The sequence below is a fragment of the Astatotilapia calliptera genome, chromosome 7 (genome assembly GCF_900246225.1).
Source record: "Astatotilapia calliptera chromosome 7, fAstCal1.2, whole genome shotgun sequence".
Lineage (NCBI taxonomy): Eukaryota > Metazoa > Chordata > Actinopteri > Cichliformes > Cichlidae > Astatotilapia > Astatotilapia calliptera.
Window position 1 is genome coordinate 30,063,870 of NC_039308.1, and position 144,179 is coordinate 30,208,048.

Below are 144,179 nucleotides of genomic sequence, written 5' to 3' on the forward strand. Positions count from 1 at the left end.
TTTACAAGCTATCTTTTTTTAAATGGCAATTTTGTTATTGGATAACAATTTAAAGGGAAATACTATAAACTATGTGGATACAAAAGAAAAAGGTTTTCTAGTTAGAAAATAGTGGTGTAGTAGTAAAATTCTGTGTTTTGTATTATTTCATGCTAATTTACAAATCAACTCAATAGTGAGATGATTTATATTGCTCTATTTCAGCGTGATTATAGTATACAACTGTGACTACCCACTTTTTAACATTTCAGTAAGTAGCATTCGGCTAGTTTGTTTGCATTTTATTGCATTTGCCTTTATATTTAGCTGCTATGCTCTATCTGTGACAGCAGGCTATCTCACTTAAAACCTGAGGACATAATTTCTTTATTTAACCTTGAGTAGATATTCCAGTTTTGTGCCTGTGAAACACAGTAAATACAAAAAACCCCCAATATTTAATGCTTAATACATTGATGGTTTAGTTGTAGATCTTACATTTCAGCATGTTTCTGTTTAGCATTATTTTCTGTGTTTTCAGTGCACCAGTACATTTAAAAAGAAAATCAACTAGTCAAGGAATTTTGAATGATCAATTTCAGCTTTTTCCTTATTATTTTTTCCTTGTGTAGCCAGGTTTCTGTACAGTTGCTGTTTGACTGAAAGGTCAAAGCTTCCCAAACAATGTTGAGTCTAAAACAGCTTTGAAACTGGAACACATAAAGTACCTTTGCTTACAAGGTTAGATGTGTCTGCTGAAAAACAATGATGGAGATTATGTTGCTGATTACATGTGAGAGATTTTGTTTATGTAGGTCCACCTTTTATTGTATATGGTATACCGCGGCTTGTGCCTGTCAGAAGGTATTAGCATAAAGAAAAATGGATCTTCCCCACCATTACCTGCATGTGTTTCATCTGACAATGACTGGCATCCTGCCTCTTAGTGGATCTTTATCTCCATATGCTGGAACAAAGCATAGAGTGACCTTAGATGGAAAAGCTTCCTCACAGAGATTAAGCCATACAGTCCAGTGTCATCTTTGAAAATCTTTTCTTTAATTGTGTGGATGCTTTAAGCATCCACACTATTGAGTTCCTGTTTCTCTTTATTCTTTATTATTATTGTGTGGATGCCTTAATAGGCATCCACACTATTGAGTTCCTGTTTCTCTTTATTCTTTATTATTCCGGGTGTTTCCGTACACTTTTTGCCGTGGATCTACTTCCACAATTTTTGTGCTATTTTCACCGTTCAAACTCTAAACTGTTCTGCTCTTTCTGCTAATGCCGGCTATGACTTTTGGTGTTTATTACTATTATACTTTTTAAAATATTACACTTTTTTCCTTTAATTTGTCCCATTGAAATGAATGGGAAACTTCCACAATTCTGCTAAAACTTTCTTGTCTTTGAAACTTAACTACTGCCTCATACTTTCACCTAGAAACTTCATTCAAACTTTAAAATGTTCTCAAATGATTTGGCTATTCCTGTATGATTCAGCTTTTTCAGATCTTCTACCGTTTTAATCTTATCCCTCTTTGAGTTTTCAGTTGCAAAATTGTGATTTTTCAGAAAATACATGCGTTGCTATGGTTGCTATGCAATTAACTCAGAGGGGACAGTGAAACTGTTTGAATTTTCTCTTCATGTCCAAACAACTTCTTGCTACTCGCTCAATTTCCACTCAAGCCCCACACATTATACATCAAAACGTAGGTATTTTTGCTGGCTTTCAGAAAATGTCACTATCATTGTTGTGGGACTTAGAGATTTTTTGCAAATCTCCTCAGAGTAACACAAAGTCAGAAAACTCTCCATATAAACTCAATGGAGAGTTTGTTCAAAATCACCGCTGGATTTCTCTAATGAGAGGCATTTTCAAATTGTCATATCTCCTTAACGAAGCGAAGTTAAGACATGAGGCTTGTCCCCGTATATGTTCAGACACTCCTGACGCTCACAATTCAAGAATTTCTTTCTCACCTATTACCGTTCTGAAATGAGTTGGACTTGTTTGAGGGTAGGAAATTTGTCCCTCGCTCAGATTTCATCAGATTTCAATCTCTGGAAATGAACCACTTTTTTCTCTCGTCATATCTTTTTGATGGATTTCCACAGAGCCCTGAAAATTTCCATGACTGTTCACCAAAGCCTGCTGTTTCTTACGGTGAAAGAATGATTTTGATGCTCCATATAGATTTTGAGTTACCAAAGGTTGTTTGAGCGCAAGTCAAGGCAGTTTTTGCTTCGCCTCTACTCAGTTACAGTGTATTACAAGTCATATATCTTTAAGAATTTATGTTTTATCTCTGAATTATGAAGACCTGAAGATTCCCCCATCTCTTCTGAATAAAACGATGCCTGAATGACCGTTCTAGCCTCTACGGTTAGGAAATTATGGCCATTTGTTCTAGGGGAATCCTGAATGTCAGAAATACACTGAAGAAAACTCACACCTCTCTCTGTGTCTGTGTGTGTAAGGGCTGACTACAGCAGGTGCAGCTAATTTAACTGACCTTCATATACCAAGCCCAGACTCTCCACAGCTCCTGTTCCCTTTACTCTCTGTGTATGTGTGTCTGTGTATCAATATTTCTCCTATGTTTAGGTATTACTCCTCAATCATAGTATTTCTGCTAAAGCAAAGTACTTCTACTACATCTTAGTACTTCTGCTAAATCATAGTATTTCTGCTAATTCATAGTATTTTTGCAAAATCATGGTATTTGTGCAAAATCATGGTTTTGGGGCCAAATATTTCTGTTATTTTATAATATATGTGCTGAATATATTATATGTGCCAAATCATAGTATTTATCCCAAATTATAGTATTTATGCCAAATTACAGTATTTCTGCTAAAACGCAGAAATAGTACCTTTTAGCAGGAATTTCTACCAAAAGATAGTACTTCTGCTAAATCACAGTATTTCTGCTAAACCAGAGTATTCCTGCCAAATCATAGTATTTGTACTGAAACATGGTACTTCTGCCCAATCATAGTATTTGTACTAAATCATAGTACTTGTGCCAAATCATAGTATTTATACCCAATCATAGTATTTCTGCTAAATCATAGCATTTGTGCCAAATCATGGTATTTGTGCAAAAACATAGTATGTCTGCAAAACCATAGTATATCTCTTGTGTTATAGTATTACTACTAAGGCATAGTATTTCTGCCAAATCATAGTATGTGTGCCAAATCGCAGTATTTATACCAAATCACAGTATTTGTGGTAAAACATAGTATTTCTGCCATATTGTGGTATTTGTGCAAGAACATTGAACTGTTATGTTATAGTATTACTACTAAGTCATAGTATTTCTCCATTGTTTATAGTATTTGTACTAAAACGTAGTATCTCTGCCAAGTCATAGAATTACTGCAATTTCATAGTTTTTTTTAGGAAATCTGTTATGTTATAGTATTACTACTAAGTCATAGTATTTCTGCCAAATCATAGTATTTGTGCCAAAGCATCGTATTTGTATGGAGTCATAGTATTTCTTCTAAGTCATAGTATTTCAATCAAATCTCAGTAGTTGTTGTTAAAACGCAGTATTATTGCCAAATCATAGTATTTGTACCCAATCTTAGTATTTCTGCTAAATCATAGCATTTGTTCCAAATCATGGTATTTGTGAAAAAACATAGTATGTCTGCAAAACCATAGTATATCTCTTATGTTATAGAATTACTACTAAGGCATAGTATTTCTGCCAAATCATAGTATTTGTACTAAATCATAGTACATGTGCCAAATCATAGTATTTGTTGCACATCATAGTATTGGAACCAAAACATAGTATTTGTCCCAAAGCATCGTATTTGTATGGAGTAATAGTATTTCTTCAAAATCATAGTATTTCAATCAAATCTCAGTAGTTGTGTTAAAATGCAGTATTATTGCCAAATCATAGTATTTGTACCCAATCATAGTATTTTTGCCAAATTGTGGTATTTGTGCCCAATTAATAATTCTGTTATGTTATAGTATTACTACTAAGTCGTAGAATATCTGTTATGTTATAGTGTATCTGCGGAATATAGTATGTGTGCCAAATCGTAGTATTTATACCAAATTACAGTATTTATGCTAAAACATAGTATTTCTGCCATATTGTGGTATTTGTGCAAGAACATTGAACTGTTATGTTATAGTATTACTACTAAGTCATAGTATTTCTGCCAAATCATAGTATTTGTGTGAATTTGTATACTGTAATATCACTGTAGTATGTAGTGGCTAAGTAGGGGGTGTTTACAGTGTAAATAGGTCATCTCTTGTGTTGGAGTGCCCTCTTGTGGCGCCTTTTGGGTAGTGCCTTAGTAAACGTGAACCCTGTAAGAAGTGGTATCAGACTGATTTGTAGTGGAGGAATTTGTTGCCAGTTTTCTTAATCATAGAAACCACACCATATCACCTCTCCACATCCTCCTACTGTATGCCATGCCTCCCTGTACCATCCATCTGACCGCCAATAAACTCCACCTGTGGTAATCTAATCCCTGGATGTCAGCCTCTCCTTCTGACCGAGGATAGTTACTATTGCAGCACCACCCAGCATTAAACTGACGTACACCATTCTGTACAATAGTATTTGTGCTAAAAAGTAGTATTTCTGCCAAATCATAGTATTACTGCTATTTCATACTATTTAAGCGAAATTACAGTGTTTCTGCAAAAACATGTTTGAGGGGTGGAAATCTGTCCTCCTCTCATTTTTCAAACTCCGAAAATTAAGCCATTTCTTCTCTCGTCATATCTCCGCGACAGAGATACAAAGAGCTATGTAAATCGCAGTCAAAGTACACCAAAGTCCGCTGATTCACCCAGTGCAAGAATTATGCTTCTATCCCACCTAGTTTTTGAGTACAAATTTATACACTATCACAGACCGGTAATTCATATTGATAATTTATTACAATTCTGCAAAGTTTTATGATTTTAGCAGCTTTTCTAATATGGACCTCAGATTCTTGTTAACAGTCTATGGCAGAAATACATACAAGTACACAGCCTGATGAAGCAGACAGAAGCAGTACCTCTGATTGGTTCAGCATTTTCACCTCTTATCAGCACAAATCTCAGCCTCTTCTGCTGTTTTCATTAGAATTGTAAGCTTTTCCACCTTTTTTCAGTTACGTGAGAACCAGTTTGGCTCAATGAGTAGCTGAAAAATATCAGCCTCTTCTGCTGTTTTAGCAGGATTTCAGAGTTCAGCTTTGTCACTTGTTTTAAGCAAAAATTTCAGTTTCTTTACCTCATTTCACAACAAAGTTCTTCCTCCTCACCTCTTTTCTGCTAATTTGAGCTTCTGCTCCACAGTGCACATTGTCCCTCTCATCATATCTTTGCTTGTGACCAGAACTCATTTGGCTCAGAGGGTAGGGCATCTGCCGTGAGACCCGGTGGCAGAGGTTTGAATCCTACCTGTGACAGTTGCTACACATGTTCCCTGCTTGCATGCGCTCTGCTTTCTTGTGTGTCACTGCTCTCCAGTGTGTCATTACACATACAGCCATCTTCAGCAAGCACTTCTGCTTCTACACCTCTTTTCAGCTCATCTTTTTGCTTCTTTGCCTCTTTTCAGCAGAAATTCTTCTGATTCACCTCTTTTCTGCCAAATGTTTAGCTTTTTCACCTCTTATCAGCACAATTCTAAGCAGCTTCTGCTAATTTCACCACAATTGTCACTCTCTCCACCTCTTCTTTGTGTGAATGAGTTTGGTGCAGTGAGGTGAATCGCCGCCTTTAGACCAGAAGGGCCAGGTTCAAATCCTGCTCAGGGCAATGATTTTTGTTTTGTTTTTTCAACTTTTTCAGCTTTTTTCAGCAGACATCTTCAGCGTTAAGGCATCCACACTGCATTTTCGCAAGAAATGCAAATTGTGTGGATGCCTTAATAGGCATCCACACTATTGAGTTCCTGTTTCTCTTTATTCTTTATCCTTTATTATTCTAGTTGCTCCGTTCTTTGCCGCTTAACTACTCCCTCAGTTTTCAGCCGATTTTTACCATTCAAACTCTAAACTGTTCTGCTATTTCTGCTTTCGACTGCTATATCTTTTGGTACTTATTACTATTATACTTTTTAAAATATTACACTTTTTTCCTTTAATTTGTCCCATTGAAATGAATGGGAAACTTCTACAATTCTGCTAAAACTTGCATGTCTTTGAAACTTAACTACTTCCTCATACTTTCACCTAGAAACTCCATTCAAACTTTAAAACGTTCTCAGATGATTGGGCTATTCCTGTGTGATTCAGCTTTTTCATATCTGTTACCGTTTTCATGTAATGACTCTTTAAGTTTTCAGTTACAACTTTGTGATTTTTTCAGAAAATACATGTGTTGCTATGGTTGCTATGCAATTAACTCCCACTGCACACTCGTCCGTTCTGAATTTTCTCTTCATGTCTGAACGTTCATTTCTGAAGCATGTAATTTGTTACACTACATTTCATTGTGCCTTGTGTGACTCAAAGCCTATAACTCAGTTAATTTGAAAGCTCACTGCTACCTCTTTGTAATCATTCTCACATGGTGACCACCTGAGCCTGCAACTTGCCCAAAACCTACTGGCTCACAAGAACTCTTTGAAACGTGTTCTACAACAACTGATGTTTATAGATGTAAGAAGCATCTTAAGCTAAATCATAGTACGTTCCAAACCCGCAAGTTGTATGAATTGCTTATTGACTGTCCACAAGATAAGAAGCTCTGGATTTGTAGTGATAGATACATATATATAGACAAAAAGCTGGGTGGTTTTTGCTCAGCCTTTGGGAAAATATAGCTGGAGAACATAGGGTCTGTGATCTCTCTAGTGCCATGTCAATTGTGTCAGGCCAGAAGCACTCATCACATTTGGCCATGTGTCTGGTCTTGTGTTCCCCCACAAACCTTAACATAGTGCCAGACAAACAGATGAGACTCTTGCAACACTGTCTCCCTAACTTTAGCTCACACACTTATTCACCAATTAAGAGTTTTCTAACAAGCCATGAAACAGCAGCTTAGGATGGCAGCTGACCTGGATTAAACACCCCAGCCTGACAGAGCGAAAGATCATCAGATCTGTACACAGAGGCAATAAGAAACACACAACTTCAGCTACATGATACCTCAACAACACGGAAGACATGAATAATACAACCCCTCTCTCTGAGGTGCTGGAAGCAGAGCAAGTGTCACAACTGTACTTTCATTCAGATTCTTGATGTTTTATTTTTAACTTGTTCCAGTGATGGGAACCAGATCTTAAGAACATGATATAAACCTGTGCTTGACAAAAATGTCATTTACAGGAGGGAGACACTTCTTAAAAAATTTATCTTGGCACCGTCACTTTAGAGTAAAAATACTACGAAAAATCTCCTTGCGACTAAGAAAAAAATGCGGTTGCCTGGGGATTGCTATTACTTTTTTTTGATGTTGGCAAGTACAACTAGCGACAATTAACAGATCCCCTGGTGGGATGTAACCTGTCTCCAAACAATTTTGATCCAGCTCAGTGTGACTGCGATCACTCTTAGACAAATTGGCAAAGATTTGTAAATAATACTACTTGACAGTTGTGCCCTCGACTCGACTCAACTGGTTGTCATCAGACTGTATTCTAGGTTTTATTTTTGTACGCAAGTTACCAAGTACCTGTGTCATTTCACAGCTAAATTGAAATCTGCAAAAAATAACATCACTACTTCTCAATTTTTCTTTCAGATCTATGTGATTCTAACTGAACTCTCAATGTCAGTAGTTAATACAATTTTCTATTCAATGTGAATTTCTGTGTATGCAAATGGCAACAGATTTGCAATTTTTGACAACTTAGCACAGTTAATTATCACATTATAACAAACATGCGCATGTGATTTCCAAATTGACCCCCATTCAAGTGTAAACTGCTAGCAGACAGGAGCAGGCAGAGTCTGTCATGTTGCTGTTCTACCACTGTTTTGATACTCTACAGTCACTCAACTGTTTGCAAGTGGTCAAAGACCAGGTCCCCATCTTTGAAGCAACTGAAATAAAAACATTGCACACACTCACAGAAAAATTGGTTATTCCACAGTATGCAACTACTGTTTTGTAGGACTGTAATACAGTAGAAGTCATACGGGCAGGATAGATATTACAATTCAGGCAGACCAACCTGGTTTTTAATAATAAGTAATTATAATAATAAATGATATTATTATTATTTATTATTATTATTATTATTATTATTATTTTATTATTATTATTATTATTATAATAATAATAAGCAAAGAAAAAGAGAAGAAGAAGAAAAGTCCTAAAAATGACTGACTGTGAAAAAACTAATGGTATGACACCTCAAATCATATGCATTATGTAAACTGTATTGCTACCAATGCAGATTAAAATTATAATAATAATATAAAAAAGACGGTTTTGAATGACCAGGTAATAACTTTGTCTCCAATATGCATGTAAAAAATATTCATCATTCGTGATGTAATGTCAGAGAAGAATTTGTTTCAGAAATGCAGATAAGTGCAGGCTGAGAAGAAAAAAAAAAGAAAAACAGCGTGTTTGAGCGTGGTGTGTGTGTGTGTGTGTGTGTGTGTGGGTGGGTGGGTGTGTGTTGTATGTGAGCAAAGGATTAGAGCATTCTGAGCCCCTCTGAAAACATTTACACCAGCTTTGTTTCAGATAAATAAATAAATACATACATACCTGAATCATACATATTTGGGCTTTACTATAATGCATTTGATGCAGTGGATCATTACAGTTAGCAACTGCAGAAGTTGTAGTCACATTGAAATGTGAGTCCTTGTTTATTGGTCTGGTAATTCTGTAGTTACCAATGTTTGTACATTCACAAAGTTTCATTTCCATAACACACTTTCCTTCCAATATGCCAGTAGACCAGCAGAACCACCTCCCCACTTACTTTCTATAGAGCGTTCCTCCTCATGGACTTCACTAAGTGGGGCTGATTCATTACATTACAGGCACTCAGTGGATTACTAGCCAAAAAGGCTAAAATGACCAAAAGAAAAAGTGGAAAACAGTAAACATGAGAGGTTTTTGGACAAAGTGTGTGTTCTCCATTCTTTAAGCACCGGTTCGAGCACAGTTTAAACCCGGCACCGTTTCAAAAGTACCGGTTTGGTATGGTATCGGATAAAACCTAAACGATACCCATCCCTATAGCCATAATAATGCTTCTTGGTCAATTATCCATACTCTTTTGATTCTGTGAAAATGAGGCACTACATATAAAACTTGTAATTTCTATAATTCCTAAACATTTCATGTAATACTTTTGTTAAGCCTCTTGAATTAAAACTGAAAGTCTAATCTTTAATCCATCTTGATTGTTTGACTTGAAATTCACCATGCTGGTGTCCAAAATCAAAATGTGTCATTATCAATGTCTATGGAACATCCTTCCAAGTTATTACTTGCGGCACATGTAACACATGTAGCAAATTGGCCAAAAGTGCTCCCTGTTTCAGTTTTGTTGATAAAAAGAGCTATTTTATTCATAGAATAATTCACTTATAAGAAAGGTATAGCTTACACAATAGAAATATTATCTTTTTTCTTTGTGCCTCCAAAATCAGTAATTCCTTAGACTCAATAGTCTGTTGACGAAAAAAAATCATCAGTGTGTTAAACCTGACTTGTTTTACAAGCTATCTTTTTTTAAATGGCAATTTTGTTATTGGATAACAATTTAAAGGGAAATACTATAAACTATGTGGATACAAAAGAAAAAGGTTTTCTAGTTAGAAAATAGTGGTGTAGTAGTAAAATTCTGTGTTTTGTATTATTTCATGCTAATTTACAAATCAACTCAATAGTGAGATGATTTATATTGCTCTATTTCAGCGTGATTATAGTATACAACTGTGACTACCCACTTTTTAACATTTCAGTAAGTAGCATTCGGCTAGTTTGTTTGCATTTTATTGCATTTGCCTTTATATTTAGCTGCTATGCTCTATCTGTGACAGCAGGCTATCTCACTTAAAACCTGAGGACATAATTTCTTTATTTAACCTTGAGTAGATATTCCAGTTTTGTGCCTGTGAAACACAGTAAATACAAAAAAACCCCAATATTTAATGCTTAATACATTGATGGTTTAGTTGTAGATCTTACATTTCAGCATGTTTCTGTTTAGCATTATTTTCTGTGTTTTCAGTGCACCAGTACATTTAAAAAGAAAATCAATAGTCAAGGAATTTTGAATGATCAATTTCAGCTTTTTCCTTATTATTTTTTCCTTGTGTAGCCAGGTTTCTGTACAGTTGCTGTTTGACTGAAAGGTCAAAGCTTCCCAAACAATGTTGAGTCTAAAACAGCTTTGAAACTGGAACACATAAAGTACCTTTGCTTACAAGGTTAGATGTGTCTGCTGAAAAACAATGATGGAGATTATGTTGCTGATTACATGTGAGAGATTTTGTTTATGTAGGTCCACCTTTTATTGTATATGGTATACCGCGGCTTGTGCCTGTCAGAAGGTATTAGCATAAAGAAAAATGGATCTTCCCCACCATTACCTGCATGTGTTTCATCTGACAATGACTGGCATCCTGCCTCTTAGTGGATCTTTATCTCCATATGCTGGAACAAAGCATAGAGTGACCTTAGATGGAAAAGCTTCCTCACAGAGATTAAGCCATACAGTCCAGTGTCATCTTTGAAAATCTTTTCTTTAATTGTGTGGATGCTTTAAGCATCCACACTATTGAGTTCCTGTTTCTCTTTATTCTTTTTATTATTGTGTGGATGCCTTAATAGGCATCCACACTATTGAGTTCCTGTTTCTCTTATTCTTTATTATTCCGGGTGTTTCCGTACACTTTTTGCCGTGGATCTACTCCACAATTTTTGTGCTATTTTCACCGTTCAAACTCTAAACTGTTCTGCTCTTTCTGCTAATGCCGGCTATGACTTTTGGTGTTTATTACTATTATACTTTTTAAAATATTACACTTTTTTCCTTTAATTTGTCCCATTGAAATGAATGGGAAACTTCCACAATTCTGCTAAAACTTTCTTGTCTTTGAAACTTAACTACTGCCTCATACTTTCACCTAGAAACTTCATTCAAACTTTAAAATGTTCTCAATGATTTGGCTATTCCTGTATGATTCAGCTTTTTCAGATTTTCTACCGTTTTAATCTTATCCCTCTTTGAGTTTTCAGTTGCAAAATTGTGATTTTTCAGAAAATACATGCGTTGCTATGGTTGCTATGCAATTAACTCAGAGGGGACAGTGAAACTGTTTGAATTTTCTCTTCATGTCCAAACAACTTCTTGCTACTCGCTCAATTTCCACTCAAGCCCACACATTATACATCAAAACGTAGGTATTTTTGCTGGCTTTCAGAAAATGTCACTATCATTGTTGTGGGACTTAGAGATTTTTTTGCAAATCTCCTCAGAGTAACACAAAGTCAAGAAACTCTCCATATAAACTCAATGGAGAGTTTGTTCAAAATCACGCTGGATTTCTCTAATGAGAGGCATTTTCAAATTGTCATATCTCCTTAACGAAGCGAAGTTAAGACATGAGGCTTGTCCCCGTATATGTTCAGACACTCCTGACGCTCACAATTCAAGAATTTCTTTCTCACCTATTACCGTTCTGAAATGAGTTGGACTTGTTTGAGGGTAGGAAATTTGTCCCTCGCTCAGATTTCATCAATTTCAATCTCTGGAAATGAACCACTTTTTTCTCTCGTCATATCTTTTTTGATGGATTTCCACAGAGCCCTGAAAATTTCCATGACTGTTCACCAAAGCCTGCTGTTTCTTACGGTGAAAGAATGATTTTGATGCTCCATATAGATTTTGAGTTACCAAAGGTTGTTTGAGCGCAAGTCAAGGCAGTTTTGCTTCGCCTCTACTCAGTTACAGTGTATTACAAGTCATATATCTTTAAGAATTTATGTTTATCTCTGAATTATGAAGACCTGAAGATTCCCCCATCTCTTCTGAATAAAACGATGCCTGAATGACCGTTCTAGCCTCTCCGGTTAGGAAATTATGGCCATTTGTTCTAGGGGAATCCTGAATGTCAGAAATACACTGAAGAAAACCACCACCTCTCTCTGTGTCTGTGTGTGTAAGGGCTGACTACAGCAGGTGCAGCTAATTTAACTGACCTTCATATACCAAGCCCAGACTCTCCACAGCTCCTGTTCCCTTTACTCTCTGTGTATGTGTGTCTGTGTATCAATATTTCTCCTATGTTTAGGTATTACTCCTCAATCATAGTATTTCTGCTAAAGCAAAGTACTTCTACTACATCTTTAGTACTTCTGCTAAATCATAGTATTTCTGCTAATTCATAGTATTTTTGCAAAATCATGGTATTTGTGCAAATCATGGTTTTGGGGCCAATATTTCTGTTATTTTATATATATGTGCTGAATATATTATATGTGCCAAATCATAGTATTTATCCCAAATTATAGTATTTATGCCAAATTACAGTATTTCTGCTAAAACGCAGAATAAGTACCTTTTAGCAGGATTTCTACCAAAGTAGTACTTCTGCTAAATCACAGTATTTCTGCTAAACAGAGTATTCCTGCCAAATCATAGTATTTGTACTGAAACATGGTACTTCTGCCCAATCATAGTATTGTACTAAATCATAGTACTTGTGCCAAATCATAGTATTTATACCCAATCATAGTATTTCTGCTAAATCATAGCATTGGTGCCAAATCATGGTATTTGTGCAAAACATAGTATGTCTGCAAAACCATAGTATATCTCTTGTGTTATAGTATTACTACTAAGGCATAGTATTTCTGCCAAATCATAGTATGTGTGCCAAATCGCAGTATTTATACCAAATCACAGTATTTGTGGTAAAACATAGTATTTCTGCCATATTGTGGTATTTTGTGCAAGAACATTGAACTGTTGTTATAGTATTACTACTAAGTCATAGTATTTCTCCATTGTTTATAGTATTTGTACTAAAACGTAGTATCTCTGCCAAGTCATAGAATTACTGCAATTTCATAGTTTTTTTTAGGAAATCTGTTATGTTATAGTATTACTACTAAGTCATAGTATTTCTGCCAAATCATAGTATTTGTGCCAAAGCATCGTATTTGTATGGAGTCATAGTTATTCTTCTAAGTCATAGTATTTCAATCAAATCTCAGTAGTTGTTGTTAAAACGCAGTATTATTGCCAAATCATAGTATTTGTACCCAATCTTAGTATTTCTGCTAAATCATAGCATTTGTTCCAAATCATGGTATTTGTGAAAAAACATAGTATGTCTGCAAAACCATAGTATATCTCTTATGTTATAGAATTACTACTAGGCATAGTATTTCTGCCAAATCATAGTATTTGTACTAAATCATAGTACATGTGCCAAAATCATAGTATTTGTTGCACATCATAGTATTGGAACCAAAACATAGTATTTGTCCCAAAGCATCGTATTTGTATGGAGTAATAGTATTTCTTCAAAATCATAGTATTTCAATCAAATCTCAGTAGTTTGTTAAAATGCAGTATTATGCCAAATCATAGTATTTGTACGCCCATCAATCATCTTTGAACACCTCAAAAATTTTCAAGCAAAAAAATATAATACCAAAACGAAATAAAACAAAAACAATGCATATTTGTTTGAATATGCATCATCTTTCTTGGGAAATGTTGGCCCCTTGCAGTTTCATGTGTGGATCAATCAGTCTCTCTGTAGGAAGAGCAAGCGTAAGTTCCACAGCTCCCTAGAGTATGACCACTGACATGTAGGAAACTGGTGCACTGCTTGAGTTAAACTGAGGACATTGTTTGACAGGCCATGCAAGCCGTATCCGAAATCCTCAACAGCTCCATAAGTCAACGAGCAGCAGTGCTCAACATGGTGGCCAACGGTTTACTGATTAGGAAAAAGAAAAAACAAAGAAAAAAAGAGAAAACATTCCTTAATTTCGGCTCACTTTCTGGAAAAAATTGAGATGTCAGGCAAAACCTCCTGTATAGTCTGTGGGATCATATGCAGGTCAAAGAGAAGTCAACGTGCTGGTTCAGCATGCCACCACTAGGCACCATTATTCTCTGTGGTGGAAGAGCACATGGCCTAAGCCTGGCCAACCCAGCAAGATGGTGCTCTTCAAGTAGTCCAGTTAATGAAAGTCAAACATTGACTCAACAATGTTTCAAATGACTGTTTGGGGCAGTGAGAGTGGTTTGACCTTCAGTGAAGTAGACCTTTTCAATAATATGTACAATACATTTCATTCAAATGTTCTTATTTTAGTTTTTCCATGATTGCCTTTTTTTTTTAAAGCATAGTGGGTTATTCAGCTGGGATATAGTCATATACGGTACAATGACTTGTTGTTCATCTGTGTAAAGGGTCTTTATATATTTAATACATTTATGGAACATACAGTTTATGCTGCTTTGAATTATGTTTTTCATAGTAACACTAAGATCACAAGAACTGACTTGAGCTTACGTTGGGAGTGCCAGGTGTGATACCTCATTATGATAAATACGTTCATAACCTTTCAACATGATGACCCCGTTGATTATTCTATTTCTTTAAGACAATTCTAGTCCATTCGAAATCATCAGGGGATCTAGTGGTAATTATAAATGTGAACTGGCAGAGGCTAGTTCAGTGGAACATCTGACATTTAAAAAGCTCCTTAGTTAAAGTACCTTATGTGCAAAAGAAAGAAAAAATATTAGTAAACTCTTTGGTTTAACATGCACATTAATGTAATTCAGTACAAAATATGACACTCAAAGAAACAAAATATTTATGTAATTAATGAAATTATATATGTTAACTTTTTTAATAGCTAGTGAGTAGAAATTGTAATGTTAATCACAGTAAGAAGCCTTCTGCTCTTCATATGCTCTATCTCTTCGATCTTTGATGTTACTGCCCTCACTTGTCGTGAATGAAAACTTGTGTTTATTGCACTTTCCCTTTCACTCCTGACTCAGAGTAAGCTGGCTGCTGCTGCTGTGAACAGATGCCCCATGATGCTGATATGGGATATGACAAAGATCAGATTTGGAAATAAGGTAATTCTTTGTGGCATATGCTGAATTAACCTCCCTTGAGTCAGGGACCCTTTTTTTTCTATGAGTTGTTTTGGAAAAGAAAAACAAAATGATCAGCAAGAATGTCTCACCCAACTGTATATGGTTGAGACTGTGTGTTTCAGATGATAAATGCCTCCAGGCATAATTTGAAAATTTTGTCCTCTAGTTCACATACCGATGTTCTAAGAACAAGGCCCCACTGAATAACCAGCTCGCCTGCCCCTTCATTTCAAAGTCATGGTGAATGAGAGGCCCTTGCCCCACTTCTAACCATGCTCACTAGCGTCCAAATTTGAGTGTGCCAGTGCGCTCAGAAGTAGGAAAAGGACTGCTGCCGGGACCCTCAGTTGGTGGTCTGAGGGTCGATGGAGGAGAGCGAGGTCCTGGAACAGGGGCACCCATGCTGGCAGCAGAGGGCACTGCTGGCAGTGCCACTGTCTGTATAGTGCCTCTATCACATGGCCCAAGGTCCTCCAGGCCCTCCAGGCCCTGTGGGGGTCCCTCATAACCCATGTTTAGCCGCAAGGGTTGATGGGCCTGGCAGTAGTCTACAATAGGCTGTTCATAACGGTAGAAGGTCAGTGCACCCATTTGATGAGGGACCTGTTTGGTAAGAACAGAAGGGGTGATGGAGGTAGAAGACATATGGAATGATTACAGGAGAGAGGAAGAAACAAAGGAAAGAGAATGGAAAACAGAGAAAAAAGAGAGAAAAATAATTAGCCATATAGCTTCAAAACAAATTCTTATTTATCTGTATCACAAAACAGAAAATGAAATTATATCTGTCAACTGAAATTTTTCTCCTTTTATTAATCCTGGATATGACCTGCTTATGTTATTGGACCTTCAGCCAATGTAAGAATAAATCTTTTCTGGCACTTCAAACATTTAAAACAGGGTAGCTTTTATGAACACAAGTCACAACAGCCACAGCTGTTTAATTTTTGAGTTAATATTACATACTTTTAAATGTTAAATTTTCTGAAGCATGTAATTTGTTACACTACATTTCATTGTGCCTGTGTGACTCAAAGCCTATAACTCAGTTAATTTGAAAGCTCACTGCTACCTCTTTGTAATCATTCTCACATGGTGACCACCTGAGCCTGCACTTGACCAAAACCTACTGGCTACAAAGACTCTTTGAAATGTGTTCTACAACAACTGATGTTTATAGATGTAAGAAGCATCTTAAGCTAAATCATAGTACGTTCCAAACCCGCAAGTTGTAATGAATTGCTTATTGACTGTCACAAGAATAAGAAGCTCTGGATTTGTAGTGATAGATACATATCTATATAAGACAAAAAGCTGGGTGGTTTTGTGCTCAGCCTTTGGGAAAACATAGCTGGAGAACATAGGGTCTGTGATCTCTCTAGTGCCATGTCAATTGTGTCAGAGCCAGAAGCACTCATCACATTTGGCCATGTGTCTGGTCTTGTGTTCCCCCCACAAACCTTAACATAGTGCCAGACAAACAGATGAGACTCTTGCAACACTGTCTCCCTAACTTTAGCTCACACACTTATTCACCAATTAAGAGTTTTCTAACAAGCCATGAAAACAGCAGCTTAGGATGGCAGCTGACCTGGATTAAACACCCCAGCCTGACAGAGCGAAAGATCATCAGATCTGTACACAGAGGCAATAAGAAACACACAAGTTCAGCTACATGATACCTCAACAACACGGAAGACATGAATAATACAACCCCTCTCTCTGAGGTGCTGGAAGCAGAGCAAGTGTCACAACTGTACTTTCATTCAGATTCTTGATGTTTTATTTTTAACTTGTTCCAGTGATGGGAACCAGATCTTAAGAACATGATATAAACCTGTGCTTGACAAAAATGTCATTTACAGGAGGGAGACACTTCTTAAAAAATTTATCTTGGCACCGTCACTTTAGAGTAAAAATACTACGAAAAATCTCCTTGCGACTAAGAAAAAAATGCGGTTGCCTGGGGATTGCTATTACTTTTTTTTGATGTTGGCAAGTACAACTAGCGACAATTAACAGATCCCCTGGTGGGATGTAACCTGTCTCCAAACAATTTTGATCCAGCTCAGTGTGACTGCGATCACTCTTAGACAAATTGGCAAAGATTTGTAAATAATACTACTTGACAGTTGTGCCCTCGACTCGACTCAACTGGTTGTCATCAGACTGTATTCTAGGTTTTATTTTTGTAAACGCAAAGTTTCTTTTTTTAAATGGCAATTTTGTTATTGGATAACAATTTAAAGGGAAATACTATAAACTATGTGGATACAAAAGAAAAAGGTTTTCTAGTTAGAAAATAGTGGTGTAGTAGTAAAATTCTGTGTTTTGTATTATTTCATGCTAATTTACAAATCAACTCAATAGTGAGATGATTTATATTGCTCTATTTCAGCGTGATTATAGTATACAACTGTGACTACCCACTTTTTAACATTTCAGTAAGTAGCATTCGGCTAGTTTGTTTGCATTTTATTGCATTTGCCTTTATATTTAGCTGCTATGCTCTATCTGTGACAGCAGGCTATCTCACTTAAAACCTGAGGACACAATTTCTTTATTTAACCTTGAGTAGATATTCCAGTTTTGTGCCTGTGAAACACAGTAAATACAAAAAAACCCCAATATTTAATGCTTAATACATTGATGGTTTAGTTGTAGATCTTACATTTCAGCATGTTTCTGTTTAGCATTATTTTCTGTGTTTTCAGTGCACCAGTACATTTAAAAAGAAAATCAACTAGTCAAGGAATTTTGAATGATCAATTTCAGCTTTTTCCTTATTATTTTTTCCTTGTGTAGCCAGGTTTCTGTACAGTTGCTGTTTGACTGAAAGGTCAAAGCTTCCCAAACAATGTTGAGTCTAAAACAGCTTTGAAACTGGAACACATAAAGTACCTTTGCTTACAAGGTTAGATGTGTCTGCTGAAAAACAATGATGGAGATTATGTTGCTGATTACATGTGAGAGATTTTGTTTATGTAGGTCCACCTTTTATTGTATATGGTATACCGCGGCTTGTGCCTGTCAGAAGGTATTAGCATAAAGAAAAATGGATCTTCCCCACCATTACCTGCATGTGTTTCATCTGACAATGACTGGCATCCTGCCTCTTAGTGGATCTTTATCTCCATATGCTGGAACAAAGCATAGAGTGACCTTAGATGGAAAAGCTTCCTCACAGAGATTAAGCCATACAGTCCAGTGTCATCTTTGAAAATCTTTTCTTTAATTGCCTTTGTGTTTGTGTTACATTTTTTTTGCCAGTTTTAGCAACTGTGTGATATTCTAATTTTCAAAGCTGTCCTTCAAATGAAGCTATTGTTATACTTTGTTGGGACATTTGTCAGATTAGCAATGCATCTCATGCCATAGCCACAGAATGTACAAACATGACTGTAAAACAGTAAAAACTTTCCTTCTGTAAACAATTAAATCTTATGTTAAATTATCACAACAGGTTTAATTTGAAACAAAACCCATAAATTTATTTTTCCAACATTTCAGTGCCTCTTAGAAGTTTTGTTTCTTTTTGCATTCATGCTTTTATGAGCAGCTAAGGAGGCAGTAACAGTGCCACAGGCAGTCAATGTTAATGGCTCTGTGGGCTTAAGAAGCATTATGGTTCAAAAGTCTATCTCCTCCATACTCTTTGATCTTCTCAAGTCACTATATTGTGGCACATGGAAGCACAACAAAGTGAAGAGGAGGTGCTAAAGGCTCACAGTAAAATTTATATATACCTTTATATACAAAAAAAAAAAAAAAAAAAAATATATATATATATATATATATATATATATATATATATATATATAATTTTGTATTATATATATATATATACAGAAAATTATATATATAATTGATAAATAATTTTGACTGTAAAACATGATTTAACAGGTAGTCTTTATGCTGAAGAATGATCAATAAAACAAATCAAACAATGATTGTTTATTTCTTAAAAATAACTACAAATTTATTATCATCCCATATGGAAAAGTAATAGTAAGAACTTAAAAAAAAAAAAAACTTGCATAAGATGTGGCCTACTTCATATAGTGAATCATATAAGGCTTATATGATTTACTCGTGAAAGTGGCCACTTTCTCATTACTTTCATATATTGTTTTAGTAAGTATCCAAAACATACAAGTTTCATTTATATAATTTTTCAAGGGATCTTATATCTGTTTTCACTCTTGCTTTTCATACAAGTTTCACACACGACAGATACAAACTTTATAAGATTTATATATATCTTTTCCATATGGGATATTAGAGAAATGCTGCAGGTTACTTAAGACTGTATGTATGAAGACCAGAATGTGGGTTACCCTGTTTAACTGGTTTTTTTTATCACATACCAGGTCTAATCTAATTTACCCTGCACTTACTTTTGCAGGTATAATAAAGGTCACAGTAGAAGAAGTAATATTTGTGGCGGTAACTGTAGTGGTAAAATGAAGAAAAAAAAATAGTGAGATAAAACATTGTTTAATAGTGGTAAGCACACATTAACCAGTGAATATATGATGAATGCAAAGTGTGTAAATAAGTGTATAAAAATAATGCACATTAAGATGTATGTTTTTCATGTTTTGAAGAATGTGATTGCCTGAAATGAAAAAGAGGCAAACTCTAAAAACAGTTAAAATTTCAAAACAAATAATCAACAGAATCTTCAAATTATGCTTTGTGAGTGAACACAACAAAATAGTTGCACACATGTTCTTTTGCATGTATGTCACAGGACATCAGCATGTGGGTAAATACTGTCTTTCAAATGTAGCTGCTCTGGTAAGTGTTGAAAGTCAGCACAGATGTTGCTAGGCGGGCATCAATGACGCAGAGCCCACCAGTCAGGTTTCAGCAGAGCGGTGTGCATGGACGTGTCTGAAGAGGTGTGAAGCTAAACACCATCAGTTTGTTTTCAGACAGCATATCCCGAGAGGAAGACTTCCCAGTTGCTTGTCTCTTTATGTGTAGTAGTGTAGATCAGTAATGTTAACATTCATGGTAATTCATGTAATTGTCATGTGTTGTGGTTCTTGGTCTGCAATATTCATACTGCATGTTGTCTCCCATACAAGTCAACATAAGTGCTGACCCTTAAGGATGCAAAGTTTTATAGTGGACCGCTGCATTGTAACAAAATTATATCTTTATCAGTTCACCTGTCAGTTAATGCTGTAACTTATCAGAGTATATATGTGTGAAAGAATTTCCCAAATCTGAGATATATAGACCATCTTATTGCATATTTAAGTGGAAGTGAAGATAATGTATTTTAAATATCAGCATGCAAAAGAAACTGTCTGTATGTGTTAGCTAATAAATGCCAACATCAAACTAAAATCTGTGAGCAGTTTAATCAAATGTTTACTGCAATTTAATATTGCCTTCGTAGTCAAAATGTGTACCTCATAGAAGGTAAATGCTCCCATTGTCATTTTACTAACTATAAGATCATCCACATCTTGGGATTCACAAAGTCTCACAGGACCACTGTAGTTTTAGAGGTATAAGGGGTCAGTTAACTTTAGAGGCAGAATGTATAACCTTGACTTTCCCTCATAGAGCTGTGTGAGAAAATGAGCCCACATGTCCACATTTTAAGCTAATTGATTCTCTAAACAAGCCGTTAGCCTCCCACTAATTCCTTAATGACTGGAGGTCCCTTTATGTGCAGTGACTCTTGATTACAGGTCTCTGACACCACACACACACACACACACACACACACACACACACACACACACACACACACACACACACTTACTTACAAATACATGCACAACTCTGCTCAGAAAACAGGAAGAAGAGTACGGGAGAAATCTAGCGATAGACAGAGAAGGAGAGCGGGATGGAGGGCCCCTTCACGCACCAGTGAGTGCCCACTGTGGGCTCATCACAACATCCTCCCATTCTATGGTACATGCAGTAAAGGAGCTTCTGCAGACCACAGCAAATGGGCCATGAAATGTTACTCAATGCTCAACACGTTCCTCTGTCTGGTTTGTTTTCACACAAACATTTAGCACAATACACAATTACAACAACTAATTGAGTGTGTGTGTGTGTCTGTGTGTGTGTGTGTGTGTGTGTGGGGGGGGGGGGGGGGCTGAGTATCTCTCAAACAATGAAAATTACAGAGCTTACATTGTCAGTTTTATATGCTAACTGTTAATTTTGGACTCTTGGGTTGCTTTATTTTTGTTGTTACAGATCAGGAATGCAGCGAATGATTATTGATTACTTTATGAGTAATTACTTTATGAGTATCATTATTATTACTCTATCAAATGGTAAAACTTGTTAATGACAAGGTTAAGTTCAGAATTCAAGAGCTGTCACCAACAATTTTTAACTGTCATAGCATAGATGGGCATTATAATTAGCAGACATTAAAAACTGCAGTGGATCATGATTATCATTTTTTTATTTATTTGTTGTTAGCACCAAAGAAAGTCACCTAACATACAGCTCACTGGTAAAAAGTAAATATGTGAACCATGATATAACACAAGACCAACAGCAGAAACCTTGTCAAGCTAGAGCCACATAGATCATTTTATTTTATGTCATCTATATACATGCAAATGCTCAAAGCTGTGACATGCTGATGCTATTTCATGGCCTAAGAAACAACCCTCAACTGCCTCCAGCACCATGTATACAGTAAATCTTCTGCACCCATTGAAGAGTGCCCGAACGCATATTAACAAGGCAGAATGACAGGTTGTGTCAAAGGGGAACAATTTGTAGTTCCATTTCCACTGTCCCATAATGAATTCAAAGTTCCCAAATCTCTTGGCTGGTGATGTCTTGCATTATGTGCTGCTTCCAGTCATGGTGGCACTGGCAGTGTATCTGAGTAATGAGCATGACCCAACATAAATGCTGTGTGGCCAACTTGGCTCTTCACTGGGAGCGTCAGTCGCACTTTAATCAGTGATATTGGGGAGGAGTGTGCCTGGGAAGGTAGGCTGAAGCTTTTAAAGACCTGACTAATAAGACATGTCAAAGCAAGCTGGCCACCAGCCAGAACTGATATGCAGACCTTCCCTAACTGCTCCCGATCCTGCCTCGCCGCAAACAGCCTCAACTGCACTCAGACACAGATGGCCTTTTAACAAAGCTGGATACTCACTGATGCAAGCAAACAATGCAGTGCATCTCAAAGCAGCATGTGGCACCAGGATTAATCATTTTCTCTCTTTGTCTCTTAGGTTTGTGCAGAATTTTTATAGTTGTCTCGTTATTAAGTTTAAAATCTTGTCAAAATCTTAAGCCGTTTCTCTTGTATTAGAGTTGTGGGTAGCAGTTAAATTTTTTTTTAAATAAGCTACAACCTGATGTTGTTTACAGTGATAGAAATATTTGCTCAGCAATAAGAAAATAATGACCTTCCATGGCCTGCTTACACCTTGAGGACATTTTTTTCCTTCTAATCCCTGTAATGTGTTCATGTTTTGATGGAAAGTTGTGGTCATGGTTCTTAAGCATTTAGCTAGTTACTGAAGAGGAACGACCATAAATGGAAAAACATTATTTAAATGGTAGGTTCAACTGCAGCTCTTTAAGGAGCTCAACACATATATAAACACAATAACTTATTCTATGTAGTTTGTCCCAAAATATGAGGGAAAATGAGAAATTATCTTCAAAGATAAGGAAAGCTCATTTCACGACACTACAGTGGTGGGTCTTATCACCAACGGTGATGAGACGGCTTACAGGGAGGAGGTCAGCGCCCTGACCCACTGGTGTCAAGACAACCATCTCACCCTCAACGTCGCAAAGACAAAGGAGTTGATAGTGGACTTCCGGAGGTGCAGAGAAGTACACACCCCCATCACCATCAACGGCGCTGCTGTGGAGAGAGTGAGCAGCTTCCGGTTCCTTGGTGTACATCTGGCTGAGGATCTTACGTGGTCAGTACACACAAACAAAACAGTGAAGAAGGCGCAGCAGCGCCTCTTCTTTCTCAGGAGACTGAAAAGATTCGGCATGAGCCCCCGCATCCTCAGGACCTTCTATCACTGTGCCACTGAGAGCATCCTCACTGGATGCATCACCACCTGGTATGGCAACAGCACCGCCTACAACTGCAAAGCTCTCCAGCGAGTAGTGCGGTGCTCTGAACGGATAATTGGAGGTGAGCTTCCCTCCCTCCAAGACATCTACAGGAAGCGGTGCCTGAGGAAAGCGGGGAGGATCATCAAGGACTCCAGTCACCCCAGCCATAAACTGTTCAGACTACTTCCATCAGGAAGGAGGTTCTGCAGCATCCGGTCCCGTACCAGCAGACTGAGAGACAGCTTCTTCCACCAGGCCATCAGACTGCTGAACACTTCATAGACACCTCAGCTTCACTACTGGAGCTTTAACATTATGCACTCCATACTGTACAGTAATGCCACTGTTTTGCACATGTCTCAACTCTGTATATTTTTATATATTCTATTTATTGTTTACTCTATTTAATTTGTAAAATATGTGTATACACACACACACACACACACGTAGAAAAATATTTAGTATACACATCTAGAAATGCATATACTATTATATATTGTACATATATTTATTAGTTTCAGATGTAGCCATTCTTGTATTTTGCTTGTTTACATTATTGTATTTTGCACAACTCTGTTGCTTGTGAAGCTCGCACACAAGAATTTCACTCACATGTGCTGTACCAATGTACCTGCACATGTGATGTGACAATAAAAGTGACTTGATTTGATTTGATTTGAAAGCTCATTAAGTGAGGTTTAATACTGGGATTTTAAATCTTATATATGGAAATGTCGGGCAGGTTAGTGCAGGCTAAACTGGTTAATGATAAAGTGTAGAGTCATGAACTACGTTTGCTAGGTTACATTTGGGGTAATTATGATAGGCTCATGAAATGTACCTATCATGATAGGCTCATGAAATGTACCTATCATGATAGGCTCATGAAATGTACCTATCATGATAGGCTCATGTAATGTACCTATCATGATAGGCTCATGAAATGTACCTATCATGATAGGCTCATGAAATGTACCTATCATGATAGGCTCATGAAATGTACCTATCATGATAGGCTCATGAAATGTACCTATCATGATAGGCTCATGAAATGTACCTATCATAAGTACATTTCATAAAAAAAAGCCAACAAAAAAATATGTGTGTTATTTCTAAGTAATTATTTTACCCATCTTGGACTGCTAAATCTGATATTAAGGTTCCCTAATGTATGCAACTCCATACAGGGCCAACACAATGCAATTACATGTCACAGCAAGTAACTTAAATCAGAGCAAAAACAATAACTTCTTTGCCAGTAATCATGATAGATATGGAAATGCTGAATTAGTGAAGAGGCGTATGTTTTCAATTGAATAGGTAATTAGCAGTAGGGCTTAAGTCATAGCAAGTCATTACAGGAAGTCCCCGAGGGACAGTTTTGCATGCACTCGCAGCAGAGCAAATCCCTCAAGAGAAAGAGAACATTTCTACTGAGAAACTCTGACCTGACAGTTCCTTTGAGAATACAAACTCTCCAGTCTCACATTTAATAAGAAACAGCACAAATGAAACTGAAACGTCATCTGGAATTGAAAGAATTTGTCACAAATAACCTCTTTGATCACATCACCATTGTTTAACAGAAAAAACAGTTTGGTGCTTGTTTCATCCCGCTCCATTTAATTAGACACACAAGAAAAATGGATCTGTATCTAACTATGTTTGTGTCTATATGCTTTAACATTATTAGAATAAATGGCAAGACTTTAATTGAGTTCCATAAATCACTCGTCCACATTCCTTACATCTTCACGTCCCACTTCATTCAGATTCTCCTTGAACCTTTCAAGCAGCAGCCAGGCTCACATGGTGTTATGTCAACACTATAGTTTTCTGTAGTGTATTACTACTTCCCTCAAATTTATTGGTTCTATATTGTAATTCTTTTGTATTTTTGCCCATATATGAGGCTCAACATATTTGTCCTTTATGTGGAAAATGTGTTTTTCCTTTTGTCTGTTTTTTCCTTTTGAATCAATCTGAATCAAACATCAAATTATAACTGTTGTGAGTTGAGACTGTAAATGATTTGAAAACAAACAAACAAACAAACAAACAAACAAACAAACAAACCCTACTTTACATGATTTAGACATGCTCTACCATGAAGCATCATAGGCAACTAAGAAGAGTTTTAGTTAATGATAGACTTCAACTTACATACATTATTTATATTTCAGCAGGTGGGCTCTGGCTGGTTGCTATTGCAATGTAACGTAATGTGTGTGCGTGAAAACAAGGCATTATGTGAAGCCCACATCAAAAAAAAGTATTACAGTTATATTCTCACTTTCAAACCATAAAATGACTGTTGTACCACCTGAGGAATTTTTATGCAGGGCTGCTGCAGGATTTAATAGCACCACTGTTAACAGATGAGATGTTACACAACCAGAATAGGCTGGTCTAGGGGGAATCCAAACCTGACAGATTTTTTTTAACAACAAAATATCCCTGTCTGGTATACTTTGACCAGCTATCTGTCCAAGCCTAAAGCAATATGTTTCCATGCACTGTCAGGTTAAATGATACTGTATCTTGCTACAACCCTATGTCTCTGTGTTGTCATCATTTTATTTATTTATTTATTTATTTATTTATTTTTCCTCTCATTTGTAAATTTCCTTTTTACTGTGCTGTTTTCTTGGTCTGTTCAAGTACATGATGCACACTGAAATCAATTTAACAATTCTTTTGCTTATCTTTTTATTCAAACGGAGACACATTTAAAATGGTCCAAATTACTAAGTATTAAATTTCAAGTGTGCCTAAGTGTGACTAATTCGGTTATAGGAATCAAATTGTTCCATATCTAATTTCCATGTGACAAAGATACATGTATCCAACTATCTATTATTTTCCCTGCCTAATATTTATTGGATTGCTAAAAAATAAATAAATAAATAAATAAAATAAAATAAAACAAAAGCACTGCTTTATGGACTATTTCAAGTTTTAATATTCTCAATCCAAAAATAGACTCATTCAAGTTGTTTTACAGGGCAAACATCAAAGAATGAAAACTTAGGACAAACACCTGCAAGAAGTGATGAGGTATATCCACATTACAACTACCTTGGCTTAACCTCTTATAAGATATTGATCTTGGTTTTGTGTTTTGTATGAATTCTTTATGACTATACTATACATAGTACATAGTTTCATGCTTCTGAGTGCACCAAAGGTCCAAGATGAGACTATTGCAGATATTTAACTAGGAGATAAGTAGTTCTCATGATTTAGTTTTCTGAACGCAAAGAAATTTAGGACAGATTGCAGACATAACAATAGCTCTGGTAAGCAGCATAAATATCAGTAGATGTAGTTGTAACACTTGGAAGCAATAAATAGTTTGGATGCAGTGTCTAGATGGTTTTTGGTGGTACTGTGAACACAGTTTTCCCAGCCAGGTGTCAGTCCAAACTAGATTGTCTGTAAGTCATGTTTTGTGGAAAGAGCTTTATAAATAAATATTGCTTGCTTGTGAGCTTGCCATTTGTTTTTAGTTCATTTTGCTGATAGTAGCAGCAACTCTGCCAATGCACAAACAATCAGACAATAATTCATCCAAATTGAACATTCTCAAAATATTGTAGATTAATATACTATATAGGCATATATTGTAATGTGTCTGTTATAGAGGATTTCAGACTTACATTTTCTCTTCTAAACAACAAAATTTGGTTCTGCTGACATTTAAAAGATTGGCAGATTGCCCAAGACGAACACAAAACTAGACTAAGCAGGCAGGTTTAATTTGTATCCTGGCATGTACCTCAACAGATTTTAAAACTAGCAGATGTAAAATAACTGTCCAGCTCTGCCCTGACAACCGAATCAAACATGATCCACATCAGTTTTACTGTGCAAATCTGCATGAACAGAACTCATAAATAAACAGAGAGAGAAAGAGAGAGAGAGCTATGTGCTATACACCTTATGCACTGATTCTGTCCTTTGTATAATCAGTTATCTGCCCACAGTTATATTCCAGACAAATGCGTTGGCTTGTATTGTTTACACATATCAGGGGAAAGTAAAGAAATTAACCGTTTTGGTTTAAAACAGATGCATATTTATTATAGAGCTCAAGTTTCAGTTTAAGGAAGTACTGATAATTATTATCTTATATCTTTTCCCTAATATCACAACCAATTTGCATGCTGACTTATAAACCGGTATCAATAAAATACATATTTAGTTGAAAGAAATACAGTCAGAAGTTATGAAGGTCCGTTCTGGAATTTGAAAGCTCCAAAGTCTAATCTGCTACAAAAAATATACATAATGGACTGGACAGAATGTGTCAGATTCATGTCAGCTAGACATATCACTTTGTTTGAATCAGCCCCTTATCGAATGCCAGATACTGGCTCTATTTGATGTGCAGCCTGCTGGTGTACATGACATGCCGTCTACTGATGATGTTAAAAGAGTCTTATCACATCTAAAACCTCCACAATGCAGCACATTGTGATATATGGATAAACAAAAGACTGGGGACACTTCTTCCAGCCTCACTAATGCATGTCAGTGTAGACATGAAAGCAGCCTGCTAGCTTTTGCCTTTTTACTGCGTCTTTCTCAGGGTAATTGCAGTTTCATCTTTACTTTTAAAGCCCTGCCAGTCTGCCTGAACTAAATGACAGGCTAGTCTTAACTGAATTACAGAGAAGGGAGCCAAGAATCACCTTCCACTAACTTGCTTGCTAAGTGGTCTGATTGCATGGTCAAGTCCTGGGCATTAAACTGACTGTTTCCATGGCAATTCCTCCAGACACACGTTGATGTAAAATCAACTCTATTAATGCAATTTTTTTTTCAATGGAGCACAGTATTTATATGCATTCAAATCACCAAAGTGTTACACACATTGTGGAATCTGGATGATTAACCCTATTTTAAAATCACCAAAATGGGACTGAAAATGGAGAACACATTCTTGAAAAATAAATGTTAAAACAGTAGTGTTCATTTTGAATGCCTGGAAAGAAAATATGCAAAATTGTTAGGGATGTTTGTTATTGCCTTTTTTTTTTATTGCAGTGTCATTTGTAGAATGGTGTTTGAAGTACAAAAATTTGCCATCCTGGATTAGCTGTCATTATTGCACTGTTTATGCATCGTAGGTCGGTTTAAATGTTGAAATATCACTTCGGTATGCTTTAACAGCAAGAGACTTCTGAAATGACTATAAGATATCAGGTCTTCATATTAAAAGAATCACTGTGTTAGGGGGTTTACGTTGAAAGTTTAATGAGCCCATTTTTCCTTAGAGATTGACAATGGAATAAAATATTTCTTGCATTATTCTTTTTCACATGATCAGCTGTTTAGTAAATACAGTTAGTTTAGGACTGTGGATTTAAAGTCACACTCATATGACTGACATGCAGACTCTGAGCTTTAATCATGGGGTTTAAGTGGAGTCTTCTACTATCTGTTCAAGAATTACTGCCACTTTATACATATTAACTCATTTTCACCAGCTTGGAAGTAACTGGGCAATTGACTGACAACCAGTCCCATGGCCAGGTGAGGTCTTTCTCCTCATTATTCCATGCCAAATTAGCCAGATAAAGTATCTTGACTTGACTCTAAGTATTGAACTTCCATTCAATAGCTTTTCACTGGAACTCTTAGTATGATAACCAAAGTGAATTCCTTAGACTTCATGGCTTGATTTGTGCCCTGACATGCACTGTCAACTATAGGACAGTATATAGACAGGTGTGTACTTTTCAAAATAACGTCAAATAAGCTGTATTTACCACAGGTGGAAAGTTCTGACAGATGATGTATATGTATATACATATATGCAGTACATCAAAAACGAAAGAAAACCATTAATTAATCAACATTACCTCTGACGTTACAGCGGTTTTATTAGAGACATGGCTAAGCATTTTGCATTTTGAATAATTTTAAAAAGTTTCAATTTGTTCAGTATTGAACAGCAGAAATGAGGTTTTCTTTTCGGAAGAATGTAAAAGGGGAAAAAACAGCGGCCGACAGCGCTGTAAGCAACAGTAGACTTGTGTAACAAGCAAGCGAATAATGAAGAAAGCGAAACTGTTCAAGAGAGAGGGGGGGGGGGGGAGAGAGAGAGGGGGAGGGAGAGAGGGAGAGAGAGAGAGCTGCGCATCGCAATGGAAGCAAAACAGTAAAAGAGTGAATTCATGACGATGTTTATGTGAAGCGTTTGGATCTTTTGCTGCTGATTCGGTCAATATTGTTTGGAGAGAGATCAAACTAACAGCTTTAGAATCAGCGCATAAAGGGCGTGAACACAAAGCGCGGACCCGGATCAGCGAGCTGTTACGTATTCACAGCCATATATATGTTGCTGTTTTTTGCTTGTTTGTTTGTTTTTTAAGCTGAAGAATGACTTTACTTTTTGTTTTACTTTTTAATTGAACTTTGAAATAAGGCTGCAACATGAGAACATGTGGAACAAGTGAAGTGATATGAATGCTTTCTGGATACACTGTACAACAAGTTGTAAATCAGTGGTTACACTGAACAGGAAGCCCAGACAATCTGAAAAAAAGAAAATCAATCTTTTGACAGATGAAACTAAGAGCAGACTGATGGGAAGACAAAAAATATGGAGAAGGGCAGGAACAGCTCAAGATCTGAAGCATACATATCATCTGTCAAACATGGTGGAAGCAATATTGAGGGATAGGTATGGATGACTGCCAGTGGAACTGGGTCACTAGTGTTTACTGATGATCTTTCAGCTGCTAGAAGTAGCAGGATGAAATGTGAAGTGTACATGGCTATAGTCTCTGCTGAGATTCAGCCTAGATTTAGCAAATACTGAAGAGAAGACCAGATTGGCCTTTACAGTGAAAGTGGATATAGGACCTAAAGCACAGTACAAAAGCAACCCGAATGTCTGGAAATTGGATATTCTCCAGTGGCCAAGTCAGTCACCTGATCTCAACCTAGTAGAGCAAACTATTTATTTACTGAAGGCAAAAATGAAGGCAGCAATTCTTAAATTTAAAATTATGTGAGTTTATCCAATTTATTTTGAGTAATAGGGGACTATGTATAAAATGGCGGTGGTTTCTAAACCAGTTATGACTAAACTCCTGCGTCTAAGGAGCTCAGAAAGAAAAAAGCATCTGGACTTCTTAACGCCCACTCACATCCTGGGCCTTCTGACCTCAAGAAATCACATGACAGGGTGGGGCTAGGTTTCACAATGAGTTCACCCGAAACCTTGGCTCATTGTGACCTACATCCGTTTTCACACCTTGGCTCGTGTGATTAGGTAGAGGATTATTGGAGGGTCCATTGCCCCTGTTTAGGGGACACTCCCATAGGGCTTAAATCTGGGACTCTCCACCATTTGACCTTAGAACTAAAGAAGATTCTCAGATGAGAGGTGAAACATCTTCAAGCAACTTAAAGAAGTCCAGACGCTTTTTTCTTTCCAAGCTCCTTAGACTACAATGACCTGGATGACTGAGAACCTTCACAGACTTAAACTCCTGGATTTACAACTAAATGTCTGCAGGTCACATCTGAAGTGTTTTATTTAAAATCCAGTCAGTGTAACTACCTCCAAGCAATTGACAAGTAAGTACTGTAAGACATCATGGAGATCTGGTATGTCACACTGATTTGTCACCTATTTGTGTATATACTATAATATGTTGCTGCCCTGTCATTAAAGTGCATTTATACATAAGAAAGACTTTGAGTTGATATTTTTGGTTTCTTGCCATGAAGCAGTGTTTTTTTTTTTTTTTGGGGGGGGGGGGTTGTTTTGTTTTTTGTTTGTTTTTATTATATCTGCATTTTATTATGCAGCACATAATTCACAAGGCTAGAGAAAATGAAGCTAAATTAGATCAGGAAACCAAGAAAACTGCAGATTAGACAAGCATGCCAAAGGCAGCACAATTTAAATTTAAAATGGATTATTGTTGTAAAGGCCTTTGGGTATTCTTAGTAATTTTCTCATTTTTAGTTGTGTTTTTTTAGTCAGATGATAGCTAAAGAACCTCATAGCAGCATTTAACCATAGGTCACATCGTGTGGTCATTGGGTGCATCATTCCAAGTCCAAAAACTGTTTTGAAATACAGTAAACCACACGTGTTTTTATGCTTCATTCAGCACATAAAGGCAATTGGAAATATATAAATAACCACAAACAAAATTTGAGTTGGAAGATGAGATTGTTATGCAGAGTAACACAAATGACGATAGAACAAAAACACAAGGTAAGATAACAGAATAAGTACAAATTGGGAATGCTATAAAGAACAAGAGAAATGCAGGGAGAAGGAGAAGGGAGGGAGAACAAGAGGACACATGAGAATACAGTCGTGTGGCTACTGAGCCGCACCGCTCATGGCTGGGCTGTGGAACTCATTATTGATGTAGTAGAAAATTTGCGCTGACAGGAAACGAAGCTGCCAGCTGTCTCACCCCCACCACGCACACCCGTACACCCCTATTATGACATTATCTCAGAAGGATGGCCAACAGTGGCATTGTATCCTATCACCCGAGTTGCCCCCTGGCATGTCAAGAGGAGATCTGGTCCCACTGTGGACATGGACATGTACACATGTATACATAAACAGAAGCTGTGACATGGAAAGTAATTTGAACCTCATTTTGCAGAGAGATATGTAGAGTCCAGGATCGCTCTCTCTCTCACACACAGAGAGATACAGTGGGGCAAAAAAGTATTTAGTCAGCCACCGATTGTGCAAGTTCCCCCACCTAAAATGATGACAGAGGTCAGTAATTTGCACCAGAGGTACACTGCAACTGTGAGAGACAGAATGTGAAAAAAAAAATCCATGAATCCACATGGTAGGATTTGTAAAGAATTTATTCATAAATCAGGGTGGAAAATAAGTATTTGGTCAATTACAAAAATACAACTCAATACTTTGTAACATAACCTTTGTTGGCAATAACAGAGGTCAAACGTTTACTATAGGTCTTTACCAGGTTTGCACACACAGTAGCTGGTATTTTGGCCCATTCCTCCATGCAGATCTTCTCGAGAGCAGTGATGTTTTGGGGCTGTCGCCGAGCAACACGGACTTTCAACTCCCGCCACAGATTTTCTATGGGGTTGAGGTCTGGAGACTGGCTAGGCCACTCCAGGACTTTCAAATGCTTCTTACGGAGCCACTCCTTTGTTGCCCGGGCGGTGTGTTTTGGATCATTGTCATGTTGGAAGACCCAGCCTCGTTTCATCTTCAAAGTTCTCACTGATGGAAGGAGGTTTTGGCTCAAAATCTCACGATACATGGCCCCATTCATTCTGTCCTTAACACGGATCAGTCGTCCTGTCCCCTTGGCAGAAAAACAGCCCCATAGCATGATGTTTCCACCCCCATGCTTCACAGTAGGTATGGTGTTCTTGGGATGCAACTCAGTATTCTTCTTCCTCCAAACACGACGAGTTGAGTTTATACCAAAAAGTTCTACTTTGGTTTCATCTGACCACATGACATTCTCCCAATCCTCTGCTGTATCATCCATGTGCTCTCTGGCAAACTTCAGATGGGCCTGGACATGCACTGGCTTCAGCAGCGGAACACGTCTGGCACTGCGGGATTTGATTCCCTGCCGTTGTAGTGTGTTACTGATGGTGACCTTTGTTACTTTGGTCCCAGCTCTCTGCAGGTCATTCACCAGGTCCCCCGGTGTGGTTCTGGGATCTTTGCTCACCGTTCTCATGATCATTTTGACCCCACGGGATGAGATCTTGCGTGGAGCCCCAGATCGAGGGAGATTATCAGTGGTCTTGTATGTCTTCCATTTTCTGATGATTGCTCCCACAGTTGATTTTTTCACACCAAGCTGCTTGCCTATTGTAGATTCACTCTTCCCAGTCTGGTGCAGGTCTACAATACTTTTCCTGGTGTCCTTCGAAAGCTCTTTGGTCTTGGCCATGGCGGAGTTTGGAGTCTGACTGTTTGAGGCTGTGGACAGGTGTCTTTTATACAGATGATGAGTTCAAACAGGTGCCATTCATACAGGTAACGAGTGGGGGACAGAAAAGCTTCTTACAGAAGACGTTACAGGTCTGTGAGAGCCAGAGATTTTCCTTGTTTGAGGTGACCAAATACTTATTTTCCACCCTGATTTACGAATAAATTCTTTACAAATCCTACCATGTGAATTCATGGATTTTTTTTTCACATTCTGTCTCTCACAGTTGAAGTGTACCTCTGGTGCAAATTACTGACCTCTGTCATCATTTTAGGTGGGGGAACTTGCACAATCGGTGGCTGACTAAATACTTTTTTGCCCCACTGTATATGTGCACACACAAAAATACTTGATAAATCTGAATTAGAACTTGCTCTGAAATGCAGGATGTGACGTGAAGCTATAACTCTAATGCTATTATTAATGTAGTGAGCTGAAGGAAGCAGAACTGGACATGAGGCATATAGAGAATTTGCTGTGTCTAATATGCTTAGTCCATAATGTTCCTCCGGTGCTCAATAAATATTGACTGTGGTTCCATTCCATGGTTGAAAAATTTTGCACACATAGAAAAAAAAGGCAAGGTGTAAGAAAATAGTAAGCGACATGCGTTTGGTTTAAGGCTGTTAAGCTAAGCAGAAGTTATTTGGAGAGTGACTGCCGTTGGTTGAAAAGAGAGTTAAAAAAAAAAAAACTTCAGTGGTGTTGCACACCATTTTATATTATTTTTTTAAAGTTATTGTTAACCCTTTAAAGCCGGTCAGAGCAGCACGCTCCGTTTTGCGTAACTATTTTTAAATCCCTGTAGAATCTGAACCGTGTAAGCTAGCGCAATAATTTGTTTTGCATATGAAACCGGAGGAGTTGTACTTACATCTGATGCCATCAGCTTGTCCTCGGTCACGGTTTCGTTCCACATATAGCTTTGCAAAAATTGCATAAAAAGCGCTTGCAGGAACAAAAACATAATATTCCAGAAACACGCTTTGCCGTTCCTATCAGCTGTTCGTAACACTTCCCACAGTGAAATGATGCACATGCTGTTTTCTTTGCAAATTTGCATCATAGGATTGTTTTTTGTTTTTCCTGCAGTATATAAAAATTGCTGTATCTCCAAAATAAAACTATGAAGACACTCAAAATAAATTTCCTGTGGTGGGAAACTATTTTTTTGCAACTTTATTGTATTTAAAGTTTTGAAGGATAAACCTCTTAATTTTCTCCAAGTAGAAATATATGTAAACAAAACAAAAGCGATTTTCAATTTTTTTTGTAGTTTATTGCACTTTTTTGCAATTTATGTAATTACTATGGACTTAATGCATACATATTATAAAAATATGGGCTATAACAGTTGTATTGATGTATAGCAACTTGAAATGCTCCCACAAATGGCACTACAACATGTAAAAAAAAAATATATATAAGCTCTGGTGGACTTGGTTCTATGGTAGGTCTTAAAGGGTTAAATAAATATCGTCAAATAATCGTGATCTCAATTTCAGTGAAAATAATCGTGATTATCATTTTTGCCATAATCGAGCAGCCCTATATATATATATATATATATATAAAAGAGTATGCTTGAGAAACCATTTTTGAGAAGGCTCTTATCTGTCTCAGAGTAGGAACATCCTGTTACACAAATTGAGTGTGGAAAAGCTTGAAGGTATATTGTGTAGCAACAGATTACTTAAATCACGCTGTTGTTATTGTGTATATGCTGCTGTTATTGTGTATATATTTATTTATATTTCTTCATACATTCTTATATAGTTCTATATTGTGTATTTTGTTGTACAGTTATTTTATTTTCAACTTTGATTTATATATTTTATCTTATTCTCCCAGTTAAATTTACCCTTCATTCTAATTTGTGTTGTACAGTTATTTCATTTTTAACCTTAATTTATATTTTATTCCTTCCTAGTTAAATTTACCCTTTTTAATTTTTCATATTTATTTCCTATCTTATTCATAGCCTTTTCCTTTTTTGTTTTCTTTAGGTCACGAGCAGTTGTCCAAGCATTTCACTACATATCGTACTGTGTATGACTGTGTACGTGACAAATAAAATTTGAATTTGAATTTGATGGGCACTGTTATAAACTCAACTTTCCCAGACTTTGTCCCTCTTCCGCAAGAAACAGTGAGAGATAGAGAAAGCAGAGGTGGGTGAGAAAGCAAGAGAATTAGGCTACGTCCACACGTACCCTGGTATTTTTGAAAATGGAGATTTTTCTATGCGTTTGCACCTTTCGTCCACATGTAAATGGCGTTTTCGGTCACTGAAAACTGAGATTTCTAAAAACGCCTGCCAGCGTGGATATTTTCGAAAACTCAGTTTTTGCATTTACGTGTGGATGAGGAAAACGGAGAAAACGCAGCGTCAAAGGTGTGCGCCTTTTTTGACGTCACACTGTGCGCCACATTATTGTTTTGGTGAAATCAATTTCTACAATACTGTTACTGTTAATTGTACTCTCTGCAGTGTTTAAATGCTTACATATACACACACAGTTACTGTCCCTCCACACATAGGACTCGGTTCTGCTTCTATGCCCCAGCTTTGTTTACTATTTCCCACCGAGGCTTCTAGACTTCTGATTGGCCAACATTTCTACACGGTTAGGAATATATCGCCACCTGCTGCTTTGGCATGTTCCTAGCAGCGTTTTCCTTCATTTCTGCCTTTACATGTGGACGGGATTATTTTTGAAAACGGAAAATCTCAGTTTTCAAAAATACCCGTGTACGTGTGGACATAGCCTTAATGCTGAGGAAGCTGCACTGGTGAGAATAAATCACTGACTCAAAGACATACATTATATCTCTGAATGTTAAGACCAGTCACATTCTAAAGCACAAATAAATATGCCCATACCTCTGCACAAGCCATGAGGAAAGGTGCTAGATTACCATATTCTGTGTGAATTCAGGTGAAGTGCACACTTCACCCTGTTCATTTTGGGCTCTGTGTGCACTCTTGATATAGATAGCAGAGGAGGGAAAGACAGCGATCCAGACTGGTTTGCGGGTATCTGGAGTCCCATCCAAATACCCCGCACACTGTTATTGTTTACAGCTTAATGATCAGAACATAGCAAATAAATATGTGATTTTGCTGAAAAATCAACACCACTCACTTCTACTGTGTCATATATACTTATGTAAAGCAAAGAGTTCCAGTAAAGTCAAAAGAGAACATAATCCAGAACTACAGAACGAACTGAAAAAATGCGTGACACATGTAATACTACTGAGAATTCAACAGGAGGATCTAACAAAGGACAAAGCAAGAGGCAGTTCTATATATAAGCAAGGGACTGATGATACAGACAGACACAGCTGGGAAGGGGGCGAAGGAGAGACAATAAACAGGTGAAAACAATGTGGGTAGGTCAAAAAATTATAAAGCTGGGAAAATAAAAGAAAGCATAACTTCAGCTAGACACAAGAGAAAACTAACTTTCAAAGTAAGTCGGATATTAACCAAAAGACAAATGCCACTGAGACATGAAGACAGAAAGATGACAGACACAGGGGAACATGAGAAAATGAAGAACACTGGAGATACTGGAGTAACATTTAATTAAAAACAGGATCCACAATGCATCTAACAAAAACAACAAAAAAAGCAAGAGACAAATTGCAATGTTTTTGATGCTCAAAAACATCACGATAACCTGGGACCATAACATGTTCAGTCAGAAAACAAAAAAAAAAATACACAGTGGACTAAAAAAATAACCCCAATGAATGTGTATATGACTCAATGTCATACTGGGTTTTACAGTTTTCATTAAACATTTCCAGGTGGATTTATATAGCGGTTTTGTCCAGTCTAGTTTCTCATGAAAATGAATAAAGCGGGTCAGCCTCATGTAATTACTATAATAAACTATACTCAAAAGCACTGGTTGTCTACTTTAAGGAGCAGTAGGAAGCCTGAAAGTACCAATATAGATCATACAGGTCACATTGATAAACGCCAAGACACAACCAAACTTGACATTTAAGTACATAAAGACGGAAAAAATGCCTTGACATGCAGTAGGCAGCAGATTTGCTAAATCTAATGTTCTTAGTCAATAATGTTCCTTTAGAGCATTCTCAAACTGTGGTACGCATACCACTGGTGGTACGTGGGCTCCCTCTGGTGGTATGCGGGAAGTCTCCAAAAAAAAAATGTTTAAGATTAAATAATATACCATGTTCTGACTGAGGGATTTCTGAAAAATTTGAAAGTACAGCTCTGCTATCACTTCCGATATAAATGAAGACAGAAAACTAAATAGCAGTGACATTTTCAGGGTTACTGACGTTGGGCTAGCTGGTATAAAATGATATGCTATGTGGTAGCTAGCGACACATCTATGGTTAGCATAATATAAACACATTGAAGCTGGAGGCTGAATGCTAACTTATTTACTTTCGATAAAAGTTAACCAAGGGTTCCTGATGGTTAGGGACAAATGCAATCGCATGGCAGGATGCTGTAAACGGACCAAACTTCAGTCAGGAGAACAACTGAGATAATCCATCCACAATATGAGGTTAGTCATTAATATACTGCTGCATGGGCTGAGCTGTAAAACGTGAGCGAGACCGACAGTGATCACTGACTTTTACAATACAAACACAACAACCTTAATAAAAGCAGAGTAGTTTGGACTTGGAAGCAGGGTACATACGTCATCACTTAAAGATTAGATATACCACTTGCTGTGAATGTTTTAATGCAGTACAGTTGTTATTATTATCACTTGTCACATTCTGTTTATAACAGTTAAAAGAAATAAAACTCATATAAGAAATAAAATTGTCTCGTGTAAACTGTATATGGTGTTAAATAGGCCTATACTACTGTACTTTAATGTGGTCATAAGGGTGGTACTTCAAGAGCCATATATTTTATGAGGTGGTACTCAATGTGAAAAGTTTGAGAACCACTGCTTTAGAGTTTAATAGATAATGTCATTCTGTGGTAGAAGTACTGAGACAATATGAATTTGAAAAGATCAAAGCGATTGGATATGTGTGCCATGCCGACTCAAAGTACAAGCAATGTTAAGATCTTGCAACAAATTGTGGCTCACTCTGTCATGATGTTCAACAGATAAAGCAAAAATCTACAACCATTTCTACATCAATACAAGGTGAAATGAAGTGACAAAAAATAGGTTTATAAATTTTAATAATATATAAGGAATATATTGGCCGAGTAACGAATTATATGCACATAATAACACCACCTTGGATGGAGGGACAGCACACCATTTGTACATCTCCCTCCACCTTATGTTTTATGCACATACTAATGAGCTTCCTCATGCCGAGATTGTGAAGGTGATGTGTCTGTTTGTGGGCTGGCCTCATTAAAACAGAAAGAGAATGGACTTCTCTGGTAGTGCCTTGGCAGCTTCTGTTACATTCCTGCAAACACTTGCAGGTATAGTTGACATCTTGTAGAGCTGGAGCTACCACAGAATGTGCAACATCTTGATTTCAGCTCTGCCCAGAACCAACATGCACTGCGGATTCAGTGGGCAAATTCGCTTCTGGGCCAGGAGACTTCACCCTACAGCTGAAGTTTGCATAGCCACATTTTTTTTCTTAAAAAGTATACGTTATTAAGACCCAGCATGTGAAAAATTACACGTTAATTTAGTACTGTTCCTTGTAAAGAAATTGCTAATAAAACCTTTTTTCTCCAAGTTTTTTTGTCGCTTTGACTACCACTGAGTCATCAACCAAAGAGACGAGGAAGCGTTTTCTCATTAAAATTTCTCACTACATCTACAATGTCATGTAGTGACTTTTCAAAATATCTTCACTGCACTGCCCAGTGAGACCTGAGAGTTATGCTCTTAAGTGCAAAATCTCGTCATCACTGAAAGTAGTTGCTGACCTCTGTAGTGTGAATCCCTCTGGTACAATACAAGGCTGTCAGCCTGGCTTACACCAAAGGAAACACGGAGGGACACCATGAAACTCCACCATGTAAACGCAGACGCAAGCACACACACACACACACACACACACACACACACACACACACACACACACACACACACACACACACACACACACAGGTCCAGCTCATAACCTCAAGTTTTATATTTTATTGATGGGACTTGCAGTATATTGGCTGATGGGCATTTTTTTCGCCCCCTTTTCAGATAGAAGCTATTTAAATGTGCTGAAAAGGTCTTAGCATAGTAATAAGTTCATTCAGATCTAAAGAAATAATTAAATGTATTTCTATATTTATTTTCTAATTGAAGTCTATTATGTGGTAGACTATAATCAAGTTCCTTTGTTGGCACTGATACTGTAGATGTTTTTTTCTGTGTATTACATTGTGCAGTTTAAAATGTAATCACTTTTATTATATCTGAATTATCCTTTTCAGAGGTGAATGTTGCATCAAATTTTATCACTAAATTAATGTTTGAAACTTTAATTAATTAGATGGTAAGACAGTTCTATGGTCTGGGCTAAAATATTTGAAGATGTATGAACTGCCACAGAATGTTGCACTTTCATTGTCCACAAAGAATGAAACAAAGGATGAAAGTAAAGTTTTGCCCCCATCTTTTTCTTTAGCAACATCAAGAAATAAACATTTTATGTGATTACAATCTTGTTAGTTGAACATGTTCGTCTAATTGAAACCAAAATTAAGATTTTAGTGCCACTGTTGACATTCAATATGATTAGAATTAGTATGACTGAAAGAAATAGATTTATACTCTAATGCCGTAAAATAACATGTGTGAGCCTCTTAATTGTTTTCAATTTTACAAAAGAATTATTAGAATACCCTTACTAGCATGTTTGTATTATGTAAAACATTTTCTTATGCCCTGTATCCTGTGTTTACTACATTAAAAAACCAGCCTCTTAAACAAAGGATAAAAAAACTAAAAGTTCTGCCTTCAAGTTCCACTAGCTATCCAAGGTCAGTAGGACTTTTTATTCACCTTGACAGGTCCCTTAACCACTTGATTTAGGGTCACCAACTACCTTACAGCCACCTCAACAATGGAATTACAGAACATGATCCAGTCGTGCTCATTATCCCCAGCTTACTCGTCTGCCAGACACCCCGGTCCTCATACACATTCGGGCACTCTAGGATCCTCCCCTAATGACTGATCTAACTCGCCATCATGTTGTGATGGGTTGACAGCACAGCTCCTCCAAGACATATGGTTGCAGATCTGATCAATGATCAGCCTATGTCCGAGTGGGTTGTGGTGCCAACTGCAATCGTTATCCTTGAACATAGTTTGCTATGGACAAAGTCCCCAGATGGAGCATCTTTTTGCACACCACCCAGAAACGCCAAGAAGGCCAGGTTTCCTGATCTGTCATTAGGGAAATGCAACATTCTTAGTAATGACAACTATCCCCAAAGCACTGCCACATCATCAAAAGCATACCTAGAAAAAAAACACAGTAAAACAGTATTAGTCATTGTCTGGCCACCCCAGAGCCCTGACCTCATCATTCTTAAAGTATTGTGTGATCATCTTGAGAAAAAAAAATTAAACAAAAGGACCAACATCGAAAGAAGCGCTTTGGAAGGTCGTCCAAGAAGCCTGGAGAACTATTGATGAAAACTACTTGAAGAAATTACAAAAAAAAGCTTCAGAGTTGCCTTAAATTATCTAATAGTTTAAACTTGTTTGTGCTTTTGTTTTTAATCACTAGCTTTATTAAATTGCTGTGCATTTTCCTAGCAAGGCATAAATAAATAAAGGCTTGATCGACACCTTGTAATGGGAAGGTTGCTGGTTCGAGCCCCGGCTCAGACAGTCTCGGTCGTTGTGTCCTTGGGCAAGACACTTCACCCATTGCCTACTGGTGGTGGTCAGAGGGCCCGGTGGTGCCAGTGTCCGGCAGCCTCGCCTCTGTCAGTGCGCCCCAGGGTGGCTGTGGCTACAATGTAGCTTGCCATAACCAGTGTGTGAATGGGTGGATGACTGGATATGTAAAGCGCTTTGGGGTCCTTAGGGACTAGTAAAGTGCTATATAAATACAGGCCATTTACCATTTTACCTTTGCATAGCACTATAAATAAACAATCTTTCTAAATAGAATTACATTGGATGTTAATCATTCTGTTAGTCGTCCCTATAGTTACAACGAACAGTAACTGCTCAGATGTCACATTCCACACCAAAGTTAGACTGTGGAGTATGAGTTCATAGTAATAATTCAAGTGCAATAATTGTTACAACAAAGGAAAACCAGCACAAATCTACTTTTCAATATTGGCCAGAGGGTCAATTAGAGTGTCACACTAAGAAAAAAACTTATAATGCCAATATATACTTTTCAGTCACACTGTTTCTCTTTTGTACATACCAAAAACTGGCTAAGAGCATTGTTAAATCTGTCCCTTATCCTATATGTGTGTGTGTGTGTGTGTGTGTGTGTGTGTGTGTGTGTGTGTGTGTGTGTGTGTGTGTGTGCATGTGTGTGTATGTTTTATGTTCCCGTTTACCTGAAAACATCAATAATTGCTTCAAATACTTTGAAAAACAGAGAAACAAAAATAGAAAGAGTGAGCGGGAACTGTCTGGTTTCAGTTCTCTTATATAAAGAAATCCTTCTCACTTTTTACCCCCCTGCTATTGGGCAAGATTCACATGGACCGTTTTTGACTCTCTTTCAGTCCCACGATGCACAAGAGTGCATTCTGGAGGTCCAATGAATAAAAATGCCATGTCAACTAGGAAAGAAGAAAGAAAATCTCCACCCAGAGCTGTCAGTGATTTTCTCTTCTTGCCTTTACTATGGAAAGCTAGTAAAAAGTTCACCTTCCTCCCATAAATTGGCTGGGAGATTTATTTCTTCCCTGACATTCTCTCTGGAGATGCCACCAGGAACCTGGGCATCTGCTCTTTGGAGAGAGATGACAAGGCTATTGTTAGGTGTAGTCGAAAGCTATTCTCTTGTCTCATCCCCTCTGCCCCTTCTCCATTTCTTTTCCTTCTCATCCTCCTTTCTTATAAAACCTGTCAAAAAGCAACAGCAGCCACTTACAAGGTAAAGGCCAACGCTCCCATCTGTCTCTTTCACCTTATTAATTTCAATATCATTCTGCTTTATCAAATTCAAAAACCTTTTAGACAATCCAGTCAAGTCACTGGTGTCCATTATGACAGATGGCAAATGTGACACTCCCTGAGGTTCAAACTGCTCTGAAGAGCGATTATCTCGCTCTACCTACCACCAGCCTTCTACTTTCTCATCCTTAATAAAAACTACATTTAGATCATATATAAGAGGTAAAATCAAGAATATGCAATAATCCCTTTATTTTGAAGGAATGCAGAAGCATAAGAGCCAGGCATTCACAGACTGAGCCACTATTGTATTCAGGAATCTGGCTAACCAGGTCAAACTGAGATTGTTACTCCTCCAGGGCAGCTGAAACCTCTGGGAAGATGGTGTGGGTGTCGAGGCAACTGGGAGACACATACGCATGTTGGCATGGCCAGATTAGGAGAGTATGACAGGGCAGACCCCTAATCCATCATCTGGGAGATTACAGTAACATGACACAGTGCACCACCAAATCCCTTTAATCATCCAAATGTTCCATTCTCAGCCAATGGCAGTATTGGAAGAACAATAAGGGCTCAGGGGAGAGAAGCTGTCACAGAATATTTTCTCCGGGGCCTTGCTGGCTTGCCTTATGACACTCACAAGCAGCTTAGTTTTCAGTAATATGAAAGAGCTTCTCTGGATGGGCCAAGTCAATTAAGACGACCAGTGTTTTTATAAGTAGGAATGTTAAACAGACAGTGGATGTAAGGTTGAGCAGACGATGCTTGTCTTTGATGTCCCGTGGGCACTTGCAAATCCCTCTGTTGTAGGAAAGGGCAATTAGTCTGATGAAGTGGATGTGTCATCTGAGCCAATCTTATTACACCCTAAGAAAACAGACTGTCTCAATCATTTTTCTTCAAGAAAAGATATGGTTTGTGTGTTACTTCAAAGCAAGGGATTGTGTTTACTTTGTGTAAAAGGAAACAAGAACAACAGAAAGAAAAGGAAAAAAAAGATTTAGGACAAGTTTCAAACATGGTTGAGGAAATGTTGTAGGTGGTTTTAGTAAACAAATACTAAGTTAACGTTTTGATACCTGAAAAATATGCCAGTGGTGTACTATGGTTTCCTAATACATATATAGTTTCAAACATAGGTGGTGACAGGTTGTGGGCATTTTAGTAATTAAATGTTCATACTAATAAATACTAAGATAAAGTTTTGAAAATATGTGTTCATGAGATTTTCAGATCACTGCATTCTTTTTTTTTTTCTTTTTTCTTCAAATTGGGGTTATTTATTCAAACTAAATCTCTTCTGACCTTCACCACTAGGACTGCTCTGACTGTGGGATCTTACTTTGAAAAATATGCAAAACGTACATTATCATGGACTCTTTACTCTTATTCTTTCTCTAATATACAGTGTATATTCCTATAGATGACTTCTGAATCGAAGGTAACAAATACTCAGAAAATATATGTTTTCTCCTCCCAGTTTTAGTGCTATTTCTGCATCTGTATAAAAATTAGGAATGAACTCTAGCCTCAATTGTTCATAAGTTGAAGGTTTTCTCTAATTTAACACCCACAATCCACTCAGCTCTGTTACAAATCATATGAATCATCCTTTTTTAAAGCTGTAATGTACTGAACATGTCATAAGGTTAGCCAAATTAATGGCAAATGTTTGAATATTATTACTTGTACAAGTGATATATTTTTCACATACTCTGCCTTTGTTTGCAAGTTAATTAAAGCTTTATTTTTATCAAATAAATGCATTTGAAGATATTTTATGCCATGACAATGATCATCTGTTGTAAAATTTAACAAAAAGATTGTATTCTGTGTATTTATTCTGCATCCTTATGATTGCACATTATTTTTGTATCCATCCAACTCGTATCAATTTACATATTCAGTTGTGTTAAAATAAAACTTTTATACTGTGTATGAATAGGTAATACAATTTTATTCAGTTGCTTGTCAGTTTCACACATGCACAGACGCATGGTTCAGGCAAGTTTGATCAGACTCAAAGAGGAGCCCTATTAATGAATCACCCAGCACTTTGAAGCTATGTTGCAGAAAAATAGCAGACAGACTTGTTTCTCAAAATTTTGGTGTACCCTGGCGGCATTAATTTGAAATGAGCATATACTATTTTTCAGAATGAAAGAACATTTCTCAAGTTCAACATTTGTTATGGTTTCCTACTGTTTTTAGAAAGTAAATAGTTTTAACTGACTTGAAAATCAGTGGATTCCATTTTAATCGGCAGTTTTCACAGTACCCCTACTTTTTCGGGTGGAAAATAAAAGCAGGAAACTCTAAATAGTGCATGGTGAGTGTGACTGTTTAGATCAAATCTGATTCTTTTATTATTTCAAACCCATGTGCTTTTGTCTGACACAATATGTTTTGGTCATATTTAAAAGTTCATTGGCCTAATAGGACATGTGTGGCACCATTGTAAATGTAAGCTGTCAGAAGTCTGTACTGGAGAGAAATGCATTCTCTCACTCTGGTTTTTGCAGCTATGTACCGTATTAGAGCTGGGCGATATATCGAGTTTTTAAAAAATATCGATATATTTTTATACGAGATATAAGATGTGACAATATCCTTTATATCGATATAGTCTATGTTACGTTATAATTATACTTGTGGAGCCGCAGGTTTGCCTCTCTTTCGTCCACTTTCGTCTTTACGCAATGTTACTCGGCCTCGCCTCTCCTTCACTGAACACAACTCCTCCTCCCCCATCGCTTCACCTGCAGGAAGCGACAAGATGGACACGGCAAATCTCCGTTAACGAGTTACTGCGCATCGCCCCGTGCGTGGGGCTGGACGGCGTCAACGTGTTAGCTAGCTAACCACGCTAACGAGCTAACCACGCTAACGCCATGCAGCCCAGAGGGGCTGCACGGACTAAAATCCTTTCATTTTCTCAAAAGTTGACAGCGCGCCTTATGTATGAATTCTGGTTGTGCTTGATGGCCGCGAACCGATTTTATGTGGAACACGGCGCTCAGCAATCTGTCAAAAAATGTTTTAGTACGACTTTAGTAAGCTACGGAGCTGCACCGCTTGATGGATTGTCGGAGCATTACGGCTGAGCCTCGCGGAGTGATACGTACTGTGCTTCAACGTAATATTACCCTACTGTGTATAAGGACTATAAATGGCACCTGTTAAGAGACGTGGTTGCGAAGCGGATTTCAAACTCCAGACTGTCAGTCACGCAGTACAAGTTGGGAACAGAGCAGCTGTGAAATCTGTCTTTGTTATTGTGCTCAGCGTCTTTTAGTTTACATTTTGACTGCACAATTGTGAGCTTTTTGTTATGCACAAAAACAACATTGTTTTCTTTTATTTATGGAGCATTATTATTTAATAAATGCTCATAATTTATTTTTGAGTAAATTTTATGTACATCTGCTCTATGTTAATAAAAGTGCCTGTGTGACATCTGGGACACAGCTTTGACTAAGAACTCTCTTTTTGTTCTTACTTTATGGCTTTAAAAAAATATATCGAGATATATATCTTATATCGCCATCCAGCTAAAAAATATCGAGATATGAATTTTGGGTCATATCGCCCAGCCCTATACCGTATATATATTTTTAAATGTACATAAAATCACATAAAATATCAGAGACGGATGATACCATCAGCTGCCTAATTACCCAAATGGCATTATGTGTTATGCTGTATTACTGTGTTTAAAATATATCTAATAGTGATTCAATATGATAACAGATTAGTTTGCGGAATTATTACGTATTTATTTATTTATTTAAAGCTAAAATTCAGTTCAAGCTTATTCCTTTTTACTACAGACATCAAAAATGTCTGGTTAGGACAATCTGTATCCACACAATTAACTGGTGCAATCTGAGGAAGAAAGTGTGAAAGGATCAGTGCTCAGTTTGTGATGGACTGGAAATACACTTTAAATTCTCCTTGAAATAATTTAGAGTTTGTTCTACAGGAGTATAAACTAGAACTGTGATACTGTATACTGGTATCTGACTGCTTTTTTTTCTCTAATTTGGAGCTAACCACAAAATAAACCCTAAAAGAAAATCTACAAGGTTGGGTTTCAGATTAAGCAGGAATGAAAATAGATCTTGAACAACAAATGTTGGTAAAGTTATTAAGGAAGAACAAAGTCATCAGCAGTGAGGCATCCCGACCTGCTGAGAGAACCGAGCATGAACATCTGAGATAACGGCATCTGGGGTCGCCTTGGATGGATTTCAAGCCAAAACATATTCAGATTACAACACATCACCATTTACCTCGCCTCTTCTCCATGTGTTTGTGCAAGAGAATGTGGTTATGTGGGCACATGTGAGAGCGTGGGTGTATGAGGGACAGAGAGGCGAAAGACAGATAGAGACAGAAGAAGAAAAATGTGAAAAGAGAGAGAAAGTTAAAGAAAACAACAAATACATGTATGCCTTCTCCTGATGGTATGAAACCATGGTTCCACATCTTTCCATAGGAATAACATGTAATGGCTAAGCAAACACCGAGACAGACAGACAGACAGACAGACAGACAGACAGATAGACAGACAGACAGACAGACAGACAGACAGACAGACAGACAGACAGATAGACAGATAGATAGATAGATAGATAGATAGATAGATAGATAGATAGATAGATAGATAGATAGATAGATAGATAGTGTGTATATAAATGACCTGATGGCAGTTTAAGTAATGGAGAATAGCTTGTGTGGGCCCTGCAGTGCCATGTGACAAGGGAGAATCTGCACACCTGTGCTCTCATCTGCTCCTCCGTGGGAGGACTGATATTAAGTCATTACTGCAGGCGCTGCCAGCATACTCCGATTGCGCACATGGCTGCCAGGGTGAGTGTGGATTGGATCATATAGGCTGTCTTTTTCATTTGTCCAGCCTCCTGAGCAAACAGTAACAAAAACAAAACTGCTGAGCACAAAATGTGCTGGGCCTTTAGTAAAGGAGGGGCCAAAGAACAGGATATGTATGTTATGTTGTTACCGATTTAGTCTTTTTTTTCTGCATTGATAGAGGGCCAGGTAAGGTAGGTTGATTTTCAAAAATACATAAACATTGCCCCTAAAATGTGCACGGTGGAGCTTATTACAACAATGATGTGGATGCAAATAAAAAATCGATGTAATCACTACTACAAGGGAATCACACGTCACCTATCATACATATGACAAAAACCACCCAGTTAGTGTGAATGAAGAAAAAAAAAGATCCTGCTTTCAACAAATGTGTTGTATGTTAACTACCCAAAACACTGCACTGGAAGGCACATACACAACTGAAAAAAAAAAACCAAAAACTGAAACACAGCAAGTACTAGCTGCCCTTAGGCTAACGATTTCAAGGATCATGATGACACCATGATGCCATACCTCTTCTCTCACAGATAGATTACACAATCATCCATTGAAAAGAAATCACTTTAGGGATTTCGCTTCAAAAATGTTTCACTGCAGGAAAAGACTTTGGGATACGGAAATGTTTTCAAATGAGTTTTGTGAGTAACAACATACATTTAAAAAGGAGATTTAAAAGTGGGCATACACAAAGCACTTCTGCTTTAACTTCCAGCCCCCCCTTTAGAGATGTGTTCCTTATGTTTACAGTAATTGTGTTCCCATTTCCAGGATTCAACCTCTGGCCAGACACTGGTTTATTCCAACACGTTCTCACTTCCAAAGCGTAACATTTTACGCTAGGTGACAAATCGTCAACCTATTACGTTTTTGGCTACCCACCACGTTCCTAAATGACGACCTTAAAAAAATGAGGAATCGCTTGGAAACATGCTATTTTACGTCATTAAAGTCCTGGTTAAGGTCAGGAATAAGGTTATGGTTAGGGCTAGGTTTAGGGCTGGAATACAGGGCTGGAACGTCTATTACCGCGGGGCCATCATTACACTGGATTTCATCCATAACCCGGCGCATACCATAACAACGCGGAAGGTGTCCTTACACCTCGGGAGTGCGAACGGGCTATTTATTCATGAGATGGACAGCAGTTTGGAAGAGATGAAAGAGAGAACATGATACATAAAGTAGGGGAAGAATTCCTAATAGAGATAAAAAGTAAACACAATCTCTTGCAATTTGACTATCAATCAGAGCACATGTCTCTGGGAGATGGGACCTAATTACAGCCCAAATGAACATTGACTGCTTTCTAATGGAATTATTCAGACAGCCGATGTTTGTATATGCCAGTCCTTCATTTGCTATTCTCATTCATTAAGACTGCACATTACACTTTGGTGGTCTTTGGCAAGCAATATTTTTTTTGCATGATACAGAAGACCGATCATCCTCAAAGAGGACCACCCTGTTAATGTCCTCTTTTTTCTCTCTTTTCCCCGGATGGCTTTGACAGGATTGACCACCATTATTAATGGTCTGATGAGTTAAGCAGAGGATTATGTCTCTGTCTCCCACTCATCGAGGAAACATTCCTCAATGAGTGAGTTTTTGTCATAATGCGGCTGGGGTAACGGAGGGTATGCTTGTCCCATGGAGAAGGATTTAGGTGTGGAAAATGGGGTTGAAACTAGGTGCTGTGCAAGAGTAAGGGACATCTTAGTAGAGGATAGGGAAGCCAGAAGAGGAACTACGCAGTGTGAACATTAATGAGCTGAGGGATGCAAGTAGGAGTTAGAATCTGTAGACTTCTGTCAGCATCACTGTAAATTGTTCTAGGAACCAAACCTGGAGAGAGATGGCAAGTTGTGGATATGCACACAAATGACAGAAAAAGGGGAGAGGAAGCAACTGAAATACAATATCCCAGGCCTCATTTATGCTTTTGGACTCCCCGGGCCATTGCTGCCGACTGAGTACATCTATTGTGCATACAGTATCTTCACTCTGCAAAATGAACTACATTTGAGTTATTTCAGGAGCAGTGGTATGGTTCAAGGTGGCTTCAGGCCATGCTTCACTAAGTCTTTTGGGAACCATGTTCTTCCAGTTTCATCTCAGAGTCTTTAGTGGTGTATTTGGGCATCAGGTTTTGCACACTGAGGAACACGACATCCGTGTTTGGTGTCGAAGGGGCTTTGTGAAGCTTGATGAAAGTCATCATTAAAGTTGTATAATGCTTCTTGACTGCCAACGACAATAACTTATGACATCTGTCTCAGTGTTTCATGTTGGCTGTCACAAGCAGTTAAGTGCCAGTTCTTGCAGTAATCACTGCAAAGATGGATTACTAGGGATTTTGGAAGCCACTCCTACATTGTTTGCTGTCATATGGCAGGAAGATTTAAATATTATGAATAGAAAGGTAACACTGTCAGCTTAGTAAGACATGGCAGAGTGTGGAGATACATTTCTGAACAGGCTATTTTCACACATTGTCAAATGATGCATAGACATGATATTTGAACATTCATGGTTTGTTATAATATTTCTTTCTAAGGAGAAAACAAGAGAAAAATATTTACAACTGAGTAGTTAACATATACAAAACAAGCAGAAGGCTTCACTGGTTAATATGCATTTTTTTTAAGTTACAAAAAATTGATGGTACCTCTGAGATCTTACAGATGGACTATTATTTATGTCACTCCTTCAATAAATGCTTCTCTCAAGTTCACCATGATTCTAAAGAAAGCTAGGCAGTCGCAGATGAAAGGCTTGGGTAGGGAGTGAAAAACATACCCAGAAACAGGAGTAACATACCCAGACTTTACTATGGGGAAAGGTAAATCTATTTACAGTGACAATGTCTTGGGAAATAGAAGGGGAAGTGAGCTGGGGGAAGAAAAACTTTAGGAAAGATTTCACCAATGTACAAGGCAAACCAACAAAGCAAAGAACAAGGAATTGAGAGAACTTCAAAGTCTTCTGGTTGATTTTCACAAAGAATTTCATTAACAGATTGTGGACTGAAGGACATTAAAAAAAAAAATCACACGATGAAGCCAATTACAGCAAGAGCATTGGTAGTAATAAAATTAGCTTATACTCTATTGATAATATTAATCAAGCAGAGACTAGAGGCTCATATAGCAGTAATATGGCAGTGTATCAGTGAGAATATTCTGAGCTTTAAAAGAAACAGAATTCAAATGCAGATGAAGCACATGAGAGCCATTTAGTAAAATTATTGGCACTATATAAAGAAAATGCCTAATGCTCACTGACTGAAATACAAATCATTTACCCTCCCCTAAAAATAATTAAAGACTGTCACATCCATGAAGACAAATGGTACAAAGAGATGCTGCCAGGGTTATGGTCTGAAACAGCAGCATGGCTGTGTTTTTCTCTCCGAGTCTGCAGCGTCTCAACCCTCTCGCACTCCATACTGACTTCACAGGCCAATATGTCTCATTTTAGCACCTTTCTGATGTGTTTCTGCAAGTGGTGTGGATATAGTAGAGCTGTCTTCTTCTGTTGGTTACACATCTTAACCCTTGCGTCTTGGTAAATTAGGGGGTTGAGAATGGCTGTATGCAATTTCACTATGTTGCACAGATAAGAACCGGGACAATCACAACTTCTACCATTTCCAATCTTGAAATGAAATGGTACCAGCTCTTCTGTGAAGCACCTATGCGAGAAGTGACTCTCTAGCATTTTGGCAGATGTCTTATTCAGAATCTATCAGCAAGTAATATCCCAGAGCAACTACAGTATATCTGATAACTGACGGTGCACAACCCCTCACTTCCTCCTCCATTTCCTGAGAGGAAACCTTCAAAGGGAGTACTGCAGAGCTGATAAAACTCAGACAACCTTTTATTTCCCTGGTAAAAGATTACCAGACCAAATAAACATTGTATAAATGGATGACTTTCTGTGGCACTGCAGCAGATGTGAAATTTCTTTGCTCACCTGGAAAGGAGAATTTGCATTGTTTTTTCAGGCAGTGCACGCTACAGTGAAAATAATGAGATGTGATGCATCCCACTGCCACATTTTCATGGCCAGAAACACACTTTTTACACTCCTGATAGTACCATAGCCAAGTGTAAAATTCAAACACAAGTTGCTACAAACAGAGACATCTATTGCACACCATGCTTTCAAGTACATGATACAGTGTGAACATTAACAGATTTAATATGTATCAACTTGAGTTGTCATTGCTGGCTGCTGCTGTTAACTATTCTTTGAGGGAGAGAGAAAGGTCTCTTGCAGAACAGATGACAGCGGTCTGTGTGCACAGTGCACAGGAAGCAATTTTAGATGAAAACCCACACAGGGCAAGGCGTTTTCTTTTTCTGTGTGCTACATTTCCCTTTGACATCTTAAAAGCCATTAGTTCAGCAATGCACACCAATGCTTTACACAATAGGACTTGAAATGCTGCCTTTTAGACATTATATGGGGGCAAACAATGGGGTACATGCATAGGGGAATGCACAGAAAAGACTGAAATAAATATAAAAGAATCCAGAGTGAAATGACTAAGAAAAAAAATCTTTAGAAACACAAAAAGCCTTGAGATTTGTTGTATCCAGCCAAATCCATTATCTTTTACAAAAAAGAACATCGTGGGACAATACACCTCATGCAATCTGTAAACTATGATCACTCTGCTTATTTATTTATTTATTTATTTATTTATTTATTTATTTTACCCAACTACCTTTTAGAGAACTTTTACATGTAGACATCCTTACGATACCTTTGTGTGCTTATAATGATATAATAATAAAATAATTAAATGAATGATAAATAATAACCGCTAGGAATTAAAAATGGGCAAAGTCAGAGATCAGATGCGCAGACATATTGTTGTTGGCAACAATAAGTATTCAGCACTAATTAAAAGATACTTAAATCTTGAACCACTCTCATACTTTGAAATAAATAACTTTTGTTTATCTTATTGTTTTCTGAATGTGTCTTTCTTCCTGCCTCTTTGTTGTGTGGGTATAAAAGGATGCCCCAGATAGGGATTACTAACATTACTAACATTTGTTTTTCCATTTACTGATACTGAGTGAGTCAACACAACAAGCGAAAACCAGGAAAGAACTTTGTTTTCTAAGTTTAAAGTGTGTAAACAGTTATGCAATATCAATTTCTGATTTCAAACTGACCAATACAGATTTTTTAGTTTCATCCTGCAGAGGAAATCCAACAAACAATATTTACATCACATTTGGAGAAATCCTTAATACCTTTAATAATCTTGCGGTATCATTTTTGGTGATAGGAAGAAGACATTCTTGTTGCCGTGGGTGTGTGTTTGGTGTGCAGAAATGTTACAGTGGTTGGTACATTCAAGTAATGTCCATGTAAATGCCACAAACCAAGATTTTTCAGCAAAAAAAAATAATGCTGTGGTGGATCACCTTTTGTACTTTTGGTACTACTTTTCTTTGTCACTTTATTGTTCCTGATTGGATAGATACAATGCCCACAGATCAAAAGAAACACTATAAACAAGCTAAATAAGTGTGGACAGCCCAGTATTGTATTGTCTAGTATAAGGCTGTTCTAAAAGCGTCCTGGAAAGTCTTCAGTGGATCCAAAACATCACAGTGAGAGTACTAATGGAGACTAGAAGGAGAAATCACATTTCTCGCATATAAGCTTCTCTTTACTGGCTTCTTGTTACTGTCCAGAATTGAAATTAAAATCCTTCTAAACACATACAAGAATAATCAGGTTCCACAGTAAACTGCATTTCTTTTACCCTCCTCTTTTTTACTCCTGATGTGATTGTATCTCACTATTGTGTGTCATCAGCAGGGATGATGAGACAGAGTACCGGGCTGTGGTCGACTCCTTTGTCACGTGGTGTGAGCAGAATCATCTGCAGCTCAACGTGGCAAAGACCAAGGAACTGATCGTGGACTTCAGGAAGACCAGGAAACACTTGACCCCTGTTTCAATCCAGGGGGTCAGTGTTGACATTGTGGAGGACTATAAATACCTTGGAGTACACATTGACAATAAACTGGACTGGGCCAAAAACACCACAGCACTTTACAGGAAGGGCCAGAGTCGTCTCTATTTTTTGAGGCGACTGAGGTCCTTCAACATCTGCCAGAAAATGCTGAGGATTTTCTATGAGTCTGTTGTGGCCAGTGCGATCCTCTATGCTGTTGCATGCTGGGGGAGCAGGCTGAGGGTCGCAGATGCCAACAGACTTAATAAACTGATCCGTAAGGCCAGCAATGTTGTGGGGATGGAGCTGGACTCCCTCAAGGTGGTGTCGGAGAGGCGGATGCTGTCCAAGATAAAGACAATGTTGGATAACACCTCCCACCCACTCCATGACATGTTGGTCAGTCACAGGAGCTCGTTCAGTGAGAGACTGAGATTACCGAAAAGCACCACTGAACGACACAGGAAATCATTCCTGCCTGTGGCCATCTCCCTGTACAACGCATCCACTTAACACACTGTTTGCTGCTACAACTACACATGTTTCTTTTCCAGCTATTTATTTATAAGTGACTTATGTACGTATGTATGTATATATATGTATATTATTGTACTATTCTTAGTTAGCGTATTGTCTGTCTTGTCTTAATGTTGGTTTAAAATGGAGCACTGTAACAAAAAATAATTTCCCCCAGGGATCAATAAAGTATTCTGATTCTGATTCTGATTAACTTTTGTGTTCTCTCTCGCATAGTGTGCCCTTGTCTCTGTGATCTCTCTTTTGTTAATCTTCTCTTTCCTCTCATCCCGCAACTGGTAGCAGCAGATAGCTACCATTCCCTGAGCATGGACATGCTGGAGGTCTCTTAATTAAAAGGGTGGTTTTCTTTCCCACCATTGCCAAGTGCTGGCTCACAGGTGATCTGTGAGCCAGCACTTGTGAGCTGTGATTGCTAGGCTCTACCTTCACTATATAATCGCCTTGAGGTTGTTGTGAACTGGTGCTGCATAAATAAAATGAATTTGAATACTGTTTCTAAACATATGCATAAGAAATATCCTAAAAGCATCCTAAAAAAATAAACTAAATTTAATTAAAGGATATCCAAAGGATAGAGTAAACTTATAGCCATGTAAAAACATTACCACACATACCCATAGAGCAGGAGAAAGAATGATTTTTGGATTTGTCATTTATTTAATTTAGGATATGCTCAACTGAGCATTCAGCAGTGTTTTGACCGGGCAGCATCATTTGATCAACACTTAATGGCACTTAACACAATCGCTTCAAGACTGCCCTGCTTATTAAAAGTGGAACAGATGTTTTACAAAAAGTGATCTTGCAGTTTTAATTAGTCACTGACACTAAAATGCATTAGCACTAACAAACGGGGCCATCTGAAATATAGCCATGTAGAAAATGTAAGGAGAATCCATGGAATTACTAAGCCATAGGGAATAAAAGAAAACCACCACTGGAGGTTGTTAAAAGACTAAAATTGTGGGTGCTGTCACAAACAGTGATTTGACCATATACTCAGTCTGTCATCCGTGCGTTGAGCTGCAGTTAAGAAGATTCATAGCCAAATCTACACCACTGAAACATCTGGTGGTTTATCTATGGAATGGGGCCCATGCTGTGGGTGCGAAGAGCATCTCTAGGAAGGAAACAATCACCATCTCTCTCCCCATATGACCCTGTTTAACAGCACCATATTGCATTGGCAGTAATTCACTCAAACAGGTGTGCTCATGAGCCCAGTTTGAAACTCAAGAGTACAGATGGCTGCAGCTGAAAGAATAAAAAACAAGTATCATTAACTGCAGGATTGGAAACCTATAGCTCAATGAAAACAATTCCAGAAGCCCATGACACCACGAGGTGCCATACACTCAACACTATCAATTTACAGTTGAGAAATATTGACCGGTCTTATGCTTGACACTGAGACTTTATTCTAACCACAACGAATTCTGGGGGGATTTTCCAATAGATGTCTGCTGAGGCTATAATGCCAGTCCATCTACAGCAGCACACTCCAGCTCCCCTGAAAGCAATTCTCAATGCCATACACAACTCCATTCTCTGACTGATCCCCATTTTCACTGGTGCAGGAGTGTCTGCATCATACACACACATGTGCACACGCAAACAATGGGAGCACACAACTGATTGCCTTTTGTCCACCCCTGAAAGGCTGGCCACCTGGACCCTGCTCACCTTCAATAGGATTCATTATGGTGGCTGTGCATCCATACAGCTGCTGCTTAACACTAAAGACATGGATCTGTCTTTCTGCTTCCACTGCTGGCTCTCCTGTGCTCATACAGCTCCAAACCCTTCACCTTGTGTTGGCCTGTCATGCCACAAAAGGCCCCAGTATTCTGTCCGAGCACTAACTGCCTCGCCTCTTGTCTCTACTTCTGCCCCCAAGGTTACATCTTCAAGTAACATCACAACAATAGCCATCCCTTCTCGTCTAAAGATCCTTAGCTTGGTGTCTGTAAATTATATATGGCTGATATTAGCTGTCCCCCTTTAACAGTGACGGAAATGAATCCCCTGATAGAGATTACTGTGGCATGTAACAGTTCTCAAGCAGTGTGGTTTAGAGGGTTTAACAAGGTCAAATGAGTGTGCTGGGATGGTTAGGGAATGAGGTGAACAGGGTTGCCATGGGAAGCAAGAGCGAAGGGTATGAGTTTGAGTTTTGTTGTCTGAATTTGTAAAAGCATGATGATGCATCATGAGCCTTTATAAACTCATAAACACCCCACCACAGGCAATAAAGTCAGAGCGACAGGGGAACAACAGTAAATGCAGCATAACAGACTCTGGGGTTGTTGGCTGTCCTCATGTAAAAGCAAACATAATAGAAAGCTTTTAATAGGAAATGTCCCCACTTAAACATTAATCTACCAAAGCATAGCATTAACCAAATCTGGTAATGACTCGAAAATGGTCATGCTGAAGTCACATCATGAACAGGACAAAAGCTGCAAAGCCCCTCCCATGAGTTCACTCGGGTCACTCACTCACTCAGTTGATGTTTTGGTCATTGTCACTGAGTATGCCCCCCCCTCCCCGCTTACAGGGATTAGAATACTTAAACTTGAGTGACAGAAGAGAAATGCAGATTTGAATTTGCATTTTCTAATGTGGTGTAAATAGAAACGTACCTCGGCTCTCCTCCACAGTTTCTCTCTTTCCTTGTTACTCTGTCTCTCCTTTTTTGTGCACACGTTACCCAAAGAGATAGAAAGAAGCTCTGTCTTTTTTTTTTTTTTTTACAGTTTCTTTAAACAAATCACTAGGACGCCCTAAAATATTAAGAGTGTTTTCACAGGCCTTTCTAAGAAAACCATGCTCTTCACAGGCTTACTCAGACTAGCCTAAAGGAGGGATAAGGATGAAATAAATTAGTTTCCCCTTGTCGTCACACTGTCACTTCCTTTAAAATAAAGCTTATATTATTATTCATGAGTACACATTCACTTTTTGTATGTTATTTAAATGAATGAAACGTGTCAAAATAAAAAAATAATAATAGTAAGTAAATCTACTGTATATATCTCTTCAAATATAGACATAAAAGCACAATATTCTAAAGACAGACAGATAATCCCCCAACATGGGGCAGATGCCAAGTTAAGATCAACACAAAGCAGCATAATAATAATAATAATAATAATACCCCCCCCCCCCCCCCCACAAAAAAAAAAACAAACAAACAAACAAAACAAAAAAAACCATTGCTGGAGTCTGAGTGTTTGCCACTGTGTGTGTATTTTTCTCCAGAGTGAAGTCAAATTGATACTGTGTGTGTGTGCGTGCGTGCGTGCGTGCGTGCGTGCGTGCATGTGTGCATTTGTGTGTGTGTTTGATAGGGACTGTGATTGTATTTTCCTTTCTCCTGTCCCCTCAGGAGGTGACATGGTTGGTATTGTAATTCCACTCTCATTTCCTACGTTGCAGCGGCGACTGCAGACTTGTCACTCAGGAGGTGCAGAGAATGGGCCTGTCAGTCAGTCAAGGACCCATTACCAGAGCAATGTCTAAAAAGGCTATATATGCCCTTCTCCTTGTTAACATAACTAAGTCTTAACACTTTGTCCATCCGTGCACACCACGATTAGCGAAATGCACAACTTCAAGGAACAGAGAGCGTGATGGGGGTAAATAAGTACAAAAAAAGGGTTCTTATTAGATTACATTGTCTTTCTCAAAAGACAATAGTGTAATGTGAAAGTGCGGATAAAATTTAGAAAGTAAAAATAAAGCCCTGTGAGCAAACTGACGACAGTTGTATTACGATTTTGCCTAGAGATAAAATGAAAACAACATATATATATATATATATATATATACATATATATATATATATACATACATATACATATATATATATATATATATATATATATGTATATATGTATATATATATATACATATATACATATATATATATATATACATATATATATATATATATATATATATATATATATATATGAATATATATATATGAAAAGAATTAAATTAATGGCTTGTTGCATGGACCCATCTGAAAAACCCAGGGGAAAATGTGTGACAAAAACAGTCACTTAAAAAAACAACAACAACTTCACAGCTAATTGGATGGACCACCTGTCTATCGTTGTCTATCTCAGGCTAATAAACCTTATGATGCAGTATGATAGTACCAACAAGAGAATCCAGAATTGGATTTTCCTGTGAAAACCAGAATTGAATTGTCATGAATCGCTGTGCGGCAGGCAGGACTTGGACCCAAAATGCAGGACTCAGGCACGAGGTTTAAACACAAAGAACTCAGCTTTATTCGCTGGCAGGAGAAAGTCATACAAAGCAAACTAAGCTGGAAGCTCACAAACTAAACTCACAGGGAGATCCACACAGCATGAGGGACGACGCAACACTGACTCAGAGAAACACAGGGTTTAAATACAGTGGGAAGTAACGAGGGGAATGAGACACAGAAGGAGGGCACAGCTGGGAGAAATCAGAACTGACGAGACAAGGGAGCAAAGTAGGATACACTCACATGAGCAGTGTTGGGTAAGTTACTTTAAAATAGTAACTTAGTTACATTACTAGTTACTTCTCTCAAAAGTAACTCAGTTACTTCAAGACCGGCCCACCATTATAGGAAAAATCATAAAGCCTTTGAATGAAAATAAACACTGTTGTGACAGTGATGTACACTGTTTTGATGGTATATATGCATCAATCTATCAATCGTTTGTTGTAAGATTCAGATTATTATTTTTTAAAAGATAGACATTTTAAATGAGAATAAGAAAGAAAAGTATTTCTTTGTGCCCCCCTCTCCCTGTTAATGCCCTACCTGGCCCCCTGGCAACACTTTGCTAGATCCGCACCTGCACAGTTACCAGCTGTCAGCTACTTAGAAAAGGATCCTGGTGTTATTTGTCTCTCAGAAACAGTTCATAACTTCCCTTCAACTCATTCATGTCACCTAAAAGGTAAACCTGTTTCTCCATCACCTGTTCAGCTCTGATGATCCAGTAAGGACATCTCCTGGTTTCATCTTCATGTTTCCCTCTCACCACATATCCAAACCGACATCCTGACCAGCAGCTTTTTTACAGCTGTGGCTCCAGCAAACATCAGCTGATACTGGAAATTAATATTAAATAAATTCTACCAACAGCTGATCAAGCTTAAACGTGCTGCTGTTGTTTAGCGCGATATCCCCTGGTTTCCTCTTTCGGCGCAAAGTAGGCGATAAACAAACAAGAGAGCCGATCAGCTGATCATTGATCAGTTTTCATGACTGAAGTAGAAACGGGAGAGGGAGGGTGAGAGGATGAGAGAAGAGGCAGCTGTGCAGCAAAGACACAGAATAACTCCAGCTTTGTGTCTTTTTCATTGTAGCTGAATTACGGGACAAACTGTTCCTTTTCACCTCAATAAGAAACGTGTAATATTTTCTCTGAATACCAGACGGGACGGTTGGCAACTCTAATAACTTATGAACAAAATAAAGTGCAACATCATTAACTTCATAGCACCACCCAGCTGTATAGAAACTCCGTTATGCTAGCTAGCACGCAGTACGGAAAAAGTCAGCACAACGAAAATAAACTCCACCTAAACTCGGTTTATATCTGACCCAGAGAGACTGCAGGTCATAACTTCTTACCTGAAGTTCAGTTCACACTTGGACCGGCGGCCGCCTCGGGTCTCTTTTCCTTCTGCGTCCCTTTTCCTTCATCTACCTGCTGGCCTCCACCACTTGCTAATGTTACTGAATCTGTGGAAGCTCCGCGATAGCCACCACACGAAGTAACGAGTAACGAGCCTATCTAAATCCCAGTAACGAGTAACGCGTTCCTGATTTTGGCATAATAAGTAGTTACCGTGCTCGTTACCACAATAATAACGTAGTTACTGTAACGCGTTACCTAATAACGCGTTAGTCCCAACACTGCACATGAGACACAGACCTTCAAAGTAAAACAGGAGTTAGCAAAGATGCAAACTAGACTAGGGGAGACAGCAACTAAGAAACACAGAGGGCAGCTACTAAATACTCAGAGAACTAAACAGAATACAAGAACACCAAACTAAGACACTACACTAAAGAACAAGCTAGGACAACAACGAGAACTAAGAACATAATACAGAAATTGGAGGTGAGCTTCCCTCCCTCCAAGACATCTACAGGAAGCGGTGCCTGAGGAAAGCGGGGAGGATCATCAAGGACTCCAGTCACCCCAGGCATAAACTGTTCAGACTACTTCCATCAGGAAGGAGGTTCTGCAGCATCCGGTCCCGTACCAGCAGACTGAGAGACAGCTTCTTCCATCAGGCCATCAGACTGATGAACACGTCATAGACACCTCAGCTTCACTACTGGAACTTTAACATTATGCACTCCATACTGTACAGTAATGCCACTGTTTTGCACATGTCTCAACTCTGTATATTTTTATATATTCTATTTATTGTTTACTCTATTTAATTTGTAAAATATGTGTGTACACACACACACACACACACACGTAGAAAAATATTTAGTATACACATCCAGAAATGCATATACTATTATATATTGTACATATATTTATTAGTTTCAGATGTAGCCATTCTTGTATTTTGCTTGTTTACATTATTGTATTTTGCACAACTCTGTTGCTTGTGAAGCTCGCACACAAGAATTTCACTCACATGTGCTGTACCAATGTACCTGCACATGTGATGTGACAATAAAAGTGATTTGATTTGATTTGATTTGAAAACTCAGAGGCACAAGAAACTCAAAACACTGGGTCACTGACCCAGGACCGTGACATGAATTCAAAATCCTGCTCCTCACATACAAGGTCTTAAATAATCAGGCCCCATCTTATCTTAATGACCTTGTAGTACCATATCACCCTATTAGAGCACTTCACTCTCACTCTGCAGGCTTACTTGTTGTTTCTAGAGTATTTAAAAGTAGAATGGGAGGGAGAGTCTTCAGTTTTCAGGCCCCTCTTTTGTGGAACCAGCTTCCAGTTTGGATTCGGGAGACAGACACTATCTCTACTTTTAAGATTAGGCTTTCCTCTTTGCTTATAGTTTCCTCTAAAGGTTGTAGTTGGGGCTGGATCAGGTGACCCTGAATTCTCCCTTAGTTAACACAGTAGGTGTATGTTGCTGGGGGATTCCCATGATACACTGAATATTTCTTCTTCAATCACCTTTCAGCTATGTGTTAATAGACCTCTCTGCACTGAATCATACTTGTTATTATCTGTCTCTCTTCCACAGCATGTCTTTATCCTGTCTTCCTTCTCTCACCCCAACCGGTCGCAGCAGATGGCCGCCCCTCCCTCAGCCTTTTTCTGTTGGAGGTTTCTTCCTGTTAAAAGGGAGTTTTTTTCTTCCCACTGTCGCCAAAGTGCTTGCTCATAGGGGGTCATTTGATTGTTGTGTTTTTCTCTGTGTGTATTATTGTGCGATCTACTGTACAATATAAAACGCCTTGAGGCACCTGTTTTTGTGAATTGGCGCTATAAATTAAATTAATTAATTAATTAAACTAAATTTAATCAAATTGACTTGAAAAACACGACAAGAAGCTGAAGCTGAGCAAATTTTTAAAGTTCAGTGGTTCTCGCTGTTTGGACCAGCTAGGCCCTATGATTCTTATCTAACAAATCGCAAGAAAATCCAGTTTTTCTCACAAGATACAAGGACTGGTACTTATATAACTTTTTTCTACTTTGTTTGACCACTTTCTTACTTCACTCCACACTCACCCATTCACACAAATGCTTTCTATGTCCAAGCATTGTTTAACCCAACATTCACACAGTAACACTCCAAAGGGTGCTTCCGGGGCTCCTCAGGCCTCTGTATCTCGTTCAAATATGGAGAGCAAACCATCAACCTCCCAAGTTCACTAACATAGCCTGAGCCATAGCTGCTCAAGGTAAGAATCACTGTGCAGTGTAAGACAATAATGGACTGTCCCCAGCAGACATATAAACAGTATAAAAATAATCCAAGATGAAAGTGTAAACCCAGAAAATTATTTAACACTAGAGAATATTACTTTCAAGCAGAAAAACCAGTAAGAAAAAAAAAATAGTACTGAGTGGCATGAGCAAGGTACAGTGTGTGACAAGTAAGGTGGGAGATTATAAGGTATCTGCTCGATCTAAACGAAACAGAAATCAAAGTTGGATGCCATCCATCAAACAGTTATTAACAAGTGTGACATGAGAGGCAAAACCATCCCATGTACAACATAGCACAAAGCTAAATTCAAAAAGTAACTGTGAAAAACATGATCTTAGATATAACAGAAACCTTAATCTGTTAGATCTGTTTCTTCATGGGTTCTGTTTGCATTTGTGTTGCTTAAAAAACTGCTATCATTCTGCATGGAAACCCATTAAGTAACACGATGCCCTAAATTAGTCATATGCAACAGTATGTCATTAAACAACTAAAATCAGTTAAATGGTGGGTGTTTACAATTCATGACATAAACTCGTGTGAGCCGTGGGCAAAGTGATTGTTTAGCATTGAAAGATGGTGAACAGTTTAAGCAATTATTTTAATGGCATTGTTATGCAAAATAAGACAAAACAACACTTTTTTAGCACTAACTGCCAAACTGCTTGTTGAACAAAGCACACCAGTGTTAATTGCTCAAAAGGCCCAACAATTATGATTTCAGTACTGTAATGAAATCAAGATGAATGTTGTTTCTGTGTGTCCTGGACTGAATGAGGCCACATGCTATGAAGTCCCAGTTTGTATGCTAGACTGTAAAGTACAAACAAGCCAGTGTTGGGATGGAAAGAAGAAGAAGAAGAAAAAAATCAGGTATCAAGTGTGTATCTCCCAGGATCTTAGGAGACAAGATACAAACTAGCCTTTTTGAGGAGAAGCCTCAGGAGCCATTAGGTTGAAGAGCTGCAAAACACTTAACCCTTTCATCTGCTGGATCTCATTCATCGCCTCCGTCCATTTTTGTATTCAGCTCCCATCTGTGGTTCCCTCCCTTCACATCATCTCTCCCTGGAGGGTTAGTCCCTCCTCTATTTCTCCTTTGTATGCTCTTTTCTTCTCCATTTCATTTTTCTCTCTTGTTCAATTTGTCACTGTAGCTCTGTCTTTCTATCTCCCCTTCTCTGCTGTTTCTAGCTCTCAGAGCAGCAGGCTCCATTGGGGACCAGTTATCGATTGAACTGAGTCAGCTATGTCCACTTTAATTCATTAAACTCCCGCTGTCAATGCTCATTGGACAATTCCAATAATGTAAAGGAACGAGGCAGAACCTATGCGTAGGGGTTATGCATAGGGATCAAATGAAAGCAATATAGAGCAAAAAGCACACTGGTGGAAGAATTAAAAAAGATATGTTGAGGCATGGAAAGAAAATCTAATAACATTTATTTCTGACTTAAGGGGATAACAATAACTCAACTGAATAAAAAATGCATATGATAATTTTACATACATCTTTCTGCTTGCACGCATGCATTACAATTCACAACTACACCATACAGATTAAAACAATGCATTCTTTTGTGCTGAAATTTAGTTAAAAATGTATTGAATGTATTATTATGCAAATATGTCCGTGTTTTATTAGAGACTTTTAGTTGGATAGGCAAATCAAAAAGTAAGAAGAAAAAACAGAAGTATAAAAAAGCCAACATAAAGAGCACAGAAAAGCTAATCTGAGTGGATTTATCTTCAATCAGGATGATGCTCTGTTTTATCTCTTTCTTGCTTAAAAGGGCGAGTGGTATCACAACCACTCTGATCCCTCTCACAAGCTGCTCTTCCTGCTGTGTGAAAAAGAATCTCAAGAAAATAGAAACAGAGCTGCCTCCATGCAATCACATTACACACTTGTCAGCTTAAAAGGTCAACATATTAGTTTAGAGCAACTTGAAAGCTGCATTTTTAAGTCATCATGCTGACACGTCACTCTTGTTTTCAATCGTGTGAAAACAAACCCAAAAAAAGGACATGTTTTGCATTTTCAAGGAGTATCTGATGGTATTTACTATATTTCATTGTTTTTTGTCAAGGCAGTGTCAGCAGGAAAAAACACAACAACAAAAAGAAAAAACGCTGAACCATTCTGAGCTTCGCCTAGCTTCCACGCAGACATGTTTAACAGGCATTTTGACACAGGATGTGTCAGTGAGTAGAGTGTGACAGCAGCAATCCAAAGAGGGCATCACAGCAAGCCCTCATCCCTACTACTTCCAACACTCGAAATCGATAGCAGAAGCAGCCACAGTACGTGTGAACATTATGTATGACTCTACTTCCATCTGCATTGGTCAATACGAGGCAGCATTCATCTTTCTCCATTACTTTCCACAGATGAGTCTCCTTTGCCTGAAGTGCCACCTCTGGAGGCGACACATCTTGCTACACTCGATGCCTGACTAATATAAGCCCCGTGCTGTGCACACTGCATCTGCAATCTCACTGTTCTTTCCCAATCCACATTATCAGTGGGTTCTGTGCTTGACATGTGAGAATGTGAAAGCTCTCTTGTATTCACACTGCCCACCCTTGCAGCTCTTGTGTGGACAGTAATGGCATTACAATGCAGGGAAGGATTTCACTGCTGGCTATGTCTGCCAGCTACTTAATTTACCATTTATAGATTTACTTTTGAAGTAATTTAATATCTAGAACACGTCCAGTAGTGTAGCTTTATATCTCTATAAAATGTAGACATGGGTTTTTATAAACCCAACATCGTTCTGTGTACACTAACATTAATACACACCTACGAATGATTTGTGCCTCCACCTCCCTCCGTATACTTTGTACGCATGTGGCTGAGGATCTGTGAATGTGTGTGTTCAGCTACCCTGGAGGATGAAGCAGTGGTATTCAGCAACCCTTATTAAAATGCCAGTCTGGCCTAACAGAGTCAGGGAAGGCGCAGGCGGCTGTCCTTGATTTTTCCCATCACCCTTCAACCCCATACACACATTAACTAAACTTTCACACTTATGCACTCACACACAACTCCCCCAGCATTCACTTTACAGAAGGCCAAGACCTGATGAACTATGTTGTCTTTTCTGTGTGCCCACTTCTGTCTCTCTATTGCTCTCTTTGTCATTGTCTCCCCCTCAGTACAAAACAAGGTGAAAAGCTTGCCAAAGGGAATTAATGGGCTTGTTAGATGCATTATATAGATGCTGTGATTCCAACATACTTAAATAAATGATTAATTCAATATACATTCATCACTGGTACCCCTTATCTGTCAAATCAGTGGCTTAGTTTACATCTACGCTAGTTTATGAAAAATTTAAACAAGCAACGGCATGCTTATATATAGACAGCTGAAATTTTCATTAACAGATTTTGTTTATAGATGGGTGTTAAGAACTCCTTTAAGGGGAGCTACTTTTATTAAATGAAACAAAAAATTAATTCATTTGAGACATTTTCTATAAAGCTTTCATGATGACTTTAGTGATGAGCGTGGTGGCTATCCCTTTTCTCAACCATTTATATTATAGTTATCTTTATCACACATATGAATGCAAATAAGTGAAGTGTAACTAGGTAGCTTCCTCCATGCCATCAATTTCCATTTCAACAAATGACCTCTAATCCCAATTAATTAAAATAAGAATGAAAAATATAATGGGTGACTTCTCTTGGGATTATACTCTGTTGGCCTATATGCATATTTACAAAAGTTAAGCCAGAGAGGAGTACACTCTCTGGATTCATGTTTTCTAGAAAAAAAATGTTTTCCCAGTCTGGTGTTTAGTTTTTTCCTCAGTGACTGTTTGAAGTCAGAGATACTAACAGATACTAAAATTGTCTTGGCTGTACCTTAATTCCCAACAGCAGCTAAAATAACTGCCTTTTATCACACATACACAATTAAAATGTGTCCAAAAATGAAGTGCAATTTGTCATCTAAAATAAACAGATACATACATACATGAAAATACAGAATAAAAACACATAGTTTACATATACAAAAGTGTAATGTAGTGCATTAAGTAAACAAAGAATTAAGTTAAAAATGTCTGAGCAAATACAAAGCATATGCTAGCCCTTCGACAGCCATTCTGCATTACATTCTGGCAGCCTATCTCTATTTGTCAAGATTGCACAGAGGAAGACAAGACCCTTTAAAGCACCACATCCTTTCACATAGAGTTCACCTTCATAGCCTAATGAACATGTTGAAATTTAATCAATTTTAATTTGCCTTCATATTAGGACAAGGGGTAAAAATGAGAGAATTTACTACAAAGAAAATTGAAAAGAAAGGGCCCCCTGTTGGCTTCATGAATGTTCTCCATAAAACGAACAGGAAAGAAAGAAAGGGAGAAAGAAAGAAAAACAATTAGCTTTGGAGCTATAATCTCTATCTTAATGGATGGAGAGGTACTTAAATGGGAGTCTTAGCTTATCTTTCTTATTCAGTTCCTAAAGACAAAGAGGGAGAAAGTCTAAGTGACGGGAAGAGAGAGAGAGACAAAGAGAGAGAATCTAAAAGTAGACAGCAGGATTTTGATAGTGGTGACATTTTTATTTTACTCTATTCATATATATATATTTATTTGTTTTTCCCCACAGGGTTACATTTTTTAAAGGATGCTCTCTCAGGAAAAACAAGGATTCTACAACAGACAGAATTTGACAGGAAACTGCCTAAAACACTTAAACCACCCGATACAAAACGTGACTTTCATTTGTGTGTGTGTATTTTTTTTTCTTTTCTCCCGTGGTTGTCATTCTTTCGCTACATGTTTTCTGCATCTCTTTACAAGACATCATTCATATGTGAGGTTAATATTAACTCTCATCCTTGACAGAACTAATGGTAATGCTTTATAACAACCATGATTGATAATAGTTGTTACTAAGTAAATTCATCAACTTATTTTATTAAAGTGGAATTGCAAGCACTGTTCTGAGTTGGTGCGATCAGCTCCAGTGCCCGCAAGCCACACTAATGTGTGTGTAGTTAAATGCACTTTACTTCTTCTTCTTTTTTATACTAAGTTAATATACTGTGTTGTGTTGTTTGTTGCGTTGTGACGTGTCATATCGTGTCGTGTTGTGTTATATGTAGTGCCGACGTAGGATGTATGACTGTGCAATGACAATAAAGAGTTATCTTATCTTATCTTTATGCACAACTTATCGATGATGCTGAGGCTGCTGCCTGCCTACTTATAAATACCTTAAAAGTTTTTTTAAACATCATTTGCAACATTACAATAACCATAATACTTAAAACTCTAAACTTAAATTGTTTAAAAATAAGCAAACAAACCCACATTAATTAATTAAGTACACATTAATTAGTTTTTCATTTAATCAAAATAAAAATAAATGAACCATCAACTTATCATTTATTGATTTATTGTTCATTAAAATGCTCTGTAAACATGAGGATAAAATAAACTAAAACAACCACAATGTCCCTCATCTGTACATATACAGGTTTCAGATATAGTAGCATCGTTCTAATTAACAGCTGGCCTAGTAATTCTACATTCTACAGTTCTGTCAATCAAGCTCCCTATTCCTGCAACACAAGCCATGGGCTCACCCTGGAAGGATATAAGACATTTTTGAGCTCCCCACTTTACTTCTACATGGTAGCACCTCTCAATAGTATCCCTGCAAGGAATGCAAGTGGTACAAGTAATTGTTAAACCAGAGAGGATATCAAGCTTAATCCGCAGAGAGGCTGGGCTGCAGGTAGTAGTCTGTCACCTGCTATAAGGCAGGCTTTGTCACTGCGGAGTGTCAGCATGAATCCTCACTTGTGAGTCACATCCATCATGTGTAACTATCAACCAGAGTCAGTGTCTCACCTCCTCCTGTTGCCAACTTCCTCTCCTGCCTTACTGCTTTTTGGAAGTTGGGAAGTGAAACCATGTGCATGTAAGATGCATACAGTCTTGCAGGAGATTTCTCATAAAAAAATGGGGTTCTGCTGAAGCATATGTGTAGTACCTTATTGCCATGATCTAGTCATTCAGCATATTTCTCTGCTCCATACATCTATCATGTTACTCTTTGCAAAAACTGAGTAAAAGGGCAAAGTAACTCCATGGAACACAGTGGAAATGGATATAGTAATAACTTGATTTCAAGAAAGTTTGGAAATGACAAAACATGTATGAATTTTCTTTTTTTTAAGTGCATTTGAAGTAGAACGCATAAGATTTCATTACATAGAATTGCATGTTACATGTTACACTGAAGACATTAATTGCAAATAACTGGTAGCTACTTACTGTGTATTAGGCGACAGAAAGATTAAATACAATACTAAAAACAATTAATACTCTCTTGTGCCTGTAAAACCAATTACTTCCTGAAGCTGTCATATTTCCCCTCTTCAGTAGAAATGTAGCTCTGTTTCTGTGGCAACTCAATCTTAAAGCAGCAGTGCCCAGTGCAGACATTGCAGAATAAATGAAGGTTATGTAAGTCTGATGTCCAGAAATTATTGCAAATTGATGACTGGTGGGCAGAAAACATACTAAACAAAACAAAACAGAAAAAAAGAAGAACCATAAAAACATCCTGATGACACACAATAAAAACAAAGTGGAAACAACTATACATGTGTCATAAAGTACAATCACACTGTTTTACTCACTATGGACCCATATTTGATTTATTTTGGTGAGGGCTGTACCCTGATGACACCAAACTCCTCCTATACCCCGTCCTTCTTCTCCTCCCTCGCCATCCCTTCTTTTTGTAGGAGTGAAGCAGTCCTCCCACACATCACACAACCCTCCCTCTCTTGCCCTGTTTGCTCCTCACCCACTGGTAAACATTTCATCATTCCTCAAGGAGAGCCATAAAACACAGTGGATATCAGTGGTCGGAATCCACCTGCGCATAATTTTCTATTTAAAGGTGGATCCTGAATAAATTGGTGCGCATTTAGCTACCAAAAAGAAGGGAATTTTTTTTTTTTGCAAGCCTTTAATTTTAAAAGTAATACTGAATGTTCCCTGAAGCGAAAGAGAACAAGAGTTAGTGAAAGAGATGGAAGGAGAGAAAGGGAAATGCTATGTGGTTCTCTTGTTGCCTAGATACAGGAAAAATGATGGTCATCTCATCTTACTGGTATCTAATGCTTAAATTGAAATGCAATTCCCTGCAGAAACTGCTCACACAAGCGTACTTATCTGCTTTAGTTGTGGGATTACCTTCACATTTGTATCAGGTCTACAAACCCTATTAAAGATGGTATGCCATCTATAATTAATTAATAAACCGTTGTGCTACATACAGTATGCCTACAGTATCTTCATGTACTTTTATAAGGTGGTTATTGTTCATCAAAATAGAGCGCAAGATGCTTGTACAGATTAACACAACTTCCACAAACAAACAATCTAACCCCCCTCCCCCCCCCCAAAGTCTCTCAATGGTACATATTTAGAGGGGGAGTCTTCTTGCATGCTGCTCTCACTCGTGTGTGAAGTGCTGATTTCTTGCTGCTGAGCCCAGAGGAGAAAGGAGCTCATTACAAACTCTGAAAGATTTACGAGCTATTACAGAGTGACTCTAACTGTTCATTTACTTAGATGCTTTTATTTGTTTACTTCTGTATTAAAGCGTGGATTAACGGATTAAAAGAAAACATAATGAAGGTTGCCGTTTCTCTCTGTGGGGGAAAGAGGACTGCTGTGTACCTCTGTACCTTGGGTTGTAAGGGAGTGGGATGTGGAGCCAGCATGACAGCTTTATGGTAGAAGTAAAGCTTTACTGAGAAAGGGAAATCATGTGCTAAGCAGTTAAATTAGCATCTAAAGTGGCCAGTCTTAATTTTTCAGTGTCAGATGAAAATGTCGAGAGTGATGAAGTATGTGGAATCTCTGTGGAATTGACTTCTTACCTGACTTACTTTGAATTACATCTTGTTTGTTGGAAAGCTGGTCAGACATCTGTTTTGTAAGCGGAAACAAAATTGTACTGTAATTTCCTAAAAAAATTTGAATACTGATAAACTCCTTTGTGATTGTCCACAGGGAAGTTGAGTTTTAAGTGCTATAATTGTTTCTCACTGATACAGAAACCTGCTTCAAACAGGTCTTGTGGGATACCCAATCGAGGACTTGGGTTGATTAGGTAGGTACAGTCTGAAGTCTGTGAGGACAGATTTAGTTGTGAAGAAAATTGGAAATAGGAAAAAAAAACTGTATGGTACTAAATATGCTTCTTTTTTTAAATATATTAACAATAACAGGAAAGAGAAGAAGAAGTTTGAGAGAAATCATTGCCCAATGACTAGTCGACTGTCTACTACCAGTTACTGAGACACGTTTTATGAGAAGTAAATTCTTTGACCTGTATTCCACTGTGAGTCAGATCATACCGCCGCAAGATTACCAGATGCTATTTAAAAAATTCTACCCCCATCCAAAACCTATAAATATTAAAGATCCAAAAAAAACTAATCAACTTTTTATTTGAGTTATTTTTAAGAACACACCCATTTTTTTCTTTGTGAAGAACAAGTATAATATTTTGTCAACCTATATCTGGAAGCACTACAGAATGACTTCTCTAGTGGGGAAGCCTAGAAAATAAGACTTTGTTGTGATACCCAAATACTGCACACTGCTTTTATGATTTTTTTTTTCTTTAACTCACCCGTATCAGCAGAGTATCAGCAGATTTGAAACTATTCAGTCAAAATTGCATTACAGTGATTAAATGTTAATAGTCACCCTAATAGTTCTATGTTTCATGTCATCCAGTAGCTTTATAAGCAGCTTACAATGAAAGTTTAAAAAAAAAATCACAATCGTATGATGAGGGGAAAACAAAATCAGACTTGAAAAAGTAAGCTGAAAACGGTAGAAAATGAACAGAGAAAAGGAAAAGCTGTAAGAAAGGAGAACGAGAGGGTAGAGAGAAATGTTATAACTCAGACCTGCTCTCTGGGGTAAGGTCTGTAAATTACAGTGAGATGTGGACAGCTTGTCAATGTATAGTCCTGGGCCAGAGCCTCCTGAGCTACACCACACACACACTATACACTCTTTTTTATAAGCCTGCCTGCATACCCTCCTGTCTGTATGTCTGTCTGTCTGTCTAATATCAGTATGTCGCAAGAAAACCATATCCTTATATATTCATGCAGGTAACACCCACATATATCTACTGATGTAGAAAATTGGTTGGTCTATTCAAACTCCAAGTGTTGCAAAGGTTTTCCTGGCTCACCTGATTATGGTTCATCAAGCTGTTGCCTTAATAGTCACAGCCACAGTTAAATCAAATGTGTTAATATGCTTTAAAGTTTCCATAATTTGACTGTATAGACACATTCAAATGAGTGCTTCTTCTTGCAAAAATCAATTTTAAATCCAACCTCAGTGTAAGGGTTCAATGAGTGCCATTTTTTTCCATTCAGGCAGCTTACATTAAATCAATGGGATGACCTCAGCACAGACATTGTGTATCTACCGCAAATTGAAATGGATATTGGGTTTGGATCAGATATTGTTTATCAGCATTACTCATGTCGATATTTAAATACATATTGAAATTGTGTTTCAATAGATATTGAATTATCCTCTGATTCAGTGAGTTTTCAAAACATCTATTTAAGAATAAAAACATGGCAGTCCCAAGGCTACAACTGATGAGAACATTTATTACTTTTTCTGAAATGTTTTATTTCAATGTAACTTTTATTTATTTATCTATTTTTCTCACCTACAAAAAAGCAACCACCAGGGTCTGTGTATAAGAAGAGAATGAAGCAAACCTATAGAAGTGCAATCTGTTCCTCTTGGTCTCTGCTAATTAAAGTTAGAATGTGTTTAGTGGATGTAAAATAAATCATACTTTGCAATGTTATTTATACCAGTGAACAACTAAAATAGACTTTTTACTAAAGCCCCTTTGTGTGTGTGTGTGTGTGTGGGTGGGGTGGGGGGTGGGGGTGGGGGGGGGGGGGGTATTAACACTTCTTCCTTCACTTCAGTGCAGAGTTGATAATTTACTAATCACCATTATGAAAAAAACTCCAAGTCTAATGATGCAGACAGAAGAAAAAAATTGGAACATGTAATTTAATACATGGCTGAGTCTCCTACTGTGTTCAAAAAAAGACCATCAGGCCTTGCTGTTTTGCTGCAGGTATACATCTCTATTTGTTCAATAATTCATCAACTGAAATGCTTTATTTAGTAGAACCCTTCAGCTCCATCTAATTCTTACTTCTGCCTTTGGAGCTTGGAGACAGTATTTATAACTGCAACAAAAACTCCCTACACCCAATGTGGTGGTGATGGCGACTCACAGCATCCACATGTTTATGGAAAAAACAAAGTGAGAATTGACTATCCGAGTTCACACATTCTCTGCCAAAACATTCCAGCAGTATTCATTATTTCCAGGCTCAGTAGAGAAAAACAGTGGTGGGCTTCTGCCCTGTCGTTTCTTCCAAAGCCAGCCATCAACCAGATGGAAGACAGTCAATTAGCCTGGCACCCCCCTCTCTCAGCAGGCTCCTAGTTCCCTTAGTGTCAATCAATGTAGATAGCTGTCAGTCTCAGAAAGAGTCAATGATGACAAAGAAAAAAAAATCCTGAAGAATCCCATAATACCCCTGCTGTGGCTCATGGCAGCGTGAATGATGGGAGATGCTGAATCAGAGCGTCTAAGGCCTGTTGGCGCCTTGCCTCAGCCAGCCTCCACCATTCTATGCCTGCGAGTCTCCTCTTATGCTCTTTTACAGTCAGCTTGTGTTGTTTTTTATGTGGTTCATTTTTTCCCAGCCCTGACACAGGCTTCCACACTGGCAGCCAGCTCCCTCAAAGAGGAGTTAGAGATGGATACCTGCTGGGTCAAGCTAAGCTCCTCCATCACCAGCCTGCTGTACCATAAAAGACCACAAAGGACACCCAGACCCCATAGCTGCCTCTCAGGGATCAGACTCTGTTGTTTTGACTAGCAAGAACAGGCAGGACACACAATTTCTGAAAGTTGGAAAGAATCTTACACTGCAATTGTTTTATTTGAAGAAGTTTCAGGAAAAAAGGATGAAGATGCAACAGATGAAAATAGTTCATCCTTCACAAGGTGCAAACAAGGTTTAGCTTTTTTAGACTTAATCCCACAATGTGGGGACATGATAAATATACAAAAATGTCAGATACAGTAAAACAAGTGTTCTTTCTGTGTTAAAGTTCACACTTCTGATTATGTAATAATTCTATTCTTTCTACATTTTTATTTGCCTATATCTGCTTATAGTATTATCTACTTTCAAGTATCTACTTATTTCATTTACTTAACTATAGAACAATGCACACACCTACACACACCAGTGTTTTCTACACATTACTTTAACTGGATGGGATGCCAAGGGATATTATCTGTTGACTCACTTTAGCATATGCTTATTTTCATCTTTTTATCTAAGACAGCACTGCCAGCAATGCGATTTACTAGTTGTCAATGTCCTGGCTTTTATTTCATGCATATTTCATGCTATCTAACTAGCCCAAGCACTTAGACTGCCTTGGATTGCAGTTGCTGATGACTGTCCTTGCTCTGGTTTAGAGGTTCACTACAAAGAGAAAGGACCAATCTGGCCAGAACTCACAGCAGGTGAGTTCAAGCTCAAGTTCTGGTTAGAGAAATCACAGCAGGTGGGTCTCTACATCAATGGGGAGCAGAACAGTGAGCTCTAGCTCAAGACAAGGTATGCTTTTACTAGCCCAAGGGTATTCTTTTACTACACTGGCACTGTGTTTGCAATCATTGTTATGCTGAAAAATGAAGCTGTTGCCAATCAGACATTTTCCTCTTGATATTACATATTGGATCAAAATATGACAGTACTTTTCTGCATTCATTATTTTATACATTTTGAAAAGATCTCCAACACCACTAGCTAAATGCAGTCCCAAATCTTGACTGAACCTCCACTGGCTATAGCCACTTTTGTTACACGTCCCTCCCCTGACCTTCTTTTTACATTCTGATGAACAAATTTTTTTATTTTAATTTATCATTCCATAAGACCCGTTGGCACTAATTTTCAGTCCACAGCTTAAGTAATTGTAGCTTACTTCAGCACTTTCTTCCCATTTTCCTCCCCTTCCTTCCTTCCTTTCTTCCTTCCTTCCTTTCTTCCTTCCCTACCACTGGGACCATTTCTGAAGAGGCTTTGGTGAACAGTAGATTGATCAACTGAAGGGTCATGAGATGCATCTCTCAAGTCCTGTGTCAGAACTTATTTTCCTATTTCTTACAAATGCAATTTTGATATATTAAACGTAGGACTTCTTCTGTCCTCTACTTGTTCAGTGTCCTCAGTGTTTTAAAGGAACATTGTAAACAATGCTGAGATATGCCAAATTATATAGGTAAACATTATTTGGTGCAAATCTTGGCATTTTTCATATATTAAAATGAAGAAACAGGAAGAAATGATTTGCTTGTTCAACAGGCTGGTAGTGACAAAGTAGCAACCTAAAATTTTTGCACAGTACTGTAAATAATTTTTTATGAGATCACAATTCAGTTATGCTTAGTGCCCCTGTTGATGAAAGTACCGTATATTTCGGACCATAAGGCACACCGGATTATAAGGCGCATTAAGCGAAACAAAACAGTAAGTCAAATTTTACTCAACTCATTCTTCTTGCTTCCTCTATACCACTGATTCATTAATGTTGAATTCTCTTGCAGCTGCTCTATTCCCCTGTTATTGCAGTATATCAATCAATAACTTCGTATTGTAGATGGATTATTTCAGTTGTTATCCTGACTGAAGTTTGGTCCATTTATAGCATCCTGCCATGCGATTGCATTTGCCCCTAACCATCGGGAAACCTCACGTTAATTTTTATCGAGTGGAAAAAAATTTGCGTTCATCCTTCAGCTTCACTGTGTTTATGTCTATGCTAACATAGCTGTGTCGCTAGCAATCACATAGTACAGTCTTTATCAAACTGTGGTATGCGTACCACTAGTGGTACTTGGGCTCTCTCTGGTGGTACGTGGGAAATCTCCAATTTATTTTAAGATTAAATAATATACTATTATGGAGGTATGCAAAGACGTCATCAGAGTTTCCGAGGCTCCTCTGGGAGCTGGAGTCAACCAGAAAACATGTGAGTCCTCAATGAAGATTATCCTTTCCTTATCTTTCCTTCCAGTTGTCGCGGCCGCTACAGAGCACTGGCTGGCTTGTTTCCCTGGGCCTCAAAACTGCAAAGGTGGCACGGCGATGGCAAAAACACAGCCCTTTTTCGCGGTGCCACCATCCTGCGATCCCAGCCACCATCGATGAGTCAGAGACCACCGGGTGAATCGGTGGGGGCGCGGGAGATGCCGTCGGTGAAACAGGAACTCGCCTGGATGCCGAAAAACTGGTAGCCAGGAGAATGTGATCCGTTTTTTCTGTGAGTGAGTGGTAATCCTTTGCGGCAAGCAGCAGGGAGTTGGCGATGCCAGCTCGCACAGGCAACTGTTGGAGGAAGACGTAAGTGAAGAGGAATCCGCCATCATCCATTCCTAGCAAGGACAGCATGCTCTCCATGAGCTCAAGAGCGGTACCATCACCCAGTCCTGAGAGAGCGAGGAGTTTCTCAGCCTGCTCTGCATCAGAGAGGGAGTAGCACTGCAGCAGCACTGCCTTGAGAGCGGTGTACTTCCCTTGGGTGGGGGTATCCCAGAGAAGGGTGTTCACACGGCAGGTAGACAACGGATCCAGCGAGAACACCATATGATGGTATTTTGCGTCGTCGGCTGAAATGCCATGCCACGAACCATGAAGAAGGGTCCTGAAGCGAAAAATCTGGCAGCTTAACCGCCACAGGGAAAAATTTAAAACGTACAGCTCTGCAATCACTTCCGACATAAATGAAGACAGAAAACTAAACAGCAGTGGCGTTTGTAGGGTTACTAGCTAGTCCAACTTCAGTAACCCTACAAACGCCACTGCTGTTTAGTTTTCTGTCTTCATTTATGTCGGAAGTGATAGCTGAGCTGTACATTTTAATTTTTTCCAAAATCTCTCAGTCAGAACATGGTATATCATGTTTAGGTGGAAACTAGCGAACTTAACTTAAATTTAATAAATTCTGTTTTCATGGATGCCTGGATGTTAAACTTAATTATCACACCAGGTAAAGCAGCAACCCTGATCATTTTATTAAAGATGAAAAAATTTAGACAAAGGAACTCTCAGTGATGCCGCAGTGTTCGTTTGACTTTGGGACCTGAAGAACAGAGTTTTGGACCCAGATTAATCTAAGCCCATGAGGCTCCTGACTACGGTAGCCATAATGCTCCGACAATCAATCAAGCGGTGTGGCTTCGTCGCTTACAAAAGTTGTACTAAAATATTTTGACAGCTTTTTGAGCGTCGTGTACCATATAAAATCGGTTCAGTAAGCACAACCACAATTCATACATAAGGTGCACTGTCAACTTTTGAGAAAATTAAAGGATTTTAAGTGCACCTTGTAGTGAGGAAAATACCGTAATAAGTTGACCCTGTTGCTGAATAAAGAAAATATTTATTTTATTGTCGTCAAAGGAGCTTGCAAAGAAAAGCTTCTTTACTTCTTTAAGTTGCTTGAAGACGTTTCACCTCTCATCCAAGAAGCTTCTTCAGTTCTAAGGTCAAATGGTAGGGAGTCCCAGATATAAACCTAGTGGGAGTGACCCCCCACAGAGGGACAAAAGGACCCCCTGATGATCCTCTAATCGCCTGAGCCAAGGTGTGAAACTGGGTGTGGGTCCCAATCAGCCAGAATTTCGGGTGAGCTCATTGTGAAACCTGGCCCCACCTTATCATGCGAATTCCTGAGGTCAGATGGCCCAGGAATTGAGTGGGTGTTAAGGCCTGCCATCTATAATCCAGTTTTGAGTTCCTTGCCCAGATGCCTTAACGCCCACTCGTATCCTTGGCCATCTGACCTCAGGAATTGGTTCGAAAACCATAGAAACAACATCAGCTAAATGGCATATCAGCACAATCTTTGCATAAGAAACATTTTTTTTGTAAAAACAGTAGGGAGAGTAAGGTGAATGTGAATTGGGAGTAAGGGCTATTAAAAATGTCTGAAAGAGCGAGAGAGAGAGAGAGAAAGACAAATGCCACCACATTGCAAGTTGCCATGCACCAATATGTCTTCCCATCAATTTATAGATTGAAAACTACAAATGTTGTTGTGTTTAGAAGAGGAAAAGTCAGCTGAACAACCTAATATGTTAGTAGCAGCATCACAAAATGTTAACTCACAAATTAACCTCAGATTTGTGAGTAAGTTTTTTTGTTGTTGTTGTTTGTTTGTTTTTTTTGCAATCCTAAAAAGATTTTAGAATTGCAGGTGAAAAGCGGGTGGGAGGGGATCCTTTTCATACAAGCGCTTATTAGATACATCAACTTTGTGCCTGTCATATCTGAGTAGTGTACCTTTCTATAGCACTAGGGACATAGGGCCTACACTGTTTACCTCACACCTTGCTAATGGCCATCTGTGGTCATTATAGCCCAACAGTGAGTCATAACAACGCTCCTGAATGGAGCCTCTGCTCCTCCAGGGCCAGTGGGTCTCTCCACAACACTACAGCTGCCACTGTTTCCACTGTTGTTGCTGTGTACTGTAGTTGTTATTGATGTTGATTCTCTCATTCTACCCCCTCAAACACATCATACTGACCCACCAGTATGCCTGCAGTCATGCAAGGCGTTGTTTATCTACCAGCAAGATGGTTGAGATATACACATACACAAGCCAAATATGGGCTCTCTAATGGAAGATCCTCTCACGCTGTTTCTCCTCAGAGAGTATATCCTTTTCATTCCAGTTCAATTCCTCGCTCTTACTCCACATCTCTTATGTTCAGCTCCTTCAATCTCTCTGCCCTCTCGCTAGTATATCAGTAGATGTCTGTGCCCAGCTGGATTAGATCACCGTGGGTAAGCCCATAGTGGTGTTCCATCAGGCCCAAGAATGGTGGGACATTTCATGAAAAAACTAATGCACTGTAGGCAAAGGCCCAGCTGTACCAGGACCAGGATATGTGAATTCAACTACTGCTGCCCCCGATAACACCCAAGCCATCCAAAAAAAAGAAAAAAAGAAAAAAACACAAGCCATAAAGGGATGTAGGGGGAAATTTATCGGGCTGCAGCCTGGACCAATGGTGACTTTATCTATTTGTGTGCAGAGGTGGACAGCTACATTTCCACAGTGTGTGTCTACATGCCCCATTGTGTGAGGATGCATTTATATGACTGTTTTTCACTATACATTGTGTGCATGGATAATAGCGTCCAGACATGTCTCAACATCAGTGCCTATACATGCATTTTTTCCTTGAAAGTTTGTTCATTTTATCAGCTCTTTTGCTCGGGTTGATGAGGTTACCAAATGGCAGCATGCATTTCTTTTCCTTCCCACCAGTGGGCAGCTCCCAGCAGCCTTTCTACAAAGTCTAAAACCCAGCTGCCTCCCTGTGGCTTCCATAATTACACCACCCATCAGGACAAAGAGAGATGAGGAATACCAATGAGTAAAGAGAGTTAGAGTCCATGCTGCAACAACAGCGTGGACTCTAATTTATATGTGTGTGGACAAAGCTTCGTCATGAGCGTGGAGCCAACTCCAAAGATGAAACCACTCATGGGCAATGGAATACAACAGCTATTCCATACAAATACAATTACACACTATTCGGCAGTAGGAGGTAGACAAGGCAAAAGACCCCCATGCAAAGAAAACTGGATGTCAAATAAAATTTTATAAACAGGACTATGTTTTTAAATCTCTTTTATACTGCACAGATTTCTCATTTCAGCTCCCAAATTGATAATTGTGGCATGTTGCCAGTTTTTGGCAGCTGAAAATACAAACAAATATTGTAATGCAAGATGACTGTAAGGATATATCTAATCAGTCATTTCAGTTCAGAGAGGAACTATATTCCAAGCAGAGGAAACCAGAAGAGAGTGATGAGGCAGCAATCATACAGAACGTCCATCTGAAGCTGCCAACTTTAAGCGCCAAGGCCTGTTGGGAGAATGAAAGACTCATCTGAAGTCTTAGACCATTATCTGGACGAGATTCTGTAACCTTAGGGCAAGATGTTCAGTAATAGGCCCATCCCAAAGGAAAATAGTAAGACAGATAGGAACGGAGATGTATAAAACTCATCAAAAAGAGAAATTTGAATCCCTTTTTGACAGAGGCGATACAGAGAACGAGTCCTGTGTTTTCATTGATAAATGGTTGCAGAGAGTGAGTGGGCATTGTGCCTCACTCTATCATCCAAACAACAGTATCTCTCTCAGGGAGTCCTTCCGTTTCCAAACCACCCCTACTGGCTGTGGCTTTAGACAGATTTGCCAAGCCTTCTCACGTGTAGCCGCCAAACACAGAATTATCCATTGCCTGTCTGCTCTTTCCCTCGTTTCCCTCTCTTCTTCCCCTTCCTATTTCTCTCCTTTAGTGGAATGAAGCCACTGACAGGCAGATGGGCAGATGGGGATCGACAGTGTTCTCTGGGCCGAAAGCTAATTGGGAGAGACTGGGAACGGATTTGGAACTGCTGAATGGTCCTGACATGATGAGAAAATCGATGCACACTTCCAGTGTATTTGCATCATGCTGAACTGAAAGACCACGGTCTAATGCTGTCTCTGCTGGTAGTCATTAAGAGTTTTGTTTCAACTCTGACCCCTCAATGTGACAACTCAGCTCAAGACTGATTGAAACGAGCGCATCAGTTCATGTGGGAGATGGGGCAATATACCCAGTGTTTCTGTCCATTTCTTATGACAGCCAAGTGCCTGGTATACTTGACTTACTACACTTACTGTAAAATGACCTTCTGGGCGTCTATCCATAACAATCATTTAAAAAAAAAGAACATGTCATAAAATCACGACTTGGCAGTCCAGTGTGTAGTTTTCTCCCTATGCCTGTGTCAGTTTTCTCTCACAGTCCAAACACATGTTTCTTAGCATTTCTTCTAAAAGCTGATCAGAACAGCAATCTCAGACACAGGTTCTTCCTGTGCGGCTGGCTTAACAATAATAGTTAGTAAGAAAAAAAATAGCATAGGACGTTTGTAATTTAAAAAAAAAATGGAATTCCTTTAATTGTGATAAATAGATAGAAACAGAAACTGATCAACAAAGTTTCAACAGCAAGGAGAAATAAAAGGCTAAAATATTTTTCTTTTCAAATGGGTAATGCTTTGGCCTTACTTCAGCTTACCCTTGGTTGCCTTAGAAAGACTTAGAAAACTTTCCTGGCAGAGAATACATTAATTACAAGTACATTTATTACCTTGTTTTTGAGTTTTCACAAATATCAGAGTATTGAAGTCTTGAAACAAATAAATCTGGTTAATTGGAAACGTTTTTAGAAACAATTTGTATAATTATAAAATCATCCTTTATAAGAATATTGATGAATTTCTGCTGTCAAGATGTGAATCACATGTGATTAATAATAATAATAATAAATGGCTCATGTGTAAATGAGTGTGTCGCATATCACTGCTTGGTCTCAGTTATCTACAAGTTGCAAACATCTGAACAATGACTGCACCAAGAACCAAAAATTCTGATGAGTTACAGTTATAGGATGTGATTCATCATTGAGTTCATCTGTCGTTGTAAATCTGTTGTAAATTGTGCACACGTGTGATATTCAAGAAAAATCTTCATCTTCAACAAAACACAATATATCTATGTAGCACATAATTTGCTTCAACGAAGGTGATATGGACCGCCGATATTACAGATGAAAACAACTGGCGGTGCTGCAGGTCTGTTCATACTTTGAGAAAGAGTGTTGGGGGGAGAATGGAGAGTTTGAATCTGTGCTCAAGAAAAAAGCCCACCTGCAGTTTCTAAAATGAGAGATGGTGGAACATAGCATAAATGCAGTGCCTCAAAATCTGTAAGCCTACAGGGGACTGTCTTTCCCTGCATGGAGCAGATTGCCCTCATAATTTTCCAACTGTGAGACAATAGAAAAGTGGCCACTGATTTTCCTAGAACTCCTTTCTTCTTTTGTATCAGGTCTGATTGTATACTACCTAACAGCATCTCAACAATACCTGCCACACAATAACCTGTGTTCTGTTTATTGGAGATCCAAAATGAATCTTTGCAATCACTGCCAGACAGTTTGTGATAGAAACTTGTCATAAATCTCATAAATTCTGACCCCACTCAAAGTGGCATATTCTCCTATTCTACACACACATATAATAGTTCCTAACACATGTTGTTATAATACTTGTCCATGAAATGACCTGAAATGTATTGTCTCATACTTACAACTTAACAGTGTCAATTTTAGGCTACACAAAAACACAAATCTCTATCCTAATGAGAACATGTATGCAATCTCTATTTAAGTGTTTACATATGAACACAAAGCTGACACAACAAAAGCAGCCCAAAGAGATTTTTCAGTGATCGTCACAGCTTCAGGGTCTGGCTGCTGGGCTGGGGTCAGCATCACCATCAGCTTTATCAACACGCTGAGTTTTTGGCTAGCTGTGTGAATCATGCTGTGCAGATACTTCCAAAGAGCCAAAGTTGTGTGAGCAGCATAATCCAGTTGTTTCTGTTATGGACGCAGTTTGCACTTTACCATCACACTCATCTTTTTGTGCTGTGAAAATTAAAGCCATATCTGTTTCTCTGCAGATCTGTCTCTCCTTTACATACAAATTAAAATCAACTGACTGTATCGCAAGTGCACAGGAAGAAGGCCTGTTTACTTGATTTTTTTTCTTTCTATCCACTTCGATAACTAAAGAGCCTTTGCAACCTAATTAATGTCATTATTGTAACTGTAATTACTGAATTTCTTAGAGGAAACCATTACATTATTACATTATTGAAAAATGTAATGTGAATAAACTTTGTAAATTATTTTGTAACACACCCAAAACTGCTCTTCATAATTTAAAAACCTAGACGTACAGTTACATTATAGGCTACTTTCTAAGGAAGGGGAGAGCCCTCTGGGGCGTGAAACTGAACTGCGTTACATATTCCTCCTTATAGTATTTAGATGGTGAGATAAAGGTCAGAGTTGAACATCACAAACGCTCACCAACAGACTGCATCGATAGACACAGAAACATTTTGTGGCTTGGGTGAGCTGTTATATGTGCCCCAAGTAACGATAACTTTGAGCAGATGGGTTTAGGCTGTGATTTCTTTTTTGCAACATTTATTAAATCACTCAGATGAACTCAGTTACGGCTGTGGGAGCATGCAGTCTCACCTTATCCAGAATCACACCTATGATACATTTGATCCTTGGGACTTTGTGGATAGTGGAGTAAATGTCATAAACATGATGGCTTGTTCTTATCTTTGTAGACAACATTGAGTTCTTAACCTGTGCAAAATTTGTTCTGTTGGACCAAATAAGATTTCCAGTGCCCCCTTTTTTCAGCACTTAGCAAAAAGACCTGGCAAAATTGGAAGTGTCTAAGAATGTAAGACTGAAAACTTTGGCCAAGATGTTCAACAAAGATGTTAGCTATTAGAAGTATAACAGACTATAAGATTACCCTCACTCCCATTGTTTTATGCGGAACAAGCATAGCGAAAAAATAAAAGGTGCAGAATCTCACAGCGACTGAGAGTTAGAGATGAAAGATACAATGCTGCTATTGCTGCAAGGACAGAACGAGTATCCCTTTCATTTATGGCATGGACAGAACAAGTGTCCCTCTCACTTATTGCTGTGTAGGGGGAGCAAGTGCTTGCATAAAGGTTTTATCCAAGGCAACAACTCAACATTAATCAGAACAAGGGGTAAAAATCTCCCAGTTGTCATGGAAACATCCACTGCCCTGGTAACATTGCCCTCATTGTGACAGGCACTTCTTTTACAACGACAGGTGAAATGAAAAACAGCCAAGTCTCATTCTCTGCCAGTCAGCCATTATATATGAACCCAGCTCTCCCCCTCTCTCTCTTATCCATTTCACATCTTTTATTTGTTGCTCCCATCTTAGGAAGACAAACCTTCACGTACCTTCTTTTTGCTCAAAGAAAGCCGACACAAACTCAGAAGTTGTTTATAGTGCACAAACAGCTTGCTCCTGGGGTTGTGGTGTCCCAGAAAGCCTTGCAAATGAAGTGGGAGATTAGCTTTCTTAGATCCCCCCAACCCTTTTTTTTAAATTCCATTCCAAAGACAGAAGAAATGTATGCAAATGTGTGAATGTTGATGATCAGTGTTTCTATGGATTTTTTTCCTTCTGTGTAACAAACCATTTAAAGAGAATTACTGTAGTGTCTCGAAAGAAAATAAGGAATAGCATTTAGGTCAACGGGGGATGTATATAACTGATAGTGCTTACCCAGACGCTTGTTCAATATAGCCAGGGTATCTTTCTGCTACCTGCCTTAACTTAACATAACATCGTCAATGTATAGGCAGTGACACCAAAGTGGCTATCAAGTCAGTCAGTTAACATAGCATTTATCAATCTAGCCATCACATGAAAGGAATGGTGTTGGCAGGATCCAAAAAAATCATAAATATGGATTATATTGGTGACAGAATGTTTGATATTTCAATAAATAAATAAATAAAAATAAACCATTTAAGGAAAATATGAAGTGGAAAAACACAGCACACATTGTGTAACAACACAGCTGCTGTAGACAGATCGGAGGTATGAGTCTTTAGAAAAAGAAGGAAAAAGCACTGTTCACTGGTATAATATTCAAACCAGGGTGTAAATGTGAATGTGGTTTAAGCACTTAAGGTCAACAGTGCTACTATATACAGTATGAATAAAGTTTCTCCTAATGTTTTGCAGGGAAGGAAAGTTAGTGAAAAGGCTTACTGTGTAAGTTAACAAACTTACAAAAATCAAGACTTACAAAAATCAAAATTTGATGGATTATAATTGTTAAAACTAGGCAAAGACAAATGAATTCTTAATAGAGCACACAAGGATGAAATTCAAGCAATAAATTAAGGAAACACAAGATTCTCGATACTCTCACACACATAAACAATAAATGAATAAATAAATGACCGAAATTGATAACTGATAACTCAGTTAAACTAAATAGTAACTAAACTAGCCTAATACCTAATACCAGTAGCGGTTTTAGATACGGGCAACACGGGCGGTTGCCCGGGGCGGCATCGTGGTGGGGGGCGGCATGACGGGCATCGGCGAAAAAAAAAAAAATTGCTCCTACTCATGCTGCCCCGACGTCATGCCAGCGCATATTGTGAATGGTACAGGCACCGATCGGTTTTCTATCTACATACAGTACAGAATATAGAGACACGAGTAAGAAAAAAAATATACAGTTTAGGACTCGGGGTAAAGGGATCAATATCAATTTAAAATTTACAGTTTGATGATTTAAAGTCTCACACAAAACCCATCAAAAGGGGAGGTGGGCCCTACTGCTTCCAAATAGAGCACATTTCATTTATAATGTTGTAAATCCAAGCCCATTATGTATTCATGATTTGAATCCTGGGTTGTGTGAAATCTCAGAAAAGCACCTTAGACAAAGTGAATCTGTGAACTAAGGTGTAGGTGTGTTAGATCATGCTGTGGTGACCTTCGAGTTGGGGGATTTGTGTTCATACTGGAGTGCAAAATTAAAATCAATGGAAGATGGACAAGAAAAGTTCAAAGCCATCAGGTCCTCAGTCTCAAGAGAAAAGAAGAGGAGGAGAAACGAGCAAAAGATACAAGTAAGCAGATGTGTCATTGGATAATGGCAGGTCATCCTGAAACAATCAGAATCAGAATACTTTATTAACCCCTAAGGAAATTATGTGGGTTACAGCTGCTCCAAGAAGAAATGGTAAAAATAGCAACAGTAACAGACAGAGGGAGTGTTCGCCCAGGGCGCCAAACAGGCTAGGACCGCCACTGCCTAATACTACACTAACCTAATAAAAGCTGGCACCACTGAATACTAGATGGAGCAAGAAAATTAAAAAAAAAAAAAACACGAGAAACTAATAAATTGAACAGTATGATGGACAAAAGGAAATCTCTAAACAAACCACAAAATACAGAGAAAAAATCAGGAAACAGAATTCCTAAAAGAATAAACTTAAAAAATTAAAACCTACACAAAGCCATAACAAAACATGCAGCTTATGATTTGGGTAAAAATAAGTTTTAGTTTTTATTCTTTTACCTGTCCTTTAATGAAGAGTCGCATGAGAAGTTGCGTCTAAATATCTATATTTATGCCTGATGTTCATCAAGGAAAGGCAAACTATTAAAAAACTGTACTTCATTTTTAATGGTTACATTTAAATACTTTACCCCCCTGCTCTCTGTGCTCAGAGGTCCAAATAATCTTCCAGGAGTGGTGTCACTATTTTCTGGAGAAAACAGCATTGGTTCATCAAACTGGTCAATGGGTGGTTATTTCATAGCTGCTAATCTCTAATTTGAGCATTATCCGCTTAGGAGAACGTTAAGTCTGCAATATAAGTTGTCATGGCTATGTATCCAGGTAAGAGGTGAACGCCTTCATAACAGGATTAACCCTGAAGTTAGCTGGATAAGCTCAAATCCAGTTAACAGTACAGGCCACTAGTGTACCATTACAGTATACTGAGAATAGTATTTGGCTTATAATCAGTTTAAAAGCCTGAACAAGAAAAATAAAAGCACCATACAAAGAAACACTAAATAAAAAACAGCCTCAAGTGAAATTAAATTTCAAGCCACTGAAGAGGGATATATACTGCTTAAAAAAATAAAATAACATATTTTTAATGAAAGTTGGGTTACTCCTGAAGCACAACAATGGCTTATAAGGTGAAAATATGAAAGGAGTTCCTGGAGGATGAAGGAATTGATACCACTGACAGGCCTCCATGGTCTTATGACCTAAAAACTAAAAGAACACGTCTGGGATATTATGTTTTGGTCCATCTGATGTGATTGTTACATGAAGAAAAAATACACTGACAGACTGTATTCTTCAGTTTCTCATATCACACTGTATCAGACCACATTAAGTCACATCCCATCTAGATTGTTAATTTAAATCTTCAACTATTTCAGTCTGTCAAAATCAAAAATGAAAAGAAAAAATGTGTCTGTAACTCTAACCATAATCTTGACCTCTGTGTGTGTAAGGTATAACATAAACTAAACTAAAAAAATAAGTAACTTTACAGAACAATGAAAGGAAACAGATTTGATATATTTTGAAGAACTAAAATTCAAAATAACTTCTTAAAACGAACATCAAGTAATAAACTATTTAGGTGCTTATATTGGCATAACTGGAAATCAAAATAGATGTACTTGTGTCACATATTAAACTTACATGGTTCATTTAGAATGTTTCTAAAGCACTGGCTGGATCTATAAAACCAAAGATTTGGTAAAGTAACTTATATTTTCTCTTGTTAAACTTACTGTCTAGTGACAGTAGTGGATTACTAAAGATCGAAGTGTCCTAATTACAGTACATCGGCGTATTCCTTTAAAAGAAACAAGTGTAATTACTACATTTGGGTATCTCTCTTTTAGACTTTGTTAATTCTTTTAACCCAGCAGAGGTGTACACTTCCTTGGTCAAGTTTCTGAAGGCAGGTGTGGTCCTGCATAACATGTATTACACAGATCAGGCCTTAAGTATATCAGTTCATTCTGGAAAGTCCACTGTTAACTGCAGCAAGGGAACTGTTTAGTGTTCAAGTGTCTACTTGTGGGTATTAACCAAACCTCATATGGAAAGTAGGCCATGCAAATGATGCCGAGCAAGCCTCTGGAAAGAGAAGGCTATAGAAAGACACGGATAGAACCAAAAACCCACACAGAAAAAATGGGCCACACTAAACCACTTAAAAATAAAATGAAATAACATAAGAAAAAACACACCAAAAATATTCCTCAAAGAGAAGATACAAAGCCAATGTGAACAAGAAATGTGGGAGAAAAAAAACTGTAAACTGGAGCAGACTCAGAATAAACAGATTTATGCTCACTGCTCAAGGAGTGTAATGGTTAAGCCTGCAGACTGCAGTGTAGTGGTGACTCACTACATACACCAGTTAGAGCACAGAGCCTTGAACGCTCCAAGATCTCAGGCCCACACAGCCTTGGAGTAACCTGGGATAAGAGACGAGGATAAGGAGCGAGAGGCTCACCAAGCTGTTACACAAACCACCAAAAGCTAATAACAACTGTGTTTTCCACATTTTTCCTAAAGAGGGATCACCCTATCCACTGACGAAACTACACCCGGTATACAGCATAATATTTCTAAATTAGACATGTTAAACTACATTGTTGAAAATGTTCATATCAGTAATAAACCTTTTTGTTTCCACTTTAAATTTAAAGAAAGATTGTGTCATCCAAAATAAGCTGCAGGATTTTAAATCTAATCTGAAAAGGAAGTTCATAGCAAAATGTCAGCCAAAGCCTCATCTAATATGGTGACTAAGGTTTGACATTTTAAGCGTTATTATGAGGAGGGCATGAAAGTAAAGGGGACTTTTAGCATCTAGAATTCAAAAGACATTCAAAAGACATCTTTACATCAACCATTTCATAGTCTGCATATATATATATATATATATATATATATATATATATATATATATATATGACGGTAACGGTGGTCCCCGTGGTAATCGGAGCACTAGGTGCGGTGACTCCCAAGCTAGACGAGTGGCTCCAGCAGATCCCAGGAACAACATCGGAGATCTCTGTCCAGAAGAGCGCAGTCCTGGGAACAGCTAAGATACCGCGCAGGACCCTCAAGCTCCCAGGCCTCTGGTAGAGGACCCGAGCTTGAAGGATAAACCGCCCGCAGGGGCATGCTGGGTGTTTTTATATATATATATATATATATATATATAGATAGATAGATAGATATAGATAGATAGATAGATAGATAGATAGATAGATAGATAGATAGATAGATAGATAGATAGATAGATAGATAGATAGATAGATAGATAGATAGATAGATAATCTCTACAAAAACAGATAAAGATAATTTGGCAATATATTTATGCCTGTCAAAACTTTTTTAAAATAAATTTGGTTCTTTGTTAGTTTAAGGTGTTCATGAGAGATGTTTACAGGTCTACAGCCATTTATAAAACACAGTGAAGGGTTGGTTTGGGGGTGTATTTCAATTTTGAATGTAGAAAAGAACCATCGGATTTTGCCCTGCCATGCAATACCATGGCCATCACTCATCAATTGGCCTCCCTAGAGCCTGCACCTCAATATTTTTTAAAAAGTGTGCGCTCACTTTGACAAAGAACAGAAAAAAGACAGCCAACATCCAAAGAAAAGCTTTGGAATGTCCTTTTAAAAGTCTGGGGAAAATTCTACTGCATGTTGCAATAAATTAGTGCAATTTGACGTTTCCCTATTCTGTCTTCCTCTCAGTTGATGTGTATATATATATATATATATATATATATATATATACACTCAACAAAAATATAAACGCAACACCTTTGTTACTGCTCCCATTCCCCATGGGATGGACGTAGAGACCTAAAATTCATTCCAGATACACAATATAACCATCCCTCCCAAACAGTGGTCACAAATCAGTCCAAATGTGTGGTAGTGGGCACATCTGCTATATTGAGATAATCCATCCCACCTCACAGGTGTGCCACATCAGGATGCTGATCTGACATCATGAGTAGTGCACAGGTGTACCTCAGACTGCCCACAACAAAAGGCCACCCTGGAATGTGCAGTTTTGTCTTACAGCAAAATGCCACAGATGCCACAAGCAATGAGGGAGCGTGCAATTGGCATGCTGACAGCAGGAATGTCAACCAGATCTGTCGCCCGTGCATTGAATGTTCATTTCTCAACCATAAGCCGTCTCCACAGGCGTTTCAGAGAATATGGCAGCACATCCAACCGGCCTCACAACCGCAGACCTCGTGTAACCACACCAGCCCAGGACCTCCACATCCAGCAGGTTCACCTCCAAGATCGTCTGAGACCAGCCACCCAGACAGCTGCTGGAACAATTGGTTTGCACAACCAAACAATTTCTGCAAAAACTGTCAGAAACCGTCTCAGGGACGCTCAACTGCATGCCCGTCGTCCTCATCGGGGTCTTGACCTGACTCCAGCTCGTCGCCGTAACAGACTTGTGTGGGCAAATGCTCACATTCGATGGCGTCTGGCACGTTGGAGAGGTGTGCGCTTCACGGATGAATCATGGTTCACATTGTTCAGGGCAGATGGCAGCTGAGAATGTCCCAGTTCTTGCATGGCCAGCATACTCACCGGACATGTCACCCATTGAGCATGTTCGGGATGTGCTTGACCGGCGTATACGACAGCATGTACCAGTTCCCACGAATATCCAACAACCTCGCACAGCCATTGAAGTGGAGTGGACCAACATTCCACAGGCCACAATTGACAATCTGATAGACTCCATGCGACGATGTGTTGCACTGCATGAGGCAAATGGTGGTCACACCAGATACTGACCGGTTCTGGGTCCCCAGACCCCCAATAGCGCAAAAAACTGCACATTCCAGGGTGGCCTTTTGTTGTGGGCAGTCTGAGGTACACTTGTGCACTACTCATGATGTCAGATCAGCATCCTGATGTGGCACACCTGTGAGGTGGGATGGATTATCTCAATATAGCAGATGTGCCCACTACCACACATTTGGACTGATTTGTGACCACTGTTTGGGAGGGATGGTTATATTGTGTATCTGGAATGAATTTTAGGTCTCTACGTCCATCCCATGGGGAATGGGAGCAGTAACAAAGGTGTTGCGTTTATATTTTTGTTGAGTGTATATATATATATATATATATATATATATATAGATATAGATAGATAGATAGATAGATAGATAGATAGATAGATAGATAGATAGATAGATAGATAGATAGATAGATAGATATAGATATAGATATAAATGCACATTTGTGTGTATATTCCTTTGAGAATGACGAGAAAGAGGGATGGTTTGGGGGAATAACGATTAAAGACATGGAGAGAGTGAGAAAGTAAAAACTGGCAAGTGGTGGAAGTGCCGCAGGGATGCAAGATGACCTTGATACACAAATAGTCCATCTTTACTTGTGAAAAAAGGGAATTTGATGAAAATCCCTTAAGATATGTATCACCTTATGGTCCACTGTTAGTGAGGTAGTTCTGTTTCAGGTAATTTTCACCTTTAAATCAATCGTTTTTTCATGTGTTTTCTTTTGAACCTGATGGAAATGTGGGAACGGAACTGACTATGACACATGTGCACTATTAACAAAAACCTCATTAACTTGAACTTGAATTGCTTTTAGGAGTAGAGTACAGTGTATAGTAAGTTGTGAAGCAAAACTGAGAGACAGTTGAAGGGACTGATGTCTCTTTATAGCTACTGCATACCATATCTGGTTCTAATCATTTCAGCAAACAGATTTTTTTTCCCACTCATCCAGCAGAAAGAGCTCAATAGTAGCATAGATATGGATATGATAATTTGTTAAACCTGTTTTAAATTGAATATATTGAGCACAGTTTTAAGATTGCGTTTAGTTTCCACAAACTCCTGTGTAAAATATTTGCCTCTTGCCAGTTGTATATTCTTCAATAACTATAGTCTCCAGTGTTTAATTCTTAAATGTGGACAGGTGGTGTACAATTGGAAGGCAAAAATGAATGATAAGAGAAATTGTACTAAGAATAACAACAACAACAACAACAACAACACCAATAATAATAATAATACAACTAATAATAATAATAATAATGTTACGGCCCTAGCAGGGCCTCTCTCTCTCCTGAGGGTGCCTGTGTGGGTGTGTCCCACTACCTCCTGCCTGAGGTGCCACCTTTCCCTCCTGTACAGCTGACTCCTATCAGCAATTAAGGGTATTTAAGCCCAGAGCAGGGTGAGCTCTGGGCCAGAGTGCCATTTTGTGTGGGCCCAGCTAGTGAGCTGAGTGTCTTGTGGTGTTTCCAGCTAGTGAGCTGAGTGTCTTGTGGTGTTTCCAGCTAGTGAGCTGTGTATTGTGGTTTCCAGCTAGTGAGCTGTGTATTGTGGTGTTCCCAGCTAGTGAGCTGTGTATTGTGGTTCCCAGCTAGTGAGCTGTGTATTGTGGTTCCCAGCTAGTGAGCTGTGTATTGTGGTTCCCAGCTAGTGAGCTGTGTATTGTGGTTCCCAGCTAGTGAGCTGTGTATTGTGGTTCCCAGCTAGTGAGCTGCGCTTTCCTTCTGACTTTTTGCCTTACTGACCGACGCCTGAGTTTTGTTTTCTTTTATGGTGATAACGGCTTGTCCGTCTCCTTTAGTTGAATTACTTCAATAAAACTGTTTTATTTAACTGTTTTGCCTCCCTGACTCCTTTTTCTGACCTGGTCACTTTTGTTACTTCCCCCTCCCCGCCTAGACCCCTCAGGGGAACGTAACAAGTGGGGGGCTCGTCCGGGATTGTTGAAAAGGGAGTTTTGAGTTGGAATTGGTCTTTGATTATCTTGCTGTTTTTACCTTTGGAGATTCAACTTCCCAGTTTAGTTAGGTGAGTGTCCAGCTGAGCTTTGTTTTAAGTTCTTCCTTCGGGCACTCTTTTGTTGTTTTGCCTTTTTTATTTTCGGAGTAATCCTGGGCGGGGATTAGTTCCCAGTTGGGGGTAGGCAATTCAGGGCTCCAGTCGCTGAAGTTTCGCCTTTCAAGTTGCCTCGAGCCCGGCACGCTCCAGAAGATAGGTAAAGTTTGTTGTGCTTAGGAACTGGGTAAGTTGTGTTTGTTTAGTGTATACTGCAAGAGGTAAGTTGGTCAGTTAAAGTAAGTTGTGTAGTTTTCCATTAATTGGTTAATTATTGGGTAGTCTGCGTGAGTTGGCAGACGGGTGTGGCAGTGGTCCTAATTAGGTGGTGTTTTTCTAACCCTTCACCATCCCCAAAATGGTTGACACAGCTGCTAGTGTACAGGTGTCTAGAGGCTTGTTTGTGAGCAATAACATTCACCTGGTTCCAGACTTCTGTGAATCCAGTGTTCACAGCTTTTTCAGTGTTTTTGAACGCCTGGCACCTGCACTGCAGTGGCCTCAAGATGTGTGGGGGGTGATGTTGCTGTGTCGGTTGACAGGTAAGTAGGGATGGGTATCGAAAACCGGTTCTTGTTGAGAACTGGTTCCCACTGTTTCAATTCCTTGGAATCGTTTGCCACTTTTAAAAACGATTCCCTTATCGATTCCAGTCGCCCCGAATGACGTCATCACGTTGAGTAGCGTCTTTTACCCAGTAGGAAACACGGCGCCTGAGCGGCGCAAACGCTCAAAAGTTTGGTTACACTTTATGAGAAAGGATGACAACAGGGCAACGTGCAATACTTGCAAAGTAGAGATTTCATCAAAGGGAGGAAACACTACGAATATGCAAAAGCATTTGCTCAAAAAACACGCGATTGCTTTCAACGAATGTCGTGTTTTTGATCCGCTCCGGACTAGCGAAGCTCAACCCAGCAGCAGCGGTAGCGTTTCCACGTCCTCTCCCGTTAATACTGCAGGTAACTAATCAATTAGCATTGCATATTATGTTAGCGCGATTTACCTTATTACAAAACCTGCTATTACTGTGCGTTGCATTTAGATAACCATGATGAGAGAGACAGAGTCTGGCTGGCTCAGATGCTGGCAGTTCTCGCTGCAGTCTACCGGTAGCGTCTCCTTTCAGGCCAGGATAGACGAATGTCACCCAGCAGTGTCTAAGTTTGTGGTCAAAGGCTTGCACCCATTTGCCACAGCAGATGCCCCCGATTTCACTTTGGTAAGTGAATGTGTTTAATTGTAGGCAGGACATTACTGGATATTCTTGTGTAATTGCTACAGAATAATTTATGTTAAACTTTGTTATTGCTACAGGAGAATATTAATTTTATTATTTTACATATACATTTTTTTTCCTGGGGACCCTGTGACACCCCATTGAAGAGCCGTAGGCTGTGGATCTCTTAAGATCTCACTGTTGGGTTTGTAAGGCCATGTTACTCCTAAATTTCTATCTTGTTCAAAGAGAAGATATAAAACAAAGTTCTAAGCTAATCGAACTTAGTGTTCTCCTTGGCTCAAGAAGCGTGTTCTGGTCTGTCTAGGCAGGACGGCCTGGTTTATGGAAAGATCAAAAGTGCCGTCCTCAAAGCCTATGAACTGGTACCTGAGGCCTACAGGCAGCATTTTCGACGGTTGGAGTTGGCGCAGGGACAGTCCTATCTTGACTTTGCCAGGGAGAAGGCGAGGCTCTTTGATAGGTGGTGTGCAGCAAGCCAGGTTAAGGATGTGGGGTCCATACGTGAGCTTATGCTGGTGGAGGATTTTAAAAACTCTGTTCCTGAGTCTGTGGCCCTTTATTTAAGTGAACAGAGGGTTACAACTCTACAGCAAGCTGCCACCCTGGCAGATGAGTTTAGGCTGACTCACAAAGCAAGTGCTGTGGGACAGGATATCCCTCTGCACTATAGCGCATCCTGGACAGGTGAGAGTGGGCCAGCTAAGAAGGAAAACGCAGTTATGGTGTTAAGACCTAGGCCCAAACTGTGTTTTTTCTGTCACAAGCCTGGCCATGTGGTTGCCAATTGTGTCAGACTGGCACTCAAACAGAAAGCCCACTCAACACGAGAGGGGCCTGTTTTGAGTAAAGTCAGTCGTGGCTCTCAAACTGACAAGCCTGCCAGGCCTACTGATAGGCTAAACCTGGAGCACAGTTGCTCGGTAGCACCCCGTAATCAGTGTATGAGGCCAACTAACCCTGAGCTGCCGCTGGTTGACCCATGTTCAAAACCACCCTTCAGACCTGCACCCCTTGCTAACAATCATGTTTGTGTTTCAGTGAAGCCTGCTAGCTGCCTGCTGGGTTCTCCACACGCGATGGTTCGACGCCCCGGCTATCCCATGGGACACTGTTTTGAGGGTCTGGGGCCACTCTCTGGTAATGTGGTGAACCCACTGAGATGGGAATGGCAGCTCCCGCAGGCCATGCCTAACCGTTGCTACGCGGTTTGGTAGGTGGAAAGCCTGCAAAATTCGTCATGAAACGGTTATGGACTCATTTTTGGTTATGGTAATTTGACAAACCATGGGTTTGCATTTATGGGAGGGGGTGTTACGGCCCTAGCAGGGCCTCTCTCTCTCCTGAGGGTGCCTGTGTGGGCGTGTCCCACTACCTCCTGCCTGAGGTGCCACCTTTCCCTCCTGCACAGCTGACTCCCATCAGCAATTAAGGGTATTTAAGCCCAGAGCAGGGTGAGCTCTGGGCCAGAGTGCCATTTTGTGTGGGCCCAGCTAGTGAGCTGAGGGTCTTGTGGTGTTTCCAGCTAGTGAGCTGTGTATTGTGGTGTTCCCAGCTAGTGAGCTGTGTATTGTGGTTCCCAGCTAGTGAGCTGTGTATTGTGGTTCCCAGCTAGTGAGCTGTGTCTTGTGGTGTTTCCAGCTAGTGAGCTGTGTATTGTGGTTCCCAGCTAGTGAGCTGTGTATTGTGGTTTCCAGCTAGTGAGCTGCGCTTTCCTTCTGACTTTTTGCCTTACTGACCGACGCCTGAGTTTTGTTTGTTTCTTTTATGGTGATAACGGCTTGTCCGTCTCCTTTAGTTGAATTACTTCAATAAAACTGTTTTATTTAACTGTTTTGCCTCCCTGACTCCTTTTTCTGACCCGGTCACTTTTGTTACTTCCCCCTCCCCGCCTAGACCCCTCAGGGGAACGTAACAAATAATAAAGCCAAGAAGAATAAGACAAAAAAAACTCTAGTCAATTGCTTAAAAACAGGAACATTTCCAGTTTTATCAAATCAAAAAAATCCAGTTAATCGATTACTGGCGCTTTGTTAATGAAGAATATGGTAAATCAAAATGACCAAAATAAATAGTTTAAAGTTGTTTTAGGTTAATTAGATACATCAATGTATGAATTTTGTTTTGTTGGTAAAAACAAAAACAGATAACATAATTATACAGCTCATTATAAAACCAGCATAGTGCATGAGAATGTCAACAGTTAGTCTTGATCAGTATTCACAGCACAGTCATTTTGAATGGTCATTGCCACTAGTGGAATAACTGCCTCATTATTCTAGGCACAGAGCGAGTGGGCTGGTTTTCGTTGCCCAGCGTCATTAAAGTCAGCCTCTTTGGTTACAGTTACTGCCATATTCAATTTTCCAACCAAGCTGGAGGGATGCATCCAGTGCTTCTCTGTGCCAGTGTTTGCAGATTAGGGTTGTGATCTGCAAGCAGGAGGTGCATCGTTTGGGCCATTGTCCCAGTCATCCAGTGACCACCTGCATTGTGAGGCACTACATACAGTACATCAGTACATAAAGGTGTGCAGGCAATCTCTGCTGCATACAGCTGTCAATTTGTATGGTCCTCTAGTGGCGACACAGGCAACAGCAGAGACAACCATAGCTTTGCCTAAGCTGCACTCTGCAGCACCATGTGTTTGCTTATCACCTCGGAACATACTGCCATTCGATGAAGCCTAAAAATATGGTAAAACAGACAGACCAAGAGACAGCAGGAGAAAGTGACAGAGAAATGTAGATGCTGCAAAAAGAATAGACAGCTTATGAGGAAAAAAAGAAAAGCAAAGGAGGAAAGGAAGCATCAGAAGATTGGTAAGTGCGTCATGGATGGGAGAGGGACTAATTAAGGAAGGCTGGATTAATTAGGCTTCCAGTCTGCCTCCCTCTCATACTCCCACCGAGCTTCATGCCAGCTCAGGCCCCAAACCAACTCCCAAAAGCAAGGCCTTGTATTGTTCCACAGATTTCCCATTCATTCAAGGGAATGTGTGTTTTCACTGTCAGTAAAGACCACCATGGGGCTTAAAAATACCCTGGATATGTGGTACATTACACTAAGCACATAAAAAAAGGACAGAAATAATCTCTCATTAATTTTACTTGCATATCTACATAAAATGTGTTGGAAGCCACATTTGGTTACCTTAAATTTCAGACGAGACAACATATCTTAATTAAGCCCCCAGACACACACACCTAGGGACTAAAGGTTGCTAAGAAAAAAAATGTCCTCCCTGACTGATTGGCAAGTGGCTGCTGGAGGTTGAAAGTTGCTAGGTGAAATTGGAAAGAGGGTACTGCACCAAAAACCTCCTCCTTGTGATTGCTTTGGCCACTAGGGGATTGCCACATTCAACTATAGTTTACATGGAAGAAATCAAAAATATATAGCATTTGCCTTCAAAATAAAAGTCGTGCCTCACAACTGCAGCAAATAGTGGTTTTTATTGCTCTTTTCACACTTTCACTACTGTTCAGGGAGCATTTGGTGTGTGTTTGCATAAACATCACCATCCTCTATGCAAACTGTAGGCAACACTGGCATTCTGTTAGTGACCAAAGTAACTGCAAGGAAGTGTTTTGTGTATGACTGTATAAGAGCTTGTGATAAATTTCACCTTGTAACTGCAAGCAATCTCTAGCAACCATTTGGTGAATGCACATTTTTCCCAAGTGATTTGTGTTTGCGAGGAGGTCACTGACCACTGGCTTGTGGAAGTGGGCCCAAAAGGATGTGTCCTGTAATTTGCAACTATACCACATTTTTAATATTTGTATTAATATTAATGTTGTATGAATAACATATCTAATAATACTATTTGTATATTTTATATGTATTTATATTTTTACACTCTTTAGAGATTTAATATCTTTGGAGGTTCTCTTTAATCACCCTTTAATCATCATCTAATAACATATCTGCAGTAGGTGGCACTCATAGGGATCATTCTTTCTGTGGAAGAAGAGTCATATGATCTTGACCAGTAACTGACCAGTCATATGACCAGTCATATGAACAATTAATTTTTAAATAATTGGATGCAGCTCAGAGAATAAAAAACTAAAACAGTTTCTTAAAGATTAATTCAATTAAATTCTTGATTAAAATCCATAAGATTCTCCCGTGTGTTAAGATAGAGTTGTGATATGATAATTCTGTTAATTTCTGTTAAGGTATTACTAGTCAGTTGTTGCGAACTTTTTCATGTGACCAAGCTTGCACATATATAGTTAACCCAGGATTTCCCAATCTATGTTTCACACAGATGCATGTTCTTGCACACAGATTATAGTGAGCCTTTGTAGCCTAGTGCCACCCAATACCAATGACATTCCCTTCCTTTGAACTGGCCTTAAACTTCACAAGGCCAGTTCCACAAGGAGATATGGAGCTCCTGCTTCATGTGTCCTCTTTTTTTTAATTAGCACATGTTCTTGTTGCATGCAGAACATACAAAGGTTCATTAATTTCTCCCAAGATAAACACACATACAAACACATTTCCTTCTGTTCTTAAGAGATTTAGCTATACTGCATAATACAGTATATTATAGATTATGTGTTGTTTTATCACCCCTTTGGAGATATGCGTTGAGTTCACATGCTCTATTTGAAGTGGACAAAAAGCAGACTCACAAATAGATAGAAGTCTTTACATGGCTACTGGTCCTAAGAGAACTTTCGCATGTTGTGCCCATCTTTTTTCTTCTCCCATTCACCTATTTGGCACATTGAATTAATTTAACACCTGCTACTCATGATATTGAACTAATGTACAAAGTGCTAAAAGTAAGCACAAAGTTCACTATCCAAAGTCAATGTGAAAATCATAGGTGTGACGGGTGTGTGTGTGTGTGTGTGTGTCTCTCAGTGTACGTGTGTTCGCAGCAATACATCTCTTGATGTTACCCCTAAATTCCAAACTCCTTGATGTTGATGACAGAGAAACCCTCTCCAAGCCAGAATGTAATTAAAATCTGCCTTTAGCTTTCCTTCACATCACATCCTTGGCTCCTTCTAGGATGGAATATGATGGGATGAATATTTATTGTGGGTCTTGTCTCTGAAGGGCTGCATGGAGAGGCTTGAGTAAAACAAAGTAGGGAAAAAAGCTGGTTTTGCCATTTCTGGCCTGATTGACGCTCCAGCTTGCAGCAAGTAATTCATTCTTAGAGGGAGGCACAAGTACCCCACTCCTTCTCCCAGCACAAGTTTATGATAATCCTAATAAATTATGATACGCTGCACAGACATTAAAAACTGTGATTGGCACTAAATCAAACACGCTGTGCCTCTCAGGTCAGAGAGAGCTGAGTTAGTGTGTGTGTGTGCCCTGCTCCCCCTTCCAACTATCAATTTTCCTATGTCCTTAAATCCTACATCACTCCTAGTCCACCTACCGATTTCTCTCTCTTCTCTCTTTTTGTCTAGTCCTGTCTTTGGCTCGACTTGTAATTTCCATTGCTTTTCTGTGCCCTTTCAGTAGCACACCTTTCTTTGCAGCTGACTTGATAAATCTAGGTGACAGTGTAAAATGTTCCACTGGAAAAGAAAAAAAAGTCTGAGAAATAGAGTACGGCCCTCAGTACCCTGGGAGTGTGTGTTATTGTACCTTCTTCGTATTTGTCATGATTCCCTGCACTGCTCTGTATGTACCTTTATCCTTTCTGCAGCTGATTTAATTCATGGTTGAATGGATAACCAGATTGACACTCACTACTTTAATCTTAGTCAAACACTCATGTGCACTCTGCAGATTATTCTACCTTCATCAGCTATAGCGGTCATAGGTCCAAAACATCAATTTGTTGACGCAAATCTGGTTAGCCTGATGTTGATTACTGCCCTGTGCTGGCCCTTATTATGAGGAAATTGAAAAAAAAATCTTCCACCTGCCTTGATTAAAAAGAGTGAGCAAAAAAAAAAAAAAAATTGCTTAACTGTCTAATTTGCAGGTATTTCATCACTAGAAAAAATGTGGGAATGTAAAATTTCATTAGTATTGGTCAAGTACACAACTACTTTTGTAATGGTTCCCTCCTCCGAAAATAGCACTGCTAAAAGTTGATTATGTCACAAGCGAGAAGCTGATCAGACAGATAGTTGGATTTAGATTTATATACTGTATATACTATGCATAAGTTCAATAAGGAAGAGAATCACTCATCTGCTTGCTTTCCTGGGTGTTCAGCTGCTTTTCTGTTGTTTACATGACTACCGCTTTCCCACGCTGTCAATTATAATACTGACATCATTACAAGCCTCAGTCTTCATCATCACCAACACCAGCCTAAATATGTTAATTTCTCTACCTCGATAAATCATGTTCAATTCTTCCAAGTGATCTCGCGGATGCCATTATCTACTACAGACACATAGCCTAGGTGGATTTTTCTAATCATCATCATCATCATCAACATCACCATCATCTTTACCTGTGATCATTATAACATTTGAATTGATATTTGAATACAGGCTGGGGCGATGGTTCCTAAGTAGCGTTAGCAGCTTCATGGCACAATCAATCTTTAACATATTCATTGTTGGTTTTGTCAATAAGGTGCTTTTATTACCGTGCTAATGTGATCGATAAGAGGGACCATTATATTTTACAGTCCTGCTGTTTACTGCTGAACATGACCTCAAACTACATGACATTTCATATGTTGACCATGCTGTACTGTAACGAAGCTTTTGGATGGACTTTGTGTAATGGGAGCAATGTTCTCTCGTTGTCATTTGTTTTTCATAAATGCCTTGATTTGAATTGGGACCTATTAAATCTCCCTATTAAAGACAAGAGGCAAAGCAGTGCAAAGAATTACATATCAGTAGGTGGGAGTCAGTAGCCTACACTGGGAAAGAGAAATACATATTAGCATGTGCACTATTGAAAAATTTGGATAAAAACTCCTGATTTCATCTGGGGCTCCTAAATTGCTAAAACTGGTACTGGATGACACTCTTTTTGTGTTTACATGATTTTCTTTACTGCTTAGAAATTTGGGGTAAGAATACAAAAGTGAAGCTGTTCAAGAACAGAAGTGCTCACTCATGAGAGGTGGACATTTTCATGCAGTAGAAGACTACTTGATTCAGGATTAAGCAGTAAGACCACAGTGTGGGATGCTGGAGGATGACAGAGACAGGTAATTAACTAAAAATAATATGTGCTTGACACAGCAGAGAAAAGGTTTTTAAAAGGAAATAGGAGACACAACAGAATGAAACTTCAGAGAATAGCATAGATGAAGGTTACTTTTGTATGTCGACATGAGTGGATGCAACACATGCAGGCAGCCTTCTCAACCACCTACATACTGGAGAAGGATCAGACTTGAAAGGGAGAAGAAATTTCATTAGATTTCCACATCACTATATTTCAGCCACCCACACCCCTTCATGTACATTTTTTTATGTAATGTACAGCATAAAAAAAGCAGCAGTACATCACAGAAGCATCAGGAATTTGATGTCTGATTGCTTTTGCTACCTTGTTACATTTTTGATGGTGTGGTGCAACAGGTAGAAATGGAATTGCACTTACATGTGCACATGCCCTTTGATTTAAATTATGCATGTAACATGATTTGAGTGAACTGAATTTAAAAATGACAAAAAGTTAAATGTTCAAGTGTTCAATTTTTTTATGTATTTATTTGTTTGTTTGTTTATTTTGATTTATTTATTTATTCATTTATTTATTTGGGGGGGGGGGGTGATCATCATTAAGCAATCATTTGAATCCTATATAAACAATGTTTAGTTAGTCTTTTGGTGAGAATATTGTCCTAATAATTGTAGTCACTTTAGCATTATTTACACCATCTCTCTACGTCTCTCTAATTGCACCCAATTTTTCCAAACTGCTTATCTAATTTAGGGTTGTGAGTGGGGGTGCTGGAGTCTGTCCCAGCTGCCTCAGGGCAAAAGGCAGGGTACATCCTGGACAGGTTTCAAGTCAATCTGAGCCAACACAGAGAGAGACAATCATTCACGCTTACATTCACACGTGGTCATCCATCCATCCATGTATGGTCACTTTAGAATAGCCAGTTAACCATGTATGTCTCTACACTATGGGAGAAGGCCTGCATAGTCAGAAAGAACATAAAATCATTTCAATCTCAGTTAAACAAAAAATATAAAAAAATCCAACTTTGCAATGCAAATTCTGTTCCAAAGTGCCCTTTAATATAATAAGAACATGGCCACTTTCCTAAGTGCATTGAAAGTTTGACATTGTCACATGGGGTTAGGTTGGGTCTTGTACTGGACTTACTTTATTATCTTCAAAAAAAGAAAGAAAAGTTTAGAGCCATCACTGATCAGAGGATGGACAGCTGTCGGTGGACAAAGGCCTGTGTGTCTTTGTGGACACGCGCCTGCCAATCTAGCTGTCAGGTCTGGATGACTGCCTGATTTCTCTGGCTTTCTAACTGCTTCTCCTGTCTGCCTGTCGATTGCTCCATCATGCTGAATGTTCTTCTCTGCCAGGTTCACTTGCCCACCTGTCTTACTCCACTTCAACTCAGAGAGCCTGCCTGTTCTTTTTGCCTGTTGAACTTGCTGGACTTTAATACTGTCATCACTAGAGAAAGCAGTGGAGAGACAAGATGTTTGGTTACAATAGCTTTACCCCATCCTTGGTTGCTGGTTGAAACTATTGGGATGAATATTCTTACCACATCCATTCAAACTGACTAATGAGCTTATGTTTCATTGCATTGCTCATAGGTAGGTATAAAAGCACTACACAACAATACAAATATTTACTAAGAAGTACAACAAAAATACCCAGAAAGACACTGACATTTAATGGATGCACAGACCTGTGTGATTTTTTTTATACTCTTACTGCAATATGCTCTCAACCCACACCACACTAAAAAGATAAAGTTTCTACCCTCTCTTTTTATTATAGCAATTAGTTAATTGGGATGAACTGTAATAGCATATAACAACTCTTTCAAGAAGTATGGAATTGAGACTTTTGTTTCTTGAAAGATGCAGTTTTAATTCCAAGTAATATTCTTGACACCAGGTCCCAAGAAACCTATTAACACAAACTATATAACTGACTTTGGAAAGCTAAAATATTTTCATCTGACAGCAACGTTATGCTACGATGACGGCCTAATTATATTTGACTTATTGTCAATTCATTAAATAGGACATCTTTTTCCACCAAGAGCGAACTAGCCTGCATAACCTCTGCAGAAGTGCTTGTTTGAATGTACAGTGTTTTGAAGAAGAAAAGAAAAGAAAAGAAAAGAAAGTAATTAAATATGCCTATCACAGAGTTGGCTTGGATGCTTTTTATTTCTTCATTTTAAAGCATTTTGAGCCTGAACAGATGTTCCACTGCTGGTACTTAGTGGTCTACTTACATGCAGATCCATGGATGAGTCATCTTCATTTTCATATTACCTGACCCTAACTGATTTACAAAAAAAAAAAAACAGAAAAAAAAATTTGAATTGAATTGCTAACAGGCAAAGTGGTTTGGGGTTTTGGGGCAGTTCAACCTAACTGAAAATGATACTATTGATTTGAATTTTAGATACTTTTTTTTTTGCTTGTTTTTTGTTTTTTACAAGTTGTTTGTATAGTGAAATCCCAAAATAAGTGTAACTACAATATCTCACTTCTTTCAGTCCTATACTGTATCTGAGTGCTGAATGAAGATTCACGTACTCTGATAATAGTGAAACAGCTTGCCCTATGTTTACGAAACACACAGAAGAATCTAAAAATACTCATTAGGCCTGATGGACAAAATCAGCTACTAATATCATTATGTTTAATATGCTATGCAAAGCCACAGAAATCACCAGAATCTGATTGAGAAGAAATATACCCTATAGCAAAGTGATCAAATTGGCTGTAAGGTTATGTCATACTATAATACATACCAGTGTGATGGTTAGTAGATAGGAGTTTAACTGTATAGAGTCAAGCTAATGATTGATTGATCTTGTTAATGTAGAGGTCTTAGAAACTACAGCATGAAATGGTTCAAACGGGTAAATATGGAAAAAGGGAGAAAAAGTGTTTTCAAAGCGTTTTACAATATTATAAATACAATTTATAATATTATGTTAATTGCTGCATTTCTGTAGCAACTGAACTGTTTCTTTAATATGAATAGTTATCGACATTGCATGTTTTGGGCTAAGAAACAGTATGTGCATGTATTGGATAATAGTTACAAACTTTAGAAACAATTTTTTAAATTGATGTAACTGAAAATAAACATTGGTAATTTTGGGATGTGATATTACTTGTTCTCTTCTAAGTAAATTGGCTGGACTTTATAAAGCAGGCCATTTTTCAACCACAGCGGCGTGAGGTGATGGTGTGGGGGATGGTGGCGTCAATAGCAGAGGAGCTGGTAAAACATGCAAGAGACTACTGTAAAACAAATGAGCTCTGCTATGATAAATGGCTTTGAAAGTGAACAGACCAGTAGGAGGAAAATAATAATAATTGCCGTGCAAGAGGGCACAGAGCAAGTACATCAGATCCAAATTGTAAAAGATTTTTTGATGAGTTTCACAAAAAGAAGAAAAGATAACAAAGGCAATGTATCAGGAAGCTTAGCATTAATGATGCACTTGGGTTGCTTTGTAAAAATTGTGAGGAAAAGAAAAGTGGCTTGCCTCTTTTCCAGGTAATGTAATTGCTATATTGGTGATCTAACACCCTCATTAAGCATGGATCAAACAGCAGCGGAGAAAGCAGCAGCATGGAACCAGAGTGTGAAACAGACAGGATTAGTGGATGAGAGAGATGTTCTCTCACGCGCAGTGCATGTTTGAAGTCTCCCACATGGCTAATTGTAGACTGAAGACACTAGCATTGAGAAGTTCAGCCTCCCCACTGAATCACAGATAGCTCACTTGCCCTTGGCTAGCCTCCCAGTGTTTGTGTTGATTTTTTTCTGAGCAATTAACAATCTGACACCATGACCTCGGACTGACAAGAGAGGGAAAGAAAACAGGGAAGGTACTTCTTCCATTTCAGTGCAGGATCTATTAGGACTTTAACCTCTGAAATGTTGACATATTCTAAAGAAAAAAAACATTTAATTTTGCAGCTTTTTAGTATGCTCTTTAAGACTCAAATATTCCACAGGAAACCAGCTATAAAAATATTATAACCATATTACAGTGATTATTATAAAGTTCGAGAATCCAGTGCATATAATTAACATGTGTCTACTATTGATTTAACTCTCAGTTAATCCTATATAATTGGCTACAGATGTTAGATAGTTGCCCTGTAAGAGGCTGAGGACTTGTCCAGGGTGTACTCCAAGTTTAGGCCAATGACAGCTGGTATAGGCTCCAGCCCCCTGTAACCCTAAATTGAAAAGCAGCTAAAAAATGATTGAATGATGGATATGGTTGTGCTTCACTATTCCTCAGGTCTGGACTATATTTTTTTTGTTTGGTTGTTTGGTTGTTTGGTTGGATTTTTTTGTACTTTATCACAGTTGTTGTATGAATTATGAATTATGTGTTCTTAATGACTAAATGGATGTCAGATTATTAATTTTCTTTTACTTAACCGATTGTTTAAAACAACTGATAATAATTATTAATAAATAGATTTTAAATATTTTCAAAAGAAGTAAATATCATAGTAGATAAAGTAAAGAAGTAGATATCATATAATTTTTTTAATTTGTATTTTTTTTAATTGTCAAATATGTCTGGGCAAAACAGAATAGTAATGCAGTGACAATCAGCCAGGGTGACATTATAGTAAGTGGGTGACTGTAGTTTGGAAAAGGTCACTAGAAGTATCAGAAGAAGGGATGAGGAGGGTGAGTCAAAAGGGCATGTAGCACTCCTGCTAGCAGGAATTAGTTTCAGAAATTGCTAAGAAAGGTAACGCATGAGGTGTGCTGGTGGTATAATCAAAATCTGTATCTAAGAACAACTTTGTGTACCGTGCAAAAAATGTACATATATGTTGTTTATTTGTGATTTTCGATGGGTCAGCAATGCAGAAAAAACTGGCCAGATCTTGATCGAAGTTAAAAGGCAATCATGTTAGACACTAAAAGAAGAGTGAGCCACTGCCAAGGTTAGTGCTGCCATGGACGTAATCCGTCACGTATGGTCTGTAAACCTATTGGTTTGGAGATGCCATACTCATGATGACTACTAAATATGATAAGCTACCAGTGAATCTGATGGAGAACCCTGGAATACTATGCATGATACTATATAATACTATACTCAAACAGTAGTGACTTCGCAATCACGCCCTAAACCAGGGGTGTCGAACTCCAGGCCTCGAGGGCCGGTGTCCTGCAGGTTTTAGATATCACCCTACACAGCAAATTCAAAAGTGTTAAATGTTTTGGTGTTAATAGTCTTCTTGCAAAAGTAGAGTTAATTTTACTCTAAGCAGAGTCACATTCTTTTAATGTAACTCTGAGGTGTAAAATGATAGTAGTTAAAATCGAGTGTTAAAAATGAGTTTTTCTCTGTCAAATCTGGAGGTGTTACAATGGAAACATTAACTCTTGACCTCTTAACTCTGAACTCCTACAGGGGCTATGACACCAACAGAGTAAATTCACAGACTCCGCCCCCAGCACGGCTCCAATCGAAGCTGAAGTGAAGCCGTTTCAGAACATTTTGCTCTACATATTTGAGTTGTTTGCCATACTTGGTAAGTCATTTTTTCAAAGATTGTTTCAATTATTATTATGAGCTTTTACTTCTGTGGCTCTTTGGAGTTGAGACAAAGCTGTGTGAAAGGCATTAGCCATGTTGCTCGGTGATAGCATAATATTCTGTTTTAGCTAGCTGAAAGGTATTGTTTGTGGGCAAATACCACAGCACTGAAAAAAAGCTTGCATGGAGTTCGACACCTGTGCCCTAAACCATACTGTGCTTCATCCTCTATTCTGTTTTACAAAATAAACACACTGCGTTAATGAATACCATACTCATCTGGGAATTTTTACTTAAATGATCAATCAAGTGAGAAGTACATAGAATGATAGCATGGAACTCTAATAGAGTAATATGATATCGAACCTCTTATTAGCACTTTAAGGCACTTTCATATTGATTTTTTTTATGTTAAGACATTATCCATTTTTATATACATTCTCAGAGTGCAGCTAGAATGGAGGTGCTCAAAGTATGTTGGAAAATTGCTGTTGCACCATCTTCAGGCAATTCACTAAAAAAGCTCCTAAGCTCCAATTCGTGTCAAGTGGACCTGGAAAATGATAAAGGACAATCATGTGAAGAGGTCCTTGGTTACTATATAGTGATGGAATAGAATCAACTATATAACAGAAATGTTAAGAATAAAACAGGAGGAATAAGGAATGCCCCCACACAGGAAGGATGAACAGACATGAACTGCTATATCCTCAAGCCAGAAAAGAGGAATTGAGGCTGCAAGGTGGGCAGAGTGCAGCTGTGCTGCTGTGTTCTGGCAAGTGATTTATGTCTATGCAAAGGCAACGAAATGTAGAAACAAGATTGGAGCACACTCTGAGATGAACTTAGGACTTTGTGGATGGCTGACTGATAGTTTCTGTCTCCACTTAACAATGTTCTAAGATAGCCCAAATAGATAAGGCTGAAGGGAAGGCATTTTAAGTATAGCTTAAAATTGTTTAAACAAACAGTTCAAAATATTTTAAGGAATATAGCTGCAGCTAAAAAAGCTGAAAAAGCCTGAGGCCAAAATGGTATAATTTGACAGTAACTATTCCCTATAGGTGTGGCAAGTTAATTAGGAGAGTCTAGAATGCCGCAGCAATAGGCACTGACTAAGGTTTGAATGGAATATAATTAAATAAATGCACCAGTAAACACTGGAAATGATCACAACAAGGAGTCTATACTGTTACATATGCTACCTCTTCACATACCCAGCTTGAATGAGATATTTATCTGCATGTTCTAAATCAATTTTTATTGAACAATTTTGACATATAGTTAATATTTTTTTAAGTAACTACTATTTAAATTACACAAAGCAGCAACAATAAAACCAAACTACATGAGATCCAAAACAACTCTATAATAAATGTTAACTCTTTAAACTGAGTATTTCAGTTTGGGTTGAAACCGCAAAATAATGCAATTCAAATAAATAAATGTAATAAGATATAATAAATTAAAAAAATAATCAGGTCAAAGTCAATATAAATCAGGATTATAGAATGAAATGTGTCAAGGGGAGGTCAGGGACAGCAACAACATGGCAGCTGCTCTTCTTGTAATCAAACCACCGAGAACTACTTGCAAGAATTACATGTTACCAAGTGACCTGCATCCAGGGAAGCCAGATAATCAGTAAAATAAATGAAAAGAATGTGGATGTTCAAGTCCATTTACTCAAAGTTGAAAACTCTGTATAGAGTTATTAAATCAGACACAACCTGCAACCCACTGAGTAAAAATATATTTCAATGGAAGTGCCAAGAAAAAGAAAAAAAGGGCTAATAATGTCACAGCGTAAAGAATTAAGCTATCTCCTGCACAAGATCACCCTGACACCCATCCTTAACCATATGTTAAAAATGCCCTGGTTAAACAGTCTTTAAAAATACTGCATATTTCAAAGGAAGCTTTGCTTCTGAAGAGAAATAAAAAAAAGTTTAACCAAGAATGATACCATGTGTTAGGTACTCAAGAGTGTTGAAGCTACAAGCAAAAGGAGACGACCAGCATTCCCATACTATTATAGTCTGTAAATACTGTTTTTAAGAAATTCACTTGCCTGTGTAAAAGAAAATTCAAAGGATTCTCACTCCTGTTGGAACTATCAAAGGCTGTTTTTTTTGTGTGTGTGTGTTTGTTTGTGTGTGTGTTTGCATGTGTCATTTTTTTTTCATTGCCTGTGTTAACTGAAGTGTGAAGTATGCATATGGTTTATGCATGACTAATCAATTAAGCAAGGGAGTAAACAAGTGAGTAACTTCAACAACTCAATAAGAAAGGAAGGTGGAAAACAGAAGTTCTCTTTGGGGACAATAAGATTAAGTATTTTCTACCAACTTCTCAAGTCATACAAAAATGTGAAGTCACCAACTCAAGGAAAGCTCTCTTCAGTGACAAGAGTCTCTATTAGCATTCACACCCGGTGTCCATAAGTGAATCTTCCCACCATTCAGCTATTCTCTATTCACAATGCTTCTCATCAAAAACCGAATAATGGTAGAGCAAACACACAAAGCAGAAAGTCTGTGATATGCAAGCAAACAACTATCTAAATACGTACAAATGTCTAACCACAAACAGCGTAGCTTAATCTCAAGATTACGAGGAACAGGGTATGTAATCAGTCTCATTTATCTGTATTTCTGTACCATTCTGTGGCAAAACAAACATTTGCACCTCAGCAGAGATTATGGCTTAAGCAAATACACAAACAACCATGTGAAAGCAAGAGATATCTTCTTATACACACAGTGATGCTGAAGCCATCTCTTTTCATTCAGTAATATTCCATGGGAATACAGTATTTACCAAACCTACTGGGTAAGGTTAAGTAATCAAGTACAAGACTAATTTTTATTAAAGCAATGCAAATAATTACCTCTGGTCGCATCATTGTGGACTGAGTTTTATTTTAGGAGTAGTGGCGGTGGTGTGGGTCATACCTCGCATTCTCGAGAGCCTGAAATGGTATAGGTGCAGGGTCCGGTCCCATTGACAAGCACATCCATGGCCTCAGAATTGGTGGGCTTGTAGTCCACATAGTACTCCTGCAGGGGAGAGCTCAGTGTGCGCTCCGTCTCTCTAGTTTTCTTGCGACGTTTGCGAGCTGCTGCCGAATGCTCCTGCAGTTGCTTGACACTGCTAGGATAGCGCTTCCATGATACATATATTACTAACAGGATCATCGCAACAGAAAGAAAAAGGGCAACACTTCCAGCCACAATCTTGTGGAAAGACACAGGCTCCAAGTCTTGCTCTGGGGGTAGTGCTACAGGTGGAGTAACTGCTGAAGATGTAGGACCCCTAAGAGATCCCTCACCTCTCTTTCCAGAATCGGTGGGTGAAGCAAGGATAGCTGGGCGATGCTCAGTTTGGGCAGGGACACTAGATGGGTTTGGAGGAATACTCACTGTAAGTGGTGTTGCTTGGTTTGATTTACAAACACCAAAAGCTTCAACTGCATCCATCACTTTTTCACCCTGGGCTTTCTTCGGGGAGGCGCAAATCATGGTGGTTTCCTTTGCCCCTCTAAAGTTTCTCAACCAGGCCACCAATGGGCAGATGGCAGGGCCACAATCCCATACATTCCCAGCTAAGCTAATCATAGTCAAAGAGATCCAGGCATCAACTACCTCCTGGGAAACATTGGTCAGCTTGTTGGAATCCAAGTTGAGTGTTTGCAGATTGGGTAAGCATTGGTAAACTGCAGCATCTACTTCTGTCAGCTCATTCCCCGACAGATCCAGTTTCTGGATGGAGACCCAGGTCCAGGTCAGGCCCTGGTTCATAGAGCGAATCCGATTCCACTGCAGGTAAAGAGCCCGCAGATTGTAGAGGCGAGGAAAGTGAGAAAAATTGATCTTTGAGAACTGGTTATGCTCCAGATGCAGCTCAGTGAGTTTGACCAGGCCAGAAAATGCATTTCGAGTGATACTGCGCAGACGGTTGTAGCCCAAATCTAGGAACTCGAGATTTCTGCAATCTTGGAACAGACGCATTGGAATAATTTTAAGAGAGTTTGAGCGTATGTGAAGGCTGAGAAGCTTCCGTAGGCCCTGGAATTGTCCAGGTTGCAAGGCTTGCAGTTTATTATACGAAAGGTCCAAGTTACGCAAATTAGGGACAGGGTGGAATGTGGTGTTGTGGAGTGATGTGATCTTATTGGAACTCAGGATCAGTTCTTTAAGTCTGCGGACCCCCTGGAAGGCCATTGCATCCACAGATGCAATGTAATTATGGTCCAAATAGAGCCAGATGAGGTGGTTGAGTCCTACAAACTGGCCTGCACGAAGACTGGCGAGGCTGTTGTATCGTAAAGAAAGGCCCTCACAGCCTCCTGAGAGGTTCTTGGGGACATCACGAAAGGCGCTTGACTCACAGTAAACAATTTTTCCATCACAGCGACAACTCTTGGGGCACTGGCGCTCACTTAGAGATGGATTTGCTGCCAGCCACACCTGCATCAGGAGTTGGACCACTAGCCAGCGGCGCCGCAGAGCAGAGCCTATAGTGAGGGAAGGGAGAGGGATAAAACAAAATGGAAAAGAAAAAAGAAAAAAAGAAGGGGGGGGGGGGGTTATAAAGAAAAGATTTAATACAAATTCAAAAACATTTAAGCCATATTTTTTAATTAATTTTATAAACAAATACTTTTTATTTTTGTATGAGTGAACAGAAAATGGATTTATTCACACCCAGACAAGGCTTTTTACCCACAAACAGGGGCCACAATCTTAGCAGTTTTAGCAGCAACTTCTGATGAAGTGTCCTCAGGTAAACATCGAGTGCTGTACCTGCACTTATACATTTGGATGACTATTTTTACTTATGAAGTCAGTATACTAATACAAAAACTGAACTTTTTGACCTCCATAATAAACACAGGAATTGTTGTGGATGCATCTGAAGGAAAAGTCCCTCACAGTACAGCAAACATATTTGAAAAGCTTAAAACCAACTTCACCAAACAAGAAAGTCAGGACAAAGCATAAGTGCTGTTAAGGATGAAGGATCCATTTTCTTAGTCACTCATCTGATTTACAATTATGCAAAAACAACCTCAGATGAACAATTACACTAAATGTTATTTCTTTAAAAGCCTAAATGCTGTGCAGACTACATGCAGTGGGGAAAAGTACGCTCTTACTGCTTCCATAGATTTCAAGAGGGTAAATTGCTGCCACATGCTACTAATCGGCAACACTTGATTACTTGATATGCATTGTAATTTTCCTACCAAATATGTGCATAGCTGATAAAAAATGTGCAAGTTTGGGGTTTACGAATTTTGCCTACGGACATTACAATATGCAGACTGGAGGAACCCGACCACTGACTTTTGGATTAGTGGATATTCGACTCAACCCTTTAACCTTCTCCAATGATGTAGGAAATATTTTCGTAGCACATTTTGGGCCCATTACTACCAGTTATTTATCACGTAAATGCCACAGCTTGCCTGTGTATTGTTGCTGACCGTGTACATTCGTTTATGGCTGCAATTTTCTATCATCTACTGACTACTTGCAGCTTAATAGTGTGGACCATGTCATGACCAAAAGTCATTTCACTTCAATGGCTGACAGTGAGTTAAATGGATTTCAATGGCCTTTCCAATCAGCAAATTATAATCCAGTAGAATACACCTTTTGGGTGTGGTACAATAGGAGATTCAGGGCTGAATGTGGATGTGCAAATCTGGATTTTATGATACAACAATATCACCGTGGTACACAATCTCAAATCAACAATTATTTTAATGGACCCCCACCTTGCATCATCGTGTTCCTAGACAACTGAATAGAGGATGCATATCTTTGCAATATCATGGTTTTAGAACAGCAGCACCTTCCTAACAAAGCACCATAATTTATGAGCTATAAGGGAATAGCAATCTATTTTCAGGATTATTATCTTAGCTTTTACTATGAGATTAAAATCTGAAAAACACATAGAGAAGAGAAAAGGAAAAAATGTAACCTTTCAACCAAAGAATAATTTAAGAATGCACTGCCTTAAAATCTACTTTTGTTAGGGATTCCATCATCAATAAGTGATATAAAGAAATGTTATTTACTTATATAGCAAAGTTGACATCAGTTAGTTTTGATGTCATTGCCTCTGCAAGTTTACAGTGAATACCCACTGAAAATCAATGTTGAGAGAAGAAACTTTACACAATCATATCTTTATCTGAATTTATATTCCATTGTCCTATAAGCAGTCATTGTACTAAATGCAGGAACAGATAAGTCATGAAAGGGAGCCCGCAAAGAACAAATTAACATTCAAGAGCTTATGGTTGTGTATGCAATCCTGGAGGCATTTCAATTTAAACTCCAGACATTTCATTTTTAACCAAACAGTGCAGTACAGATTTTGTGTGAATCATCACTTCTGCTTTCCACAGGTCCAAATATAAAAATCTGAATAAACTCCATGGGAACACACAGCTCACCTCGGGTGTAGAAAACAACCACCTGAAATCCAAATGTATGGGTGGAGAATGTCATGGCCCGCATGTGAATGATGCATAGAATTGTTAGTTTTTAAAGAGTCGGGTGTTGTGAATGCACAGAATTCTTGGTTTTGGGGTTACATTTTTTGTTTTAAAAACTAGTTCAAAAGTGAAAAAAAGGATTAAGTCCCTGTGATATCACTCCTTGTTCTGTGATGTGACCGAGTTCTTTCCAGTACAAACATTCCCCTTTACAGAGCCAATAATGATCTGTTGTTAAGATACATTGATTTTCTCTTTGGGGAGGTAGTATGAGGGAATTCACTTCTTTGTGTTACTCAAGGCAAGATCATCAAGTGTGGACTTGATAACAATTATCACAATGAAAGAGGTTATTATGTCAAAACGGAAGTTGTCCGTGGTTTTAAAATGTAGAATATGTCTATATGGCAGAGATATGTTAAAACATGGAAGACTTTGGGGATAGCTTTGGTGTGTTGGTGATTTAAATTTTGTAGGGGTTTTTTTTGTAATCATAACTGGATTTGTCATAAATGAGTGCCTGACATAAAGTGGCTGAGAGGCATCATGTAGCATATGGTATCTAACATAGCTATTTTGCTCTTTGCCAAGCATCTGCCGATCCCATATGGGTATGGTATGTGTATTTGTCTGTGTCTAAGAGTGTGATGGATAGAGACACACTTATTGTTTGTTTTCAGAAGAATCTTTCATCATTTCTTACAGATGGAGGGAACCATAGAACACTGCAGATAATTTGTGCTGGCTATTGATTATACTAGCACATACATCAATCATGTTTCTTCATCTTGGATCTTACTATTGTGATATTTAAACATAAATATTGCAGAGAGAGAAAGACGATGATCACAATATGCAGTATTTCTAAATGCAGACGATTTGGTTTTCGCTTCAACATTTGTGAATGCAACTTTCACTTGTCATTACTGTCATGCCTCAGAGGCAAACAGAAAAAAAGACTGGTAAAGTAAATAGACAAGTACTGATGTACAAGAATACTCATGTGTGATGTTTCATGTGCATTCAAAGGTATTTTAATAGACAACACTTTAGACTCGGAGGTTATTGAATCTATGTTTTCTAAATTTTGCATTTAAGCATAAAGAAGCAACCCCCACTGTTTTCCTCTCTCGTGTGCATAATATGTTTACTTTATTAGAAGAGTCATCTCTTAAAGACTAAAGCTGCCTCACACAACACCCTTTTCCCCTTACTGACACTGTATGTGGTTTAATGAGAGCTCTATGCTCTAATGCCTCTGTAAGTCATCTCCTTCCCCACTACTCATCTAATCATATTCACAAAGGAGCACAAGTCACCCGTTCAGGTGTCACTCAAAGGATTGGTGTTTCTTTTACATCTAACCTGATGTTCCCCTCAATATTACTGTTCTTCTGCTGCATCAAGATGAACAATTTCTCCTTTATATTCCATTGTGTTTAAAATATGCTGGTTTCACATGCCCTTGAACCCTCAGCACCATAAGAATGTATTTATAATGTGCCATCCATTTTATGTATGTGGTCAAAATCATCCTCTCAGCTCTTCTCACTTCCCTGCTTGATTTCCATTTTCACTTCCTAGCCATGTTTTCTTTTCTTTTTTTTTCTTGCTTGTGTTGAGAGTCACCATTTATGATGAACATTGTTCTTGGACAGAGTTTATTGTTCTTTATAATATATAGATCTGCGCTTGTCATTTTTCTCCATCACTCTGGGCAGTTTTATCTCAAAATCTAATGGAGATGGATATGTCGCAGTTAAAGTTTGTCCAAAGGCATGTGTGTAATGCTTACTTATGTAGCAGACAGCCCTGCTGTCCTCAGCACGAGAAGATAGCTATTTCTGCCTCTCAACCCTAACACATAGAGAGAGTAAGTGCACTTTACTGCTGACCTAAAATAAAACCAAATGTAGCTTAATAACTTGGCAAATGGACTCACTAACTGGTGCACTTTGAGTGCACACAAGTGGTTCATTGCTATTTGCTGCCTGTCATTGACAAAACTGCAACCAGACTAAGTTTTGACTGTGCACAGAGACTGGGGAGTAGCCTAAAACATAAGGAAGGACGTCCCCAAATCAGCCTAAGCCATCCTATTAGTCTCCAATTATCTTTGAGATGATAGCAAGGCCTGCCAAGTTGGACTCATTTTAACAGTTGTTGGAAAACATTGTGTCCTTGTAAGCCTGCCTTGTGTTTGTTAGAAACCAAGTAGAAAAGCACTGGGGGGAGTATCGTCAAGAATACCGTGTGCAAACAAGCACACATAGATATGCGTATATACTGAGACAAATAGACCAAAAGAGAGAGAGAGAGAGAAGGAGAAAGAGAGAGAGAGAAACAATGTTTTGTTTTTGCCCCTTGTCTGATTCCTGATTTCCCTTGGTGGCAATAGTTCCATGAAGGTAGTCAGAGAATAAGTAATCAGTGCACTCTACTCACTGCAGTGCAGTGGAATAAGTCTCTGGCCATATCAAATTCCTCTCCGAACTCCCTAAAGTGCTTTTCATTATGGTTACTGTAACAACACAACAGATTGCTGCAAGTAACGGCATGTAACCAAAATTCTTGTGGTTGCAGTGATATTTTGAGGGCAGCAAAAACTAGTAATACAATTTCTGTATTAAGTTCAATACAAATTTGCCTCTAGCCTCATATAACACTGTGCTTTCTATCATCTTTTATGTCATCTTAACATAGCTTGTATAGCTTAATTGACAACCAAAGAAGGAAAAAAAAAAAAACCCAAAAAAACCAAGCTCCACACATCATATTTTCAACCCATTACTCCAGTAAGGTTCCTTAACATGCTTGTTATTTGTTACTATTAACCTAATCCAGCAGTAGAAAATATACCTTTTTGCACTAATTTAGCTTCCTTAATATCATCTATAATAGTTCTTTGTTCTCTGTTTGATGTACCTTGGAGAACTTAGCTCTGTAGACTTCCATTCTCACATCAAAACATTTTTTTCTCTCTTTTCCAATTGAAACGATGTGCAGCAGCTGTTTTAAGTGCCATCTTCATAAACAATCAGACTGAACCACATGGGGTCTGTAACTTTCTTTTCATTTCTGTTTCAAATTTGGCTTGTGAAACAAAACAATCATGGCTGACTTTGTGTGACAATTGTCTACAGTTCTAAGCACAAGAACTATCTCAAGCTGTAGTCAACCAATGCCTACCATAAACAGGTATTGATATTGATACTAGATGTCAGATCAAAAGTCCATTCTGGCATTGAATTTTTTCCTTTTTCCTTTTTAAAGAACTGCTGCCCTCAAGGGCCTGTTTAGCCTCTCTGTTTACCTGGTTCACCTGAAGTGTATAGGTCCAACAAATGGCATCTGTTGCTACACTAGATTACTACTTGGAACTTGAAATCATAGACTAAAATATTACACAAACTAACAGCTAAACAATTGTATTTCTTGTTTATAAGGACAGCTGTCTTTTTTTCTTTTTTTTTCCTTTTTGTTAATGGAACTCTAGATAACCATATGCAAAAGGTTATCTAGAGCTCCTTAACCTATCTTAAACCCATGCAATTCCATCTCAAGCGGTGGCTTTTAGCTGTCCCTACCCCACTGTTCCCTTTCCAAAAGTAGATCTCTAATGAGATGGTCCATGAAACATAAGTACATTGCATGCTGTTAATGAAGAGCATCCCAGTCAGCTAGACTGGTGGATGAGTGAGACTACAGCGCCATGCAATCATCAAATAATAGTGGGCAAAAGCATGCTATGTGGTTGACACTTTGTACAAGAATTTCTGAATTTCTGAAATTCATTATTAAATTAACAAAAAAGGAAATAAAACAGATTTATTCAATTAGTACATCAGTACATCTAATGCACAATGCCTCTGAGCTCCTGCAGCCTTTGTGTGCTCTTGTAGAATATATCGATGTGGTGCAGTACCCTACTGTGGGTTGATATATCATGTGGTCTCACAATTAATGGAACAGCCTCACCAGTAATCTTTTTCATCTGTATGTTAGTTAAGAATATGGACTTTGCCTGCTTCCGATAATAACATCAGACGGAGGAAATGCACTAATGGCATTTGAGGAATTGTAGTGGGGTGGAAAAGAATGCAAAAATCTAACTGTTAAATGCCAAGAAATGGACAAATGGAATAGGAAAGAGTGGGTGGTGGGTATGGTTTATGAGCTTGTAACTGTGCGCAGGCGTAAGGGGAAAAAGAACAGGGAAAAATGGTAAATTCTAATCAGAAGTGAGAACAAGATGCAGAAACATATATGACTGTGCCTTAGTGAAGAGGGGGAGACAACTCTCTCTCTCTCTCTCTCTCTCTCTCTCTCTCACACACACACACACACACACACACACACACACACACACACACTCAAATACATAGTAGGCTACTGATACATAGACATACAGCCATATGCCCAATTTGGAGATTCCCTCTTCATGGCAGGTTCACAATACCGGTTATCTGAATGGTTTGCAAGGAAAAGTCAGCAAGACCGGATGGACTCTGATTAGAAGAGTTTTGGGGAACAGTGACTGCGACTGGACAATGGGCTCCATGCATACAGATCAGACAAAAATGATTATGCAGGACCACGCTTTATAAAGTTGACTGTCTTCCAACATTTAGCGTGATTAGCATTCCGGTCCATGTCAATGAGCCAGCCACTCTAACTAGTAAGGAAAACAATGGACAGTCATCACTTGGGCAAACATGTTTAATTACTTTGTTCTGATTACTGCACCGAATCTGTTATCGTACAGTGTTGAAAAATACGAATTAACTATTATTAGTCTGTAATAAGCCACACCGTCAGGAAATGGAGGAAAAGCACACTGCAGCTCTGCGACTAACAGGCAACAGCACGGGTTTCAACCACATTCCACAAGCTTCACGAACCACTTAATGAACGGCACCATAACGCTTATTGGATGTTAACACGCTGCATTTGAAAAGGCATGTGTTTTTAAACATCAGATTCAGAGCAGGTTTATTCCGGAATAAAAGAAGAAGATAATTGTGGTCTGTATTAAGAGGAAGGAGAAAAATGAGTGTATTTCACATTAACTTACGCTATCGAAAGGATTGAGGCATAAACAAACTTACCCATATCCGCTTATCTGTTAGCTCCAGCCTACAGGTTTTAACGGCTTCTAGTGCGCGACATCCGAGTCCGCATGACGCGCTCTCCACAGTCAGGTATCGTTCTAATCCACTAGCCCTGTCTCTCCGCGCAGCCGCCGATTCCAAAGCGCACCTGCCCTTTACTCTCCCGGACCTGGGTGCACTATCCGGTTTAGTTCTGCATCTCTAACCGTGCAAATCAGCCGGGGCGAATGTCATTTACTTCCAACTCCGAAATAAAGGGATAAAAATCCGGGTTCAGAATTCCTTATCCATCCCTTCGCTGCAAAGGATCACTCTCTCTTTTTCAAGTAACAGCCAGAAAGAGTACTGCATTAGGTGCAGATAATAGCGAAGCCACATCCGAGTAAGTCACGTCAGTCTTACACATGCAGATTTTGCGAATATCCAGGTAAAAAAAACAAACAAAAAAACTTCACAATTATAGTGACGGTGTGCAAAAAAAACGAGTATAATGTTCCAGTAGACTCAGCCAGCCCCCAGATTCCTAATAAACCTCTGCGTCTCTGTTCTCAGAGATGCTCAGTACGATCCGCGCATAGCGCGCAGGAAAGTAAGGCGAGGATATCCCCAAGTCGTTGTAAACGCTGTCAGCGGGTATCACCAGATAGTCAAATCTTCAAATATCCACCTTTTTGTAAACCTTTGATTCTCGTTGTTGCTCGGTTTGAAATGCAGCATGACGCTGTTGTTAATCACGTCTACATGTCAAAGCAACTTTGTCAGGCAGAATCGGAATGCCCTCTTCTGGTGAGAGAACGATTCAGGAGCTCGTCCAATGTCGTCACGATCATGCTTTGGTGGTATGATTTTTTTTTTTACTATTATTACTTATGAAAGCCAGTTTACACTATAGTTTGCACTGCTAGATAATAACTAAATGGAATGAACTTTAGTATTCGTGTTTCATGTATGTGAGTTTTGGACTATTCAGAAATGGTTGTTGGTTAGCACTTTGCTTTAGTTGTTTGAATTATGCTTGAGATTATTTCTAGGGTGCTTATTAAGTTTGTGATACGAAGCTAAGAAACACAAGTATCCTATACATATGTGCATAACTATGAGAGAATGGGCTCCTGCAAAGGCAGCTCTAATACATTCCCATACAGAGGATCTATGCAAACTGCTGAATGATGCTGTCCATGGTGCTGAATTTAAAAATTGTTATTTTGTGGCTGACTGACCCCTTTCCAGAACTTTCAGGACTAAACTCCTTTATCTCAGTTTACATGCAAAATTATTAATATTATTATTGTTTTATTTTTGCTTAATATGTTACAGAAAACGTGTCACCCCAAAATACCAGAATTCTTAAATACCACTGCATTTTCAATAATTTGCATTGAAAATGCAGTGGTATTTAACTCACATCTTCTCCCTCTGCATGACCCCGGTGGCCTTTTAAAGCCTTTGTGTGTTTAAGAAAGAAATGACCAGCTGAATTTTTAATGTCCATTGCATCTGCTCTGGGTTACTAATTTATGGTTGCCCTTTCTTCAGACATAGCTCCATTCTTATACTGACATCAACTGCTTTAGTAAGTATTCTGACCCTAATTTTCTTTTGCACACTGCATTATAGATTCATTTTTACTTGAATGAATAACATGTTTTCATATAAATTTCCACATATTAACCCATGGCGCACTAACATATTTTTGGGGAGATTTTACATTTTTAAAAATACCATACATTTTTAATATCAAGATTTTGACAAACGTTCTTGGCCACCTATACATTGCACCTACAGCCTACAGGAATTGCTTGACCATAGAAAACATTTAGCATTTGTGACCAAGTTGCTAAATACTAAATACTAATATTTTCACTACAATAATACCACTTACCAGAAATAATACAACTAATACCAGTTAATGGTTGAACCTCTACACTGAAAAAAATATGTTGTTGGATTTACTTAATTCAATGGTGGACATTTGTTGCACACAGATGTTTTGCTTTGGCAGCAACTTAAACAACTGAATTAAATTAACACAATTTATTCATGTTCAATAAACTTGTGCAATTTGTGTTGATAAAATGTGACTTAAACATGTTTTGATGAAGTAATTTGAGCTCTTGGAATATTTTAATCCTTCACAATTTTCTCACGTTATCCCAACACGATTCAATAACTTTTACCCAATACTACTTGGTCACTTAAATACTACATGTTATCTTCAAATTACATTTTGCTATTATATTCTAGTATCAAATACACAATTTTCAAATGGAGGCCTTATAACAGATTGTATTGTTCTCTTCCAAGATGGTTGCTGGCATCCACCAGTAACCTTTCAAAACAACATGTCTAATTTCACTGCAGTAGGTAAAGAATTAAACTGACATTACTCCTCTACTGAATCTATATAAATCAACAGTTAAATAATGTCAGTTCTTCCGTGTTCTCTGGAATCAATCACAGCAAAGAAATTAGACTGTTTCTTTTGAAAAATGTTGGGAAAGAACAATACAAAACATTCTATTTAAGGCCTCTAACGTCAAGATTCAGTTAAACAACAATTATAACTAAACAATTTGAGGTAATGTTAGTTTCCATTAACATTAAATTAGGTTACTGAATTGGCAAACACCTTCCTATTAACACTACCCATTTTACCCCAATAACTAAAGAAATTAGCACTTGCAGGTCAAAACCTTTATTCAAGAGATGCAAAAATAACATTGATACAGTGACTGTCAAAAATTACAGCACTGATCATACTGTGACATCTTGGTTCAAAACAGCACACTTAGAAATATTCAACGTTCTTTACTTCAACTGAATGAAACTGAAAATACCATTTCACACGACCCATATGGGATATTTAGACTGTATAACTGTTCACGCTACATCTCTTCACTAGTAAAAGAAAGAAAAAATACAAAGAGAAATTTAAAAATGCTGCCAAACAGAGAACTTGTACAGAGCAAAAGGAAAAACAAACAACAACAACAACAACAAAAAGGCTCGTCCTCATGGCAGTTGCAGTGTATATAAAAATGAACCCTGCGATCCGTTCCTGGAATTGAGCTTCAAAAATGCAGCAGAACAAGTGTGAGATTTAAATGTCCTCTCACCTAGAGCTGGTCACCTCACATGCATAACAGTGAGCTTCGTTGCAGGAGCAGTTTTGTCTTAGTTGTGAGCTTTTCTTGAGAGCTGAGTTGCATCCAACTCCATTACCACCCATTGAATCACCTCAAAAGTGTAGCAGAGTTGTGATGGGTAACTCATGTTGAAGGAATAAAAAAGGTCCAAACAGCATGGCTACTGCAAAGGTCACGTTATCCAGATCTTGAAGAACAACATCAGAAAAGTCATTGCCTGCCGCATCCTCTGGAGACAGATGTTCATTGTGGTTTTCTCAATCTGTGCAGTGGCCTCAGTCAAGTCCTGGTTAAACACAAAACATTTCTTTAAGATTCCTTTTTAAACTCATCTCTTTTGAATCTACCAGTTCTAATGTTAGAGTAATTTAAACCAATGCAAGCAACATAGTAAATAGCTATAGCCAAAGAGTGGCCTGCCATGCTGCCATTCATGGTCTAACAGAGTTTCTAAGAGAGGGTGAAAAACATAATTTCAAATGCTTTACATTAGTTTTTGTTAGAAAGACACCGGCCCATCAGAAATCCAGGCTATGTCACTCAGAAGATGTTAGAATTTAGACTTTCAGCCCCACAATTTGGTTAGCTGTTGGTCAGTTGGTCATTTTTTCAAACAAAAGCTAATATAAATATTGGTGGGATTTTCCTTTGTTCATTAGAATGACAAATTTAAAGTTTTTTCACACTGATGTGACCCCTAATACAGGGGTGGGGATGGGGCCTCAAGGGCCGGCGGCCGAGTTCACTACCAGGCCTCATGTGAACTTCAAATTATTAAAGAGGACTACTGGTCCTAACCAGTCCAATGAGGATCAAGTGGATAACTAAATGCATTTTTAAATGTTGCAAAGCCACAATCTACTCATAAAACACTCACCATGAACTCCTGCACCAAGATGTTGCAATTGTCTTTCACACAGATGCGGAGCACTTTGATGAGGGACTCCGAGCATTAATGTCATCCTTGACTATTATAACAAAGAAAACAGAGATTTGTGAACTTTTCAGTAGCACAGAAGAAAATGATCCCAGACAAAAACTCTTGACTTTTTAAACCAGTCAACATGCAACACCAGCATCTACAAAGCAATATCAAAAGTTCCTGTTTGACATCAACTTTATGGATATATAGTTTCCAGAACATTTATTTTTAAAAAAAGATAATTTTTTCTCAGTGGGCCAGTAAATGCATGACGAAAATTATGGCATCCTTTTAGTGGAATCATTACTCACAGGTAATAGTTGACTGTTTCAATGGATGTAGCATAAAAATCTTTTACTGACCTAATGCAATACATATACACTTTGTAGTTAAAGAATTTTAAAGTTCTTACTGTCATTATGGCAGCTACATCCTTTAGCTTTGTGCCCTGTTCCCCTGATCACTTTGCAAACACTTTCAGCAGACTGTCAGAGAAAAACTCAGCTCCGTCAGAAACCTTGACTGTAAAGGCATGGTTGGGATGCACTGGAATGCTGCATTTTATCTGAAATGACATAAAATTATTTTGAAATAACAGCAGGCACTGTGCTTGGTTAATCAGTAATGTTTTGTTTAATAAAAACTGTGTTTCCAGATCTTATGGGATTAAAAAAAATCCAAAGATGTTTGTTTCTGATTTGCAACCCAAAAACCCACAAGTTACAACCTCATTTCAGTTCAAGTGTGCATTAATGCGAGTCCAGTAATCACCTTTCTGGCAATACATACAGGTATAAGTTAAACCTATGGCAGATTTTGGATCTCTCAGTTGTATTAATAGGGTGAGTATGCATGCACCTAATAATTATAAAAAACCTATTATAATTAAGTTACAGAAACGAAAATAGAATATACTTTCTTACCATAACACCTTGAACCCACAATCCATCAGCTGACTCCTGGTGAAATGCAGAATAGAGGTCATCTCTCAATGTGCAGCAAAAAAAACAAAAACAAAAGGACAGCAGGTGAGGGCAGGAGGGGTAGGGATGTAAGCTAGCATAATGCCGCTGATGATATTAGCTAAAGCTGTTCAATGTCCAAAATATCACTAACACCACGGTGCAGTAAATACACAATGTAACTGAAGAGTCAGTTGACAAATCTATTCACACAGAAAACCAAATTATGTTATGAGTGCCTCGTAATTAGGTTTAATGTGATATTACGGCTCTTGTGCCAAAGACAAATTCAAATGAAAAAGCGCCAATTCTTTGACAACAGATAAAACAGCAAATAAGCTAACGGCTCTTTTTTAGCATGTTACATGGCGACACTCTAGACGTTTAACTACATTTGGCTGAAATATGGTAAAAATGAATTCAAAAAATCAAGACATACCAAAAACGTAGAGTTGGCTGCTTGACTTGACTGAGATGGATGCCTTTTTTAAACCACGATCCAAAGCCCGCGAGATGAAATCACGCGTGGTTTCACGAGATTTAACGTTGCTATCTTATTGACTTACTTCACCTGAACATGATATGAACAATTTAATACACCCTTTCTGCATATCATGTAGTTTTTACACTATATAGTTACATTTAACTTTAAAACATGAGGCAATTGTGTTAAATGCATGCAAGATGCTTACATAAATCCAAGAGATGGCCAGTCCCTTTTTTCAGTGTAGGAGGAATTTTGCAAACTGACTGGAACACTGCAAGCTCTTTAGAATGTTTACAAATGTTAGACTGCATGGCTTTCTACTTTTGTCTTTAGAGTGTATGTTTTGAACTTTAATTCAGACCATCTTTATTTGTTCTAAAACACAACACTGCTTTTAGAAGTCAGTGGTGATGTGTTAAGAGTGTCTGTGACAAACTGTAAATTCCAGTGGCACCTCTGTTCCTGTTTCTTTGCTGTAACCCTTTTCTGTGAATTTGAAACATGTCATGATCCCTACCCACAGTGTTTCATGTGTCAGTTACATATTTGAAAAGGATCCACTTTTCCAATTTGTAATGCAAGACAAAATTAAGTTTAACTCTTTATTGACATTGCACAGTCATGTGTTGTACAAAGAAATTGTAGTACTGTCCCACATCAGTGCTAAAAAAGGTAAGCAAAACACAATAAACAAGTAACATATATACAGAATACAATATACAGAGATGAAGATGTCATGCAGATTTAATTGTGTTTAGACAAAAGGGCACTGTCATAAAGATTTGGAAAGAAATAGTCAAATCTTACTTTTACCAGTTTATTCCAACTATCATGGCTGGAATTAATTAGTGAAATTGAGATTTATTGCACCAAATTCAGATTTATTGCTATGCTCTACACCTGTTTTCAGGATATCGCTTAACATTTCCAGACAACCTCCAATACCATCTTAAAATTAAGCATCTTGCACTGTGGTTCGGCCGCTGTATCTGCGCCCATGCAATTTGGCTGATGACTTTACTTCTGGATTCAGTTCAACAAGCAGAGGCCATTCTGCTGACGGTGCTGAAACAATTAATACCCTGTGAAGTTATGGAGATACAGGCTGTGCCAGCCCATAGGCTACAGCTGTGATTTCTCTTCTAAAGAACTATAACTGTTAAGTTTAAGTTTACCTTTTTACTCTGCCAATGAATCACTTGTTTATTTATGTGCCTATTGGATATATAGTATTTGACAAGTAAAAAAGATGCAAAAACAGAAGAAGAAACATGAATTAGCTGCTTGGACAGAAACTATATCTTATGCTTTGTTTTCATGTAAAATACTTTTTATTTGTTTTGACAATATACAGCCAAGTGTAACTGTTCACTGCCATGGAAAATTGTATAGACCAAAATGTAGCTTTAAAGATAAAATTTACCAAAACATTCAACCATGGCTCTAACTATGTTTGTTGCCCAGCAACATTCACACTGAACAATTTTTCAGGTTGTTAAGTGTCAAGGTGATTTCAATAGCACTGCTTTTTGAGCTCCCTCACTATTATCCTTCACATTCTAAAGAAATGCATTTATCACCCTCTTTTGAGATTAGCATTATCCACATAACATTATAAAAATACAGCAGGATCTCAGTGTTCTGGTGTGAAATATTCAGTTTAATGCGATTGTATACTGTACACATTCTAGTGATATTTGACACAGGAAATGACTTGTCTTGTAAATGAATGAATGCCAGATGCAGAGGTAATCTTTATTGCCTGAAAGCTGTCTGTAAGCCTATAAGTTAATCTGTTGGAAAACAAAAATAATACAGAAATATGTGTACATGCTTATCTGTATATACTTAGTTTGACTGACATGGTACTTATATAATTCTACAATAATTCAATACTAAATATTTAAAAGAAAGCTATTTTGCAGGGATTTGAATATAAGATGGATTAAATGACTGTGGATGGTTTGGTGACCTACCTGTACGGGTAAAATGTGTGGCCCTAACTTGTGCACTGTGTTCTTTGTAAGTGATTCTGACAACAGAAGATATTTTCAGGCTCTCTCCAGGGTGAGAGACAGCGCCGTCCTGTCCTTCCCATGTTCACATTAGACTGGGACTTGTTCTCTAGTGTTCTTTTCTTTTTCCATTTCCTCTGATCTTAAGCCTGGCAGAATCGTCTTAGCCTGCCTCAAGGCAATTTTCAACCTGACACTGAGTTTCTCAGGTTCACCTATGAATGTGAATCCTCAAACAAATATCCAGGGACAGCTTATATGGTGAACACTGAGCCTTTTGAAAATAAAAGTTTTTATTGTAGCCCCATATTAAAAAAAATGTTTTTAGTACAAAGAATGTTACATTGCCAAGGTTGCCACAGCAGATGTTGAAAATCTCTGTTTTGCAGGTTGCCTCCATTAACCTTTACCCCAAGCTGGCTTCCAATCTGGAGTGCTGTGTTTCACACACTGCAGTTCAGGTTGGAGCTGACATGTTTGGGCTTGAACATACATGATACCAGACGTATGTAAAGTGTTTGAAGCATGTAAACAAGCAGGATAAAAGGCTTCTATTTGTATTGCCTGCACAAGGATAGATAGCGTTTGCATGTTGTGCTAATGTTCTTATCTTCTTATGGTTATTAGACTGCATCAATGGTGGAGCATGTTCCAGCCTACTGACTATATACAAAATCCTCTATATATCCTGGCCAACCATTTTCCAATTCATGGCTCTGTCTTTTTGAAATGCATGTACATTTTATCCACCACATATAGGCATTCATATGGTGCTACTAATTGGGATGCTGGTGGTTTGATCCCATGTCCACATGATAAAGAGTCCCCAGGCAAGATATTGAGCCTCAAATTGCCCTTAATGCAGCCATTGTGTGTGTGTGTGTGTGCGTGTGTGATAGAAAAAAAATGCTTAAACTGCACAGAAAAAAGTGCTTTATGAAGGTGAGTGTGAATAGGTGAATGCGACTTGTAGTGTAAAAGTGTTTTGAGTGCTCAGTAAGAGTAGAAAAGTGCTATATAAATACAAATCCATTTGCCTTTAATATCTGTACAAAATGAACATTCATTACCAGTGAACATGAAAATGAACATTACATTTTTTTGTTCTATTACTATTAATATTTTTGGGCTGTGTAAGTAACTTGTTACGAAAAATGTGATTTCATTTTCAATTATGACTGTTGAAATCATAATGACTTTTTGGTTATTAGCTTCTGCATTTTTCTTTGTAAAATTAGGTCATTAATATCAGTTTTTAGTAAATGTTCACATTCACATTTTTCAAAAATGCAAATATAGCTTCGCAAGTAAAAAGAAAAAAAAAACTATGCCGGCTGCTGTTGTGTTCCATGTTCTTCTAAGACTTTTAAATTGCAAAGGATGAACTCTGACTAGTCCAAAAATGTAAAGCATACCTGATCATAACTGAAAAGGATGTGTCTGCATAAGCATTCACATGTTTATTGATTTAAAAAATTCAGATTATTTACACTTTTAAATCAATTTACCTTAACAGTACTTTCACACACAAAAAATAATTGCACGGTGCTGTACCAGACGTGACAACAATGACGGTATGAAATTTTGCTGATTAGACACACTACAGCTTTGCACTGTTTCAGTGTTTCTCTCCAGATTTTGTTCCCTCAAATGTTTGATTCCATGCCTACTTCATGTGTTTTGTCTTGGCAAAGATGTGAGAGATAAGAGGTGGGCATCTGTGTATGGCAATGCCTTGCCATCTGTCAACTGCCCATGGGGTCTCTGTGGACATAAGCTCACATGGGTAGAACATGGGTAGGCAAAGAGAGTCTCCAGTAATAAAAGAAAATATGAGAAAAGAAAGAATTAGAAAGATAAGAAAAATAAATACAAAATTCAATATAAATTCAATTGTGCAGAGAAGATAAATGTACACAAATTACCCAAGTTTACTTTTGCAAGTACACCATATGTTGTGAATTTTGTAGCCATGATTTCCTCTATACCGACAACCTTTTTACAACTATGTGGGGTCAAAAGCAAAGACACAAGGGTGTCTTTTAATGCTCTGAGAGGAGGAAAAATTTACATAATGTGAGATGATAAGGATCAATAAACCCAGCGGATCAATGAGGTCCAATTACAGGCCACTGGAGTTTCTTATCTGCTTCAGTTTAACTTTGTGCTGCCTGTGGTCCTCCACTTTCATTAAATCCCCAGTGTGATTAGGCTGGCTGATTGGCACAAGTTGAAGATTATCGCAGAATAGGATCACTGTTTGCCTGCTTACTTTTGTGTTCAAAGACACAAGAAAAGCATCCTCAAGGACACATTTTATGCTAGTGATAAATAGTGCTCCTGTTTCTGTAGAGGCCATATCATTAAGCCATTATTATATTGTATCTCATTATTTTCTGTAATTCCATCAATGTTAATGAATCTTTTTTTACTTTTGACCTTTTGAACTCTGTGGATAACTGTAACAGAAAAAGATCATTATGTTTTTTTGGTTTCTCCTCATCTTGCAGGTTTTGAGGACTGCACCTTTTTTAAAGTGCATTCACCTGTGACAGAGAACAAAGCCATTGAAGGTTACAGCCAGGAGACACATTGGGGAAAAACTGGCTTTTTTTTTTTCCAAAACATGTATACACACAAATACCTCTATGGATTTCCTGAATAGTCCAAAACACTTTTTTTTCATGCCTCTCTTTCATCTACATTTGTTATTCTAGGACTTGTGCACTGTAGAGTCATTTTTATTGTCTGATGCTTCCCATTTGACTTTCATCTGAGCTGAATGAATAGTACTTGACAGTTGACGGAAAAAAAATCTTTTCATCTTTTCCACCAACTTTATTGTTGACTTGTGGATTACAGACTCAGTGCGAGCATCTCTTTGGTGAAGATGAAGTAGACAGTGTTTCCCGCACATGGTGTTTATCGTGTCATGGTGACACTGTAGTAGAACACAGATTAGTAAGCTTCACAAGAGCGCTTACATGTGACTCAGCCTGTTTGGCCAATTACTCACCATGCTACCCGTTCCCTTGACACACCCACTTTGTGCCACATTCCAACAGCAGTGGTAGATCGTCTGACTCCGTCCCCTTATCCCGCTCTCTCCCCTCATTCTTCTATTTTTGGCATCAGACATTCTGGGCACGTAGGTCTCAGCACAATGTAAATTATTCAGCCTGGCTTGCCAGAGGCTGGGAGCAAATCATAAATCGCAGATGGTCTCAGGCTATTTCATACGGGTGACTGTGGTTAAACACCAATGCACAGAATCATTTTCAAACCCACACAAATATAAGGTTTCATTACTTGTAGCTCAGTGAGAGAGTATTTGATTTTGAACTCACACAGCGTGGCCTTTTTGTTGTATTCAAATTTGCACTGTGTGCTCGTAGCATGTTACACGTGGAAAACCTCTGATTTTTGGCTTGACTTCAAATAAGATTTCTGCAGAGGTTACTTAACCATCAGGGAATGCAGAATATGTAAGATTTTTCCAAATGGCTTTGCTGCTTTTTTACCTTTATAGGACGTCAACAAAAAGCTTTACCACAATATTCACACATGCTGTTTCCTACGTCTATACAGTGAGGGAAATGGTTAACAATGATGATAGAAACAGGAAAAAAAAAATCAAATTCCCACTACTTAAACATTCACCATTTAATTGTCCCTGAAAGATTTTTTTCTTGTCTTCTCTTTTTTTTTCAGATGATAATAACTGTAGCTCTACTTGGAAAAGTAGAGCCAGACAAAGTAGTCTACCCAACAAGATCTGAAGACATAGTAGCACTCAAATTTGTGGGCTAAACAAATTCTTTCTTTCTTGAAAAATATAAAGCTATCTGAAACGAGTCGGTAGCTGAGTTTTATGGAATGCAAAAGAACTAAAAGAATTAAGAATACATCATGTCCTTTCCAATTTCATTTTTTTCTTAAGGAATACATGTACCTTGTCTTCAAAGTCTGCTCTTTGCTGGCATCTAATAACTGGCACCTTAGAGGTCTGGCAAGCACATTATAATGAGGTATTTTGAAATGTGTTACTATGGCTGGAAGCAACAAAAATGAAAAAGAAAGCTTTTCTCTGTGTTGTCCAGCGTTCCTAACTTGTAACATGTCAGGCTGATGCAGCATGTAGTAGCACTTCTCCCTTGTTTTGTTTGTTGAGTTCTTTGACAGTCTGAGGAAGGCCATGAAAAATGGCCGAAGGAAGCCGGTCTGGTGTCAGGCACAGATGCCAGAGCGAGGAGGTGCTCAGTAGGGCAGCACCATGTTTAGTGAGGCAGTTTGCTGTTTAATTACACACTGTGGGAGTCACCTTGCTCAGACCTCTGAGATCACAGGCTTAGGCCAAGGGCACAGCATACTGGCTTTTATGACCTAGATTTGGATAACACGGGGATAAACACCATAGACACACAAAGACAAGGTGCATAAAACAGCTTAGCATACTTTAAACAAATCATTAACTTAAATTCATACATACCCTAGGTGATGTCAAAACCTCATCTTCACGTTAAACCTGCAAAATCCTTTAAAACAAGCTGTAAAGGCATCAGTAATATTGTGTTACGTTTAAAGGTAATGACCAACAAATGTCTGTTTGCACATTTAAAAGAGCATTTTCCCATTTTAGAATCAAAATGTTATGTTATAGCAAATGTGTCCATAATACAGTCTGACTTCAACACTGCCTCATTGTGTGTGTGGGTGTGTTATGTTCTAAGGCATGTCAAATACTAATTCCACTAAGATAATATTGGCATGTTTCTTGATTCACATTTCATTTACTGCAAGTGTGCCCATAGTTTAACAAGGAAACATAACCAGAATATTTTTTTTCACAAAATTAGCCCATATCTCAACAAGACTATTTATTCAGACATATATTTGTATGAATTATTCTTTCAGCGATACACTGTTGTTTTCCAGTGTATTGGCTCGCCACAAAGGCATGTCCCAGGAGGAGGAGGAGGAGAGGAAATCATTAAAGGAAATCACTGAACCAATAGTAAGACTATAAGGTACAGTAGTCCCCCCCCCGGAGCCCATCACAGCATTGTACCCTCGCATTATGGCCTAACATCTCAGAATTATATGATTAATCTAGCCGTTAAATTCACACATTACAGTACATCCAAGGAATAATATCTTTCCTAAAAAAAAAAAAAAAAAAAGAGTCATATATGCTTCCATATGAGCACTGTTCGATGGAAGATGTGTTTCCACACAACAAAACACAAATAAAACAAATTAAAAAGAAAATACAGCTGGTGGAGTGTTTGGTATTTTCTGCTTTAGTTCTCATTCCTCTTTCTCTCCAGTTCATATAATCACAGCATCACTGCAAGGACATGCAGCGACATAAAGTTCCTTTACTGACAAGCCTTAAATTGATGTCCTACAATCTGACAATGATCACTGTGGTAGCAGACTATGAAGGTGCCTTTAAAGAGAGTGGCTACAGTGAAAAAGCATTGTCACATGGAGCCCAGCTACCACTACAATCTTGCATTTTATATTTAGTTAATATTAGAAAGTATATAAAAGTATTGTAAAAAATATTTTATTTCACAGGAAACTGTGCAATGTTGTGAAAACAAAACAAAAAGCACATTTGTGGAGTTGCTGTGGCGCCATAGGACCTACTCAAAGTTCTTCTAAGAGTTTTATGGTGTTACAGGAGCTGAGCTCCTCGACATCCCACCATCTCTAAGAAGAAGCCCAGACACCCTTCAGACAAAGTTAATTTCTGATATTTTTCACAATTCCATTTTATTTTCAGTCACTATCATATCCTTGTGACCATAAATGAGCTCTGGAACATAGATCAACCTATTAATCAGCACCTTCAGGGTCAGCTCTCTCTTCACCACAGCAAATTGGCAGTGTGTCCACATTGCTGGAAATGCCACACCAGTCCGGTCAGTGTCACTCTACCACTTCATTCTCCCCTCACTCATGAACAAGACACAGATATACTAAAACGTCTGCAATTGGAGCAGCAACTCATCCTTGACCTGGAGTGGGCATGCCACCCTTTTCTAGCTTATAACAATGGCCTCAGACAATAGTGGGACTAATTCTCATTCCACGTGATTCACACTTAGTTGTAAATTGCCCCACTATGTTCATGCTAATCTATGTTCCAGACCTCTATGGCCCCACAATCCTTCTACCATCCACACTCTGGCTGCACCTACAAATTCTGTTCATAAATTATGAGATTATGAGACTAACCATTGGACCAGTTCCTTCTCCCCAGTCTGGCTTACTGTTGGCAGTGTTAACCAAGCTCTCACTATGACTGTACAGAAACCAGAAATTATTAAAAACAACTAAAGATAATCAGACACAACAGGCAGTTATATCACCCGATTTGCCTCATGGTGGTTGTCAGGGCATGCTGGCATGTTACAGGACAAGCAAACAAGTGCTACCTTCCTATCTGTGATTCATGAGGAAAGATAACACCTCTGTGGAGTAGATCTTACAGCTGTGCACTGGAGAGTCAGCAGGTGGAATTTTCCTCACTTCCAGGAGGGTCATTGCTGCTCAGATTGGGGCTTGTAATGTAGCAGTATCAGCCCTCCTTTTTATGTGTGGCATGACCAGAGCATGCCCTAGTTCTTTCAGGTACAGTACAGTGACATCTCTAGTGTTCAGATAACTTCCAGTCTGGCAAGCTCGTATCCAGATGATGGAGGCACAGAGTGTGTTACCTTAATGCACGAATCATGGCAAATGTTAAGTGAACAAATAGTTCATAGGTATAGGTGGAATTGGGTCCTACTTTTAGCAAATATTTGAAAGAAAGTAAAGAAAGAAAGTCTATTCCACAATCAGAAACATGTGCACAGATCACAGACTATGAGATAATAACTTTTAGATTTTAACTATTGTTATGTATTTACTAATAATTACATGTTTACCTTGATACTCAATTGAACCCCTTTTCCTTTTGCACTCATGGTCACATATGGCTCATTTGTTTTGGAGAATTCACTTTGGGAGCACTTCTCAAAATTTTTTTTTTCTTAACACATCATCCACACTCACTCCATCCTTGTTCATGCTAATTTCCACTAATGATTAGTCAAGGATAAAGAAACGATGGGGCTTTTCACACGTTGCTAACAAGTCGAAGGCTCTTACCCCACAAAGATTAAGGGCAAGCTCTTTTGTGCACTCTGGAGTGAAGCCCAATAAATCCTCATTGATGTTCCAGCAGTGTAATTATCACAGGACCCAGAGGCAGAGATCAAATCACTGAGTGCTATTGACAGCGTAGCTTGATACAAACAGGTATGTTAGATAGGGCCACCAGAGAAACCACTGTGGGGTTTATCAGTTTGACATATCAGTCCTTGATACCTTTAAAATCTCACTCCTCTCTTTTATCTGTCTCTGTAGGGTTTTGGCATATCCATTGTGGCCAATTGAAATGAATGATCTATAAATGTGGCAGAGCTATCATGTGTACAGAAATCCACAGAGACATGGTTAGTTGAGAATACAAGAATGGTGGCTATCCAGGGAAACATATTTCTGGTAAAGTAGGTGCATACTAAAGTTCTACATTAACAGAAATATGGATTTCATCTGATGCAAGAAACTTGCAAGTATAAAACTGTCACCCATCAAGCAATTGAATGTATTTGTTTGCTCTTATTTTCCTGAAAAGTAAATTTGTTCTTTTTTTGATTGTTTTGTTTTATTTTACTCTACATTTGATGCTGTCATACAACATGTAACATAATATCAGCTGTTATTTTAATACTGTAGAATATTTATAAAAAACAGCAAAAATGGATGACTGCTTACCACACAAATCCCAGCTTGATGGGGTTTGCTGCTGAGGAAGAAGAGGAAAACAAGATAATCTTTGAATGGCATGAAGCATTGAGGGGTTGGAGAGGCAGAGAAAGATAAACAGCCAGAGAAAAAGAAAAAAGGGAGACAGAGAGCAATAGAGAGAGTGAGATTCAATTCTTTCCTCGTCTCATTCTTGGGATGTGTGGGGTGTCTGCTCTGTATGCATTTCCGTGCCTCCAGAAGGACCAGTGTTTGTATGCACACACTGATGATTTTGACAGCTAGGCTGTATCAGCAAAACAAGGCCTTATAAATTGCACTGGTTTAGATGCTCCGTGCAAGTATTGACTGTTAATATCTTGGCTCGGCCTCTGTGGAATAGCACAAGAACAAAACAGACACATAGAAATATCGGCTATCTCAGAAAAACACTGTAATTCTACAGGAGACATGCCGTATATGTGAATATGCTTGAATGCAACAAGCACGTACACATACATACAAATAATATACCTTAACACCTTGTGGATACAACACTTTTCATAATGTACAGTATATGTTCATACATACTGCATACCCAAGTACTTGTGTTTGTTTGAAAGGCTTTGTGTTGCTGAATGTAAAATATTAAATTGAATGCAAGTTACCACATTTTCACCATATTTGCACATTCACCAAGGCTTCACACTTTGCAAAACAGGAAAACCTTAGGGGATGCTTAATAATGTGCTTTTTTTTTGGGTGATTGGCTAATCCACTTATGCAGTGCTTGTAAATTCACAACACCAAAATCAATCATTAATAAAAGGGAAACACAACAACTATTCAGGCAAAAATGCATCTTAGAAACTAATGTATTTTTCGTCATTGTGATTGTGTGCTTTGAAGATCTAAGCACTAAACCATGTTTACTACTTCCTCAGCCTTTGACAATGTAGAAGCTGATCAGATAAATAATTTCTATAGTACACAGCAAAATCTCCAGTGTTAAATTAACACTGGACAGTGTCTATATGGGTCCACACCTCTGAGTGTTAAATACAACACTGTTGAGTGTTAAATTAACACTTTTGACAGTGTTATATGTTTAAAAGTAACCTAGTCAGTTTTGAAGATTAACAATGGCTAACACTGAGCAGTGCTGATTTTCTAACACTGGAATATTTCTAACATTTTGAGTTATTTTCCAGTGTAGGAGGAAGAAGAAGAAGAAGAAGAAGAAGAAGAAGAAGAAGAAGAAGAAGAAGAAGAAGAAGAAGAAGAAGAAGAAGAAGAAGAAGAAGAAGAAGAAGAAGAAGAAGAAGAAGAAGAAGAAGAAGAAGAAGAAGAAGAAGAAGAAGAAGAAGAAGAAGAAGAAGAAGAAGAAGAAGAAGAAGAAGAAGAAGAAGAAGAAGAAGAAGAAGAAGAAGAAGAAGAAGAAGAAGAAGAAGAAGAAGAAGAAGAAGAAGAAGAAGAAGAAGAAGAAGAAGAAGAAGAAGAGAAGAAGAAGAAGAAGAAGAAGAAGAAGAAGAAGAAGAAGAAGAAGAAGAAGAAGAAGAAGAAGAAGAAGAAGAAGAACTCTTAAATCCAGTAACAGATACTTTTGAGACCAAGTCAAGTTGAGAGGCTGCAGATCCAGTCCATGTTGTGGGTGTCAGAGGTTGTGTGTGGAGGCGTGGAAGAGATGACCCAAACGCAGGACTCACGGTGCAGAAATGATGAGGCTTTATTGGAGTGGGTGAATGAACAACGCAGGAATGGCAGAACTGACTAGCTGACTGAAAGACTGAGTGGCTGGCTGAATAACTGAGCACTAACGGGAACGACGACATAACATCAATGACACGAAAAAGAACTGGTGAAACCGAGGAACTTAAATACACAGGTTGAATGATGACAATGATTGGAAACAGGTGAGTACAGGGCTGAACATAATCTGACTAATGACACGGGAGACAAGCTGACACGGGGAAAAAACAGGAAGTGAGAACATTAATGTGGCGAACTAAACTGAACATGAACAAACTGAAATCACTGGGTCAACGACCCAGGAACCCTGACAGTGGGGATCAAAGCATTTCAATACATCTATTAATTCTCATTAATGGGATTGTCACAGGCGTAGGACTAAGGATGATCCCTTCTAGAGGATGTAGCTCTCTATCTGCAGCCAGCTTGGCCAACCAATGAGTGGATGATGAAGCAAGAATATTGCCAAGGCAGTTCATCAGAGGCTTGGCCAACATTTGAAATTTGTTATTATTAGACAGAAATACTTCATGGAGTTCTTTTCATTAAGAAAATTTGTTGTGTTACTGCAGGTTGGCTTGATTTAATTTTGAATTCTATTGGCATGGTCTCCAAACACACTGATGCGACTCTGTAAACTCTTAACATCCCTTCTTTCTGTTTCAATGTAGCTATCTAAATTGGCCCTGTGTTTAGTTTCGGAATATAGTGATTTTAAAGCAGAGGAAATATAGTTTGTGCCCTATTTTTGTGCATAGTGTTCCAAAGCTGGCCATTAATTTTCATTAAGTGCTGTCAGTAAGGACCATTAACCAGGCAAGAGAATAATCACCTCCCAGGAGTGGTGACCCGTTTATGGCACAGTTAGGGGTTAACTGAAACAACCCACCTTAGATGTACCAACATAAGACTTGCAGTACAAAACACAGTAAACATTTAGTGATGAACCTTTTTTCAAGATAAAATAAAACTCTGAAAAATAAATGAATAAGTTAATAAAAACTGAAAAAATCAGCACCATGCTTGTTAGCACCATGCTTCCACATGCTTGACATTGTGGAAAATTTACATGTTCAGAATATAATTCTCTGACAAACAAACGGATCATAGATTTAAGTCTTACAAAGGTTAATATGTTGACTGTATGTAGCATTATGTGAATTTGAAAAATGTGTCACTCTTTAAACACTTAACCGTGTTGGCACATGCCAACACCTAAAAGCCTGACCTTAATCTACTGGATCAGAGGATTATCTCCTGTATTTCACACTACCACCAGGATTAAATTAAGCATTATTTGACCTTTTTTGTGTCAAATATATATTTTCACTGTGTCATAGTCCAGGCTGAGTGTCAGGTTGTGACTAATGTTTTTGCGTTCCTGCTCATGATTCCAGGTTCCACCCTGCTGGGCGGAGGGAGGATGACGACACACCTGTGTGTCATCACCTCCAATTTTTGTGCCAGCATTTAAGGACCAGCTCGAGCCCTTATTCACCACCAGATTGTCTATGACCCTTTTATGGGAAATTAGTGCTCATTCTGCAACCTTGTTGTTCAGCCTTTCTTTGTGTTAACTTTGGAATCTCTGTCTCCTGTTGTCCAAACCCTAGGCTAAGTATCCGCATCTTACCTGTTTACTTATGTGGTTTCTCGCCTGGTTCTTTGATGAATATCTTACACTCACCTGCCTGCGCTTCTACTCATCACCATTCTCAAGTGTCTGGAAAGGACAAAACTGGGTTTGGTTCCAAACTCTTGCTCCACTGGACACTCACCTTGCTATCTCTGTTTCACAAGTAAGTCATTCAACCTTTCTTATTCTTCAGCAAAACATCCTCCATACTCACTAATACAGAACAAGTAGATTAACCCAGTTCTCCTCTCTTTCAGTGAATCTTTCCCTTGTGAAGCTCATGTCTCGTGATTACCTGTTGCCCAAGTTTCCCATGATAAATAAAGTCATTCCTCTGCTTTTGAGTCCAAAACTTGATATCGGCTTGACACATTGTTCAGACTATAAGGTCATACATTTGTTTTTCCAGCCTCTTATTGCTCATTTTTACCTTGTTTGAGACACAATGCTACCATCATAATCAAAATCACCTCATGAAATATTTCAGTTTCTGTTTAAATACATGTTTTGAATGTTACCAGTTGGTTTTAAGTGAGTGGGTCTGAACATTTTGTTTTCTATGTTTTAGTGTTGGGAAACTTTAGCCAACAGCTCCAATGTACCTAATAAACTCAAAGCAATCACTGGATATAAAGAGTAGGTTGCAGCATTTCATAAACAATCGGTGTAAGAGCCAAAGTCAATGTTTATGTTTTTCCTTTTTGTTTTGGTGGCACAGGTGTATAGCTTTACCTGCGTCTCAGGTGATGGTGTGTGGGTGTGGTCACAGTCTATTTACCTGAGGTCGGTGTTCGCAGCAGGTGTGTTGGGTGAGTGGTTTGTGGACAAACTTTTCTGTTGACCGTCATTTTTTGGCACACCAGTTAATCCATGCGCTAGTTGTAAATTGATTGAAAGCGCAAATGTTTGTTTTTGTTTTGTTCTTAAAATAAATGTGCAAAGTACAAGTACGACTCATTATGGATTATTGGAGGCGCGTCACAGGGACACAACCAACTCAGCCAGCTGCGGCTTTATCTACGGATGAAAGTCGCAACAATCGGTTAAATTAGAAGCATCTGTTTCACAGCTGGAAATTTGACAGTTTATCAGATACTTTTGAAATGTGATCAATTTGAGTAGATTCTACTTTATAGATAAAACAAAGTCATCAAGAACTTTGAGTTTAACTGAAAAGAAATAGATTTTTAAAAACACCTACTTTATTTATTTATTTTTTGGGGTGGTGTGGGTTGGGGGTTGCATCAAGTAGGATTTTTGTGAATAGAAAAAAATTGAAGTTGCCAAGTGCAGTATTGTAAGATGATCCCAGGAGGCATCTCACCCTTCAGTCTAAAAGACTTGTGGCAAGTTGTGTGACACACATATTGTGAAATTTTTTATACAAAGCTATTGGTTTGAGGGGAGGTGACATCTTCTTTATACTACAGTAAGCTGTCAAGCCCGAGGCTGTGTAAGAATAAGTTCTACCATTTTAATGCGTGTTTTCCTCCAATCCTTTTGGAAAGCACAACTTTTTGTTTCGGTGAACAAGATATATGTTTTTGAATTTTTATCGTTATCCTTTTTTGGTAACCTCATGCTGTAATGATTTTAATCAAATGCTATCAGTAAAATAAAGTAACAAAGGAAACTTGGAAAATAGTTTCATATGATTAAATCATGCCAAGTGTATATAACAGTTTTGTGAATATTTTCACACTTCAGTTCAATCCTTCTCAGTCTTTGCAGTAGTTTCAGCACCAGAATTGACTTCAGAGGCCTGGACCACCCCAGGCTGCACCATGAACACTCCCAGGCCAATCACTTTGCTCTCTCCTCAGCAGCCCCTGTGTAATCCCAGATCAAAGGTCTCAGAAAATCAGGACAGATTCTCCTGGGTAACACCCACATGAGTGATACGAAGCAGCATTTTTACTCATTCTCTTGCAGGTTATTGCTCGATAGCTGGACAATATTAAATACTTTTTCCATATATATATATATATATATATATATATATATATATATATATATATACACATATATACATATATGTGTGTATATATATGTGTGTGTATATATATATATATGTGTGTATATATATACATATATGTGTGTATATATATATATACGTATATATATACGTATATATATATACGTATATATACACATATATATATATATATATATATATATATATATATATATATATATATATATATATATATATATATATATATATATATATACAGAACCAGCAAAGGTGTACTGTACTCTCAGTGGCAAGGGAACAATAATAAGAGAACAGCACCACCAAGGCTGGAGACAGAGCAATACTGGAAGAGCATATGGGAGAAGGACGCAACCCATAACGGCAATGCTCAGTGGCTAGTGGATCTGAGGGCAGACCACAGCGACCTCCCTGAACAGGGTCCAGTAACCATTACAGTGGCAGATATCCAAGAAAGGGTCTCCAGTGTGAAGAGTTGGACAGCACCAGGGCCCGACATGGTTCACGCCTACCTGGCTAAAGAAGCTGACTGTACTCCACGAGCGTCTGGCAGCACAAATGAACCAGCTGCTAGTTAACGAGAGACACCCGGAATGGCTAACCGAAGGTCGGACGGTCCTGATCCCCAAGGACCCCAAGAAGGGACCGGTCCCCTCCAACTACCGACCAATAACCTGCCTCAGTACTACATGGAAGCTCCTGTCAGGCATCATATCGGCTAAGATGAACAGGCACATGGGTCAATACATGAGTGGGACACAGAAAGGAATTGGCAAGAATACCAGAGGCGCAAAACACCAGCTACTGGTAGACAGAACAGTCAGCCGAGACTGCAAGACCAGACTGACCAACCTGTGCACTGCCTGGATTGATTACAAGAAGGCCTATGACTCAATGCCCCACAGCTGGATACTGGAATGCCTAGAATTGTACAAGATCAATGGGACCCTAAGAGCCTTCATCAGGAACTCAATGGGGATGTGGCGTACAACACTAGAGGCCAACTCCAAGCCCATAGCACAAGTCACCATCAAGTGCGGGATCTACCAAGGAGATGCTCTGTCCCCACTGCTGTTCTGCATAGGCCTGAACCCCCTCAGTGAGATCATTAACAAGACTGGATACGGATACCGACTACGGAACGGAGCAGTTGTCAGCCACCTCCTGTACATGGATGACATCAAGCTGTATGCCAAGAGTGAACGAGACATCGATTCACTGATCCACACTACCAGGCTATACAGCAATGACATTGGAATGTCGTTCGGACTGGAGAAGTGTAGTCGGATGGTAACAAAGAGAGGGAAGGTAGTCAGAACTGAGGGGATTGAACTACCAGAAGGCAACATTGCAGACATAGAGGACAGTTACAAGTACCTGGGGATCCCGCAGGCAAATGGGAACCATGAAGAGGCCGCTAGAAAGGCTGCAACCACCAAGTACCTGCAGAGGGTCAGGCAAGTCCTGAGGAGTCAGCTGAATGGTAAGAACAAGATCCGGGCCATCAACACGTATGCCCTTCCCGTGATCAGGTACCCTGCTGGGGTAATAGGCTGGCCAAAGGAGGAGATAGAAGCCACTGACATAAAGACAAGAAAGCTCCTTACCATGCATGGAGGGTTTCACCCCAAGTCCAGCACCCTGAGGCTGTACGCTAAGCGGAAGGAAGGGGGCCGGGGACTGGTGAGTGTCAGCACCACAGTCCAGGATGAGACAAGGAACATCCAAGAATACATTGGGAAGATGGCCCCAACTGACCGAGTGCTCAGTGAATACCTCAGGCAGCAGAAACCCAAGAAAGAGGAGGGAGACGAGGAACCATCATGGAAGGACAGGCCCCTGCATGGTATGTACCACCGGCAGATAGAGGAGGTGGCTGATATCCAGAAATCCTACCAGTGGCTGGACAAAGCTGGACTGAAAGACAGCACAGAGGCACTAATCATGGCAGCACAAGAACAAGCTCTGAGTACAAGATCCATAGAGGCTGGGGTCTATCACACCAGGCAAGACCCCAGGTGCAGGCTGTGTAAAGATGCCCCAGAGACAATCCAGCACATAACAGCAGGGTGCAAGATGCTAGCAGGCAAGGCATACATGGAACGCCATAACCAAGTGGCCGGCATAGTGTACAGGAACATCTGTGCCGAGTATAACCTGGAAGTCCCGGGGTCAAAATGGGAGATGCCCCCAAGGGTGGTGGAGAATGACCGAGCTAAGATCCTGTGGGACTTCCAGATACAGACGGACAAAATGGTGGTGGCTAACCAACCGGACATAGTGGTGGTAGACAAACAGAAGAAGACGGCCGTAGTGATCGATGTAGCGGTTCCGAATGACAGCAATATCAGGAAGAAGGAACACGAGAAGCTGGAGAAATACCAAGGGCTCAGAGAAGAGCTCGAGAGGATGTGGAGGGTGAAGGTAACGGTGGTCCCCATGGTAATCGGAGCACTAGGTGCGGTGACTCCCAAGCTAGGCGAGTGGCTCCAGCAGATCCCGGGAATAACATCGGAGATCTCTGTCCAGAAGAGCGCAGTCCTGGGAACAGCTAAGATACTGCGCAGGACCCTCAAGCTCCCAGGCCTCTGGTAGAGGACCCGAGCTTGAAGGATAAACCGCCCACAGGGGTGTGCTGGGTGGTTTTTTTTTTTTTTATATATGTAAGTAAATGCTGAAACATATATATATATGTCAGCATTTACTTACAATAAGTGAAGTGACATTTAGTCCCCTGTAATGTCCTCTGCCTATGGTGCACCTCGATGACCTCTGGTGCAACATAGCAGTCATTGAGCCTATCCCATATAGCTCTCAGACCGTTTGCTGGTTGGTTCACATACACAGATCGTATTGATTGATTGATTGATCATACTTTATTCATCCCGAGGGAAATTGGGTTAAGGTAAGGACTCAGCTGAACAGCTGGCATGTTTAGCTACCTAGCCATTTCACAAGGAGGTCAAGCTGTTCACTTGGTGAGCGGTTGAGGCCCCTGATGGTATTCATAAACGATGCTTTCCAGGCTCTATAGCATTCGGGACAGTCGTTGAAGTGAATGAGCCCTGTAGACACCAGTTCGCATCGAGCCATAAATCTAACAAGGTCTGACATGTTCTGCTCCATTTCTAGTGGAGTGTACAGTGGGCCCCTTTCCTGGTATGTAATCTCATGTGGGTGACTGAAGTTGTCTGGGGTTGTAATATAGGCGGTGCCGGTGTAGCCACTGTCCAGAGGCTGTTGTGCATAATTGACCGTTGGCTCTTGTTTAGGGGTGTAGGTATCACTTTGCTCTGCTTTGCCTGGGAAATGTTCCTTTAGATTTGCTACTGTAGGTGTGGTTCGTGTTTGGATGTGTGGTACTGCAACTGACTTGGGACTTGGTTGAGTATGTATATCAGATCCTAGCGTAAAGATCCTGGGGTAAGAGTCTATGGTCGGTGAATGCTGAGGGAGCTTCATCTCTGTGTTATCATTGGAGGTTTCTAGAATGGGTGTGGTTTGGCTGCCATGTGTGGCACCCTTCACATATTCCCTTGTGCGCCTTACTGGGTCATCAGCAGGAACGTCTATTTCACTAAGAGTCTCGTTATTATCCTTAGTCGCTGCAGCTTCCAAAACTTCTTACTCTATGACTGGGTGGGATGCACCCAGTCATAGAGTAAGTCAAAAGATGCCTCAGGAACTTCGCTGTATGCAAACAGCAGAAAAGACAGCCACCCCAATCTTTGTATGTGTTTGATATGTTATTTCTGCAACATGCTCTTGAGGGTCTGGTAGAACCTTCCCGCCAGGCGATCAGTCTGTGGTTGGTTAGGTGATATTATGGTTGCTGAGATGCCCAGCTGGTTTTGGAGGAGTTGTATCAACTTGGAGGTAAAACTGGTTCCCCGGACTATCAGAATTTCATCTGGTATCATCTGGAGAAAAGCTGTACCAGTACATGCACAACAGTGGGAGATGTGAAGGAAAGCTTCTGAAAATTGTGTAGCATAGTCACACACAACCAAGATATACTGACGATAATATTGCTCTTCATGTGGCTGTCATTGTGGAATAGAACAGAGTTGACAGGAAGTGGCTCGAGTAGACCTTGATCTGACTTGGGAGCAGGCATGTTTTCTGGCATGTGGGACATATAAGACAATGAGACTGCGTACATGTCAAGCAAAAATGGGAAGTCATCCGCAACACCCTCTACAGATTTTTTGGTGGCCAAGGTAACCAGCCTAGGTGAAGGTATATGTAGTTTTTATTGTTTAAAGTGCCTAGAACATTTCAAGACGATTTCATCTTGGTCAAGTCATTTGGTATTCATGTATATATATCCTGTCAGATGTTTTAAACCAATAGGCATCATAGATTAAAAAAAAAAGTATGTATGATGTGTACAAAATGTAAGAAATATGTGATTATAAATAAATGATTAGATTTTTATTTTTTTTAATCTATAAATTTAGTGCCTTCACATAACAAAACCATACAACTTAGCCACTTACTGTGGGACTCTCTGTCACTTTATCTGTGGATTAGAGGATAAAAACAGTGAGTGGTTTGTCAACAGTTCAAAATTTGAAATATGTGAGTGGGTGGAGAGTGGCAGAAGATAGCTTCTTTTTTGCCTATCACCAGATTCTCCTATGGGTCTGAGCAGATGTGCCATGCCAGAGCTGTTTTTCTTAACTTGGGAAAAGGAATTTGACGTTCTGCACAGGAAAGTCCTGAGCTTGCCAAACACACAAACATGCACCATCCATACACACACAAACCGACCACCATAGCTTGTTGTGTTGTAAATCATTGGCCTCTCTCTGGTCTATTAAGATATGGAAAGCGCCACATGGGATTTATACAGTCAATCTATTTTACTAGTCTTTGGTGTCAGTGCTGCCATCAGGTTTGTTCCTTAAATGCCTTATCAGTTAAATGCAGCTGTTATCCTATGTATTCAACCAGAAATGTGAATGTGACTTCAGTATGAATAGAAAGCTATGTCTGCTATATAGCATTTCTACAGGTATAACATTTATACATTATGATACATTATATATATATATATATATATATTACTTGAATTAGTTGTAAAAATAACGATAAAAGTCATGCATCTTTTTTAGATATGAAAAAATGATAATATATGTATTTCCAATTTCCTTTTTCCTTTTTATTTTATTTTTAACTTTTGTCACTATATCTGTCACATCTGTGAATATGAACTGTGCTGAAAATAGATATAGGTTTTATATCACAAGGTAAATATATAATGCATTAATATATGCAGAAATAATATAATATAACATAATACATTTTGTTGATGTTAGCATATTTATGTAATGAATGTAAATTAAAATTGTTCATCTCTCATTTACACACAAGGATGTTCTTTTTTTTTTTTTAACAAATCTGATCTTTTAACAGTCTTTACTAAGATAATTTAATGAACTCGTTGTTTTTATTCTCTTGGAAAGCAGCTGCATCCCACTGCAGCTTTAGTGATAAATATTGTGTTGTTAAGGCAGAAGACCTATCACATAGTTAAATATAATAGTATTACTATACTAAGGGTAATGATTCTATTACTAATACAAATGCCAGTGTTATTACTTGATCAGCTGTTGTACTCCACGGTTTTGTATTTGTACTTGTACAGGTTCTCAGTTTAACTGAGTAAATCCAATAAACCCCAAGTGAGCTCCCAGATTACTTTAAACTCAAGATTGGGCCTATGTAAACGCTTCTGCATACAAAGACTAAGAGTAAACTTACATAAAGAGATAAATGTCTGTGCCAATTTCACTCAATATAAACATCAATAAATAAAAAGCTCTATAAATTTGGCAAATATTAAGCCCCACTTTCTGCTGGTACCATCTCTTTTGCTTTAGAATATCCATCTGTTCTTTTTCATAATACGATTTGGAATAAAAATCAAATTATAAACTATACTAGACTTTTCACTGTGCGCTTCATGGATTTCAAAGGGGAGCACTTCACAAAATCTTGCATACATCATTGATCCAACAAATGATGTCCCCATGTCTGCATTTCATTTCTTGTCCTCTGCTGGCTGCTCTGACCAAAACAGCTTTATTGAAGCATGACATTACAGTTTGCTGGATACTCACTCTGCCCGGCTTATACAAGGTCTGGTACTGTTCACTGTTTTAGGACATTTTTTACATATCCTGAAGAAGGCCGTCCATCCACCCATCCAAACTTTTTCTACTGCTTATCTGGGGTTGGTTCATGAGCCACAAGCCTAAGCAGAGAAGTCCAATCCCCCCTTTCCTCAGCCATCTCCTCCAGCATATTCAGGGGAACACCAAGGCATTCCCAGACCACAAAGAAATATAATCTCTCCAGAATGTTTTAGCTCTGTTTGGTGCCTCTACATCAGGGGTGTCAAACTCAAATACACAGTGGGCCAAAATTCAAAACTGGAACAAAGTCGCGGGCTAACGTTAATATTTATTGAAATATATTTATTCCTCCAGATATGAAAATGAATCTTTTCTTATGGACTCAAAAACGTTTTGCTGAAAAACTGAATATGGAACAAGCAAAGCTTAATACTAAACAATATATATATTAGCTGTATAATACCAGTAGGCCAGCTCTAATAATAATATGGTATGGCTTCGCGGGCCAAATGTAAGTAGGCTGCAGGCCAAATTTGGCCCGCAGGCCAGAGT

At 38.6% G+C, this 144,179-nt stretch overlaps 1 protein-coding gene across 2 annotated transcripts; it reads right to left on the reverse strand.

The window, feature by feature from the left end:
* Positions 1–14,722: 14,722 nt before the first annotated feature.
* LOC113025972 (leucine-rich repeat transmembrane neuronal protein 4) lies at positions 14,723–117,613 on the reverse strand. Of its 2 annotated transcripts, none has more exons than XM_026174279.1 (3): positions 116,778–117,613; positions 108,113–109,674; positions 14,723–15,683 (listed from the first exon to the last, which is right to left on the reverse strand). In XM_026174279.1, the coding sequence occupies exons 1-3, from the start codon at positions 116,779–116,781 to the stop codon at positions 15,360–15,362; spliced, it is 1,890 nt and encodes a 629-aa protein (XP_026030064.1). In that variant the 5' UTR covers positions 116,782–117,613; the 3' UTR covers positions 14,723–15,359. The 2 variants fall into 2 exon arrangements, with proteins under 2 accessions (XP_026030064.1, XP_026030065.1); XM_026174280.1 differs by lacking the exon at positions 14,723–15,683 and adding an exon at positions 17,329–18,220.
* Between the last annotated feature and the right edge of the window lie 26,566 nt (positions 117,614–144,179).

Bases quoted from the DNA above. Each gene is read 5' to 3' on its own strand.
- LOC113025972 (XM_026174279.1), bottom strand. The intron at 15,684-108,112 runs GTATGACCCACA...CTTACCAAACAG, and splicing joins CAGGCTCTCGAGAATGCGAG to GTCCCTCATCAAATGGGTGC.